General features: G+C 46.8%; 1 protein-coding gene across 1 annotated transcript; it reads right to left on the bottom strand.

Moving 5' to 3' along the window:
* Positions 1–4848: 4848 nt before the first annotated feature.
* NMNAT2 (nicotinamide nucleotide adenylyltransferase 2) lies at positions 4849–104962 on the bottom strand. Its single transcript, XM_036442012.1, has 11 exons — positions 104646–104962; positions 30955–31043; positions 30079–30146; positions 27157–27235; positions 25748–25874; positions 24120–24200; positions 22970–23014; positions 19133–19209; positions 6265–6366; positions 6101–6168; positions 4849–5456 (listed from the first exon to the last, which is right to left on the bottom strand). The coding sequence occupies exons 1-11, from the start codon at positions 104728–104730 to the stop codon at positions 5354–5356; spliced, it is 924 nt and encodes a 307-aa protein (XP_036297905.1). The 5' UTR covers positions 104731–104962; the 3' UTR covers positions 4849–5353.
* Positions 104963–110657: the final 5695 nt, after the last annotated feature.

The following is a 110657-nucleotide window of genomic DNA, read 5'->3' as shown; positions in this document are numbered from 1 at the left end:
ACCTTCATTTAAACACGCTCTCATCATTATATATTTTTATGACAGAAAAGAGTGTTTAGCTTTGTGTCAAAATAGCAAACATAAATACAAGTCATCAATTTACAAGGCGTTTTGAGCATCATTTTCCTATGCCACCAAACCCACATGGATACACACGAAGCTCACTCATCTCAATTTTAAACAAACAAACAAAAAGTTAAGAACTAAAATTATTTTTAAAAAAAATAACCACAACTAATCTAACATGTAGCTAAGCCTTAACTGAGCTGACCTAATAGGAAATTACTATTTCACCTTCTGAATCACAGCTGAGATCAGCTCATAACAATCACCATTTAGGCCTACACCAATACAATGTGTATGTCACAACTAAAAACGAGATTGAACTAGGAGTTACAGCAGGATTGGGCAATTAACAACTTATTCATTATTTGCTTTTTTACATTGCCAGGACAATGTAAGAGTTTAGCAACTTCTCTCTTACTTAAGATCTTCTGTGCCAAAAAGTTATTCAAGTTTGTAATTTTTAGACATTTTTATTTCATAAAGAACTGATTTCATAAAGGAGTCAAAGCTAACCAATACCAGACTGTGCAGATTTGGACACAATCTAAGATTTTATTATTATTTTTTTAGCTGAGAAAACTTAGGGACAGTTCACAAAATTGCTAATTAATTCTTCCCTGCTTCTGATCCCTGTGTGTGTTTATAAATACTTTCATTTTACACATGTGGCATCAGCTAGACCAGCTCCAAGGACATTTATACAGCTGTTGTCATCTGTCAAGTAGGACTATGAAGAAAAGTGATATATTCTGCAACCCACAGAGAAGATTCTAGATCAAGACAGGAGACTCCAGTAGCATTGGCTTCTTTATTAACATAATTGAAACATATTGCTGATGAAACTTTTGTCTGTGACTATTCTAAGCAACAACATTTCACTCAAAATATTTCACTGTGAAATGGTGTTGCAACTCAAATGTAGCTTATATGAATGAATTGGTTTCTATAAAGCAAATCTTGCTCTTCAAATGGCCAAATCAGTGAACAAAATGTGACTCAAAAAATAAAAAAACTTCCCCCTCCCCATGCCAATCCTTGAGCTCTCCTGGATCCAGCTCCATTCTGGGCCCTGGGACTGAGGAGGGAACGTGTGTAACGCAGTCCTAACTAACTGGAACAGGTTAATAGGACAGTCCCAACTCACTCAACTAAGAAACCACGAGTTGAGTTATCTGAGCAGCCATAGTAAGATGCAGGCTGGATGAATTCACCAAAGCATCCTCATCCTCATGACCACGATGCTATTCCTAAGGTTTCCTAATTGGATGAGCTGTAGAATCGGTTCCTGTTTCCATCCTTTCCATCTCCTCTGCTGGCCCTCCTGCCGTAGCAGTGGGAGAGATCCTGAGCTTTTTATATTCCACTGATTGGTTTTTGACAAATAAAATATAACATGCTTCTCAGTCTTCTACAGCGTGTGTAGTTTGGGAGAATAGATTTGGGCTGTTAAGATACAAGTTGTTTTTCCCTGTAATTCCCTGCCTTTTGCTGTAGATTGATTATTGGGTCTCGCTTTCTACTTCAGTAGAGCAGCAAGTTCACTTATTCTTCGTTAGAAGCTGGAGCACGAGACCAGAGAATGTCGGGGAAAGGTAGGCCAAGCGGAGACCGGAAGAACGGTGTCTCTAGAAGCTCTAGCTCTGGGTTTCAGGCACTTCAGTAAGAGACTTCCCTCCCCTGTTCCCATGTACATTAAAGGAAAATGAAAGCAAGAGGCTGCCTGGGGGAAAGGGTGGCAAATGAGGTACCAGCTAGCAGCACAGAGCCCCACCCCACTCCTCCCCTCCGCTCAGCCCCCCAGCCAGAGGGCCATTCCTTGAAGAGACAGTCCTTGACACAAAGGGTTCTTGCTCATATTAGTCACTTTCAGAAAAATGAAACATTTTTTATTGGCAGACAGAAAAATGTGGCTCCAGAACCCTCTTACATGATCAGCCCAGCCCAGGCCTTTCTCACAGACTCGGAGCCACGCCAGCCTTGGGTTGGACTTTGTAGGGAGCAGCAGGACCCCAGAGGGGAAGTCAGAGTTTGGAGGTTAGCCTATCGGTTAGCCCAGTGGTAGGCAAACTGTGGCTCTGTTGCTGACCACTGACCTAGATTCTCGGTTCCAATAATTACAGGCTGTTGTTGTTTCTTATGATTAAGCCCCTATCCCAGTGGTCGGCAAACTCATTAGTCAATAGAGCAGCAAACCGAGGCTAGCGAGCCTCATGTGACTCCCAAGGCGAAGTTTGCCGACCACTGGTTAGCCTATTGGCACCTGTGGCACTAGTTCAAACTGAATCATTGTTCTGGTGTTGACATTAGCTGGGTCACAGCCACAATGTCCTGCCCTGGACTGAGGGAGAGGCTCTGACCTCCCCCTTAGCAAAGGAAGAATAGGGCAGAATGGGGAATGGACAGTTCTACCCAAAAGGAGATTCACTTTTCCTTGTTGTAAAGCTATTGTAACAATATCCCTGTGATGGACCAAGACAAGACCTGCTCCCTTTTATTCCTAGAAATCTACTTCTATTTTTTCTCCTTAGCTCATCTCCTCTCTCTTTCTGAATCTCCTCCCCCCTACACTGAATGCACAGAGAAACCCAGTTCTCTCTCGTTGGTTGTGGACTAAATGGGGCTTAACCCTTTGTACACCATAAGTGTCTATAGGTGCAAGCGGCGAATTTTTTAAATTAAATTCAAAATATCGTGGCGTGTGGAGATGGTTTCCATTTGGACACATGGCAGTTAACCGGTTAACCAGAGTCCAGCTAAGTAACAAAGACTAAAGAGACTAAAGTTATCTTGTCATTCTCGGGTCTGCTCATGTAGATCCTCATAATAAAATCTATCTGTAAATTCCATATCCTTGAGGACTCCATGCCCCACCCACCCCCAGGGAACCCAGTTCCCCATTTTCCTGTTTCTTTGCTTAGACAAAGGCTTTTCTGTCTTTCTCTAATACTAGTGTCATCTTGAGCATTCTGGGTCATTCTCATCTCTTTCTTGGATTCAGAGAGTTACTTTCTAGGATTTCCTCTAAACTGTTGGGATTTCTTGATTTCTGAGGGGAAATCTAGCTACAGTCTTCCTCACCATCACATTTTCCCTCGGAATTGCCATATACAAAGCCATATATAGGCAGCACTTTGATCAGACATAATTTAAGAGAAAGATCCAGATAAAGGCTAAGAAGAGTAGAAACCACATATTAGCTGGTCAGTAGCATGGGAACTGGAGGGGCAGAGGCCATGTGGTGTGATAACCTGAGGGTCCGGGAAACAACATCCTGTTGCTAGGCTCTTCACTTGCTGTGTGATTGGGGACCAGCCATTTAATTCGGGGGCCTTCTGCTCCCTCATCTTATAAAGGAGAATTAGATCAACTAATGTCTAAAGTTCTTTTCATTTATGAATCCATGATTCTTAGCCATGAGCACTAAGACCCAAGAATAGAATCTTCCCTTCCCTCCTCTGGAGATGACAACCACAATCCAAGAGGAATAACACCCCCCCTGGATGCTATTCTGCATGCTCTTCTGCTGAATTCGGTTCCCTATCGGGAGACTACTGAAGGATGCTGCAGATGTGAAGTGTGTGATGGAGACCATTGTTCCTGGTACCAGATCTCGCCCAACCCCTTCTGGGCCATAGCTCGTACTAGATTTTGATAAAATTGTCCTGCTGCTCGGGGACCGTTCCTCAAAGACAATCGAAAACCCAAGAGCCAGGGACTGGATGAGAGAGACATGGCATGAGAAAATAATTTCCTCTTGGTCTCCAAGGTGGACATGCGCGGGGGCCTGAACAAGTAGAACAGAGCATGTCAATACTGTTTCCAGGGGCGGTGGAGGAAGGTGGGGATTAGGGAGAAAATGGATGAAACTATAGTGGCTCTTGTCACGATCTCTATTCTGTGAACCCCCTCCTCTGCCAGGCAGATCTCCTTAGATGATGACAACTATTGCTGGCTTGGCAGGAGATAAGACCAATGTTATCTTGGCAGAAGATAAGACAGGCTTGGCAGGAGATAAGAACAAGGCCAAGACTCTGCTTCTCCAGAACTGCCCTCAGGCTGTGTCATCCCAGCTCAGTGGGTGAAGGATCATCTATTTCCACCAAGATAATCAATTGCTTTCTCCTATGTCATCCTGGACTCACATTATGACAGTGACGTGTCCTAGCCAAACAGGCAATAATTGCAATTAGCAAAGATCCCCAGGGATGAGTGAATTCCTAGCATATTTTTCTTCAGAGATGATTGCATCATTAGGACGTGGCCTTGCTTATGTGCTTCTTCTCGGGTGCAAGAATGTGGCCTCCATTGGCTGAGATGGGGATTGAAAATGCCTGGGATGGCAGGAGACTCACTCTCTGCCACCAGTCACAGCCCACAGGAGTAACTGTATAGATGCCACCAGGAAATGGGGATGGACTGGCTCTTTGTGAAGCTAGGCCCAGAGCCTCAGGAAAATGGTCTGAAACTAAGGAAATGAACTCAGATTCTTCTAAGAACCCCTCCTGTTCCCAGACTTGCTTCCCAGGTTTCAGAACTTGCAAGTTTCACTCCTGACCCCAGACTGTTGCTGCTGCTGCTGCTATAGGGGGTGGGGGTGGGAGTGGAGGGTGGTATAGGTAGGTGGGGGGAGGGAGAGGTGTTAGAGAGTGGAGGTGGCTTGGCCTTCTTCCCTGGGTGTGGCCCTCACACGCTCTCTGTGCTGAGTCTGGCCACAGTTTCCCATCACAAGGAAGCGATTCCACAGGAATGCACCAAGACCACAGACGTGAAGAACCACGGACACTGATTTCATCCAAGTTCTATGAGGCGCGAACAACAGCAATCAAAATTAAAACAAAACAAACAAAACAAAAAACAAACAAAAACAGAAAAGAAAAAAATAGCCCTTTGTGGTAAAGGGCATGCTGGGAAGGCGAGAGCCAGAGCTGCCTCCCCAGAGCATGCTGGGAGGATGGGCACCAGAGCCACTCTCTAGCATGCTGGGAGATGGCCACCAGCACATCTCCAAGGACAGCACTTCCCCCCAACTCCCATCCCTACGCCCTCACCCACCCCCAACCCGGAGACTAGAGGAAAGTTTGTCCAAAGATGACTGCGGAGGAAGGGACGCCGAGGTTCTCTGAAGGTCCCCACACTGTGGGGGCTTGAGCCGGCGAACGGGGAGAACAGTCACGATGAGGAGATGGAGAAACAGAGGCCGGAGAGAAACAGGGGACCGACAGAGACTGAAGGGGCCGGTGTGTTGGCGGAGGACGTGGGGAGAGTGCAGCGGAGGGCTGTGTGGCCGTTAGCCCGAGGCGTTGATGTACAGCTGGCTCTTGAGGATGTAGTCGATGACGGGCTGAGACAGGTAGTCCACCACGTGGCCGTCCCCATGCTGCAGGGCCAGCCTGGATGAGAAGAGATGGTAATAGGATGGACATCCTTCCCTGAAGCCCAGCAGGAGGACTGGTCTGCCCACTCTCTTTCAGGGGAAGGGTTACCCAACACCCCAGTACCAGCCTTTGCTTAGGTTAAGTAAATGGAATCCCTCTTAGGAAATGCCCTCTTGTGCCCACAATGTCTCCCCCAACCTGGTGACTCCATTTCATCCTGGCTCTGCCAGTTCTTGCAGAGGGACCTTGGGCAAGCGTTTTAAGCCCATCTGTTCTTCAGTTTTCTCTTCCACAAAATGTGGACAATAACTATCTCATTTATCACAAAAATTAAACGATTCATTACAAAACCCACTTAGCACAGCCCAAGCACACAGTAGGCATTTCAATGTTAGCTATTCTTATCTCGTTTCTTTGTGTCTCTCTGCCCCATGGTCTGTGAAAACGATTCTCATTGGGTTTCTTCTGATGACCATTTCCTTTCTTTGCTACAGGAGCCGGATGGAGACAAAGATGCCCTCTCACAAGACGGGGGGCTGTGGCGGGAAGACACCCACAGGTACAAAAGGGCTCCAGGGATGCACCGTGGTTTCTGCAGTTCTGCTCTAGCCTTGGTCTGCTGCTCCCCATTCTCTCCTCATATGATGAGTCAAACGTACCTGCTCTTGGTTGAGCTGACAACAGACATGGGATGGTTGATGTCATCCTTCACCACCATGATGTTGTTCTAGGGGCAGAGCAGAGAGAATAGGTGTCCAGCACCCCCAGCCTCGCAGAAAAGGGCCACATCACAGTTACACCAGCAGGGAGATGGAGAACTCACTTTGTATTTGCGGAGTATTGAGGAGTGATTCATGATTCGGTCTGTGTCAGCTGCGTCCCGGGGCACCACTACAATCCCAAAGTCCCCAACAATCACCTCCATCTGGGGGGGGGGGGGAGAGAGAGAGAGAGAGAGGAAGAATTTGTGAGATCATGACCCCAAGCCCCTACCAAACAACTACTTAGCAGGGTGCAGGTATCATCCATGTGGAACCCCAAGCTTTAGTCCTACACTTGCTTTCTCAGCCCATCAGTCAGCTCCTTCAAGTAACAACCCATAATAGTGTTAGTGAATGAGTGAGAACTTCACCTGGCACACAGAATAGGCGTAATAAATACCCCCTAGACCCATGGTTGGCAAACTGTGGCTCTCAAGCCACATGTGGCTCTTTGGCCCCTTGAGGGTGGCTCTTCCACAAAATACCATGGCCTGGGCGAGTCTATTTTGAAGAAGTAGTATTAGAAGAAGTTTAAGTTTAAAAATTGTGGCTCTCAAAAGAAATTTCCATCATTGTACTGTTGATATTTGGCTCTGTTGACTAATGAGTTTGCCAACCACTGGCTTTTCCGAAGTGTGGTACGTGTACCCCCAGGGGTACGGGAAGAGTTTGGTGGGGATATGTACTGCACTGTGCTTAGCTGAGTCTAATTCTACGTTCTCATGAGTACAAGGGTTACTCAGCGTTACAAAAATTATAGAAGGGGTACACATATGTCAAAGGTTTGGGAAACACTGGAACCAATGAATAAGCGTGGTTCTGCATGCATGAGCATGATCTCTCCAATTTCTGAGGCTCCGGTTGAGTTCATAATGCTGATGAATAGCATGAATGGCACAGAGTCCTACAGCTGTGTGGCAACACAGATCCCATTGCCCAGCAAGAAAAACGCTGCCCGCCCCCCTGGGGGGGCTACTGAGAGGGGCTAGAATGCTCCCTGCTTATCCCAGTCAAAGCTGCTCTGTGCAGAGGAAGTGATAGGAGGAAGATTATAACAGGGTCACTTCTGAGGTCAGCCTTTGATAGGCGCTTGCTGCCATATGAGAAATGAAACCTTTTCATTAAAAAAGTAATAACCTTTAAAATTTATCCTGACTATAGACAACATAGAAGCTTGGAAAACTAAAAAAAGAAAGAAAGAAAGAAAGAAAGAAAGAAAGAAAGAAAGAAAGAAAGAAAGAAAGAAAGAAAGAAAGAAAGAAAACCAGAACCATACCACACAGAAAACCACTAATATAACCATAATAAAATTTTTCCGCTCTACAAATAAATGTATATATCCACTCTACAACTGGATTAAACTGAAAAATAAATCACTTTATCTGCACTTTAATTTAACATTATATTGTGAGCATATTCTTACATCACTAAAATGAAAAGATAAAGCTTTAGCAATCTGTGTACTTTATTGTCAAGCTGTACTATGACATGGCAATGATATATTAAGCCCATCTTGTATAATAGAAAGTGTGCAGTGACCTGCTTTTTGCAATTATACATACTTGGTTGAAGATCTTTACACATAAGCCTTCTACCACATCTCTGATCATTTCTTTAGGATAAGAAGTAAAATAATTAGATGAAAGGCTCTGAACTGGACACCTTTCAAGCTCTTGAGACCTATTACCAAGCTTTCTGGAAACTTGTGCCAATTCTTGTTTTCAAAGAGTCTGACAGTGATGGCACTTAGACGCGATCTAGCCTGGGCGTATTAGTGTTGCTCCTTAGATCTTGCCAATTAAGGATCCCAGGTGGAGGGAGTAGGGAGGGGAGGTTGGCTGCTTCTAAGCAAGGCAGCTCGTTGTGCAAGACCTGGTTTTGGCAGCCAAGGACTCAGGTCTCTTCTTACAGGTCTCTAAACTAGTGACACCGACAGACAGGAAGGAGCACTGTGGGAGGATTTCTGTGCTAGCAGGATTCCACTTCTAAGTCCAGTTCACTGATGATGTTCATGGAGTGCGTGCGTGTGTGCATGTGCGTGCACATGATTGGGTGCACGTGCACATGCGTGCACGGGCGCCTGTGCCCTTGGGTTTCCCATCCACGTTACCCTACTCCTGCCATTGCTGACAACTGGAGCTAGAGCTGAAGCTGGAGCCCTGTCATTGCTGAAATAAAAAGGCGGCTGGAGGTGCCCTGAGAGGGGAGTTGTGAAGAGAAGTCAGAGGTAGGTGTCAAATATCAGGGCCTTGTGGGATCGTGCCATTTGGAAAACCAGAGCATTTTGCAACTTGCCACACTGATTGGTGGTGTTCAGACCCTGCAACCTGGCACGGTTTAAACGGCCCTATAAAACCCAGGAATGTGAGGGAGAGGTGGGGCAGGGAGCTGGAGGTAGACCCAGCTCCTCCTGCCGTAGCTTTTAGAAGGCCGCTCTGGCTTTCACTGCTCCGAAGGTAACCTAAGACTCCGGTTCTCACACTTGGCTGCGCATTAGAATTGCCTCCGGTGTTTTAAATTTTTCCCAAAGCCCAGCTCACACCCAAAAGCAATTAAACCAGAACCTCTGGGAATGGGACCTGGGCATCAACAGTGTTTTAAAATTCCCCAAGTGATTGCAATATTCAACCAAGCTTGAGAACCAGTGGTCTAAATAAATACTGAGTTAAAACTCCAGGGGAATTGGCAGGGTACGGAAAGAGAAGAAAGGAGAAAAGGGAAGGAGACGGGAGGGGAGGGAGGAATGGGAGGTATACAGGGAGATCCTTAAGGGCTTGGCTAGCTAGGTGTTTCAGGATATCTGGTGTAGACTGCATGATGCAGAATATGCCTTCAATTTGATTCTGAGAACTGGATGGGTGTTTGATCTGCCTGAAATAATGGGGCTACTTAAAGAGAACATCCTCATTGAAAGAGTGAAAACAACGGCTCAGAATGGCAGTCGGGACTCCTGGCGGGATGGCCCTCTGGGTGACATTAGTGCATCTGCTGCTTTCCACTCAGGAACTAATGATCCGAGCACCCAATCAATAACAGTGCCAGGTGGCTCAGTGGGTAGCAAGCAGATGGGGATTGTGCTGCTTGAGATGTTTTCCTTTGCCAGAAATAGGTGACAGACTGGCCCCTGGGAATCACAGATGGGCAAGGGAGACGGGGTCTAAAGACAAGACACAGCGTTGCCACATCAAAGAGGCACATCTGCAGGCGTGCAGGCCGGAGGCTGCAGACTTTATCTTCTAGGGCTCGGGCTTGATTTTCAAGCTGGAGGGTGTTTGTGTGGGGGTGTGCTTTGGGGTGAGGGGAGGTGCCAGGTGCTAGAGTGGGGTGAGGTATGCTATTGGTCCTATAGGTAATCATCTCCTTCCTACCCCACCCCAATTCCCTGACCCCCGGGACACCAAACTCTCTTGGTTGTCCTCCTGCCTCTTCATCTGCTCTTCTTTGGTCTCTCATCTTGCTGGTTCTTTCTCGTCTCCCTAACCTTGAACTTGAACCATTGGAGTCACTCATGCCTCAGTCCTTGGATCTCTTTTTTTAAAAATCTGTATTCACACCCTTAATGATTTCATTCTAATTCAAAGCTTTAAAGACACACTGAAGGCTCCCTAATTGGTACCTCCAGCATAGATTTTTCTCCTGAACTCCAGGTTCATGTATCCAGCGGCCTTTTCAACATGCCCATTGGGGTGAGGCATCGCAAATTTGATATGTCCATGAGCCCCTAACCGCTCTGACATCAATCAATCATTATTGCCCCCCCCCCCCCAAGCAAATGTTTTCCTTGTAGCCTTTCATTTCAAAAAATGGAAACTCTTCTTACAATTGCTGAGGCCAAAGCCTTGGCAAGTTCCTTGATTCCTCTTTTGCTCTCACATTCCGCATATGATTTATAAGACAACCCAACTGACTCTGATTCCAAAAGGATCCAAGAACCGGCTCATTTTTCACCATTTTCATCACTTCTGTCCTGGTCCAAGCTTCCTTTGATAGGTTAGATAATGGCTCCCAAAGATATCCAGGTCCTAATCCTTGGAACCCATGATCCCAAAAGCCTTATATAGCAAAAGAAACTCTACAGGTGTGATTAAACTAAGGATCTTGAAATTATCCAGAATAATCTACAGGGAGGGACCTAATTCAATAACAAGTGGCCTTTCAAGTGCGAGGCAGACGGCAAGCAATTTAACACAGAAGAGAGACGATGATGTAAAGGCAGCAGAGAAAGATTTGAAGATGCTATACTGTTGGCCTTGAAAACGAAAGAAGGATCTCTGAGTCAAGCAATGCAACAAATAACTCTAGGAGTTAGCAGAGGCAAGGCAAGAGACTCTCCCGGGAGCTTCTGAGGGGGAATACGGCCCTGCCAACAACTTCGTTTTGTCCAGGTGAAGCCTATTTTGGACTTGTGGCTTGCAGAGTGCATGAGAATAAATGTGTGTGCTGTAAGTCACCAAGCTTGCAGCAGGTAACTAATTCACCTCCATCTTCTCTCACTTGAGTTGCTCTAGTCCAGTGTTCGCCAACCAGAGGTCTGTGAGAACCGAAAGGTTTGGCAACCGCTGCTCTAGTCTCCCTGTTTTTCTCTTGCCTTTTTCAGTCTGTTCCAGGCTGATAATGTTAAAATACAAGCCAAATCACGTTGCTCTTTAGCTCAAAACCCTCCAATTAAATGTCACCTTCTCAGTGATCTTATCTTTTCCTCTGCTAGTCAAAGGCTCCGCAGGGGAGGGATGGTGGGGATGGAGTGAGCAAGTGGAAGGAGTGGACTCTGCTTCCCCAAATTCAGGGAATCCGAGGGAAGAAGGTGGAACTTGTTGAGGCAGGAAGCAGCCGGCCTTGGGATAAACGCAGGGGGCAAATCCCTTGGAAGGAATGTGCAGTTATCATCACCATCCCTCCAGGAGGCTGAATTCCAAGACCTGCCTTGCTGGATTTCAGGGATGCTTGGGGGAGGAGGATGCCCAAAGGTCTTAGCTAAGACCTTTCTGGAACAGAGGGTTGAGCAAGACATATATGGTTTCACTTCTTGGGTCAATCACTAACGAGTGGGAAACATTACACAAATGATTGTTTCAAGGGCATTGCTAGGAAGGATAAGGCCAGGTTGCTATTAAATGGCTAATATCCTGTAGTGACTAATGTCTTACTGGTAACTGTAAAAAATTTACCCATAACACATTAGCCACATCTCATGGTGAAGGCAAACTATCTCGTGGGCTGAACTCCCCCAACCAAGCTTTTCCCAGGTACCCTTTCATCCTTCCATTCGACACGTTTTTATTGAGGGTGTATGGCCAATTGTCCTGTTGCTGAAAAAGACAGGTATATTTAGTGTGCTCACAGAGCTTACTATCTTGTAGGAGTAGATCATAAACAGATAAATATTTAAATAAGAAAACATCAGGTGGCCGGGACCGGTTTGGCTCAGTGGATAGAGTGTTGGCCTGCAGACTGAAAGGTCCCAGGTTCAACTCCGGTCAAGGGCATGTACCTTGGTTGCGGGCACATCCCCAGTAGGGAATGTGCAGGAGGCAGCTGATTGATGTTTCTCTCTCCTCGATGTTTCTAACTCTCTATCCCTCTCTCTTCCTCTTTGTAAAAAAAAAATCAATAAAATATATTTTAAAAATATATATTAAAAAAAAAGTCAAAGGCCGCACATACACGAGAGGTTCAAGACAGGAAGGTAAAATGAGGCAGAATGGCATTCTGAGCTATGGATGAGGTCAGACGCCTTGGGGCTTCAGAGGGGAGCGAGGCCATCCGCAGGACGATAAGAGCAGGTTTCAGTGATTGAATATTGGCTGTGCCCTCCAGATAGGTCATTAGACTTTATTTCTGGTGATCACATATGGTGGGCCAAGCTCCAAACAGAAATACTCTAAGGGACAAGTCAAAGCTTCCCCGGACTCCACAGGGTCTCAGTTGCCTTCACCTCAAAATACTCCCCAGCCTAAAGCAGCACATCGAGGAGGCCTGTCCTGAACCCTTTCAAAATCAAACACAATTACTTTGCAGCTGGACCCTAAACGGCTAGCCGAGGAAGACATAGGGAAACCTGGGCAAAGAGAATCCCCGTGAAGCCACCGTGAGTGCAAAGGCCCCGAAGTGGGAAAAGGTGTTCAACTAGAGAAGCCAGGTGGACCTGGAGCCCAGAGAAGGGGGTAGGGGGAGTGGACAGGACCAGATCACAGCTAAGACGGGGTTTCATTCCAGTTCCAAAGAGAAACCATTAGCGTGTTTTAAACAGAGGCCTTGACTGCTATTAGCAACAGGATCCAATTGACGTTGACTGAACCAGGCAAGCCTAACTAGTAAGACCCTCTCTCTGTAGGATCACTCTGAGATCGAGGTGAGGCTCCCCGATTCCAACCGCACTTTCTTCCTTAGGTCCCGTCCCTGAGCTACACACGCACACTTGTGTTCCACCCCCCCCCCCCCCCCCCCAGATGTCGGCTACAGCCCTGAGGAAATTCAGGGGTGAGCATGGGACTATCTATCTGGAGGGAAAGAAACAGTGCCTGCTGTTGTGCCAGGCACAATGTTAGGAGCCTTGCTTATTATTACATTTAATCCTTACGTCAACTCTCTCCTGCGACAAGTGCCTCAGTTCTCGCTTCCCAGATGGGAAAACCAAGACTCAGATTTAGTCACAAGTCCAAGTGGCACTGCCAGGAGGTGAACTTGAACTCACTCCAGTCTGCTTTAAAGGCTCTTCCTGCGGCATTGCACTGAGGCACGGTAGTAAGAAGCCAGGAGAAGTCTTTGGCAAGTGGAATGGGGAAACGGAGAAAGATAACTGAACAAACTGGCCGAGCAATTCACAGCCAGATACTGAAGGTCACCTCCCTGAGGTAACATCCAGGCCTCACTTGTATTTCAGCTCCAGGCCTAGAAAAGTAACCAAACAAGGAAGGCCACGCCAGGATCAGCTGCAAAGACTAATGACCCCTTGCCCTGACACAGACCAGGACCAATCAGGGGAAACCACAACCCTGAAAGGGCGCACCTGGAAAAGCTGATGAATATTCTATTGAGGCTCTCCCTAAATTCCCAGCCCTTAATACCCTCAACAGATCTCAGTGTAAGCTCTCCTTCCCAGAAACGCGCCTGCGCCTTTTCCTTCTCTCTCTTCTTCCCCCAGAGGCGTGCATCTCCTAAGCTTAAGGGACCCCAGGAGACTTGCAACCAGGAGAGCAATGGGCAGCAGCAGCTCATCCCAGGCTAACCCCCTGAACCTGCCTCCAGGGCCCCCTCTTCCCCGACTTCTCAGTGGGCCAAAGCAGTCTCACCTAGGCTCTCTCCTGTTGCTTATTCTATCCTAAGCCCTTCCTTGGTTCACTGTCCCCAGCTTTACTAAACACACTCTCAAAATCCTCCGGACCCATGTTATGAAATATTGCCTGCAAGAAGTGAAGTGCTCACATACCATGGGCAGTCCTACGCAGACCCACTCAGGGCCAGGTCCCCCTCCCGAGAACAGCACCTCTTCTAGATCCACGGTTAAGACTCACATTTTAGTGACTTGAAGCTTTTTTGGTTTGAGAAGATACTCTGTCTTTTCTCAGGCATCTCCTGGGCTAAGTCCTTTGTTCATTACCCTACATTGCCCCCTGGGGTACGTGATTGTGTCTGCTTCTGAGCGGGCCAGAAATGACGCAGGGAGAAAGTGTCCAGCAGAAGTTACACAGTAGGCGACAGGCTTCTGCCATCTGCTCCACCCATACCAGCCAAGAGTCGCCCACCTTGGTCCTGGCCCCCGCTCCTCCCCGGAGGGAAGGCTGGGAGAGGCTAGTGCGATCAGAGTCAAGAAGGTGGGAATGCATTTCCAGAATGCCACTTCGTGCAAATAAAGGAAGGATGCTTCTGAGGGGTTTCCCAGAGAAAATCCTCTCCACGCCCCTTTCCAACTTGATGGGGGAGGGGGGAGGCAGGGGGTTCCAGACTCAAGTCAACAGCCTGAAAACTAAGCCAGCAGCGCCTTTCACACGAGAACCAGCATCTCCCCGCTAGCGCCTACCCTCCTCCCCCAGAGCCTGTAAATTCAGTCCCGGCTCATCCGTGCGGTGGGACCTAATCCCCAGGGTGGGAAGGTCCGTGGGGCTTCCTGGCCGCGGCCGGACTGTCTGATGAAAACCATCTGAGCCTGAAAAACCACATGTTTGTCTTTGCTCCATTTGTCCCGCAGCCCAGGGATTTCTTCTGGAGTGGCCACTGCCCCCAGGCTCTTCCCCTGTTTATTTGCTTTGGTTGGTTTCCCACAGCTGGTGGACGGAGGAAGCAGTTAGGCCACGGGCTGGTTGGCTGGAAAAATGTCGGCTACAGCCGATGAGAGCTGGCCCGAGGAGTGCCGGGCTTTGGGAAATGCTAAAAGGAAGACAAAGGAACAAAGCAAAAACACTTTCCTCCGTGGCCCGTCTCTGGTGCCTCACGTCCCTTTTAGACTTTCATTCCTTTGGGTTAAATATTGACCCTGGCTCATTGAAAAGGCCAGTGGCTAATACGTTTAATCATTAAACGTAATGATTTTGCCACCTTGCTGAAAAGTCAAAAGCTTCCCAAATAGAGACCAAGAGAAATCTTCTAGTTCAACCAGCCAGAACCATCTCCCCGAAAAGGTCTTGTTCCCACCACTGGATCTTGTTCAGCCTTCTCTCCGCCTCTCAAGCCCTCTCTTCCCACCCACTTCACCCAATCTTGACCACCATTCAAAGCCCAGCTCAGTGCTGCCTCCTCTCTGGCCTGCTGTGAATTACATGTACCATTCCTCTCACTTGTCCAGTTTCATCTGGATTAGGGAGCTGGAGATTTACGCAAAATCCTTCTCTGCTGACCAAGAGTTAGGTCTTGCACAAGCCACAGTCCATGTGAGCCCTGGTTTCCGTAGCTGTAAACGGGAATAGAGAGTCCACTTCGCAGGAATGTTCTGGGGGTTAACTGAGACACAAGTGTTTATGGCTGGTCTCCCCTCTGGAGAGTAAAGTGCACCCCAGGGGGGGACTTGGTCTATTTTCTTTTCTCTGTTCCTCCAGCCCTGGAACAGAGCCGGCACATGGCAGCCACTCGGTACTTTAAAACCAATGAATGAAAAACAGCCAACATTGATTGCTTTTTAGGGTCAGAAACTCCTCTGAACTTTTCCCATGTTTTATTGCATGGACTAGAAGGAACTAATCTAAGAAAATGTAAGCTACTTTTAGGTTGCCAGGGCCTCAAGGGCAAATAACGTGCTTATGTTCCTCGTGGCCACTCAGTCAGTATTAGTTGCAAGATGGATCGAAGGAAAGAATACTTGAATCAGAGTTAATTTGCCAGGCTGCCTTCCACCATAACCTAATGGACAAAGCAGCTGGCAGCAGAAGGTCCTGGACCACAGGTTTTGTTTGGGGGAGGGGAGCGAGTGAGTCTGAAAACTTCCTGCCTCAGAAATCTGGCCATGGCTGGCCGGTTGATCTTTGGCCTTGGTTTCCCACGGACCTTGGTCCCTCCTGGACACCCACTTTGGTGCTGAGGTCAGGAAGCAGAACAGCGACGACCAGGCCTTGGGGTGGGGAGTGGGGGTGAGGAGGAGACTAGTTCAATGAGAAGTCTGGAAATGTCTGGGCCGCAAGGCTTAGTGGTTGAGCGTTGACCTATGAACTAGGAGGTCAGGGTTCGATTCCTGGTCAGGACACATGCCCGGATTGTAGGCCCAATCCCCAGCCAATCAGTGCTTCTCTCTCATCATTGATGTTTCTATCGCTCTCTCTCTTCTTCTCTGAAATTTATAAAAATATATGTACTTTTAAAAAGCCCAGAAGTCAACAGGCTAGTGCCGTGGTCGGCAACCTTGGCTAGCGAGCCACATGCGGCTCTTTGGCCCCTTGAGTTTTTAACCAAAGGCCAGCTTAGGAGAACCCTAATTAAGTTAATAACAATGTACCTACCATATGGTTTAAGTTTAAAAAATTTGTCTCTCCAAAGAAATTTCAATCGTTGTACTGTTGACATTTGTCTCTGTTGACTAATGAGTTTGCCGACCACGGGGCTAGGGGGCCTGGGTCCTGATCTCCAAGGCTAGTCCAGGAATCTGAGTCTTGATTTTTCCTGGAATCAAGGATGAAAATGCCAACCGCCAGGGCCCACAGGCAGCTCTTTGGGATTCTATGGAGGATCATGATGAACTTGTGTGGAATTTTCTCCCCGGGGAACGTCAGGGGTCGGGGTGTGTTACTTGTCAGAGGAGGTCGGAATGCTCTGCAGGGCTAATGGGTCTCTCTGCCTAACGGGAAATGCCCACGGGATGTGTTGGGGTGGGGGTGGGGTTGTCCCTTCAGTTGTGTAATTAGATTTCTGGGTAAAGAGCGTTGGCTCAGGAATCCAAAGCGAAGGAAGAGCAAGAGGGACTCCGTGGAGAGAGCGTGGCTGAAGGGGCCTTGGCGGTCCTGCTGGACAGCGGGTCATCTCAGCTGCTGCCCAGCCTGAGTGGGGACAGAGTGGCTCCCCGCTTCCCGGGAGCTTCCTTTACAGGAAGGCGCAGGGGCTCCTGTCTCTCCTTCTCTCCTGACTGGTTGCCGAGGATCCTGGAGAAACGCGGGAGACTGGAATACAAAGCCAGGGCCCAGGACTTTGCCAAGAAGCGTTGTTCTCCTGCTGACACAGGCCGGTTCCGGCTTTTGGCTCCACCAGGTGTGGAATGAATGAAGGAAACCTGGGCTAGCAGTGGACCTCACAAACCTCATCTCCTGGGCAGGGACTGCAACGCCAGGCCGGCCTAGAAGAATCAACAGGGCTCACCCGGTGCCCAGTCTTGACAAAGCCCTTCCTTTTCTAGACCACGAGAGCCAACCTTCCCCAAGTAAGGGCCGTGGGATAACTCGCTGAGCAGCCACCGCCTTCTGCTCCCTGTGCCCCTCTCTGCCCACCCCCAGCTCCGTCTCTAGCAGAGAGCCAACCCCTTCAGAGAGGAACCTGCAGGGCAGACAACAGAATGCCTTTACATCAGTGGTTTTACACTCACGGAAGAGGCTTCCCCAGATGTCCTGAGGAGGAGAGAGAAGTGGGGACACAGTTGAATAAGTGAGGGTCTCACTCCACCTCCACTCCCGCATTCCCAGTAAATCAACAGCTCCTGGTTTCTCCAATTTTCTGTCTTAACCAGCATGTTATTTCAGCACCAGGGGCCCAGGCAAGGGCGGGGCCTGGGGCTCATTTTTCTGGTCTCAGATGTCAGCTGGGCAACAATAAGAGGAGCTCTTCCGGGTGGGCAGTGAGAAGACCTGCGGTCAGCGAGCTAACAAGCCCTGGCCCTGCTTCCAGAACCCCAAATGGGGCACATTTCAGACTCCACAAGCCTGAGTCTCCCTTGAGGAGAGCCCTGGAGGTTCCCAGGCCGCGGCCACCCCTGGGACAGCCCCGGACGGTTGCCCGCATTTGCCTGGATTCCTGGCAGAGCTCTGCAGCCATCCGTCCAGAACGCTGCCCGCGCTACCCTTCACCTTCACTGCCCCTTGCGGACAGGGAGGAAGGGAAAGCTAATGGAGCCGCCTGACCCAGAACACAAAGGGGGTTAGAATGTCTCTGCGGAAATCCTTGAGGGCTGGGGGTGAAAGGACTGCACTGTAATTTGCTCCCTCGCTCCCCCCTACTCCCCCCCCCCACCACCACCTCACCCCACGGCTCCTGGTTAACCCACAGCCTATCAGCATGGATCCCCTTCCCCCGTACCCATGTGTAGACCTCATGTCTGAGCAGGCAAACTCACTTATTAACATTGGTTGTATGTAATAGCATGTCAGGAGCTAGGCAGGGCGCTATAGATAGGGAATCTCATTTAATTCTCCCCAAATCCAATGAGGTATGCACCTTTATTATACCCATTTTAGAGATGCTCAAAACATATTTTGTCATGAGTTGTATTAGAGTAGAACTAGAACTGATCCTATCAGATCTCTCTCTCTCTCCAGAGACATATATGTACGTGAAAAATTACATAGGTATCCATCTTGTTACCTAATATCTGGGGTTAGGGACAGTGTTGCATTTTTTTTTTAAATCTCTAGATGTGATAGATAATATTCTATAGATTTTATAGATTAACTACAACGGAGGCCCAGAGTTGTTGAGTGATTTGAACAAAGTCACACCGCAAGCTAATAAAAAGCACTGGATCCGGAATTCCTGCCTGGGACCCAGCTTGCAGAGGGCTCTCTGTGGGATGGGGGGCATTAGCTCTGGCTCTCAGATGAACCAATGAAAGAACAAGAATAAATGGCCAAGGGAAGAGTGAGCCGTTTATGAATCAGCTGGCTTCGGACCATCCCAGTCAGATCTGGTAACCAAGGCCATCCACCGAGCTTCTAAGTGATGTAACTTTAACTTCCTGGTTCCCTCTAGTCCAGGTCAGTGGCCAGAAGGATCCCACTGACCTGTTGCCATTAATGTCTCTCCTCTGGACCCCATTCTCCCGTTGAGGGAATTCTAGGATGGTATTTACTACCTCTTCAAAAGAATCCAAGGGAAACAAAACACACAATAATTCAAAAGAGTAAAGGCCTTTTTTATCTTTTTCTCCCACTCCACCAGCCACCAGTAGCATTCTCTAGAGGACACACATCCCACCCCCCTCCCCACTTCTATCCCAGCTCAGAAGCTCTCCTAGGAGAAGGTTCTCTATGACTCAGATGGCTTCCCCCCAGGGCTTTACAAGAGCAAGCATGAGGAAGAGTGGGTGTGGTAATGCAGTAACAGATACAGCTTGGGGTGGGTGAGAATTTCCTTCCCTGGAGATATGAATGGATTGCCCTCCTGGGAGCTCAGAAGTGGGGAGGAAACTCGGGTTGGGGAGGGAGGCTGTGGGGAGAGGGAAGACCAGAGGCCCAAATCAAGTGCCCCCCCCCCCCAATCCTTCCCCATGCCAGCTGTGGGCAGGCTTGTAACCTTGGTACTCACATCTGCCTCGTTCCAGAGTCCTGGAATGCAGAAGGACTCGAGCAGGTCACTGCCACACAGCAGCAAGATCCGAAGCTCTGAGGAGGGGGACAGAGTTTGCAAAGGGAGCATGTGGAGACCTGGGAAGCATGCACCCCTCAGCCTTCCTCCCCAATGCACCCAGACGTCTCCCCCCGGGGGCTGCCAGCCCCCCCTGCGCCATTGTGTGTGCTGAGCAGAAGCCTGTGCTGGCCTCTCCCTCCACCCGCTCACAGACCACCCCTGTGTCCTGCGGGGGGCCTTACTTCGGGGAGGGCCTGGTTTGCTGGGTCCTGAGGAGTGTCTGGGGACGGGGGTCTTGCCGAAATCTGGATGGTCCGGCACTCTAAGGCCTCAGGGTCTCTCTCTGTTGCTTCACATCAAACTCAAGTGTCAGTGGCATTGGCTTCCCTGCTGCTGTGCCTTGTCTGGGGTTTTCTCCCGTCACAAATGGAGGGGCACTGAGTGTGCCTGGGGCAGTAGCTGAGCTCCTCAGATGTCCTCTCCTCTCCTCCGCTAAGGGCTTGAGACGCGGTGCCCAGAACCCCTCATCTGCCTCCCGGGCACACGGGGCCCCGCGTGTCGGTTGCTTTCCTTCCCTCGTTAAGCGCGCTCCGGATTGGCCCAGGGAGGCCCATCGTGGTTTAAAACAAGCAGCAGGCTGACTCGCTCATGAGAACCCGGGGTTCTTGGAGCCGCTGGGGAGAGATCTCCCTCCGCCTGGGGTGGAATGCAGTGGTGTGTGTAGTTTGGAGCCATCCCGGGCCCCGCTGCCAAGAGGCTGTGGCTGTGGGCTTCTTGTCTGAAACAGGGAGCCTGCCTGGCTCTGAGCCTACCAGCGGGCCTGCTACCCCGGCCCTGAGGCTGAGGTGGCCTTGGACCCCATAGCTAGCTACGGGCCCGAAAGGGACTTTCAGATCGTGAGTCGGTCCCTGCTGAAGGAGCTCCCGGTGGCTCAGAGGAAGGCTGCTGGGGCCGACAAGGGACAGGGCAGCATCTCATCGACCATCCCCATGGAGCCCTGGGGGCTTAACTCCTAAATATTCCTCCTGTCCTTCCCTTTCTTTCCCCTTCCCACCCCCACTCTCCCTTTCCCTCTCCTCCCGGTGCTATAGCCTAAAGATCTGTGTATGTGCAGGGACCTTAATTTACCTTTATGTCCCCAGGGCCAGACAGAGTGACCTGCACACAGTAGGTGTTCACGCAGTAGGTGCTCGGGACATATGACTAAGTGAACCGCAGACCAGCTGACGCCAGAGGCCATGCAGGCAGGCTGTCTAAGAGCCTCCGGGCAGTCTGGGCTGGCCAGGCTGGCCATCATGGCCTTTGCCCTTATATCTTGGGAGCCTGGGACACTGTCGCCCTAGTCAGCCATGCCTCCCTTCCTCCATGTTATGCCATGGGATTGCTGGCCCCACGCCCCACCCGTGGAGAGGAACCAGCCTCGGTGTGGCTCCGAGGAGCCAGGCCAGGGTCACTCCTGGGAGCCTGTTGTTCCCGGTCCCCCTCCAGGAGCCAGAGGGTCAGGTCAGTTCTCTGTCGAAAGGCTGAGGCTCACGCTGCAGGCGCCTGAAAGCTCAGAGAGGTGGCCGAGCCCCGGGGAGGTGCTGGCCCTCAGCTCGCTCTCCCTCCGCTCTCCCTCCATGGTTCAAACCTGGCGGCGTCTGGAGAGGTTTTTAGTTGTCAAGACTGGGGAGAGGGTGTGCTGCTGGCATCCTCGGTGCAGAGAGAGGGCAGGGATGCTACTGGACATCCTACTCTGCTTGCGGCAGCCCCCACCAGAACCTCTGCTCTATAACCATGGAAATGAATCTCTTTTCTTACCCCCAGCCACAGCCTTGCCTTCCCACTCCCGTATAATGCTGGGTTATTGTTTTGTTGAAAGCCAGAGCACCGAGAGTTAGAGTAAGGTCTCCACCTTCTCTTGCAGGACCAGAGCGGATGTGGAATTATCACAGACCCCAGGCCCTCACAGGGCTTGGAAATTTCATGTGTGGCCACTAGAGGGCAGCAGGGGCTTCTCCCAGTTTAATGCCTGAGACAGGAGGCATTTATAGACCTCAAAGCCTTTGGTCCGGGGTCTCGCTCTTCCCACCTCCCCCTACGGGGGCAGTCAGCTGGTTAAGAACATGGAGCCAAAATGCTAACCGAGCTAGGAGAAAAATGGCTTTTTCCTTCCCTTGCAGCGTGCAAGGGGATTGCAAAAAGGAGAACGTGTGTGAGCCAGAGGGCTTCACAGCACAGAGGTCCTGGGAGGCAGAGATCCAGGGCCCACAGCCAGAGCCCGCGCTCTCCAGGCACCTTCCCCACCCAGGAATCTGTGCTATGTGAGGCCCAGGCCCCTCGGCCCTTCCCAGCTCCCGCCGCACACAGAGGCAGCCGCCACCTGTGCCAGGCCGGGCATCCATCCTGACCCCCGTGGCCGCCCAGCTTTCCTTCCTCGAAGGAAGAGTAAGATGGGGCCACGACTGCCCTCCCCTGGCTGCAGTGAGCCCTGCGCAAGCCCCCACTGGCTTTGCCTGTCTGCAGGAGGGAGCCCGGCTGGTCACGAAACTTCCCAAAAACTAGCTCCTGGCCGGTGGGGAACCTTGGGGAAGGGGGTGCAGGGCTTTCGCTCCCATCCTGGCCTTTGGGTCTGGGGGGCTGTGGAAACTAGAGGCTTTGGGGCACTCCCAGAAAGCCAGGTACCACTTCCTGGGACCTTCAGACAGGCCCGTGCCAGGAAGTAAAGAATATTAAAATATGGTAAGCTAATTAGGAAGTGAGGAGTTGTCAGGACTCATTACTTCTGTTTTTAACACAATTTATTTAACTGTTACTTGATATAATTTAATTTTTTTTGTATTGGCTGCATGTAACAACCGCTTCACAGAATTCCTGGAAACCTTGCAAACGGTTCTAGCAAACCAGTGAGAGCTGAGCCCAGGGCACTTCAGATCAGAGGACAGGACCCAGAAAAGCCCTCAAATGATGTCACTGCTGCCGGGCCTCCTGGGAGGACCTGGTGTTCAAGTGCGGGAGGCCGTGACCTTCAGCCCCAGACAGAGGACTGCCGGGAGGCGGCACCTCAGTGTCTTTGCAGCTGGACCTTTGAGACTGAGCGCGTCTGCTGGACACCAGGCTGCCCCTCAGCCTAGAGATCCTGGCATCCCGCTGTCCCTGACCCTCTTTGTCACCTGGGACCTGAACTGCTTCGGCTACATTCTGGAGCCTGTCTGTCTGCTCTGTGTCCCCCCCATCTCTCCCATCCACTCTGGAACCCTGGAAAGACAGCAGCTTCCTGGTTTGCTCCCCGGTCGGCCAGCACTCGGTTCCCTCCCCGGGGCAGGCTGGCTCCTTTCCACCTGGCAGCTCCGGGTCCCCGCCCTCCACCTGCTCTGGCCTTGAGCCTCCATGGCCCCCGCATGGACGGTAGATGCCTTAGCCTCAGCCCAAGGCTGCAGGGAGGCTGTGGGGCGGCTTCCGGCTCCCTCTCTACCCCTCCTCATCCAAAGGTCTTCTGCCTCCTGTGCAGGGTAGTGGGCAGGTCTCTCGGGCTGGCACGGAAGCTCGACTCCCAGTCTTCAGATGAGAGAGAGGAGGCGCCAAAGGGAAATTGCCCAGGGCTCAGGCTTCCCGCCTGGGAACTGGCATGAGTGCCGTTAGGAGGTGAACGGGGGTATCACTGAGATTGGGGTCTTCGCTGGGGACTCTTCTGAGAGTAGACCCAGTAGCAACCCTGGCCCAGGTTTTCAAGCCCCTCCCCGCCCCCACTTTGCCCGTGGTGGAGGCAGGCCCCCCCCCCCCCGTGCACCCCCCTGCGTTCCCATCCCCACTCACCAATCTCCTCGTACCGCATCACCGTGCCCAGGTTGGCGTTCTCATCTAGGAGGAGAGGGGAAGCATCAGGGCCCGACTTCCTGGGACCCTGGAGCCTGGGCTCCTTGGAAGGAGTACATGGGAAGAGGTGAAGGCTGGGGAGGGGGTGCTTGCCTCCCTGCACAGGGGCCATCTTTGTAGAGTGAATGGACAGCACAGTCCAGCCCAAAACAGAGAGGGCAGACGTCACATTGCTGGGGTGGTCAGGATTAGCCTCACTGGGGAGCCAGTGACGAACGCACACACTCATGCTGAGTGCCTTCTGTTTGTTTCTGTATTTTGGGGAAGACAATGTCCTCACACCGAGGGAGGCAGCTCTGAGTCACATGGAGGTGGCCTTCTCTCCTTGTGGGTTCCGTGGCTCAAAGGGCCAGCAAAACAGCCTTGGCGGTGTTTCGGGCGGCAGAATGCAGCCAGAGCCCGAGGCAGGTGTGAGGGACAGAGCCTTGGGTGCGTGTGCGTGTGCATGTGCGTGTGCAAGGCCCGCATAAGAGCACGGTGACACAAAGCCACGGAGAGGCCACTCTGTCCCCTGCCTCCCTTCCTCCTTGGCTATCCCTGTTCGCTCCTTCCAGAGACGCCTGGATTGGAGGATCTCAGAAATGGCAGGCGCCAGCCCCAGAGCATCAAAGGGAAGAGGCCTGGACCTTCGGCTCCGCTGCAGAGTGGAGCTGGGGGCCCGGATGGTCCCATCCCCCCATGCTGGGCCCATGGGGAGCAGCCCAGTCAGAGGGACCTGGGAAAGTGTGTGTGTTCTTCACTGGCAGCCAGGGGGACAGGCAGGCCTGACCTGGAGGGACCTGAGGGGGCTGCTGGGCCCCCCTGAAAACTCCTAGGCATGTAGACACATCCTGGGGGATGGGAATGGGCACATCACTGGGAGGTGGGGGGTCTCCCAGGCAGCCCAGGCCCTGCGGGTCATGCCCTCTGCCTCCCATAACAGCTCCACCAGCACCACCGGTAATCTCTGTTTTCTGGAAACGATTGCTCTGTGAATGGTCATCCCATAGCAGGTGCCGGATGGGGTGCAGGCAGGAGGAGGGGTGTCTTGCTGAATGAATGAAGGGAAAGAAAAGAGGTCAGGCTGGGAGAGAAGGTCCGTGCTCCTTACCCACAAAGGTGAAGCGCTCCACGGGTGGGCGGACACAGCAGATCCGGCTTAGGCTTTCCCCCACCTTCCCCAAGATCTTGGCTGTAGGAGAGAGCAAGACACACAGGGACAGGGAGAGAGCCACTCACAACAGGCACTCAGTGAGCCCAGCATCGGGCTCCATAAACAATGGGGAGCCCGGGGGTGGGGGGTGGGGGGAGCCCGTGGGCAATGGAAGGAGGGTAGAGAGAAAGAACAGAATTATGACAGCAAGGATTTCTTCTCATTCACAGTCCTAGACCCAAGCATTTCAAGCTACGGACTGGAGTCTATTCTCTGGTCATGTTTATTACACGGTTGAAAAATTGGAAAATAGAGAAGAGGAAGACATAGGAACAAGAAAATAAATAATATACCAATATGTTAATGGTGGTGACCATCATTGATGGATTGGTATATTATTTCTTTTCTTCCGTTTTTCAAATATGTATCATGCAGCTATGTCTGTGTAACATCGGGTAGATTACACCCTGTGTTTAAAGGGCATGTTGGCTGTTTGATTATTATTATTTTTTAATATCATGAGCTTTTACCCACTGCTGAACACTGACACCCAGGTCCAGGCAGCCCGGGCCTGGGGCAGAGGATTCACTTGCAATAATTCCCGCTGGTCATTCCTTCCCATGCAGACGGCCCTTAGGACAGTCAGACGCCCTCCTCTGGCCAAGAGGTGTCTGGTGTTCAATCGTCTCTCTGGGCTCTGACCCAGGCTTTGTTTCTGAGACCCCACAGGTGGCTGTGTGTGAACTATGGAATTTTTTCCTGTGTACAGCAGACTAATGACATAATCGCTCTAGGCTGGAAAAGTAATACCAGGATCTGCCTCTGGCAATTGGCCTGGAAGGAAATATTAGAAGGAGCATAGACCTTGGGATCAGAGAGTCCTGAATCTGAATTCTGGCTCTCCTGCTTTTCTCTCTGCTGTGTGTTCAGAGGCAAACCATGTCTTCTCTGAATCTCCCGTCAACGGGAACGTCCTGTCACTGCATTCGATGAGGACCCGGAAAAAGCACTGAGCCTCGGTGCGGACACACAGTGCTAGGTGTTGGGTGGGTGTGGGGGTGCCCCCTATCTCCCTGTCACTGAAGAGGCGGGTAAGAGGGTGGGGTTCTGGAGGCAGACGGCCTGGGTTTGACTCCTGGTCCTGCTGCTTCCTCACTGTTTGACTTGGGCAAAGTTCGCACCCCCCTTGGAAGAGGCAGAGGACCGTGCTCCCTTTTGTATCTTTCATTGCCACTGAGCAGTTTATATTTATATTTTTATAACTTATATTTATATACAGTAGAAGAATGCACACCCTCGCCCCTGCATCTCTCTGTCTCTAATCCTGACCGTTCCTCTCTGATCCTCTATGTTAAGGGTTGTCGATATGGAGACCAGAGCTCCAGCATCACCTTGTTAATTCCTGACTTTTACTTGTGGTAAATAAATAATAATAAAAAACATAAAGCACACACACACAAAAAAGCAAACTCTCCCCATCTCAGACATACTGATTCAAACCTGGGCGGCACCAAGCCACCTGGCTTTTAGCAAGCGCTCTCGGTGATTCTGGCGTGTGAGGACCACTGTCCGCCAGCGTCCCCTACCTGCAGTGGGCTTGGCGGGCACGTTGCTGTTCTGGTAAATCGGCTGGGTGTTCTCGTTCTGGGGCTGTCCAATCACGGGAGTCATGGAGGGGGTGTTGACGTTGGAGAGGATGCAGCCTGTCACCCGCTGGGGGAAGAGAGAAGTTCAGAGTTGGTGGCATCCGCCGAGTGACTGATGGAAAGCGTTTCTGATCGTCTCCAAACGCACGTGTGCTGTCCAACGGGGAGTGGTGTTGCCCAGACCTAGGTTCAAGGTTGAGCTCTGCCCCGTTCTGTCTGTGTGACCTCAGATAGTGGCTTAGCTTCTCTTGGACCTCAGCTCAGGGGCCGAACACAGAGAGGCAGCGTTTCCAGGTTGTGCGGGGAGTGTCCGAGGGAGGGTATGCCAGGTGTCTGTGGGTGTCTGGCACGGGGCAGGAACCTGGTACACGCAGCCCGCGCTGGAACCTCTGGGCAACATGCATACCTGCCCTCGCTGCCCGCTTCGTGGGGCTCAAATGAGGTCATGCCTGCGCCAGGGCCGCGTGAGCCTGGGAAAGGTCATGTGGACACCAGGCATCATCACCATCTGCTGCCTCTCCAGGCCCGAAATGCCAGGGGCAGGGCCAAGCCGAGTGGTGCCAGGCAGAGCGGGAAGCGTTGGTGTTGCGGGAGGGCGGGGCGGGTTCTGGGCAGAGGCGGCCAGTGTGAAGCCCCATTCCAGAGCCCAGCAGACACGCTGTGTGCATTCAGCATTGCCCTCTGCTGTCCTGCGCTGCTTCTCTCTAGACCAGTGGTCGGCAAACTCATGAGTCCACGGAGCCAAATATCAACAGGACAGCGATGGAAATTTCTTTGGAGAGCCACATTTTTAAAACTTAAACTTCTTCTAATGCCACTTCTTCAAAACAGACTCGCCCGGGCCGTGGTGTTTTGTGGAAGAGCCACAGTCGAGGGGCCAAAGAGCCGCATGTGGCTCGTGAGCCACAGTTTGCTGACCACTGCTCTAGAGCTTCAGAAAACAAAGCATATACCCAGCATTCATCACAGCTGACCCAGGAGGAAGGGGACCACTGGGTCCCAAACAGGTGGGGCAGGAGCACCTGGCTGCTGGTCCCTCCTTCCCAGAGGCCCTCCCTTCTCCTGCCTTTCTCTGCCTGGTCTCCTCCTCGCCTCGCTTTCTGAAGTCGTCTGCCTGTGGTCTTCACCCATCTTAAACTTGCCCCCAGGTCAGATCCAGCAAGGGGAGCAGGGCAGGCACAGTCCCCGGGGCTGCTCTGGGGGCCTCACCCACCGCCCGCCCTCCCGTGTGCTGCTCGGGGCCTGGTTGGTGGGAAACCAGAGCCCAAACCAGGTCAGGAGGCCAGCAGCACCCTTCCCACAGCCTGCCTGGCTCTGTGGTCCCCCAGCCCTCGGCGCGGCCGGCTCACCTTCATGAGGTCGCGATGGTGCTCCAGCACGCTGCAGGTCGTCTGCCAGGTGTCCTGATAGCACTCCCACGGGTCCACCCTGGCACAATGGGGGGGAAAAGGGGGTGTTTCCCTTGGAGTCCGGCCTCTCCCTCTTTTCTTATCGGTTCCCTCCAAAGGCCAGTGCTCAGGGCACTGAGTGGACCTGGTCATGCTGTGTAGTTAGAGCTCAAAGCAGATAGATACATGGGCTTGAAACGCCTCCCTGAGCCTCAGTTTCCCCCCTGCGAAAGGAGGCCATGTGGGCTGACACACAGAGACGCTGACACTAGTCTGCTCAGGCGGAACCCAGGCCCAGAACTGGGCGCTGCAGGGCCTGGGGCAGCTGTGTGATCGCTCCGGGCGCTCACTGTCTGTAAAGTGGGACTGGCAGCAGTAACCCTCTAGTGGGGAGATGAGAAGGGCGTGATGAGCGTGGGATGTGAAGTGCCCAGATGGGTGTCTGGCTTGTACCCTGACCTGCACAATGGGAATTCTCCTGGGGCTTTAGAGGGTAGAAAGCCAAGCCCTCACCTTATGGTGGCCGCAGCTAGCTGAGTTGGGGGGTCTGCCCTGTCTGCCTCCCTGTGCAGAGGGGTGCCGTGTGGGCACAGAGGTGGGCCTGGCTGTCAGACTGGCCGGGCCAAGCCTTCCTGCACACCAGGATGAGAGTGAGCAGGGCTCCAGGCCCGACTGATGCATCATTTGGCCTTAATGACACGGTCAATGCGGTGCTATTATAGCTTGGGATGTTTCTCAGCAGTTGAGCATTCCCTGCCCACTTCCCGCCATGCACACACACCTAACATTTTCTCAATCTCTATAACTAAAGACTCAGTCAGCCTGTCCTCCTATCTGCCCCCCGCCCCATCCCTTCCCAGCCCTCCCCTGAGATGCACAGACACTGGATGGATCTAGCTCAGCAGACTCTCCATGTCCAGGGGCCCTGCTGCCCCCAGCCCCACCTCTAGAGCTAGCTCTGAGCCTCAGCTCAGAATTCTCACTTCCCCAGGGCCTGGAGCAAGGCAGGTTGGGAGTTGTCAATCGACATTTAGTGAGTGAATGAGGAATATATGTTTATAATCTTCTAATCCCGTCTGAGGAGAGCAGCCTGCTGCCCAGTATTCCCCCCACTGGACCCCGTTTCCCCCGGCAGGAGATGAGTTACAAGGGTAAGAGGCTGTGTTTTTATTCTTGACTTGACCTCAGGCGTGCTGTTCGCTCTCGGGCTCCTTGGCGTCTCTGGCCTCATCTGAGACAAGGCACCGATCTCTCTGCCTATCCTCTTCCTGGGGGAGGAGGAGGTCTACCGAGAGCATGTGCTCTCCCACAGGTCACTGTGCACGATGGGCAAAGATGATACTTCATCGTCACTGTCACCTCCCTTCACGGCTCTCATTCTGGCCCACCCATCTTCGCCACTAAGGCTCTGCGCTCCTCCTCCTGAGGCCGGCCTTCCCTCCTCTTCCTCCTTTCCAGGGAACCTCTAGGACAGGTGCTGCTGACGTTTCCATGGGGGGAATGACAGTGCAAATAGCGGGCCATTATTTATTTATTTTTTTTAGAAACGTCATCCACTCATGCAAATTACAGCTGTAGGAAGTTGGGAGTGCAGTCAGCATAATTAGCAGAAGGTTGCTTTAATTACATGGCAGGCTCAGAGGATGACGGCTCTGCCATCTTAGTGGAACGTCCCAGGGAAAGGGAGCAAACACTCACCTCACACACACACACACACACACACACACACACACACACACACACACCCGTCTCTGTCCCACCGTCAACCTGGGGCTCCAGAGACCACAGTTGGGAAAAGGGAAATAGCCAAGGCCTGGCAGCTCACCTGGGAAGTGGGTGGGGATAAAAGTAGGGAAGCATTTTGGGTTTCCTGGCCATGCCTCACCCCAAACCCAGTGATGTTTTTGGAAGCTTCAAGAATATTCCTGGATCCAAAGGTGTCAGAGCAGATGAGACACTAGAAGCGCCCTCTTTGATTTCATGGTTAAAAGACACATGGTTAAAAGTGTAAGTTCTCAGTTGGCCACCCCTGCAGGTCTACAGAACTATTGCTCTATTGCTGGCTCAGGGCTGTGATGAAACAAACAACAGGCCCAACATGGAGTCACTTGTGCTAAGCTCACCTCACCAAACCAGGACAGCATACCTAGCTTAACAGCAATCTCAGCCTCTCCTCGGATTGTTATCTTAACCAGTCAGTCTAGAATTTTCTGGTCAGCTCAAGAGAGGTATTTCACCCAATGGCCTCCTCCTGCCCCCAGATAGGTTACCTAAGCCCAAAACAATCCACTCTCTCTCCCCTTCTGCTTATAAAAGCCTCCCATGTTGTGTAACTCCTCGGAGCTCCTTTTTATTGCTAGATGGGATATTGCTTGACTCATGAATCTTTGAATAAAGTCAATTTTACCTTTAAATCTTTTCAGTTGGCCCGGCCGGCCTGGCTCATTGGCTGAGTATCAAGTTATGAACCAGGAGGTCACGGTTCAATTCCCAATCAGGGCTTGATTTTATATATATAAAATTTTATATATATTAGAGATCCAGTACATGAATTCATGCATGGGTGGGGTCTGGCCAGCCTGGCCAGGGGGAGGCAACATGGGCAGTTTGCCGGCCTCCCTGCTGGTTGAACTCCTGGTCGAGGGGACAATTTGCATATTGGCCTTTTATTTTATAGGATATACACTGAGTGCCAGATTATTATGTGTTCAGAGATCATAATAATATGGCCACTCAGGGTATATATACTCAGCTGAATTTCGTATTTAGCAGGGTTACTATCTCCCCTGGCCTCCCGACCCCTGCCCAGACCCATCCTCTTTCTCCACCCACCCCTGTGAGTCCCAGGGCCCCCCGCCTCCGGCATCAGCACCCCAGCCCTACCTGATCCAGTCGGAGTTCTGGACAGCCAGCTGACACATGATGAGACGATGCCGGCTCGACACAAGGCCCTGGGAAGCAACAGAGCAGTCATGGGGACCTGTGTCTGCTCCCGACCCTCCCGAGACACCATCGGGACAGCCCATTCCAAAAGTGCAGCCATTTTTCGGGGGTGGCAGGGAATGGGGGTGTAACCCCTTTACTTGTCCATCAGACACAGACAGGCATGGAGGGGCAGAAGGGAAAGAAGAAGAGTGAAGGGCAGGTGGAGGAGACCACCCCAAACAGGGCCCATAGGTGAGCCCCCACCTCTCGGGGCAGCCATGTGCCCAGCACAGAGATGAGACTCAGGTGCCGCCTGGTCTCCTGGCTCAGGCTGCACTCAGGGGACCTCCTCTGGGGCCCACCAGGTTGCACGGGGTGCAAGGGGAGTGGCTCCTAGATCGTCTGGGACATGTGGCAGGGATAGAAGGGTGGGAAAGTGAATGCGTAAAATCAGATTATAAAAGGTGTAAGTCTTTTTTTCCTCCTAAAATCCCAGGAAGGACTTGCCTCGCCCATAACCAGCCACTGATTTGGCATCCATGCCAAGTCACAGCTGGCCCTCCGCGGGTGGGACTGCTTCTCCTCTAATGAGTCTGGACTGAGCCTGGCACTGCCAGCAGCTGCCTGGTCATGGGCAGCTGTTCCAGCTGCTGCCCAGCACCGGTCCCTGAGGTCTGGCGGGTCCAGAGATGCGAAGTGGGATGCCTGCTACCAGGCATTTTGCTTTGGCAGGAATCACAGCAGAAATGGCAGTGGGACAGTTTAATACCAGAGGAGGCGTCAGGTGCGGGGGGGGTGGGGGGGGTGGAGAAAAGGGGCAAAGGCAGAGCGCACCTGTTTTCCGTAGGAGTCGTGGACCGGAGAGACAATCCCGCCGATCACGATAAACCTCCCGGTTTTGTGCAGATAATCTCTGGCTCTTTCTAATTGAGAGAAGAAAGCCGCACATTATACAGAGGAAAGGGGTGGATTAACGGCGATCATTGAAATCAATACATCCCGCTCGAGAAGGCTTATTTCTGAACTTTCTTGCCATTCAGATAGAAAAGTGCCAACTTTCAAAGCACAGGTTGAGGATTCACAAGGTTAGGGAGCCAGGTCTCAGCCCTCGAGGCAAAAGGATTTCGAGCTCCAGGGGATTAGTCCAGTTTTAAAGGGCCACCACTCGATGAGCCGGTGTGGTTTAGGGGGATTTGAAACAAGCCACTCCCTGACAGCCACTGGAGCAACAGACTGAACCGTGCTCCTCGGATCACGTGCAGAAATTCTGAAGCGCAGGAGTGATTTTTTTTTAAAAAGCAGCAGCCACAGCCTTCTTATATGAGGAAAGGTGAGCTGGTCGCCTCACCTAGTCACTCCGAAGAGAAAACCCACCAAAACAAATTTACAGAGCCTCCTGCATAATTAGGGGGGATTAACAGACCGGTCAGAACCCCATCATCACAGACAGTTGAGGAGCATTCAGCCAGTTGTTGGTTGTTGTTGTTTTTTTCCTTAGGAAGGAATTTGTGATGTTACTTTTTTCAAATTGGCCAGCCACACCCGATTTTCTTTCCATGAGAAAAATCCAGTAAACTAGGGAGGAGATGGAAATTCTGGTCCTCTTATTTCTAAGGGGGTTCGCTCTACAAAGCTAACGGGGCCTGGGCTTGTGTCGCTGAGGAAACAAGGCTTGGATCTGTTTTCCAGGTGAGGGATCCTGTGAGTGAGCCTGGGGAGCAAGCCTTGTTATGTAGTTTAAAAGCAAGGTGCCAGACCGAAACCGATTTGGCTCAGTGGTAGAGTGTCGGTCTGAGGACTGAAAGGTCCCGGGTTCGATTCCGGTCAAGGGCATGTACGCTGGTTGTGGGCACATCCCCGGTGGGGGGTGTGCAGGAGGCGGCTGGTCGATGTTTCTCTCTCATGGACGTTTCTGGCTCTCTATCTCTCTCCCTTCCTCTCTGTAAAAAATCAATAAAATATATTTTTAAAAATAAAAAATAAATAAAAGCAAGGTGCCAGGGTGACCCTGCTGGCTCTCTTAACATTTAAAAAAAATTCTCATCACGTTTCTTTTAATGTCAAGTCTCTCAGAGTTGCATCTTTAAATATAACAAATAGACTTTATTTTTAGCACAATTTTAAATTTATAAAATATGTGAGCAAATAGTCTATAGAGTTCTATATACTCGGCCCCTTACCTTATCTCCTCCCCCACTCCAGGCACACACGCCATTTCCCCTATGTTATTAGTACTGCCTTGCATGACCGCGGTCCCTTTGTTACCCTGTATGGTTCATTCTGACACATTATTATCTCTAGGCCACAGGTTTACTCTTTGCGCTGTAGAGTTCGATGGTCCCAAAGACCCCCTCCTTGGGTTCCTCTAACTCGCTTGAGTGGCTCACAGAACTGGAGAAACCCGTTTATTCACTAGATTATGAACTTATTACAAAGGGTTTTAAGTGTAAGAATCAACAGCCAGATGAAGAGACACGTAGGTTGAGGTCCCAAACAAAGGGACTTCCATCCTTGTTGAGTGTGGGCCCCACAACCTGGAAGAAGAGAGGAAATTTCGTCCTTTCCCTCAATAAAAACTCAGAAAAGTAGGGATAGAGGGACCCTTCCTCAGCGTGGCAAAGAACACCCATAAAAACCCACAGCAAACATCATACTTTAAAGAGAAAGACTAAATGCTTTCTTCCTAAGATCAGGATCTAGGCAGGGATGTCTGCTCTCATCATAGCTGTTCAGTACAGCACCTGAAGTTCTAGTCAGCTCAAGAAAGCAAGAAAAGGAAATTTTAAAAAACTAGAGAACTGAAAGGAAAAGGAAAACTGTATTTGCAAATGGCATGAAAATTTACTTATAAATCCCAAGAAATCTACAAGGAAGCTCCTAGAGCTAATAAATGAGTTCAGTAAGTTCATAAGATACAAGATCAATCTAAGAAAAATAATTGCAAAACTTGTATATTAAAAAATACAGAATGCTGGTGACAATAAATCGAAGATCTAAATAAATATAGGGATTATTGTGCTTATGGGTTAGAAGACTCAACATTGTAAAGACAGCAATTCTCCCCAAATGGGCATATAAATTTAATGCATTTCCTATCTAAATGTCAGAAAGACTTTTGGGTGTAAAATAATTCTAAAGTTTATATGGAAAGGTAAAGGAACTAAAGTAGTTAAAACCTTTTCTTTGGGGGGGGGGGAAGAAGAAAGTAAGAAAAAATCTATCCAAATTTTAAAGCTTATTATATACCTACTCATAGCCCTGTTTACAAATCTGTGCACCAGTAGCTCGTTGCTGCTCTCCTGTAGCTCTCCACCACCCGCTTGTAGTTCGCTGCCCCACCCTCCTGCAGATCCGTGATCTGGTCTTTACGTTACGCAGTTGGTCATTACAATGTATAATTAGCATATTTCTCTCTTATTATATAGGATAGTAATCAAGACTCTCAGAAATTATCAGAGAGATAGACACATAGATCAATGAAATACAATAGTCTAGAAATAACTCCACACCAATATGACCAACTGAATTTTGACAACGGTGCAAAAACAATTTGGTGAAGGAAGTAATGATATGTGCAACAATTGGGATGAATCTCCAGTTCATTATGTTGAGTAAAAAACAGCCAATCTCAAAAGGTTGCGTATGTATGACTCCATTTATAAGACATTCATTTATACAGATTAGTGGCTGCCAAGAGCTAGGGACGGGTGTGGGGGCAGGGAAGGGAGATGGGTGTGGCTATAAGGTGGATGAGGGCTTCTCTCTGTACCCTTTTTGCAACTTCCCATGAATCTATGATGATTTTAAAGTAAAACAGGTTTTAAAGTTTATAGGAAACCACGACACACTACGATTCTAAGGTGGCAGTGTGCAAATCCAGGCAAATGGCCAGCAAACTGGTGGACGTGGATGCTTCTGGAACTTTTTCTCTGATTATCCCTTTCCATTGTTGCTGCTGTCCGGACTCCAAGATTTTGAGTTGTTGTGGCTTGAGAGGTGTTGTCCAAAGCAGTGCCTCTCAAATTTCAATGAGCATGTGTACATTTTCTGGGATCTTATGACAATGTTGACTCTAACCGTGTGGGCGGGGCCTAAGATCTGGGCCAAGTTAGGGAGAGGTGACAGAGGCCGACTCTTTCAAGTGCAGAGTCAGACCCTGTTTTCCTGTAAAATTATGCTATTTTGTTCAACATAGATTTTTTTTGGGGGGGTATGAATTTTGATTTTTAAAAGTATTATTTATCTTGATGACCGAGTTTCGGGGTGCCTCCTTGAATTTTGCAGTGGGGGGCGCCGGCCTCCTTGACCGCCCCCTCCCCCTGGCCTTTGCATTAGATTCAGCATTTCTTAGCAAGCTCCCACATGAGTCCGATACTGCAGGCCTATCGGCTATATTTTGAATAACAAGGGACTGAAGACAGATGGGGCAGCCCCTGCAATGTCAGGGTACCCTCCACAGAAGCTCTCTCTTCCACGCCACCACCTCCACTTCGCATGACAAGGGCATCTCAGGATATTGGCAGGTGGCCTACTGGCAAGGCTATCGCTACAGCCCTGGAATTTAATTTCATGCCAGGCTTCCCAAGATGTGGTCTATTTTTGTCCATCAGCTCTGCCCCAGGGACAGAGCCAAATCGCTCTATCATTTCACACTCCAGTCCATTCGTTCTCCCTCGCTGCTCCCGTTCTAATGGAGGAGGAGCCCGAAGTGGCCAGCAGCATTGCTGTGTCCTGTACTCAATACCTGGAGGATCCACTGTGTCTCCTCCATTCCCTGCTACTTCCCTTCCTGACAGCCTGGGCTGGACCCACCAGTGAAGGTGGACATAACGCAGATGGTTTGTCCATTAGTAAATAACACATGAGACAGACATGCCTCATCTGCCTCCGGGGGGCTCTGTGAACCCACTGCTGTATGTCATCTCCTCCCCTCTTCCAGGGAGTAAATGGAGGAAACACTGGAGTCAGGGCATCGATACTTACTCAATTTCTCCTTTCCAGCTGACATTAGAAAGGATCCCTTCTGAGCTGCATTCATAGCTGGAGCTGCCTGAATGCTCCTTGTCGGAGAATTTCATAAAGGTTTGCTCAGAGTTGTAAACATTCTGAATATTAGAAAGATCAAGCCCTAGGTAATAGAGGAAGAAACTGGAGGGGTTTGAAAAAAAAAAAAAAAAAGCCTCCCTAAGGCATGCCACTTTGACATGGATTATGTTTGAGTTGAAGGCAACTGAGACCCTATGACAAGCATGTCAAACTCGCAGCCCGCAGGCCACATACCTCGTTTCTTTGGCCCGTGTTAGCCTTTGAGTTTGACATGCTTGCCCTATGAGCTCACAAACATTCAAGGAGTGTTTATTAGGTTCCAGACTCTGTGCCAGGTGCCGCAGAGGACGTAGATAAGAAAAGACACAACCCCCACCTCCGAGGAGCTTAGGTGTGCAATGCAGGGACACAGCACACTCTCCCCCGATAATCGATACCAAAATCAATCATCGATGAACAGCAGAGACATGAAGTCTTCTAAGACTTCAGGGGAGAGAGTGATCCCAATGGAAAGGGGTATCTGGGAAAGCTTGAGGCTTGAACTGGGTCTTGAAAACAGAGAACAGAAAGTGTATGAACCATGCATTTTTATTTCCTGCTCTCTGAGGCGATGACCTCTGGGGCTCTGCTGACCCCAGAGGGCCCCCCTCCCAGGGTTAGACAATTCCTAGAGATAATGAACAACTTACACTAGAACCCACCTTTCAAATGCAAACTCACCCAATCAGTGCCATCCCAGCTCCCTCCTCCAACCACTGCCCTGTCTGCTCTCACACTCAGGGTCACACTGTCCCCTTGCCTTAATCACTTCAGGGCCAGGTACCAGACAACTAGGGATAGTTCTGATGTCACAGCATCTGCTGAAATTACCCAAACCAGCCCATCCTAAACCGGTTTCCTCTGCCTCCCCTGCTCCTTCTTGTGGAAATGACAAGAAAGGCTCTTGCCTACATTTCCCCTTCTCCCTCTGCCTCCTGACTGACCTGGTCTTATCCAGTCTTACCACCACCATTCCCCCCCCCCCCCCCCCCACCCCCGCAGCACGGTATGTCCTCCTCTCGGGAACTGTGAGCTTCACTGCTTTTCAGGGCAGCTATTTCCCGATCTGTTGGCATTGCTATGCTTCAATAACAGTGAAACCTGCATTTCAAAACAGAAGACACTCATTCCAGGGGGATGTGAGCAGAGGAATTGAGTCAGGAATAGAGTTTGTGGGTCCTCTTGAAGGCTCTAGGGCTTGGCGTTCCTTGTTTGATAAGCCATGGCCACTAAGGGAGTCTGACCCTCCCTCAGCCAACCTAGAGCACCTTTGCATCCCCCTCTGGTCCCAGATGCTCCAGTCCCGATCTGATTGGAAGACGGGGGCTGGGAGGCCACCTTTCCCCAGGCGGAAACAGTGGGTCAGTCCTGTCCTCTGCTTCGAGCTGTCTAGCCTATGCCGTGAGATAATGTCCAAGTGAAATTCCAACTTGAGTCTGAAGGAACTGTGAAAGGATAGTCTTCTCCCTATCACTGACCCACAGGTGGGATCCTGGGAGCCCGCCGTGCGACCCCTTAGACGCATGAGCTGAGCGGGCTGGTAGCTGATTATGGGCTTACTCTCCACACGGAGCCGGCCAGCCTACCCCCAGCCGGCCATGGGCAGATGCTTGCCAAGCATGACTACTCAGCAGAACTAGGGGAGAGGATACAGATTCACCAGCACAGCGGCCTCTCCCTTCCTTCATACCCCTTGTCCATGCCTATGGAAGAAGCAATAGAACATGAAGCCCCTTGAGGTGATGAGAATACAGTATTTCTTCAGTAAAAGACAGCTTCTTCGGCCTGTCTCTGACTCAGGAAGGCATGTGCTGGGGGGTACATTTCCCCAAGGGAAGGAGGGGGTGCCAAGATCTGGTGCGTTCTTCCACCCAGTCTGTATGGCCAGTGGCGGGCGGGTATGTGTGCCCATGGGCATCCGGCTGAGGTCCCAGAACAGACTTGTGCTCAGAGCAGCCCTGCAACCTTGGAGTCTGGTTCTCTTGACCATCTGTTGGTCACCACCAGCGGTCTCCATCCCCACAGCATGAGCCTCAGGTTCTTTGAATTCACAAAAGAAAGCAACAAATGCTTCCCAGAACCCCTTGCATGCCTGGGCTTCCTCTAGGTCCTGGATTTTCACCCATTTGTCTGGCTTTTGCAGCCACTGCCACTTGCAGTCCTGAGCCAGCTGTCACTGAGTAGCACAGTGGCAGTCGATCCCTCATTCCTGCCATCTTCTTTGCTCCACCGCCCCTACCATGGGAGAATCTGAGTCCCTTTGTCTGCACAGCTGAGGAATGATTTATGACCCTCACGTCCACGAATTGTCACTTCTGACAGACTGTGCTGGGCGACCCTCTCCTATACCCCAGTGGCTACGCGCCACCCCAGAAGTCTGGCCTCTGTTCAAACTCTTTCCACTGGAAAAGCTCCCCAGATCCCATTCTCCACCCTTTCCAAAGCAGGCCCCGAGCTTCTTGGAATTCACCCATCGTTGAAAAAAGAATTTTTTTTTTGTTTATTTCTTCAGAAATAGAAAGCTAAATATATGGGTAAAAATATGACAAGAACTGGTTTCCTTTCAGTGAGACTCATGAACACATGAGAGAATTATTTTAGAAACCCACAGACTGTAATACCAAAAATAACTGTGTGGGTGGGTGGGTGCACTGGGGCTGGGGATGGAGTGGAGGCTGAGGAATGGGGAATGAAGATCGGAAGGGGAAGCTTGATCTAGAAAACTGACCATGGCTCCACATTGAGGAGGCAAGTCTCCGTCATTGGCATGGAATCAGGCTCTATTTTTAACCACAACTCTGTTGTTCCACGCTTCAGTAACCTTTTTGGATTCAAGTTTAGCATACAGGCTTCTTACATTGTTACAGAAAAACCAGAGAAGAACCATCTTAGAGAGATGGAGTTACATTTATTATTATTATTATTATTATTATTATTATTACTACTACTATGCCCAGAGGAAAATGTCTCTCAATTCTGGTCGAAGTTACACAGAAAGTTTCCGGTATTTATACCTTTTTACCTTCTTTGTCTCCCAAATAAGGGTCTTTCTGGTTCCTTTTGCAAGTTCTTAAAGGGCCCTGTGTGCTGGGGCTCGGAGACCTCATCCAAAGGCTTGGCCTGGCGCCAGCACTGATAACTTCATCTGGGGAAGGTTTATGGCCTCTTTTGAATAGGAAGTAGTCTTATTTCCTTATTATTTAAGCAAGCAAAGCATTTACAGAAGCCAAAATAGCAGGATTAAGATTTCAAACAGCATATATATATATATATATATATATATATATATATATATATATATATGATGGATGCTTTAAAATAAGAAGGGGATCATTCAGACTCTGAAGTAGAGATTATCCAGCAAACAGCTTTGCTTTCATCAAGAAAATAGCGGAGAACAGTAGGCGGAGATATGGCCCTCTTTGTAAGGATGTGGTCCTCGGAGGCTATCGTGTAGGGCGGGGCTTCCAAAAGGTAAAGGCAGCTTTTCTCCTCAAGAGTGTTAGTGGAGAAACAGTCCCTTTACACTTTCTTTTTCTTTTTCTTTTTTTAATGTATTTTATTGTTTTCTTTACAGAGAGGAAGTTAGAAACATCAATGAGAGAGAAACATTGATCAGCTGCCTCCTGCACACACCCCACCGGGCAGGTGCCCACAACCAAGGTCCATGCCCTTGACCGGAATTGAACCTGGGACCCCTCAGTCTGCAGGTCGGCACTCTATCCACCGAGCCAAACCAATCAGGGCCCTTTACAGCTTTCTTCTTTGTATTCATCTTCTCTCTCTCCTTCCCTAAGGATCAGTAGGTTATCTTCCTGGGACAATGGCCCCCTTACTAAGGGACCCCTTGCTAAGGGCAATTGACTGTCCAGGTTGGCTCAGAACTTTCGTAGCTTTAGCACTAAAAGCTCCACTACCTGGGAGACCTGTTAGTCTCCAGCAAAGTGAGATGGTTGGCCAAATAACAGCCCCCAAAGATGTCTGCATCTTGATCCCCACAACTTGTGAGTGTGTCATCTTGCATGGCAGGAGGGACTTTGTGGATGTGGCTTAAATGAAGAATCTTGAGATGGGGACCTTACCACGGATTAGGCAGGTGGGCCCAATGTTCTCGCAGACTCAGGAGGAAAGGGGACAACGGGAGCAGAGAGATCTGAGGATGGAGGAAAGGACCACAAGACGAGGAGTGCAGGGGCCTCCGAAAGAGGGAAAAGGCCAGGGGATCTCCTCCAGTGCCTCCAGGAAGGACACACCTGGATTTGCGGACTTGCAGAACTATGAGATCATGCATCTGTGTGGCTGAAGTCAATACTTTGTGGTAATTGAGTACAGCAGCAATAGGAAATGGAAACAGTCTAACCCTCCCTTGGCCAGGGGGCCAGGGAACCCCTGCACCTTCTTGAACCAGAAGTGGAGAAAGGGAATCGGCCATAGAAAATAGACGTCCATGTGGTGGACTCTCTCAGGGGCACAGAAAGGTCACAATTTTAAAGTTATTCCATTGTTGCTTTGGGATGTTCTCTTAAAAGGAAACCTATAAATAAGGAAATGAACCATAATCTCTGAACACCCCAAGATAAGACCTTTGACATTTCTTAATTAAGACACCGATCTCACCTAAGAGGGAACAGAACATAAGTTTAGAGGCTCGAGGTTCAAATCCTGCCCCGGACTTTACAAGCTGGATGACCTTAGAGTAGTTACTCACCTGCTCTGGCTGCAGACTCATCCCTAAGTGAGAGATAATAACACTGTCTGCCTCACAGAGCTGGTAGCTGGTAGATGCAAAGAGCGTAGCATAGCACCAGCACCAGGAAACAGGTCATACTTTCCTTCCTTGGGAAGACTAGCGACTTTCTTGAGGTAACAGAAAAGACATATATTGGTCTCTACCCCTGGTTCCTAGCACAGAGCTCCTGAAACCCTTGTCATTTCCTAGGTCCTTGGTCGGCAAACTGCGGCTCATGAGCCACATGCAGCTCTTTGTCCCCTTGAGTGTGGCTCTTAGGCCAGCTTAGGAGTACCCTAATTAAGTTAATAACAATGTATCTACCTATATAGTTTAAGTTTAAAAGATTTGGCTCTCAAAAGAAATTTCAATCGTTGTACTATTGATATTTGGCTCTGTTGACTAATGAGTTTGCCGACCACTCTCCTAGGTGATAAGAACACTAGCAGCACCTGTTGCATTTGTCTTTGTTCTAATGAGGTGACTCTGGGTGGGCTCCTGGGTGACTCCTGGACTGGGGTTGGTGGCCGGAAAGATCAAGCCAGCGATATGTTTTCCTTGGTGCTCTCTGGCTCTCTGGCCCTGCCTCCCTTAGAGAGGACAGACATGCCTCTCTGGGCTTGAGAAGCCACCACTGGAGATGCCGTGTCCATGACCAGACCTCAGTCTCCTTTGCTCCTTACTTGAAGCCGAACAAAGGGTTCTGAGTGATGTCAGAGAAGCTAAGATTAGACTTGGGCAGATTTTGACTCACTCCCGAACCTTCGCTGAGCTCATGGATGATGGATGGGAGAGAGCTCAGGACAGGACACATGAGGTTTCTGCTGGGATGGATGAGACTGCTTTGAAAGGTTTCATTTATCTTACGGAACTCTCAGAGCTCACCAAGGATGCTGCTGCTTCTCTCCGAACTGAGCTGGGGGCACGACTCCAGGGGCCACAAGCAGGAAACATTCTGAAAATTGCCTTTAGAATTAGGAGGCAAAATAAGATGCCATTGTCGTATATCCCTTAAGGCAAATTTAAAAAAAAATGATACTAATTAATGTCAGTAAGGATGCGGGCAGTGTGCAGCTAACACACTGTTGGTGGGAGTATAAGTGGATAAAGCCTTTTAGGAAAGCAGTATGGCAGCCAGCTCCTGTCAAAATGACAAATGGGTACCACCTTTGACCTGTCAATTCCACTTCCAGGAATCAGTCCCATAGAAAAAACGTGCACATATTCAAAAGGCTATTTCATTTTAGCATTATTTATAATAGGAAAAATCAGAAATAAATAGGGAAGAGGTTAAACAAATTCTGGTACATCTAAAGGAATATTATGCAGCCATTGAAAAGAATGAAGTAGGGCCAAAAACCGGTTTGGCTAAGTGGATAGAACATCAGTCTGCGGACTGAAAGGTCCCAGGTTCAAGTGCATGTACATTGGTTGTGGGCACATCCCCAGTAGGGGGTGTGCAGGAGGCAGCTGGTCGATGATTCTCTCTCATCGATGTTTCTAACTCTCTATCCCTCTCCCTTCCTCTCTGTAAAAAAATCAATAAAATATATTTTTTGAAAAAGAATGAAGTAAGTCTATCAAGTCTGACATGGGAAGATCTCCAATGTACATTGTGGGGCGGTGGGGGGAGAGGGAGAGGGGATGGAAATCAAGTTGTAGGATTAACTATAGCATGGTGACAGCTGAATAAAAGTATGGGAGTGTAAAATAATTTCAGATGGTCATAATGAGAGCAATGACGGAAATGAAGTGGGGAGAGAGGGTAGAGATTGGGCGGCAGTGGGGGTTGGCTTCTCTGACGAAGTGACATGGAGGCAGAGAAGTGAGTGAAAGACATCGACCACACAAAGACCATGGGAGCAGCTGGTATGAAGTCCCACAGGCAGAAGAGCCAGCTGGTGCTCAAGTGAGGGAGGATGACTGATGGGGAAGGGCCTTGTGAGCAGGGAAGAAGTCTGGGATTTTATCCCAAGCCCTCGGAGGGTTGTAAGAAGAATGGTGCACCTTACATCTGTGAAAGCTCACTTGAGTGTTGGGTGTAGAATGAATTGTGAGGGACATGGGTGAAGGCAGTAAGACCAAGTAAGTGATGCTCAGACCAGACCAAGGTGAGAAATAAATCATGAGCCTACTAATGGCCAGGCCTCCCGTCATTTACCACCGAAGCAAACATGTTAGTCTGCATTTTACAAAACGTTTGATAACTAAGGTATTATTTTAAAAACTAAAAAGGCCTACATTAGCCCTAACTGGTTTGGCTCAGTGGATAGAGCGTCGGTCTGCAGACTGAAGGGTCCCAGGTTCGATTCTGGTCAAGGGCATGTACCTTGGTTGCGGGCACACCCCCAGTGGGGGGTGTGCAGGAGGCAGCTGATCGATGTTTCTCTCTCATCGATGTTTCTAACTCTCTATCACTCTCCCTTCCTCTCTGTAAAAAAATCAATAAAAACATATTGGGGGAAAAAAGGCCTACATTAAGTGGAGAGTAATTTTATAGTAGGATCAAATTTGTTACACTGATTAATTATGCAGATTATTTTGTTGTGAGCATATTTTATCTGGTCACATCCTTTCCCCAGAATATGGCAATTTATTCAACAATCTGATATGAAGTTTTATTTTGTGAAACCCAAAAGTCGGAAGGATCCCAGGGATTATGTACAAATTCCTAAGTAAGGAGTTAAGTCTCATATTCTCATACTCTTGAGTAGACTACGCATGCACTTCAACATACATTTTTCTCTGGTTTTGTTCCTTTTACTTTAAAAAAATTGTGTTGTTGTTGGCTTTTTTGTTTGTTTGTTTATTTAAGAGAGAGAAAGGGAGAGATAGAAACATCAGTGATGAGAAAGAATCATTGATTGGCTGCCTCCTGCACACCCCACACTGGGAGGGAGCCCACAACCCGGGGCCTGACAGGGAATCAGGTGGACACTCAACCACTGAGCCACACCAGCTGGGCCCTTTTACTTTTGTCTAGTTAAAGTTACAGTGCCCTCTAGAAGACCAGACTTTACTTTTTCGTTCTAATTTTAAGCGGAGCAAATATTTGCTTTGGGATGAACTTTCTCAGCCCTTTCCTGAAACTATGGGGCGGGCACCTGCGGAAGCGTGGAAATCAGCCTGGGCAGTCCGCAGCGCTGCTCCCGGAATGTCCGACCTGAGCTATGTGACCTTCCACAGGGAGGGCGGCTCCGATTAGAGGAGAGAGACGGCCAGGATTAGGTGAACCTGCAGGCAGCCGGGTGCGGCTCCCATGGACTCTCCCAAGCATTCTTCAGATGCCGGATTTCTAATTATTCGAAGACCACGGCCCGGCTATCGGGACCTCAGCATCTCTAGGCCAGCCTCCCATTTGCCCTGGTCCCAAGAATGCTTTCCAAAGGCTTGTGGGAACAGCCAGGGCAGAATGTGGCATGGTTCCGAAGTTTTAGGACGAGCACCCAGCGCAAGACGGCAGAGCCTGTCCGTCCTCCTCCGGAATGTCTGACATCAAATCACAGCGACTTCCCTTCCCCCGTCACCCTGAGCTCCCGCCTGCTCTGGCCCCTCGCCTGTTTCCAGGGGTTTCCCAGGAAGACCACTATTCCTGAGCAAGTTCTAAGTCAATGGCTCATGACTGGGCTTGATTTGTGCACCCCGAGGGGCATTTGGCAGTGTCTAGAGACAATTTTGGCTTCCCCATTAGAAGGGGTGCTAATGGCTGTTTTAGGGGGCAGGGATGCTGCTGATGACCCTACCATGTACAAGACTGTCCCCAGGGCAGAAACCATCTGGGTTACTATGTCACAGCGCCAAGGTTGAGAAACCATGTTCCAGATTAAAACAAAACAAAACAAAACAAAACAAAACAAAAAAACAGGCCGAAACCGGTTTGGCTCAGTGGATAGAGCGTCAGCCTGTGGACTGAAGGGCCCCAGGTTCGATTCTGGTCAAAGGCATGTACCTTGGTTGCAGGTACATCCCCAGCAGGGGGTGTGCAAGAGGCAGCTGATCGATGGTTCTCTCTCTTCGATGTTTCTAATTCTCTATTCCTCTCTCTTTCCCTCTGTAAAAAAATCAATAAAATATATTTTAAAAAATAAAATAAAAAACAAACTAACAAGGCTTCCATCTGAAAGGTGAAGTGGACACTAACAGCGCCCACACAGGCGGAAGAAAACGCAAGGGCGCTGGGACCTCAGACTCTGCCTTTCTGCTCCTTTAAACATGAGGGACTGTTATTAGAAGTGACCAAGTCACATACCACTTGACCAAATGCCCTGCAGGACACAGGAGTTTCCCCGAGGTCCAGGCGGGTTGTAAGAGGTTAGTTAGCCCACGGTTCCTGGTCTGCCTCAGGGGCTACAGATCAAGACCTGCCCTGCTTGAGGGAAGGACAGTGGTCTGGGACACACTTCCACCCTCCTGCCTTCTTCCTTCCTTGTCTGTCTGCTCCCTCCTCTCTGCTTTTACAAACCAAGTTCCACTCTAGGGAGCCACGCAGCTTCAAAAAGCCCCCTGCGCTGACGGAATGAGTGGCTTCTGTGCACAGTCGTTAGAGGGCACAGGGTTTTGGAACAAGCAGATGGAGTGATTTAGGGAATTCTTGGCCAAAGACCCAGGGAGACCCTTTCTCCTTGCAGGCGCTAACTAATTAATTGGTTCGTTATGAAAAGCTGGGAGGGAACCATTCAGACAAGCAGCAGTGGAAGCATGTATTAGCAGCCTATTTAGACTCAAAATAATATTCTATAACAATCAGGTAAAACCAATTGCACTGGTTTCCTGGCTCTCTGCCGATGAAGAACTTGATTTTTCTCCTGCAAGTTCAAGTGGCAGGGAGCTGTCTGCACCATGTTGGCAGGAGCGGACACAGAGGCCCGTCCCTGGTTCACCTCCTGCAGAGACTTGTGTCCCCCTCCCAGGTCAGGGGACGGAGGGTCTGCTGGGTAACCTGATGATTAATAGCTGTGAAATGGCTGGTAGTTTCTACTTTTCTTTTCTCCTGCAGACCCAGGAAATGGGCTGCTGCTCAGAACAGAGGAAGAAGAGAGCTTTGCAACACAGCTCACACTTCTGGCCCCTACACACACACACACACACACACACACACACACACACACCCTGGTGTTCTGCCCACTTTAACCACATCAAGCTTAGCAATGTATAAGCACACTATGAAGTAGAAAAGGAAAGAGAATCATTTTCTCTGGGCAGGTTTTTCATAGGTTTTTGATGCTGTTTGCATAATTTTTAAAATATAAATTTCAGGCTTAGAAATAAATTGTAAAAATAGTACAAAGCATCCCATATACCATTCGCCGAGAGTCCCCACTTGTTAATACCTTACTGCACATTTGCTCGGTCTCTGTGCGGAGCTGCTGCGAACGGGTGGCTTTCGCGGAGCCACGGCCTCGGGCTCGAGCTCACGAGGCCGGCGCTGCCTGCCGCAGTCCCAGGTTTTAAAAGATAAAATAGCCGAAACCAGTTTGGCTCGATGGATAGAGCGCCGGCCTTCGGCCGCCGTGCCCGCCTCATGCCCTCATGTATTTGCTAACGTGTAACCAGTCTAGCATTCCTAGAGAGAACGTGTGTGTGGATGTGTGTTTAATTCAGTCGTTCGGATTGACATCCTGTCAAACTGCTTTTAAAGTATCAGGGCCACCCATGAACCGAGCAAACTATCAAGTTCAGGGTAACCAAAGCCTCATCTTGGCTCTGGGTGAGGGGCCGGACTGTGTGTCTCCTCTCAGACTCAGTTTCTGCCCATCCTGAGGGCCACAGGTGGAGATGCTCCAGGCAGCTTTCCCCAGGGGTGGTGGTGACCTCTGACCCCACATGCCTGTGTTCCCGGGGACCTTTCCCCTGGAGTCTGGGATTCATCTGGACACAGGTCACGGGGGCCATGTGAACAATGAGGAGGGAGGGAGTGGGCGGGGGCAGAGTGTCTGTATCCCCCGGGGTCGGCCTCCCTGAGCCTCCTGAGATCAATGGCTGTTCTGTGGGGTGGAGAGGGAAGGACAGGGCCAGCCCCCTCTCCCCTGCAGGCTCTCCAGGCTTGAAAAGAGAGCAGAGTCAGCCCCCACACATTCTTTCTGCCCATTTTCCCTTTCATGTCTGTGAAGATCATATGCGGAGCCTAACAGCCTCGGATTTCCTCCTGGGCTGCCTGTGGGAGCAGCACAGACCCGGGTGTCCTGGGCCTCCGCACCTGGGTTCCCGGGCATTGTCCCTTCACCTGTGACCTGAGGTCAGCCCTCTACCGCCCAGCTGCTGCCCTACCCGCCCCAGCCCAGTCCTTAGCAGAGCATCCTAAATAAGGCAGGCCTCTCCGGGGGATATTGTATAGGAAGCAAAATTTCTTGGAAATAGCCCCTTGTCTGATCCGCCTTCTTTCCACTTGTGGGAAATGAGATTTTTCCCAGCAGCACTGACCCCTCCTGCTGGTCCCCGAGTAGAACTCTCAGCATCCTTGGCATTCCTCATCTTTTCTGTGAGGAAAGCTGTGGACCTTCTGGGCTTAGGGGGCGTTCTTAGGAGTATGGAGGGAGGTGACAGTATTTGAGAGGTGGTTGTATTCGACATGTACACAGTGAGAGAGTCTTGAAGTGTCGCTCTATTTTCAGAAGACCCATTTTCCCAGACCTCCGTGTCCCCCTCATGCCCTCGGCTAGTTACTATTTATTAATAGTACCCTGTGTGCATATCATAGCTGTAACCCGATCTGTGTCTAACACGCATTTTAACAAGAGCCCCCAGCGAGTCTCCCCAAAGACTAACTCTGAGTGGGAATTCCAGCAGCCCGTTCTAGACGGAGCCCCTGGCTCTGGCTCCTGCTGGAGAGGAGGAGGGGGCCGAGCGATGGCCGCAGCGAAGGAGGACAGAGTTGGCTTTGGGTTTGGAAGCCAGTGAGCTGTGGGAGATTTATTCCTGGCCTGCTTTGGAATTCTGAAACCAGAGCAAGGTCATCTCCTCCTCTTCCGAGAGAGGAAATCCCCCAAAGAGGGCGGGGAAGGAATTTCTGAGGACGGAGCAGGGGAGGGAGGGCTCGGGAGGGGGCAGTAGAACCCCACACAACAACCCTCCTCTCCCTGGGAGGAGTGCTGAGACCTTCCTGCCCCCTGAGCCTGTGGCCACGGGCTCCATCTGCCGAGGTTCTGTATGTAGCTGAGCACACCAAGGAGCCCCAGCTGCTGGCCTCTGCAGGTGTGGGTGCCCAGGCAGGGAAGAGGGGAAGGCTAAGGAGCGCAAGCCCACTAAGGACGTTGAGCCTGCACAGAGTCCTCCCTGACCACTTCCTAAATGGTTTTCTAGCATCATCCTCTGTCCCTGCACCTTGCTTCCAGCCTCTTAGCACTTCACATTGTACTTTTTCCTTTTTTGGGGGGGAGGGGGGGTGGCGCAGGTGTGGGGCGCTTGCTACCTGTCTCCCCCATTAGACTTAAAAAGCAGGGGCTTTAGACTCTCCTTCCATTGTCATTATGTCCCAGATCCTGGCACTGTGTAGTAGGTGCTTGATAGATATTTGTTGAATGAGTGAATCCCTGGACTCAGTCATTCTCAGGGTAAATGTGGGTTCAATGACTGTGGTCCCACAAGCAGTCTCCCAGGTTACCTAGAAACCAGAACACCAAGTTCTCTCTCTGGCATATGATTAGGAGCCCCAGGCACAGGATATCCCGCTTTGTCCATCATCCATCCTGATGGACTGCCACCCCCGGATAAGGACACCTGACTTAGTCCAGCCCCTTGACTCTCCAAGAGAGAAAACTGAGGCCCAGTAAGATGATCTGACTCACCAGTTACCTAATGGTAGAATCTGACCGTGCATCTGTGCTCCCCAGCTCCTAGTCAGAGATCTATCCCCACATCAAGCAGCTTCATCCTAAATTTCATTTCTTGCTCAGTGTAGGTAAAAGGATTTTATCCCCTCTCTTTCAATTGAATGCAAAGCCAGCCAACTTGCAAGAGGACGAAAATTCACAGGTACTCTGGAGAGATACATCTAATTATCTGCATGAAAAGATGGAAAAATGAAAAGCCATGTTCCGTAAGAGACTCAGGGCAATCTTTAAGGTGTTCTTCAAGCTATTTTAATGCTTGATGGTGTGAGGAAAGCTCATGAGAAACCTCTAGAGAAAATGGCGAAATAAGCCCAAGGTAAGACACCTGGGCTGGAGCTTCCTTAAATAAAACATTCCGCCTCATATTATTCCACAGTGGAGCAAAACAGAGAAGTCTATTGTTAACATATTTTTTTTTTAAAGCAATTGCAATGTGTATTAAAAGAGCCATCACCTTTTCTCTCCTCACACTCAAATCGTAATAGTTAAATCATGTGTTATAACCATTGGCTCTATGTGAGCAGTCTGTTTTATTTCCTTATTATTTGCCCAGAACATAGTGCAATTCTTTAACCATAGTAGGTGCTCAAAAAAGAAGTAAACAAATACTTATTGAGCACTTGTTACATCCTGGTTACCCAGCTTGGATGCTAATGGTCAGATGGACCAAAGGGACATGTTCCTGGATTGAGAAGCTGGAAGACAATGTTGCAATGGACGAGGAGAGAGGTGATGGGGGAGATGGAAAGAGCAAGATAGATTTAAGCTATACATTGGAGGAAGAATGACTAAGTTGGCTGAAGGTTTCCAAGTTAACTGAATGTTTGGCCTGGGGCGGGGGAGGGGTGTGTGTGTTAGATTAGGGAAGAGATTGGGTAACCAAGTAGATGGAAGGGGCCTGGGAAAGGATCAGAAGGAGATGAATAGAATTAGTCTCCTCAAATCAAACCACACAGGAGTAAAAGGGTTGGGATGACTCACCCTTACCATTTCCCATCAGTATTCATAGTTCTTTTCTCTTTAATCAGAAAATAGAGAGAGAAAATGGTGATATAGCATCTTCCAGTTCACACAACAAGTTATGGAGATCTGTTGGCACAAGAATCACCAAACCAGCAAGCACAGTGGAACATATCTACATGCAGTTCTCCTTGTACCTCAACAGTTCATGTGCAGCAGAGCTTCCTTCTGTGTCCCAATTACTCTCCCAATTCAGCTATGTGCACACTGCACCGAGACTAGTATTTCCCAGAACTGTTTACCATGGAGGGTGCTAGGGGCGAGGGGCTGAAGAAGAGAGGGAATGTCTATCTGGCTCACTGTACCTGCACACAAGGTGATTGCTCGGTGCACAGGGCCATTTGTGAGTCATTCGGACAGATCTCTTGGGAGTGGAAATTGGAGAACTAGAAATAAAAAGCCCTTTGGATGCTGGTTTATTCTCTTGCCCTAGAAGGCAGGTATTCTCCCACCCTGTTTCTCCTTGCCCCTGCCTGCTCCCTCGCTCCCCTGGGTTTCAGAGGAGCTGGCACTCAACACTATCCTCTCTCCCTTGACATCCTCTCCAACTGAGCGAGTGGCGCTCTTGCCAAATCTCCGGGTCAGAGGCTCCTCAACGTCAGCTGCCCCTGCAGCTTCCAGGACAGGCAGGGCAACTGCTGCAACCAGCACTCAGAGTTAGAAGGGAGAGAGGAAGGTGTCCTGGGAGGGGTTCCTCACCTGGTCACAGCACCACCACAGACACCCAAGCAGACTGGAAAGGTGAGGCACCAAACATTACAGACCAGGACACGTGGCTTCTGGGATTCCTCCCGACCCATCTTTTCCACCCTTTCTCACCTCCAGAGATTACGGAGGGGCTATGCTTTCCTTGGACATGGTGTGAGGCTGAGATCAGCAAATTTGGGGCCCTCAAAGAGCGTTCTGGAAAGAAGCTCTGTGGTGGTAAAATCAGGTTAGTAGCCTTTCTAGAGGAGTCCTCTTCTGGAATCCATCATCTCTGCTCCCTGTCACTCCTCCAACGTTCTTGGGCAATGGTCCTTCTGTCCTCTTGTCCTTTCTGAGAGAGAAGGAGATTGGGGCAAAGCCCTGGCAGCCAGGCTGATCCAGCATGGCCAATGCTGATCTGACCACCGGTTTGCTGCCAGAGCTGGCAACCCTCTTCTGGCTCTAGCCTAGGGGACTTGTCTCTGGGAGCCCTGCCTACTGCCCTTCCCAACCCAACACTTAGTGCCATTGGAATGATGTGTATTAGCAAACCCTGCCTCTGGCCAGGGAGATTTTATGGGATGTCTGCCCTGTACTGATCTGAGGACCCACAGGGATGGGAAGTCATCTCGTAAAATGCGACCCTACCTCTATCTGCTTATAGTTGATTGGGCTAGAAGGGCCAATAGGAATTATTTCCCTGGGTGTTAAGATAGGAAGAGAAAGAAACAGAGAGACATGGAGACAGAGAGATTTGGTCCTTCTGTGAGGCCTTGGTTGGCCATGTGGTGCTGTGAATCCTGAGAGGTACAGTCAGCAGAAAGAGTGAACCATGAATCAGATGCACAGAAAGAGGCAAGGACGACAGATGGAAATGCTTCCAGGATTCCCCGCAGCATTCCAAATTTGGGTTTCTAGCCTTCCTGAGACCCATTTCTGCCCACAGGGCTTCAAAATTATTATAATAAAGTTTCTCTTCTTGCTAACGTGACTTCTCTCCCCTCCCCCACACCAACATAGACAAAAGCAACATAAGAAAGTATAATACTATATTTTTTTAATTCTAACATGCGCCATCCATTTCAATAATGCTTATTTGTGCATCTGTGTATGTGTGTATGTTAGGGGAGAAACACGACATTAAAATAAATAAATACTTACTCCAATTTCAGACAAGTTCAACATGACAAGCATGCATTTCAACACTGAAGAAATAGAACACTTCCATTTAAAACTCTCTGCTCCTGACTGTTAATCAGCTAAAACAGTCCATTTAAATCCAATTAAAGCGTGTGTGCCTCCAAGTCATTAGGCAGTGGATGGAATCTGTTGCTGCCTGCTGGGGAGGAGACCTACTTGGGTCGGCCTTTCGCTAGTCAGGAACCACACTTGACAGTTTCCTACTGACCCACCATGGGAATCATAACCAGGAGCTTAACCACGAGGTCCATCATGGGTCATAATCATAAGAGGACCTCCCTGTGCAGAACATTATCCAAGGCCAGACTGCCCCCCTCATGGAGGGTCACAGAGCCACATTAAACTGTCCACCTTTCTGCCAAAACTGGTTTGGCTCAGTGGATAGAGCATCAGCCTGTGGACTGGAAGGTCCCGGGTTCAATTCCAGTCAAGGGCATGTACCTCGGTTGTGGGCACATCCCTAGTGGGGGGTGTGCAGGAAGCAGCTGATCGATGTTTCTCTCTCATCGATGTTTCTAACTCTCTATCCCTCTCTCTTCCTCTCTGTGAAAAATCAATAAAATATATTTTAAATAAATAAACTGTCCACCTTTCCAAAGGACATTGCTCCACCCCCACCCCCCCAATTGACTTGTTGCCCAGAGTGTTCACTCTGCCTGCATCCTCCTCTGGTAATTCCCAAGGAAAGGTCCAGGTGGCTGCAGGGTGGCCTGGCCGCAGCATGCCTGAGTGCTCTAAGGAGGCCCTGTAGTCATCCACTGTGAGAGTGCCGTAGAAGGGATCCCATCTACTCCCTCCCAGAAAGACGTGGAGCTGGGGCTCAGAGAGCTGGAGTGAGCTACACGGAGTCACTTGGCCAGATGGTGGCACAACCTAGACTAGAACCCGGTTTAGTGATCTCCTGTGCTGCGCTCTACTCCCGCTATTACCACTCTTCTTCCCGCCCAGAGCAGGGAGGCTGGGCATCCACAGGGGGACAATGGGAGCCAGAGTGCCCAGGTTCAAACCCCAGCTCCGCCACTCCCCGGCTGCAGGGGCGAGGCTAGGACTAGCTACCTAACAGCATTATGCCTGGTCCACCTGTTCTGAGAGATGGAGATAAAAAACAGTATGTGTTGGCGTCAGGCTGTGTTAGCATTGTCGCAGTTAACGTGAGTCCGGTAGTTGGAACAGTTGCCTGGCCTGTAGCATGTTCTGTATGTGTGCTGTGTGCTTGTGAAACAAAACCAAGCAGCCTCCGAAGACCCAGGATTCAGTGAGGAGTCTGGAGGTAGAGCTATCTGGGACATCCGGTGGACAGAGTCCCGCAACACCAGGCTGTGGGACCGTGTTACAAAAGCAGAAGTGGAGCCAGAGGAAAGGAGGGTAGGGCGGATGCAATAGCTTGGGCTTCTTCCCACATGTTGCCATCACTTTCCCCACCCTCACTCCCTCCCAGAAAACCTCCATGCTCCCGCTGAGCCTCAATGGTGCCCCTGAGAGCACTGCTGGTGGTGAGATAGAATAGGAAGAAGCCAGGAAAAGTCCTCGGCAAGTGGAATGGGGAAACAGAGACAGATAGCTGAACAAACAGGCTGAGCAATTCACAGCCAGATACTGAAGGTCACCTTCCTGAGGTAACATCCAGGCCTCAGTTGTATTTCAGCTTCAGGCCTAGAAAAGTAGCCAAACAAGATGGGTCATGCCAGGATTGGCTGCAAAGACTAAGGACCCCGTGCCTTGACACGGGACCAATCAGTGGAAACCAGGACCCTGACAGGGCGCACCTGGAAAAGCTGATGAATATTCTATTGAGGCTCTCCCTAAGCTCCCAGCGTTTAAAACCCTCAAGACTTAGGCCCCAGTGGGTATGCTCCCTCCCGGGAGCACACCCCTGTTTTCCATCCCTTCTCTTCCTCCCCCACAGACTTGCATCTCCCCCTGAACCTGTCTCCAAGGCCTCCTTTTCTCTGATTTCCCAGTGAGCTATAGCAGACCTGCCTAGGGTCTCCTGGTGCTTTTCCTATACCATTTCCTTCCTTGTTTCACTGACCCCGGGTTTAATACATGTACCTTCAAAGTCCCCTGGACGTGTTCGTGTTGTGAAATCTTTCCTGCCCAAAGTCAAGAACCCACACACTACCGGCTGGCCCTGGGCAGGCCCCCTCAGGGCCCAATCCCCTGTCTAGTAATGGTGGCATTGGGGCCACATGCTGATGGCCAATTACTTCCACTCCCCTGAGCAGGGCTCAGAGAGGGCTCAGGGGCTCCTGCTGGAGGAGGCGGCTGTGAGCACTTCTGCAAGTCGGACAAACTGCTTGGAGCTCTGCGAGTGTAGAGCTGGGTCACAAAGGAACTGGTAGATCAATGAGGCATTTCCGGTTAACCTAGAAACATTTGGGGGGTTGCCTTCCTATCCCCCAGCCTGCATTTGTAGGGTTAATTTAAACAAGAACAGTGAGGTGAATTCAATCCCGTTGGCAGTTTCTCCCCCTCTATGTCCTCACAGGGACCAGAGTGAAATAGGCAGAGAAAGGTCTTCACCTCCTTCCAGACTCGGAGCTGCCAATCCGGGTGGAATTGATCCTAACTGTGCATCAGAGCCCCACTCAGCCTCAGAAATGTGGACCCACCTTCTCTTTTCCTTCCCTTGTTTGGGCGCGCTCTCTCTCTCTCTCTCTCTCTCTCTCTCTCTCTCTCTCTCTCTCTCTCTCTCTCTCTCTCTCTCTCCCTCTCCTTATACCCCCATTTCCTCTCCTCCTTCTCTCCCTCCCTCTCACTTCTCTAGATTTATTCAAGGTTCAGGCTTGATTTTCAAGCAGAGATAGAGCTGGGGTCCCCTCGCACCTGAACCCCTCACAGCAATTCCAGTGCAAGGACAAAGGCCTGCAAAATCGAGGGGTGCACTGGGCACTCACACTGGGCAGCGGGCAGACATCTGTCACGCTGCTGTCCTGAAACACTGGCAGAAACCAGAGGAGGGGCAGGGGAGAGGGCTGCCAGCCTGCTCTTCCCTCACAGCTGGGGCCTGAAAGGGAAGGAGGGCGGATGGGGAAGCAGCAAAGGGAAGAGAGGGAATGGGGCAGTGAGCAGGGGGTGGCAGGGGACACAGGGGGGTAGACCGGATGAAAGGAGAGATGGAGGCTCTGCTTGAGGAGGGAGGCAGAGGCAGGCTGGGCTGAGCTGGGCTGGGCCCAGGGAATCTGGGAGCCTGGAATGTCAACACCTTTTCCTCATAATGAGCAGCCACGAGGCTTTCTTCTTGAGCTCCCTTCCTTCCTGGAGGGGTCGCCCTCTCTCTTTTGGGCCCTCCTGCCGCAGCCACAGGCCTGAGCCCAGTGCAGAGCCAGACTCACAGGCTGGCAGTGCAGGCCCTTCTCCCCCGCTCCCCAGGCAACCCTCCCTGCTCGGCCTCCCTGTGGAGCTCTCCTACTTGAACCCGGGCTTTCTGTTGCCTGTTTATGTTCCCGCCAAGCGCCCGTGGGCCTTTGCTAAAGGTAAGCCACTTCCTTTCTGCGTTTTCTGGTCTCACCAACGTGGCATTTTGTTTTCAGATTCTCTCTTGCCTGTCTCTGGGGGGACAGATAGCTCAGGATGCACGGCGAATTAAATGATAAGAGGCAGCTTGCGATATTAATCACTGAAAATACCAAGAGCCGAATACATTAAATCACTCGGTCATGTGGAACCAAAAGGAGGGGAAATAGGGCAACTGCGGTGGAGAAGAGACTGAAAAGGAGGTTGGGGATCTGCGTGAGCACGTGGGTTGGGAGGGAGGTGAGCTCAGACATTGTCCACAGTCAGCCCTGCACCAGAGGGGAGGTGAGGGGGAAGAGCTTCAGAAAAGTCAGAGGCCCTTGCCTGCCTTTGAACTTGAAGGCATGATACCATGCTAGCTAAGCACAGGAGAAAACTCCCCCCCCCCCAACCCCCCAGAAAGAAGTTATTCTGGACCAGAAGGAGATGCCCAGCTTCCCGGGACCTAACCATTTCTCTGGGAATCCAAACCCACCGTGGAAAATTCCCAGCCTCTCCCAGGTCTGGGCAGCCTGCCCTCCCCGCCCTCCCTGCTGGGTTTTGGGCCTTCAAACCCTCCTCCGCACATTTCTCCTTGTTTGTTTGCGGCAGCGACAGCCTGTCAGAATCGCAGGGCAAGGGCAGTCCTGAGATAATGGTGGAGGGAACGTGTCACTCAGCCTCATGGCCAGGCTAGGATGTGAGTCCCTAGGCAATGCTGGCACAAGGCCAGGAAGCATCTGGCTCCCACTGGGAACCCCATAGAGGACTCCACCTAGCTGTATACTACGTTTCTTTATGGGGGAAAAACAGAACCCCAGAGGCCAGCACCCAGAGTACCCTCCAGGGGATGCTTGGAGCCCGTAGAAGTGAAGGGCAGCTGAGTGACCACAAGAACACCCCAGCTGGTCTTTAGACTCCAACTCAGACCCCTGGGGACAGTTGAGGCTCCAGGGTGCCCTGGTGAGAAACTCTGGGCCCACTTCCTGTCTACTCTGGTCAGTGGGTCAGAAGGAGGTCACATGACATTGACCTAAGCTGAGACAATGAAATAACTGAAGCACAGACTGGAAGTAGGTTATCCCAAAAATGTGATCCAGCCAGGCCTCCCCAACCCTCGCTGCACCGATCAACAGTAGCGATCGCATAGAACGTCCCAGGCACTCTCGGAAGCCTTCTCATTCCATTTACTCAGCTGCCCCATTATCCTCACTGGACTGGGCATTATTCACCCCAGTAGCTCCCCGCACAGCCGGTTCCCTCCTCTTTATTAGCTCCCGTTTCTGTTCATGGCAGATGCCCAACTTAGAAATGTCTGCTCTTGTCCTACTCTGCACGTACTACAGTATCTACATCCTCATGTTCTGGGTGGAAAAGGCGAAGGGATTAAGAAGTACAGATCAGTAGTTACAAAATAGTTCTGGGGATGTACAGGAGAAGATGCTTTAACAAAGAAACCATTATTAATGCCTCCATTCATTGGAAATGTACTGGGCCTATTTGTACACGGCTCTGTTCTAGGCGCTCAAAACACAGCAACAGCATGTATAGAGAGGACATTCAAACACTGCCCTCATGGAGCTTTCATTCTAGCGAGGAGAGACAGACAACAAACAAATCTCACAGTGAGCAAGAGAATGAAAAAATGAAGGGAAGAAAATAAAGGGGGAAATTCAAATGAGTGTTTTTTAAACTTTAAAATCCTCTCACCAGGATTTATGTGTGATTTAGTGTTAGGAAAGGTTTTATAAAAAAGAAATCATAGCCAAAACCGGTTTGGCTCAGCGGTAGAGCGTTGGTCTGCGGACTGAAAGGTCCCAAGTTCGATTCCGGTCAAGGGCATGTACCTGGGTTGCAGGCACATCCCCAGTAGGGGGTGTGCAAGAGGCAGCTGGTTGATGTTTCTCTCTCATCGACATTTCTAGCTCTCTAGCTCTCTCCCTTCCTCTCTGTAAAAAATCAATAAAATATATTTTTTTAAAAATCATAGGCATCAAGACATGAAGTAATTTACTAAAAAATAAGGTCTCGAATCTAGGTTTTCTTACCATCAATAATCTTAACCATCTCCTCTCTGCAGAAAACAAACAAACAAACAAACAAAAAACATGTTTGAGAAGCATCTATAATTGAAAATCGCCTTCAGTTTGTGGGATGTTATAATTATTCCTTTAAGTTTAATGGACCAAGGATTCAGCGGAAGCTTCTCTCTGCTGGCAGCAGTCATCTCCTGCTCCAGTTTTAAATTCTTAATCACGTAGATACCTCGAGCCATCAATATGTTCTATCCATTTGCACTCTTGCTGCCGTTTTCCAGAGGTCTAAATGCCTCGTTGCTGATGCTAGATGTCGCAAACGGGGCTTCTTTACGGAGAGATGGTGCTGTGCTCAGATGTTTAATGTCCTCGGAATGGAGTGCTGGAGGGTGCACACGCTTGAAGGGCTGTTTCTTTATTTGCTAGTGCAAGCCAAGGACTGGATGGGTGGTTTTCTTATTATTGATAGCAAACAGGTCCCTTCCCTAAAGAAAGTATGCTGCATGAACTATCAACATGGGAATATTACAAGATAAAAGAGTGGGCATAGACCGAATAGGCTATCGCCCTGGGGTAGGGATGCCAGGTTCCTTAGACGAATAAGAGTGCGTTGGAAAAGCAGCAAGATACACGGTTCTGCTCAGACACCCTCGCTTTACACATACAGTTGAAGTTCCGTGAGAGAGAGGGGGAGGGAGAGGTGGAGAGAGAAATGACAATATGGAAATAACATTAGAATCTTGGCTTTGGGTCCTGGTTTTCACTCATTAGAGGGACAAGCTTGATCAAGCATTTACCCAAACCCCAGCTTCTTTTCTGTGAGATGGGAACGGGAGAATCTGGGCTGATGACTGTCTGGTCCTATGAGGATTACCAGTCAATGAAACAAGATTTGAGAAGCTGTTTTCATCTCCCCTGTCTCAATGCGTGTGCTTACAACTGTCCAAGTGGATAAATGAAAAAAGCTATAACTAGAACTCCGGTCTCCTGAGTGCATTCCATCAGTCGAAGAGGCTGCCTCTGGACTGCGCAGCTGACCTCGGAGGGCAGGCTGTGATTTACTAGGGACTCTGGAAGGAGCATCTGGCTTCAGGAGGCCAAGGAGGGCGGTAGTTGACCACGATTGCAAGAGTGAGGGCTCCAGAAAGGGCCAGAAGGATCTGGGATTTGGACAGTCAACCTTTTGGAGACTCCTTCCCTCTGTCTCAGACTATGAATTGGGGTGGATGGGGTGGGGCGTGCAGGACTAGAAAGAGAGAAGGAAATGTTTGAGTGGATCAGAACCAGGTGCCTCTATTTCTCTGTTGGCTCAGTTCCCAGGGTCCTCCGCCAGTTGCCCCTCCCCCAGCCCCTCCTGAGGGCCACTCTGGGGACAAGCATCCCATTATGGATGAGGAAGCACAGCAGCTCCAGGTCCTGAGACCGGTGTTAAACCCAAGAGCACTGCTTTAGTTCCACTCAGCATTTTTATAAAGAGTTTAAGGTTAACAGCTCCTGCGTGGGAGATAGCTCAGGTCAGGAAAATCTTGGATTCAAATCCTGGGGCCCATCATTCACAAGCTGGATTCTTGGAAAGAGACTTATCTTCTCTGAGCTCCAATTTGCTCCTGCTTAAAGATGCAATAATAATGATATTTTTGTATAGGGTTCTTGGGAGAAAAGCAATAACAATGGTTCCTATTAATTGAACACTTACTATGTCCTCCTGGGCACTATTCTAAGCACTTGACATGGGTCGTCACAGTGCTTTTTTGGGGTAACTGCCCTGGCAACCATGTGCAGCAGTCAAATGAAGCTCCCCGTGAAGGAGCACCTTCACCCCCAACTTCTAAGTGACCCAAAGAGAGAGACGCTGGAGGGGGCTTGTCTTCGGGGTGTCATTAACACCCTGGAACACAAAGGCACCTTCTGGGAGGTGGGGCCATGGCTCTTACTAAGGATCAGGGTCTTGAAAACACAAACACGTGAAAGAGGACTGACCCTGTGGCCATCGACAGAGCCAGTGGGGGTGGGGGAGAGCGATTAGAATGATTACAGTGAGCAGAGAGCCTGGTCCCAGCACCCGCCTCACAGTCCACTGTCATCCAGCCGTGTGGGGGCCTCGGGCTAGAGGCTCAGACATCAACTCCTTTCCTGGGTGCTGCCTCCCTGCAGGGGGCCCATGTGCTGAAGAGCAAACAGCTGTGCTAGCAAACCCAGCCCCTCCACCGGCTCCCACAGAGGCCCATCCTCCAGTGCACACAGCCGGTTGGTGCCCTGGAGATGAAGGGGCTGGTACCGATGATCTATTTGATCCTGATACTCTTTCCTCTGCTTGCCACTTCTCATGGACAATCAGACCGGGAAGTTTTTCCAAATACATGCTTGGTTTATGTTAAGATGTCTGTCTGGATGCTGAGAGGGATCTGCCCTCCCAGGCCTGGTAAGCAGGGCTGGGGAAGCGCAACCCCAGGGGGATGTGCCAAGTCGTTGGTGTGATTACAGCATCCAGCAAGTGCCCCAATGGAGGAGGAAAAAATCGACTGTGATCCAGAAGCCCCACCTAACATCTGGGATCTATGCTGAGGATGGGGGCGATAGTGATTAGAATACTGTCCTGTATCTGGGATAGGCTGTCATTGGCAAAAATTCTACATGTAATTTCACTAGGTCCTGATGACACGCTGTGAACTAAGACAAGACTTGCCCTCCTTTTAATGAAGCTCTGGCGTTGACAGGCTCAGTGACTTCCCCGAGGCCATGCAATTAATGGACAGCTGAGCTAGAACCGGAACCCAGCTCTGTTCATTCCCCGTCCCAAGGGTCACCCAAGATGTTTTCATTTTTTAAAATTTATTTTATTGATTTTGTACAGAGAGGAAGGGAGAGAGATAGTCATTGATCAGCTGCCTCTTGCACACCCCCTACTTGGGATATGCCCGCAACCAAGGTACATGCCCTTGACCGGAATCAAACCCGGGACCCTTCAGTCCCCAAGCCGACGCTCTATGCATTGAGCCAAACCGGTTTCAGCTGTTTTCATTTTTTAAAAACTGATTTTAGAGAGGAATGGCGAAGGAGAGAGAAATACGGATGTTAGAGAGAAATATGGATTGGTTGCTTCCCGTCCGGGATTGAACCTGAAACCTGGTTTGCGCCCTGACCAGAGATCGAACCTGCCACCTTTCAGTGTATGGGACAATGCTCCAACAGACGGAGCCACATCGACCAGAGCAAGACCTGTTCTCTTCATGTCTGCCCCTTATTCTCCTTCCTGTTTCCATGGATGTCATCATGGGGCCATTGAAGCTAGCCATCCGGGACTCCTCTTTTTTAATTCCCATATCCAAACAATCGCCAAGTCCGGTGAAGTGAATTCTTTCTAAATCTCTCATAGATGTCCCCTCTGCTCCTTCCCGCTGCTACTACTCGTGTTCACGCTTCCTTCATTCCTTCAAAAGTGCCTACTGAACAATCCCAATGTTCCGGTCATGCAGGTCTTAGCAAAGCCGTCATCTGCTCAGAGTGACCTTTCCGGGCCACCCTGTCTAAAGTTGCTTCTCTATGCCAGTCCTCAAAATGCCAGCCTCAGCAGAAGATCAGGCAGCGAGTCCTGGAAATCACTGCAGTTCCTCCTCCTTCTCACATCATGCCTAGGAGAGCCCACGACCCAGGTCAGATCCTTGCCAGGAGAAAGGAACACCATGTGAGCACAGCGAGGATGCGTGCTGTCCCGGGTACGTCCGCTGCAAAGAGCAAGGCAGACAGTGAAAGAAATTACCCATGTGTCTCCTGCCAGATGGCACCTGCCCCACAGGGCCTGGCTCACCTGCTTCGTGATCTCCACTGTCCTGGGCACTGGTTTCTGGTGTTAAGAAGTAGCCCAGGTGACACCTGTCAGGTGGCTTATGTTTTCTCCAAAAGACTGAGCTCTGCTGATTTATGATCCTGAACCATCCATTTACTAACACCAATCCTGGTCAAGGGCACATGCCGGGTTGTGGGCTCAGTCTCCAGTGGGGAGCATGCAGGAGGCAGCTCATCAATGATTCTCATTCATCATTGATGTTTCTATCTCTCTCTCCATCTTCCTTCCTCTCTGAAATCAATAAAAATATATATTTTTAAAAACAACAACAACAAAAAACACAGCCGAAACCAGTTTGGCTCAGTGGTAGAGAATCGGTCTGCGGACTGAAGGGTCCCAGGTTCAATTCCGGTCAGGGGCATGCACCTTGGTTGCGGGCACATCCCCGGTAGGGAGAGTGCAGAAGGCAGCTGGTCGATGTTTTTCTCTCATCGACATTTCTGGCTATCTCTCTCCCTTCCTCTCTGTAAAAAAAAAAAAAAAAAAAAAAAAAAAAAAAAAAAAAAAAATCAATAAAATATATTTTAAAAATTAAAAAAAGAAAGAAAGAAAGCAGGTGTGGAAATGATTGCTGCCAAGTTTAGGTGCCTGTTCCTTCAGGCAGCCTGGGAGGAGCCTGGGAGGAGCCTGGGAGGGGCCTGGGAGGAACCTTCCGCACCCACCACCAACACCTCAAGCTCTTTGCCTGCTCATGAAAGCACAGATGCTCCTTCAATAGTGATACCGACCGAGAAGGGGCAGGACAGCTCTCAGGCAGCCCAGATGCTGAAGGCAAGGGAAGAGGAAGAAATTTTAAAATCTGCAAACATCATCTTTACAGGCCCTGCTGAGAATGTTAAGCGTCTGCTCCTCTGGCATATTTGAAGGCTGCATTTTATTGTCTGTTTAACTTACTGGGCAAGTCTCCGAGGCAGGCAAGAGCTGTGTCGTTGCATGTTTGCGTCTAGTGCTGACTGTGCTGTTGGCACTCGGAGCAACTGTAAATAATATGGTTGACATCCACTGTAGGCAGCCGTGGGTGGCCTGGGCCCAAAAAGCAAAAGCTAAAGGAGGAATGTCCTTTCCGGGCAGTGTGAAGAGAACAGGAGATTTCCAAAGCTGCACACGTACATGCTGGGGAAGGAAGAGAAAGTCAAATACCCATTTCCCATTGGAAATGTACCTTGGCCTTGCAGACTGGGGGCCTAGAATGGAGAACTGGAGAAAAAGGCACAGAAATCACCCCAGTGCCATCTTTGCTGGAAGATGCATGTCTCAGTCCAAAGTAGGAAGCCCCCTTGCTGAACATGGCTCTTTCCCAGACTCGCTGTGTCCGTGTGACCTTGCCCCACCTGGACACAATCACATACTATGCCTTCATTCGATCTACATTGATTGAATCCCTACTGTGCACTGGGCAATGCGCAAACATGGAAAACATAAAGGTATACGAGACACACACAGTCCCACGTGGAGCTCTACAGAGGATGGCAAGTGCTATGAATAATTAAATGGAATAACGTGAGAGTCAGGGTCTTCCTTCTTTCCTCCTCCCTCACACATCGAACCAGGGGCATGATTTACAGGGTCCAGAAGGACAGGGGAGCCCCCATTCCCACTCACTAACTGAAGTCAGGGAACTTTCTGGTCAGCCTTGGTCAATTTAGGAGGAAAAATTTGAGATAAATCCATTCAAAGATATCCTGCAGGTTGAAGGCCTTCGTGATAAAGGGAACCAGGAAAAAGAGGGAAGAAGACAGAGGAAATGATGGGAGCCTCCTTTAACTACCGCAATGACATAACTCAACTTGTGAGCCATCTTTTAGTGAGGAATCTGCATATCTGACTTTCAAGGATCAGTCTAATTCGTCAAAATTCACTTTTGTTATGAGGCTCGATCACAATTCAGCTCCTGGAATACTTGAGTGAATGATTTTATGCCCAGATAAGATTCTTGGGAATGGAGTAGGCGGGATTCTTAATGGACATATGAAAGGGAGCTGCTACAAGAAATAAAAGAAGAAATAATTATGCCCATGTATTGTGCTGACTGCCACATGCCATGGATTGCATGGGATTTCACTTAAGTTCATAAACAGTGCTTCTGGGTAGGTACTATTTTTTTTTCTTTTCTCTTTTCCTTCTCTTTTTAAAGCTGAGCGAAAAAAGGTCCAGACAAATTAAGTACCTTACCTAGAATCACAAAGCTATTAAGTAATACATCTGGGGTTTGAGTCATAAGCTAACTCACTGAGTTCATGATGAAACTGGAGGGGAAACTCCCCAGTTCCAGTTCCAAAATGTGTCAGCAAAGATGCTAATGAAATCTTGTTTTGAGGGAAATATTGTAGTGGGGTATGGGAGTCCTTGGGAATCATGTCCCATCACCATGAGCAGCCAACCTATCATTACTCAGAATGTCCATTCTCCCTTTTAGGATAGTGCCTCATACTCCAGGCCAGGCCTCCTGCATCTGAGTCCCCTTGTCTTGGGGTCTTGCTCTTTGCTCAGCCACTCATATCTTCATCTGTTACTGATTTTATGTAAAATGACTTGCATTATCAAGGGAACCTTCTAGAAACAACACTATAGCTAAAGAAAGGGTCCAAAGGCATGATGGGATTTTCAAACACTCTGACAAGCCCCAGGGAGCCTAGTAGCAGGTTATTCCCTCCATGGCAAGCCCAACCTTGTACTGACAGCTCTTCATATGGGCCACAGGGTTTCGTGTTTTTCCATTAAAATACCAAACATTGAGAGTCCTGGATGGACAGGAGTAGTTCCATCTGACTGAACAAGCTTCAGGGATGCTGAGGACACCAACTGCCATTTCTGCAAAGGTCTGAACCCTCTTCTCTGCAGAACTTTGGAAACCAATCAGCTCCCCATTCCTGAGCTCACTTACTCTTCGCTTATGTCCCCCCTAGCAACTCGAGGAAAAACTCAATCACAAGGGTATTGGTTGGTTCTTCTCTTTCAGCCTAAGCTCTTTGGTTGAAAAAACTGAGCCCCACAAGGTGGTGAGCTCCAACTATTGGAAGTGTTCAAGCCAAGGCAGGCTGGGGGGTTAGGAGAGGCATTGGGAATTCATGTTCTGAAGTGATGAACTGGGAAAGCTTCTGATTCTGCAGTCCTGGAGGAGGCTCTAGTGGGCGCCCTGTAAAAATATATATTTTTTTAATTTTAAAACATTTTGTACCCTTGGGAAGGGACATTATTAACAATCAACTCCTCCTAAGAAAACATTAATAAATCAGGAGACAAGGTGACCAGGATGTGATTTGAGTGGACATAATTGCAAATAATATTAGCATTAAGACTATTAAAACCCGAAGGAATGGCCCTAGCTGGTGTGGGTCAGTGGCTAGAGAGTCAGACTACAGACTGAAGTGTCCCAGGTTCGATTCCAGTCAGGGGCAGATGCCTGGATTGCGAGCTCGATCCCCAGCTGGGGGCATGCAGGAGGCAGCTGATCAATGATCCTCATCATTGATGTTTCTCCCTCTCCCTTCCTCTCTGAAATCAATAAAAATATATTTTAAAAAAATAACAGCAACAAAGAAATGTAATGTATTACCAGCAGGGATATGATGTGAGTGGACCCCATAACGCCAATATCTGTATTTGCAAATATAAGTATTTGCTTTTTCAGGGCTGTTCTTGGAAGAGAGTAGCTAGCTCAGGGTCATCTGAACATTCTGCTATAACCCAAAGTGTCTGTTGTTGGGCAGGAATAGTTCTCCCAGGGGTTTCTGGCACAGACAAGAGATTGTTCAAGGTCATCCTCTTCCCTTTGATCAGAAGCTCTGATTGTTTCGTCTCCCAAATACTCTAAAGCACTGGATAGGAAACATGGGAATTCTGGTCACTGAAACAGAATATCCCCACTAAAAAAGGCATATATGGCCCTGGCCTGGGTTGCTCAGTGGGTAGAGAGTAGGCCTTGGACTGAAGGGTTGTGGTTTACTCCTGGCTCCTGGTTGGGTGCATGCAGGGGGCAGCCAGTTGATGTGTCTCTCTTTCCCTCCCTTCCACTCTCTCTGAAAAGCAATGGAAGCAATATCCTCAGATGAGGATAAAATAAAAAGAAAATAAAAGAAAGAGCATATATGGCCATTTGAGTTTATATGTCAGTTTATTGCAAACCCAGTTATTGTGAGTCAGTCTATGAAAACTGGACCTATAAAACTAATGGTGAGTCAAAACCAGTTTGGCTCAGTGGATAGAGCATCGGCCTATGGACTGAAAGGTCCCGGGTTCGATTCCGATCAAGGGCATGTACCTTGGTTGCAGGCACATCCCCAGCAGGGGATGTGCAAGAGGCAGCTGATCTATGATTCCCTCTCATCGATATTTCTAACTCTCTATCCCTCTCTCGTCTTCTCTGTAAAAAATCAATAAAATATATATATTTTTTGAAATAATGGTGAATCCCACGAACATGGTGATCAACCAAGGTTCTGCACTATGGGAGACCTCACCTGAGTGTCTGTGATCACCCCTCTCTGATGGAAGCACTTGCCAGCTCTCATAGGCTCTGATTCAAGAATTCTCTGACTCATCCTGAGAAGGAGCATGAGGGTACCTGCATGGCCTGGCTTGGAGTCTGACCAGGTGAGTCAGGGAACAGGAAGAGAGGGCTCAGAGAGGAGACCCAGGATATCTTTTCTCTGAGCGCAGCCTCCTAAAGAAACAGGAGATCTCAGAGATATTTTGGGAACAGCCAGATCTTTTCCATCCATCCTTCCCTTCTTGATATTTTTCAAAATCAGACAAGTGGGGAAATTTTGTAATGCCCTGAGAAAGACGTTTAAGCTGGTAAAAAAAAAAAAAAAAAAAAAAATTAAATTAAATTAAAAAATCTCACTCCATTGGAATCTTCACGTCCATTGCTCTCTGGGGATGGGGCCATGGACAAGGGGGAGAGACCCGTTAGAGATGATGCTTTGAGGCTTCTCGGCTAAGCCCACATTCCCATGTGGAAACCCACCTGGAACGCTATCAAATGCCTGGGAGCCAAGTGTCATGGACCTTTCCAATCTGACACATGAAAGTGAAGAACCACCACAGGTCTTCAAAGAACAGTTGACTCACCCCATATTGCTAGGTTTCTGGTCTCAAAAAAAGGAAGCGGCATTACCATTGCCATGGGAACTTCCACTTTGACTCACTGGTGTCCAAACCTCCTGCTGGGAACATCCCATTCCTGTTCCTAATTGCAGCTCATGACCTACTTTGACTTGCTTGAGCAAGAGAGGCCCAGCGACATACCTGGGGGCCCAGGAGCCCCAAACCATCGGTCTGTATGTGGCTACATTCTCTCCGGCAGACAAGCAAGGTGTTTTGCTCCATGGCCTAGCGCTACCCCAGAGAAAGAAGCATGACAAGGTTAAGCTTTCTCTGATGAATGTTTTCAGAGGTGAGTAAATAAAGCTTGAAAGGGATACAGCTTCTTTATGTGGACCATCCTTTCGCCCCACCATGCTTGTCCAATTGCGATCCCAAGCACACAGGTCTTGATTAAACTGCCAGAACCTCACCTTCATCTTCCAATGGCCTAGTGCCACAACAAATAGCTTAACTATCCCAAAGAAGTATCAGCTGGGTTTAGACTGGCTTGATGACAGCGAGATGTAAGGAGAAAGTGGGGAAAGGATGAGGGGTTAGGTTAAATAAAACTGTCAGTGGATGTGGACACAAAAATGTCATCCCTTTCTCAGGGCGATCTCAGACTATCAATCTATTCACCTACAACCATTCTTGACTCTTTCCTTCCCCTCCTCTCCCGCACATTCAGTCCATCACCAAATTCCATCAATTTTACCCCCAAATAACATCCCAGATGTACCGACTTCTCTCAGTCACTATAGGCACCTTCCACATCCAAGCCACCACATTGGGCCTAGACTTCTGTGCAATCTTCTCAACCACTCTCAAGCGAGAATATTTAATTTCTCAGAGCCTTAGCTTTATTATCCATGAAAGGGGGAGTTATGCCTCTCTCCTGGGGCTGTTATGAGGAACAAGTGAGATGTAAAAGCATCAATAGACTCTCAGAAACTTGTTAAACCCTCTCATCACTCCACCCTCGTTTTAGACATGGTTTCCCTTAGGAAGGTGCACTTGAACTTGAGAGACCGATTGCAATATGGCCAGTGGAGCGTACTGAAGTCTAAAAGTTAAGGACCCCAACAGGAAGGGGTCAGTGAGTTTATTATGAGGTCCCCCTCCCACACAACAGCGCCTTCACTTTGGGTTGAGGGGTGACATGGCCCTGCCGATCTCTGCATGAGGTCATCTGAACAAATATAGACCATTTCAACGGCCTGCGAAATGCGAGGACAGAGTCCGTTACAAAAGAGGGACTGTGACCCTTTATTCCAGCTCCAGAACTCGGCACAGTCCTCAGGATTTTTGAATAGCAAGACTTTAAGGATGGGTGGTTTGAGAGGGCTGGGTAACATGACATTCAGAGTCTGGCTTTCCCTGAGAGCAAGTCTGGCTCTTGCTTATTAACAGTCTGGTAATGCGAAAGGACTGTCATTTGTTCTTCCTCTAATGAATGGATAGGCTGGTTAATCTCCTGATGGACAACCTAGTAATTTTAGTCTCCCGCCCCAAGCCTTTGTTTGGCTTTTTCCGTGTGCACTAAAACAACCTTCTTTTTCCTGCTATCGCATGCTGTCTTTCCATTAGTGCTCAGCTCAGCTCAGCTCGAAGGCCAGTTCCTGAGTCTAAATAGTCTTCCTTATTAGGGAAGAGCAAGCCCTGAATAAATGGCCAGACTTGAAATTCCACTCAGTCATTAATACTTCAGCCGTTTATTGAGCATGTACTATGTGCAAGACATTGTACAGCGGAACCGCAACACAAAAGGAAATATGACACAGCCTGGGCCTTCATAGAGCTCATAATGCCTTGGATAAGATCGGTATAAACAAATATTTACAGATAACATCATCATGATTGCCCTACAGCGATTTCCACCATTGGAGCACACAAAGGAAGACTTGCAGAAATAGCAGGCACTGAAGTTTCCCCTTTCCTAGCTCTCTTCTGGGCAACCCCACCATCTATATGCAGCCACTGATGGGAAGAGAGATAAACATAGATAATCCTTCATTCTATGTTAAAGCACACTTCGAAGAAGGGAACCAGCAGAGAAGAAATGAAATAGAAGAGACTTTAAAAAATATTGTTCTACATTAAAAAATAAAAGGAAAAACCACAGAAAAATATTAAAGTCAAATTGTGGTTTAATTTTATGATCTATAGATATAGAAGCTACAGGGAGAAATTTAGGTAAAGAAAATTATTTCTCACTCCCATGTCCTCAGAACCAGACCAGGGGTTACCACAAACATGATCCTCAACCTTCCCTGCATTTCCAGCTTATATAATAAAAATCTAATATGCAAATTGATTGAATGGTGGAACAACCGGTCGCTATGACACACACTGACCACCTTGGGGCAGATGCTCAATGCAAGAGCTGCCCCCTGGTAGTCGGTGTGCTCCCACAGGGGGAGCGCCACTCAGCCAGAAGCTGGGCTCACAGCTAGCAAGTACAGTGGCGGTGGCAGGCTGGCGGTAAGGAGCAAGGGGTCGCAGAATGCGAGAGGGAAGTCTGACTGCCGGCTTAGGCTCGATCCCCAACCCAGCAGGCAGATATCCCCCAAGAGATCCTAGACTATGAAAGGGCACAGGCCAGGCTGAGGGACACCCCATCCCCCAGTGCATGTTTTTTGTTCACCGGGCCTCTAACTTATTCATATTTAAGATGAAGAGGTTCAACCAGCAGGTCTTGAAGATTCTTTATAGTTCTGACAGCCTAGAAATCAGAGTGGGTAGTTTTGCTCGTGTTTATTTTTAGTTGGAGAAAAAAAGGAAGAAAATAAGAATACCAGGCAAATGGCGGTGTCTTAATGTTTGTTTGGTTGGAGAGGACAGTGGAAGAGGGAGAGGACCCTTTCCACTGTTTTTATTCCCAATGGCATGGGCGGGACCACAGAACTGCAGTGCAGAGTCTATGGTAGGGGTGTCGAACTCAATCAGAGAAGGGGCCAAAATCTAAAATCCAGCCTAAATGGTTTACTGAACAGTCATAAACTGTCATTGTGATGGAAACGCAGCGGAGTGCAGTGATGACAGCGTGGTGCGGGCCACATTGCAAGGCCTGGCGGGACGGATTTGGCCCGCGGGCCTTGTGTTTGACACATGTGGTCTATTGGGAACAAAGAGAATGCTTAGGAATGATTAAGAATCGAGGATGCCAGCAAATGGGTCCAGCAGCATCATTTTTCTAGCTGAGAAAATGTACAACCAGTAATCTGTGGTAACTGGGCTCTAATGTAATTGAGAATAGGCTTTTTTTTCTCTCTCTTTTTTTTATTAAGGTATTATATGAGTACATATTTTACCATTGACTCTCCACCCCACTCCCATACATGCCCTCACTCCCCAGAGTCTAGCATCCATTGGTTATGCTTATATGCATGCATATAAGTCCTTCGGTTGATCTCTTATCTCCCCCACCTCTCCTTAATCTTCCCACTGTAATTTGAGTCTGTTTGATGCTTAACTGTCTCTGTATCTATCTTTTTGTTCATCAGTTTATACTGTTCTTTATTATCCATAAATGAATGAGATCATGTGGTATTTTCCTTTCATTGACTGGCTTATTTCACTTAGCACAATGTTCTCCAGTTCCATCCAGGTTGCTGCAAATGGCAAGAATTCCTTCTTTCTTAGTATTCCATTGCGTAGATATACCATAGTTTTCTGATCCAATCATCTGCTGATGGGCACCTAGGCTGTTTCCCAATCTTAGCTATGGTAAATTGTGCTGCTATGAACATAGGGGTGCATATATCCTTTCTGATTGGTGTTTCCAGTTTCTTAGGATATATTCCTAGGAATGGGAATACTGGGTCAAATGGGAGTTCCATTTTTAGTTTTTTTTTGTGTGTGTGTGTGTGTTTTTTTAGGAAACTCCATACTGTTCTCCACAGTGGCTGCACCAGTCTGCATTCGAGAATGGGCTTTTTAAAGAAGGGACAATGAGGTGACCAGCAGCCTGAATAGACAGATGTCCAGGAAGTTATGCTGTCTACATCCCAGGTATGTGGCTCCCTGGCGGGACACTGGTTGCGATATTTGTGTAGCCAGGGCCGGATGAGGTGAGGCGCCAATCACCCTGCAGGCTCGGACTGCAGATAACCACTCTGACTCATGTCTCCAACCGACAGAGCGCCTTGGGCCAGCCACCTTCCTTCCTGTCTCCACCAATGATATTTTGTCTCTTTATTTCTTTTGACCACATATATCAGGTTCCTATGCTCTGGGATGCACCGCTACATCCTGGGTCAAACTAGAATTTGACCAAAAAATTAGTGCCCTTTAGAAGAAACCCAGAAATGGCTCCCAATCTGCTAATTATACAAATGCCACAGATGACCATTATGCAATCCAGCCCATCTTTCTGGCCTCGTATTTATGCTCCCATTCAAATTTTCCTTCGTTCCTTCAGCATTGAGCCCCTATCAGCTGTGGAACCCAGGCAAGTCACTTGACCTCTCTGTGCCTCCGTTTGTTGTCTGTAAAAGGAATAATAGTATCAATCTCATAGGGAAATTGTTAGAATTAAGTGAGTTATTGTATGTGAAGTGCTTAGCACAGAGCCTGGACATATTAAGCACCATAGAAGCATTAGGTATGATTATCATGATGATTATTAATCTTTGTACTGTGCAACAAGCTAAGCACTTTGCTAGGTTAGAAATTCCAAGATGAAAAGTCTTTGCCTTTAAAGAGCTTGTAGTGCTACTCAAAAATAGTAGCCTTGCCCTAACCTTGGCTTAGTGGATAGAGCATCGGCCTGCGGACTCAAGGATCCCAGGTTTGATTCCGGTCAAGGGCATGTACCTTGGTTGCGGGTACATCCCTGGTGTGGGGTGTGAAGGAGGCAGCTGATCAATGTTTGATGTTTCTCTCTCATCAATGTTTTTAACTCTCTATTCCTCTCCTTTCCTCTCAGTAAAAAAATCAATAAAAAATTTAAAAAAAATAATAGCCTTATAAGAAAAAGTATTATCGTTATCAGTATGGGAAAGAAATGCATTGAGATATGGAAATGAGGCAGAGTTAAACAGAAGAGAAGTCAGAGGGGAGAGAAGAGAGGAGTGTGAAGAGAGTACAGGGATGGATGGTGGTGCCATTAATACACTGAGTCTGAGATGACAGGGACATAGTTCTCTCTATAAAAAAAAAAAATCGGAGTACAATTTGCCATAAATCATTTATAGATTACATATGTTTTATCTTACTATTGTCTGTGTACATTAAAAATATACCAAAAATATCCCTGACTGGTTTGGCTCAGTGGATAGAGTCGACTGCGGACTGAGGGGTCCCAGGTTTGATTCCGGTCAAGGGCATGTACCTTGGTTGCAGGCACATCCCCGGTGGGGCATGTGCAGGAGACAGCTGATTATGTTTCTCGCTCATCGATGTTTCTAGCTCTCTACCCCTCTCCCTTCCTCTCTGTAAAAAATCAATAAAATATATTTTAAAATATATATATTTACAAAAAAAAAAAAAAAAAACTTAAGAGGGGCTGTGAGGATAAAAATATAAACAAGTGCTAATATTTCCTTCCTGCATCCCAGTGGGTTGTCTTGGCATACCGTTCTGGAGACTGGCGATCTAGAAAAGTGCCATTCAAAATGGACCTCTGGTCCCCCTGACCAGTGTCGGACGCAGCCAATTGGTTACACAAGCAGCAGAGCCAAGTAATTGCATGTCTGCCAGATATAATGAGTTCAAAGTGTGGCCTTGTATTTTCTATCTATCTGTTCCTATTTCATTTTTCTAATTTATCTCTTCATTTACTTACTCAATGAATTTAGTTATCCATATTAATTTTTTTTTTTTTGGTAAAAGTATCTACCCACAATGCCAGAACCGGTTTGGCTTATTGGATAGAGCGTCGGCCTGCAGACTGAGGGGTCCCGGGTTCAATTCCGGTCAAGGGCATGTACCTTGGTTGCGGGCACATCCCCAGTGGGGGGTGTGCAGGAGGCAGCTAATCGATATTTTTCTCCCATCAATGTTTCTAACTCTCTACCTTTCTCTGTTCCTCTCTGTAAAAACTCAATAATATATATATATATATATAATCTACCCACAATGCATTGGAAACTACAAACAAAATAAAAATCTGATCTTTCGGCAAAGAATAGATAGTTGTAGAGCCATGAGCTGGCAGGGCCTTGGGGGGCCGGTCTCTGGGCTCAGAATTGGGGGAGCTTCGTGGCTGCAGTCGACTAAGAAGGATCCTTGGAGGCCAAACAAGCACAGGGAAGTCTTTTTTCTGAGGGTACCCTGCACTGGAGTGAGTTATTTAAAACCTTCTGGGCTCTGTGTGTCACACAATAAACGTTATTGATCTAAACTGAACTGGGCTATTTGGAGATAATTACGTGCAGGAAGTCCGAAGGGACTCCTGTCCCCAGATCCAGCATGACATGGGGCATTCTTCTCTCTCTCTCTCTCTCTCTCTCTCTCTCTCTCTCTGTCTCTCTGTGTGTGTGTGTGTGTGTGTGTGTGTGTGTGTGTTTCCCCCCTTCTGCTCCTTTCTGTGCCACTTACTGGCCTCTGACCTGAACTCTAAGCACTTCGCATTCACCCCCTCCCGTCGACACTTCATAAATATTCGTGGGCAAGACCAGTGAAAGCATTAAAACACCAGCCTCTTCTCAGGCATACTGTGTTGATGCCATTTAATTGGATGTTTTCCTCTAAGGGTTCATAATTCTCTTATTCTGGCTTAACCACCAAATTCAACCGCACATCATAGCTGGCAGCTCGTGGAGTGAGTCTGTGGGAAATGGGGCAATTTAGCGAGCAGTGTTCCATTTATAACCTCAGTGCTCGACGTGGGCAGCGAGCGCTCTGCCCACCAGCCCCGGTCTTGACAGCTGCCCAGCCACACACTGAGACCCCTCCGCGGGGCACCCCCCAGCCAGGTGGCAGGCGCCCTCTTCAAAGCTCCGCCCAGTTTGGGGGACCTCCCTGGGAAGGTGAGGGCTGGGGCAAGGAAGAGCTCCTGTTTCTGGAACATTCACTATGGGCTCTGTTCTAAGTGCTGAGCACACACGACCTCCTTTAAGCCTCCCCCAGGTCCTTGAGAAAGGGACTCTTTCTTCTATTATTGCGGTAAAGCATACATAATGTAAATATGCACGTTTCAGTTCTGGGCAGTAAGTGCATTCTCACTGTTGTGCAGCCATCACCGCCATCCATCTCCAGAACGTTTTCATCCTCCCAAACTGACACTTTGTGCCCACAGACAAGCAGTCCTCTTTCCCTCTGCCACTGGCAACCACCAGTATACTCTTTGCCTCTGAATTTGACTCCCCTACAAATGAGAGCGGTATTGCTGTTATCATCCCCTTTACAAAAGAGGAAACAAGCTCAGGGCGCTGAAGTGACATGTCCGAGGCAGCACAGCTAGCAAACAGAAGACCTGGGATTTGAACGTGGGCAGCCTGGCTCTGGATGGGGGTCCCTTTGAGGGAGACAGTCAGATACCTCATTTCCTTAATGCCTCATCTGAGACACTTGGCTGTTCCCAGAGCAGACACACACACACACACACACACACACACACACACACACACACAGAGGCTGTAGTAGCAAGAACCTGACTTTGGATTCAGACAGGCCTGAGTTCCAGGTGTTGCTCTGAGATGTACTAAACACCTGTTCAGGGACCATATGTCTGACCTTTTCTGAGTTTCTATTTCTTCTTCATTAACATGGGGAGGATATGTCCTCCCTTACGGGGATGCTGAGAACAGGGTTAAGTGAAATGAATTTGTAAAACCATCGGGCACAGGGTCAGATTCAGAGCAGAAACGCAATCACCCTGAGGTCCGGTCCCCTTTCTTCTCCCCTTCGCCCCTTCTGAAAAGAAAACGGAAAGACCTCCATGAACAGGCTGGAGTCCGGCCAGGCCTTGGCTGCTCCGGCCACCAGGTGTGCGGGGACAGAAGGAGAGGAAGATGCGTGGGGAAGGCGAAGGGGAAGGACTTGCTAGTCCTGGGGGAATGAAATCAAATCCCCAGGAAAGGATGTGCTGCCTCTGGAAACTCAAGGACCGGCAGGAAACTTAGAACAACAGGATGCTGGCAGGCTCACCGTCACCCTGATGCTGTAAAAATTCCAAATCCCAGCCAGCACGTCCATCCCCTCGGCTGCCGCCGGCAGCCTGGACAGCTTCTGCAGGGCCCAGTGTGCTCCCCACTGTCAGCAGAGCCTCCCCGTGGGCTGGGCTCACCGGGTGCTCAGCAGATACCCACTGAGTCAGTGAGTGAGTGAGGGCATGGCATTGGCCGCACTGCCTGCATGTGTATTTACTTAGGAAGAGCCAACTGCCTAGACCCATGGTCGGCAAACTCATTAGTCAACAGAGCCAGATATCAACAGTACAACGATTGGCATTTCTTTTGAGAGCCAAATTTTTTAAACTTAAACTTCTTCTAATGCCACTTTTTCAAAATAGACTTGCCCAGGCTGTGATATTTTGTGGAAGAGCCACACTCAAGGGGCCAAAGAGCCACATGTGGCTCCCAAGCCACGATTTGCCAACTACTGGCCTAGACAAATATAATATTTCAAAGTGGGTTCCTATGTCTTACACACACACACACACACACACACACACAAGTCAAGGGTTTGGGGTTTGATTGATGCTGTCAGCCACCAATTGGGGGAGGGGAAGGCCTGAAACAAACTTCCTGAAACAGAATTCAAGAAGTTTAAAAGGCCTGGAACTCTGGGATGTTCTGAGCTCTGCCGGAGTCTGCTGGCAGCTCGAGGGCAAGGAAAGGGGGACTGCTATGCTCCCCAAGTTTCTTCTCTCCTTTGCAAGGAACCTCAGTATAAAAAAACAAAAGGTGAGCTATGCACACCATGCCTGCTTCTTGGACAAACAAGGACATCGGACACAGGTCAGGGCTCTGCAAACAGGCATGCTGCTCAAGGAGCTGGGCTGCTGGGCTGGGCCTGTGAGGAGAGAGCTAGCCTGGCCGTCCCGTCCGCCTCCCCCCGCCTTGATGGGGGAACACTGCTTAAATGAGGCCAGACTCGTGCCATTTGTTCTAGAAGGGGCCGTGACTCACATCTGGGCTTTGAAAATGGCGTTAGTTTAATTTAAAGGGGAGACAAAAACAAAATAAATGCTCAGATGCCACAGTTCTGCAGACCTTCATTTGCATTCGGTTTGCTTTCAGAGCATTTGATTTGTTCTCTTATTTTCCAACTGTGTTGTACCACATGCAAGGAGAAGAGACTTGCTTCGTCTGGATCCTGTGATTGCATTGTTTATTAACATCAGTCCTGGGGAAATGAGGAGCGCTGAGAGAGGAGCATCAGATGGGCTTTGGTCTTCCCACTAGGAAGACGGACAGAATCGTCAAGCCCTGAATGTTCAGCCTTCTTCAAACCCTCGGTGTTGACAGTCACCTCCCCACATCCTTCCCAGGAGCCAGGCCAACCTGGATACAGATGCAATTAGGAGACCAGAGTCCCCGCCCTAAAAATAGGATGTCTGTTGATGTTCCCAGTGTGTTCCCTGCGTTCAACTTGAGTGCTGACATTTGTTGACCCACAATTTCAAAAGAGGAAAGCATTCCACCCTGGCTTTTCAGACACACAGAGAACCAGGCCTTCTAGGACTGGGGGCAGGAGGCCATTCAGGACAACCGCCTCCGTTTCCTAATTCATGTCCTGGCCTAGGTTCAGCCTGCCTCTCCTCTGTCCTCCAGACTGTGATCATAACACCTACTCAAATTCTTCCCCATCAGCTCCACAGATGAATAAACAAAATAACAGCAACCCACGGGTGAGTGCCATTTGCTTACCCAATCATTGGACAAAGATTTATCGGGGACCTGCTCTGAGGCCAGCACAAGCCGATTCTGGCCACAAGCCGATTCTCCCCATCCCCTCCACTCCATACACCCTACTCTCCACTTCCACTGAGCAGTGTCCATTTCCTGATTCCAATCTGTACTCTCCCTCCCCTATGCTTTTGCCCAGGCAGTCCCCTGCTGGCCAATCCTCCTCCTCCACACCCACACATCCACATTCTCCCCAGCCTCAAGGACAACTCAAGGGTACTCTCTATGAAACCTTCTTAGATCTCCCATTAATCCCTTCTCTGACCACCTGCCACTCCCCCAGCCCCAAGGAAGACAGGGCTGTTCCTGTCTCTGAACCCCCTGAACACCATGCCCTTTCCACATCCTTGTTATGACTCTATACCGGGATAGTGTTATCTTTTTACTACCACCCCTCAAAAAAAGCTCGTGCTTATCCCCTTCTTAAGTCCAAAACAACGCAGCCACTCATGGTATCTGTGAGTAAAAGGCACATGGACACTTTCTCCTCTGTTCCCAAGGCACTCTGTACTCACAATTAGATCATTGATCCCATTCTGCTTAGTATTATAAATACCCGTGTACATAATAATTATAAATCCCGTAAGGGAAACACTCCGGTCAAATGTATCCTTTTATCTCCCACAGCATCTAAAAAAGAAGCTCCTTGCTCAGAGTGGGCACTTACTAAGTAATAAGGTTCTCTTAGCAGAGATTTTTCCTTCGGGAATCCCCACCACAGGCTTCTGAGGACCATCAGGGAGAAGATTCCCCTCATGGTGCTGGCTGGGGCTGGAGGACAACAGCCCTGGCTGAAAAGCCATCTCCCACATCTTCTCTAAGGAAGAAACTATCCAGCAGGAAGGACAAGACAATAGTCTGAGAGCACTGGTGAAAGCTCACGGAAGCTAGGGTGAGCAAATGGGGGTAGAGGGGAAGGACTCTCCCTCTGATGCAGCGTCAGAAATGTATGTTCATCACAGGGTTACATTTGGAAAAGGGGTAATAACATTTGCCAAAGCCACACCCCAAGTTCCAGATTGATAATCATTGTCTTCGGCTAAGGCCAATCAGAACATCAGAGAATGGCCCCTCCCCCAAGCATCAAGTGAAACATCGCTGGAAATAATGGCTGGGAGAGCTGCAGAAGGCAGATTCTCTCTGGGTAGCAATGATAAGGGAGTTTCAACTCCAAGAAGGAAGATTAAAGTCAAGCAGAGAACAAACATTGACAAAATCCGTCTTGTAAATTAGTCCACCCCATCAACAGAAGTTATCATTATAGTAATATGAAGCCTTGGTGCACTGAGGGTAACCACGGCAACAACAAACTTCAAACCCAGCCTACTTTTTGACTAGATTAATATAAATTCCCCAATACTAAAGGTCTACCAAAAGTCAAGGTGTGTTCATTTTTAAGCATAAAAATATATATGAATTGATTTCATTTTCTGTGATATTATACAGCATGTCTGGCTTTCCACCAAAAAAAATTACAAAGGATAAAGAAGGCAAATTAAAACACAGCCTGGCTGAAACTGGTTTGGCTCAGTGGATAGAGCGTCAGCCTGCGGACTGAAAGATCCCGGGTTTGATTCCGGTCAAGGGCATGTACCTTGGTTGCAGGCACATCCCCAGTGGGGGGTGTGCAAGAGGCAGCTGATGGATGATTCTCTCTCTCTATCCCACTCTCTTCCTCTCTGTAAAACATCAATAAAATATATTTAAAATAAAACAAAACAAAACAAACAAAAAACACAGCCTGAAGGGAAAAAGCAATACTTAGAACCAAAGTCATAAATGATTCAGATGTTAGAGGAATTTTAAATAACAACAACCAATGCATTAAAGCTCTAATGGGAAAAAAACAACAACAATATATCATATTGATAATTTCATCTAAGAGTTAAAAACTGTAAGAAAGAATCTAATGAAAATACTAGAAATCAAAAACACAGGAACAGAGATAAAGAATGTTTTCAGAGGGTTTATCAGTAGACTTGACATAAGTAAAAGAAGAATCAATAAACCAATGAACTTAAAAATAGGTGAATAGAAATGATCAAAACTGAAACACGAAGAGAAAAAATAAAAAACAGATGAGAGAGATATGAGACAATATTAAGTTCGCAATATTATACGTTGTGTGTGTGTGTGTGTGTGTGTGTGTGTGTGTGTGTGTTTTGAATCAAAAAAAAGAAGGGGCAAAAGAAATATTTAAAAAAATAATAATGACCAAGTACTTTACAAAAGTAGTGAAAGACACCAAACTACAACAAATCCAAGAAGCTTAAAGAGAAAACCTGAAAGCAACAACAACAAAAAGACACATTACCTAAAGGAACAAAGCTAAAACTTACAACAGACTCATCACCAGACCCAATTTAACAAGATGGAGTGCTATTTTAAAAGTGCTGAAAGCAAAAAAGAGGAAAAAAATAGTATCAACCCTTATTTCTACACAGCGCAGAAATAGCTCAAAGAAGTGGGAGAAATAAAGACTTACAAACAAACAAAAGCTTGGGAAATTAACTACCAACAGACCTATTTTATAAGAAATGTTAAAAGAAGTTCATTAGGCAGAATCAATATAGTACAGGTCAGAATCTACATAAAGAAATGTTATATTTTTGCAGCATAGGTAAAAGTGAATATATATATATATATATATATATATATATATATATATATATTATATAACAACAATGACATTAAGAATGGGAAAGAGAAATTGAGAAAATACTGTTATATTGTCTTTACATTTCACTTGAAGTAGTATAATATTTTAAGGTAGACTCAGATTATTTTTTAAATGTGTATTATAAGCCCTAAGACAATAACTAACATAAGTAATAAGTCAACAGAGGAGAGAAAAATAGAATTGCAAAATAGAATTCTAATTAAACCTAAGGGAGATAGAAATATAAGCCAGAACAATTGGAACAAATAGAAATTAAGAAGTAAGATGTTAAGTTTTAATCCAACCATATCAATAATGATTCAGACATACCAGTTAAGTGACAGATAATGTCAGGTTAAATTCAAAACAAAACAAAACAATTCTATACTATCTTCAAGAACCCTACTTTTTTTTGCATTCTTTTTTTTAATATATTTGATTTTTTTTGCCCCCCTCCCTCCCTTCCTTACATACCCTCCCTCCCCAGAGTTTTATGTCCATTGGTTGTACTTATATGTATACAAGTCCTTGTACTTATATATATACAAGTCCTTCGGTTGATCTATTATCTCCCTCAGATCTCCCTCCCCTCCCCACTGTAATTTGACAGTCTGCTTGTTGCTTTACTGTCTCTATATCTATCTTTTGAAGAACCCCACTTTTAATACTAAAGCACAGATAGGTGAAAGGCCAAAGAATGGAAAAAGATATCCATACAAGCACTAACTAAAAGAAAGCTATATCAATTTCACACAAAGTAGACTTCAGCCTAAGGAATGTTAGGGATAAAGAGAGACATAACAACAGATTCAAAAACAAAGGTCTGCCTTGATGGGTAACGGAAGTCACCTGTCCCCCAAACTCTTAAGTCTTGAACTCGCTCAAGTATGAACAAAATAGATATTCGTGATATATCATGTTAATTCAAATAATTTTCTAAGGATAAGCAGTGTATCCATTTCTGTAGTTATTTCAAATTTTATTTCCCTTATGAAACTGTTCTTAACTGCACTTTGATGTTCTGCCAGCAACTTGCACTAAGAGATGCTATAAGAAGCAGCCTCAGACAACTCCTCATTAGGCTTAACATAGAGTTATTGTCCATAAAGCTGGCCTTTAAATCAGTGTTCTCTTCATAAGGGCCCATGAGAGAGATTCTTCTCAGGTTTCAGAACTAAGAAAATCTCTATTTCTCTGTTTCCTTTGGCTGCTCAGAGGCAAATGTTAGCCCATGGAAAATTTATGGCATGAATTTTTAATACGAACTTTACCCCTGCACTTATTTATTTTCCCCTTCATCCCTATTTTCCCACCTGTTTAATTTTACTCTGCTATGCTCTTACTCTATTTTTATTTTAAAACTGATTTTATTGAAGTATAATTTGCATGCAATGAGTTTTGACAAATATTACCACATCATTTGTGTTAGCCATCTAAAAGCCATTTTGAAATAAGTAAAAGTAAAAAAATAAAATAAAAAACAAAAAGGTAATACAAGGCAGTCTGTGCTAAGCATTATCAGAGAGATATAAACAAATTACTGTGGGAATATAAGAGAGGGTGATGAATTCTGAGTAGAGGGGTAGTGTGGGTGGGGCACGGACTTTATGGGGAAAACCTTCACCTTCAATTTTAAAGACGGAAATGTAGCAGATAGAAGTAGCAGGAAAGGTAAACTGGAAAAGGAAATGTGAGTTAAAGAAGAAGCAGAAGAGATGGGTTTGATCTGGCTGGAGTAGAAGGTGGGCAGGAAGGAAGTGAGCCTCGGTCATGTGGCAGGAGGTTCTGAAAGCCAGGGGGTGACTTCTTACATTACTGTGCAGGCCATAGGGAGCCATCAAGGTTTTCAGCAAGGAAGCACAATGCTATTTGTTTCAGAAAGATCACTTTGGAAGCCTTCTGAGAACTGGAGGAGGATGTTGGGACTGGAGATAGATAAGACAGTGGGGAGGTTTCTTCCATGGCTCAGGGGAGAGATGAGGAGGGACTTGGACCAACCATTAGAGAATGAGGGATGCCCTGTGGTAGGAAATCTCTAGGAAAAGTCAGGATTCATGGTGGGGGTGAGTGAGAGAGATTGATTATACAGATGACCAAAGGGATAGGCATCTGCATGATTCCCATGATTCCTGTTCTGAACATAGATTGACAGACCCTGGGTCTTCCCTCTCCCAACTTCTGTAAGTGGAGAAAGTACAAGTTATCAACCAAAAACTAAGCCCTGCTTTCAGGAGCAGGAACAGGGGAAGGGAAATGGAGAAGATGAAATGGGAAAGGAAGCCCAGACTGGACATAGCAGTCAGGTACTTGTAGTTAACCAGAGCCAATAGCATATATAACAATAATAGTACTTTTGCCTCAATAGAAAATAAATAACAGTTACTCCAAGTGAGGTACTATTCTAAGCACATCACATGTTCTAACTCATTACTCCTTACAGAATTCCTATGAGTAGGAATCATTATATACCCATTTAACAGATGAGAGAATAGAGACACAGAGAAAATAAGTTTTGCTCCAGCAGGTCACACAACTGGTTGGCAGCAGAGTCAAGATTCAAACCAGGCATCCGATTCCAGGCTCTGTGCTATTATGCCCTAAAGTTGAGACATTACCTCTCACTTGCTCTGAGGTAAGAGGCTCTGATATTTCTGGCTGAGAGAATAACACAAATGGGAAGGAAGGCATTCAAGATGTTTGCAGTGGAGTTGGTGCCATCAGTCACCACGTATGACCGAACAGAATATTGGGCAGGGTGTTGTATATAAGCGGTGACCAAGACCACTGCAAAACATGGAATAGATGCACCAAAAAATATTGTGAAAATCAATCAATGCCCATGGGCATATAAGTGCATAAGTGTGCTTGTACGTGTGGAAACTATGAGCTCTTGATGGTGGCTGAGGTTGGCTGTAACAGTGGCCTACAACCCACAGAGGCCAGGAATTCCTAGGAAACTGTTCACCAGCTATACAAATCTAAAAACACATGTATGACTCTGGGGAGGGAGGGCATGTATAGGAGGGGGTGGGAAATGGTATATGTACAAAGATAATAATTTAATTTAAAAAATTAAAAAAAATTAAAAATAAATAAAAATAAATAAAAATAAATAAAAATAAAAACACATATATGGAACCGAAACCAGTTTGGCTCAGTGGATAGAGCATCGGCCTGGCCTGCAGACTAAAAGGTCCCAGGTTCGATTCCATTCAAGGGCATGTAACTTGGTTGCGGGCGCATCCCCAGTAGGGAGTGTGCAAGAGGCAGCTGATCGATGACTCTCTCATCGATGTTTCTAGCTCTCTATCCCTCTCTGTAAAAAAAATCAATAAAATATATTTTAAAAAAATAAAATAAATAAAAATATATGTATGGAAGACAACCTTAGGAGGAGGTGGGTGAAGGTCAAGTTGAGATGAAACAAACTCAAAGCAGATTATCAGTCCACAGACATGCTGAGCTTGCACCTACTCTGTGAAGACGGGTATGGCTTGGCACCATCACAAAACCAAAGTCATGTGATTTAAACAAACTGATTGAGCCTGGATTTCTTTTCTTTTTTTTCTCCTTTCCCCCCAGAAAAGCCTCTACATTGTAGCTGCAGGCTCCTTTCATCACTTCTCGTTTGAGATTCAGCCACCCATTCATTTAGGCAACAGATGGGGCTGTCTCAGTGTGTGTACATAGTTGGAATATAACAAACATCAAAATCTGCGAAGGGGCATCATTTGAAGTTTGAACCAGCTTTCTAAGATATTGGAATGCACCTTATAACAGGACAATGTGTTGCACTTACTGGTTCATTCATTCCTTCTGAGGACCGAGTAGTGAACAGGACACACATAGTGCCTAGAGAGTCAGCCAAAAAAAGGTGCATGTGAGGCCAATCTGTGAGGCCCGAGGGTAGTAAGTCCTGGGGCTGAGAGCACAGAAAGGCAGTAATCATGATGCCAGGGAAGCTCTGGGAGGAAGGGACTTCTCTGGAAGGACTATACTAAGGAATTAAAATCTCCGTGTTCTTTCTTTTTATTTGTCTAACTCCACCACAGCATTTTGTTACCTAAAGGACAATCTTTTAAGCAAAAAGTATAATCTCACCTAGGAAAAAATTCAGGTATGAGCAAAGGAATGACAAGACTGGATTATCAATGTGAGAGAAGAGAACGTATATGTCCAAATAGAAGGTGTCCAAAAACATCCCTCAGGAAAGGAAGGGTAATCCTATGTATAAATCCTATGTTTAGTTGGGTGAAGCAACGCTCAAACATCAGGTGGGAAGGGGCATAGCAAAGTGAGGGCACAGGGCAGGAGTCCATCTATGGTTTTCTCCCCACTCTGGACCAGTTCTGGGACCCTAAAGAAATACCGTGTTTCCCCGAAAATAAAACATCCTCCAAAAATAAGACCTACTTACAGGTTTCCTTCTGAGTGAAATATAAGGCATTCCCCCCAAAAATAAGGCCCCCCCTAGGCTCTGTCTCAGAATGAACATTAATTTACCATAAACTGGTCACTAGGGCCGCCCCGACTGATCAGATAATGATTCCCGCAGGAATGACTGCCTATCTCCAGACTCTTGATATTGCAATAAGCAAGTCATTCAAAGACAATTTGCGCATGGAAATTAATGACTACATTGAAAATAGAATGGAGAGAAATCAGCGTGGAAACTTTGTGAAACCTAAACTGCAAGAAGTTGTGACTTGGGTGAAGAATTCATGGGAGAAAATCACTGACAGTTGCATTGCAAATGCACGGCGAGCAGGCTACCTTGACAAGAAGTACTCATTTAAAGACAGTGCTATTGCTACACATGAGAGATTTGGTCCACTGATTCTGAAAGAAATTCAGTCACAAGAAATTCAGGAATTGGATTGTTATGATGATGTTCCAGAAGATGATGACATGATTGTCATTGAATAAATGAGTAAATTCTTGATATTATAGGATTCAGTTTGTCTGGTTTGTGTTGACAACTACCGTACTACCGTACCGTATACAGGTAATAAATTTCCTTTATTTTCATTTAACAATAAATGTGTACCGTATTTTTCTTCATGGAAAAATAAGACATCCCCTGAAAATAAGACCTAGCGCATCTTTGGGAGCAAAAATTAATATAAGACACTGTCTTATTTTGGGGAAAACAGGGTACACACCTGCCTACTATATTGGAAGGTTCATAGCATAATTTAGGCATCTCATTACTTTTTTAAATTGCTAATAAACCTGTCCAAACCCCCCCTCCTCCCCATTAACCAGATGTTCCTTGAGCATCTTACTATAGTTGCTATAGTATCTAGAGCTGGACTTTGCACACATGATAATTAATCAAACGTCACAAACAATTCTCAGCTCAATTAACTCTTTTTTAAAAAAAATAGGTATAATTTTTATTCATTCACCCCAGATGGCTATGCTGTATTGGTGGTTGTCATTTTTTAAAATATATTTTATTGATTTTTCATGGTGAGGAAGAGAGAGGAATAGAGAATAAGAAACATCAATGAGAGAATCATCGATCAGCTGCCTCCTGCACATCCCCTACTGGGAATGTGCCCGCAACCAAGGTACATGCCCTTGACTGGAATCGAACCTGGGACCTTTCAGTCTGAGAGCTGATGCTCAATCCACTAAGCCAAACCAGTTTCGGCTCAGTTAACTCTTTTTCATGAGACAGAGATGCATTAAAGGTAGTTGTAAAAGAGAAAAGAAAGGAAGATTCCTATCCAACACTTGGAGAATAACTCTCTGTTATAGTTTTCTCTTTATAGCACTTTTTCTGTTTGTTTTCGTAATGTCTGTTTCCTCCAACTATATAAGCTGCATATGGGCAGAGACTTCATTCTAGCTTATCACTGCATTTCTGGCACAGAGGAAGAAGTCAGTAAATATTCATGAAGTGAATATTGGAAAAAGAATGGTCTTTGAAAATGCTCACCAATCCTTGGGGGCAGCCTTTCTTCTTCAGCCAAGCCTGGCTGAGAGTGTCAGTACTATCGCATCCCCCTCAAAGCGAGTACAGGTCATGAAGCACAAGGGGGAAAAAGGGTGTGTGTTTTTTTTAAATATATTTTATTGATTTTTTTTTTTTTTTTTTTTTTTTTTTTACAGAGAAGAAGAGAGAGGGATAGAGAGTTAGAAACATCGATGAGAGAGAATCATCGATCAGCTACCTTCTGCACAACCCCTACTGGGGATGTGCCTGCAACCAAGGTACATGCCCTTGACCAAAATCAAACCTGGGACCTTTCAGTCCACAGGCCGATGCTCTATCCACTGAGCCAAACCGGTTTTGACTGGGTTTTTTTGTTTTTTTTTTTTAAGGGGGGGGGTGGGAGATGAATAAAAGTGACCTCATACCACAGCGATTTACTCCTTCCCAGATCTCTACTGAGCATCTCTGTCTACAGCAAGTTCCTGGCCCACTGGCTGGCTGACCCTCTACCCTCCCGTGCTGTCCCCTCCCCATGGCAGGTGCTCAATACTCTGCCTCCTGGATTTCTATGCACCCACCTCCTTGGTCCTGAGCTAGGTAGGGTCCCTGGTTTACATCCTCAAGCCTGCAGTCTTTATTTAGCAAAAGATGTACCCTTTAGGACCCACTGTTTTCAGAAGGAAGCGAGGGAATTAAAAATTTTCTTTTCTCTTTTACAAGTACCTTGATTTTTTTCCATCACACACATAGAATTTGAAGCCAGGCTTCTCCATTTTAAAATCACATGACCTCAGTCAAATTGCATCGCCTCTTCAGCACCTTGGTCTTCTCAGCTTGTAAACATGGGGATGAAACTGATGGTTCAGGGCCGAGTTGTAACAATTAAATGGGACAAAATAAACAGGAGCAGCTGGTGCAGAGTAGGTATTAAAGAACATGTTGCTTTTTTTTTTTTTTTCTTTTGCTTTTTTTTCCCTCAATATATTTTATTGATTTTACACAGAGAGGAATTGAGAGGGACAGAGAGTTAGAAACGTTGATGAGAGAGAAATATCGACCAGCCGCCTCTTGCACACCCCCCACCGGGGATGTGCCCACAACCAAGGTACATGCCCTTGACTGGAATCGAACCCAGGACCCTTCAGTCCACAGGCCGACGCTCTATCCACTGAGCCAAACCGGTCCTGGCTTTTTTTTTTTTCTTGAAGTAAACTCTCAGCTACCACAAGGACCCATGCACCCGGAAGAGTTGAGCTTTTTCGGAATAATGCAATTGAAACTCGTTCTTATTGAGAAGGTTGTTTCTAGGTCCCAAGGCCTTGGAAGGCATTGACTGCATGGGGCAGTTCCTAAAGGCAACCATGGTGAGAGAAGGTGGAAACACTGTCGCTTTCTGTGTGGGTAGCTTATCAATCAGAGATGACTGAATAGGGCAAGTTGCATGTACATCACTGTGAAAACAGCTACTCAGAAACACCCAGGGCACCAGCCAGCATCAGAAGGGAGATGTGCAGGTCTTAATGGCCAGAAGGAATCCACTTTAGCATGTAGGTGAGAAGATGTCACATGCTGAGGTCATTTTCCCATCTAATCCTATCACCATCCCTCAGTCCTCAGCTTCCTTATGATGAGGTGGCTGAGCCTGAGATGGCAACCCCTGCCAGCCTTCATTGTTGGCATCAGATCAAGTATGTGAGTTTTCCACACACGCCATGACTTCTGACTGGTACTTCCTACTTGCCCCCCAAATACTTGCTAGCTGCTTGAGTCTAATTGTAATGATACAAATTATACTTAAAGCCAAAGTTAAAGACTCTTGGTTGCTGTCTAAAAGATAGACTCAAAGGAGCACTCGGAATTTTTAAGAAGATAAAATAGTGCAGGCTGGGAATGGCTGGCCAGATAAAGCCAAGTGCCTTTGGCAGAGAGAAATGGAAAGGGTGGCACACATAACCAAAACAAAAGAAATAAAGAACTCCTCACCCACACCAGGATTGACTTCCTAATGGATGATGTCAAGTAGAAAAGAAACCACGTGAGGCTGCAAGACAATATGAAGGTCAGCCTGTGTCAGAGCACAACATTTTTTCTCTTTACTTTTTATGAAGTCAGTGTTTGAAAAGACCATGACAGTTCTGACAGCTCCCGCAACCTGCAATCACTTGAGTGATGCACAAGTGAGTTTTCATTCTAAAACTTATGCCTAAAAATTGGTAAAAACCTGACCAAGCAATCTGGAAGGAGGGACTGGGACATCCGATCCTTTGCAGCGTAGATCAGCACTGAAGAAGTTCTATCACAGGAGGACAGTGTTAGAGGAACACCTCCACCACCACTTCCACTGAGTTCTGTTCCTACTCCTTTTGCATATTTCCCTTCCCTCTTCAAACCCCAGCACCTCTCCCCCATCCGCACTCTCACCTTCCTCCCTATTCCACTGAGAGAATGGGAACTCTCAGAAGAGAACTTCCACATGCTTCCACCATCACATCTATCCACCTACTTGCATGTAGCTCCGTAGTCTCATTTTCTCTCCTACTTCTATGGATGAAGTTTTTGGTACTCCTCAGCAAGGCCAATTTCTCCATTTTGCTTACTTGAGAACATTCTTTCAAGATTTCTCTCCTATCTTTCTTGCACTCTTAGTTTTCCCATATCCATTGGGTGATTCCCATCAGCATACACACATGATGTTATTTCTCCCATTTAAATAATTAATAAAAAACAAAGACCATCTCTTGACCCACATCCCTTTCTAGCCATCCACCATCTAAATTTGCTCTCTCCAATCACCCTCTTCTTCTTATGCTCACTCAAGTTTAATTTCTGCCCCAGTCATCCCAGCAAATCTGCTCTTGTCAAAATCTTCAACAGCCTTTGCTTTGAGACACCAACAATCAGTTCTCCATGCTCATCTTGCTTGGCCTCCCAACAATGTTTGATGTATTGGTCTTGCACCACCGAAGTACCAGCTTCACTTGACTTCCAGGCCTCCACACGCTCCTGATTTTCCTCATCTCCCTGGCTGCTCTTTAGAATCATGATTGCTATCTCTTCCCTATCTCCCCAGTCCCCAAAGGCTGCAGTGTCATAGGACTCAGTCCTTGACCTCTGCTCGAATGACACTCACTCCTTCTGTATTCTCAGCCAGTCTTGTTGCTTTAAATATTAACTATATGCTGATGACTCCCAAGTTATTCATTTATTTATATTTTTGGCTCATGCTGGTATATGCTTACTCAACATCTTCACTTAAATGTCTAACTACCCTCTCAGAAGTAGCACGTCCCAAATTGAGCTCCTAATATCCCCTCCCACGCCTGCTCTTCCCACAGTCATTCCACATCAGTTAGCATCAATTTCATTCTTCCACTGGCTCAAGACAAAAACCTTAGCTCATCCTTCATTCCTTTTTCTTTCTCAACAAAGCAGGTCATTAACAGATCCTATTGGCACTTTCTGTAATATATTTCTAGAATCCTATCACTTCTTCCTACCTCTACCTCCCCGATCCAAACTGCCATCATTCCTCCTCTAGATTACATGTAGTAACTTCCTAACTGGTTTCCCTCTCTAGTCTCAGCCCCAATGTTCCGGTCTTCTCTCTGCAGTCATGATAACTCAATAGAAGGCAGATCATGTAACCCTGCTCTTCAAGTCTTTCAGATGGCTCCCCTTCTCCCTTGCAGATAAAGTCAAAGTCCTGAAAATGTCCTATGTGACCCCACACAATATGCCATCCAATATCTCTCTAACCTTATATACCACCATCCCCCTCTACTCTAGACACACAGATTTACTTTTCTCTTGGGCATTTGAGGGAAGTCCTGACCTTTGCACTTGCTGTTCCCTCTGCCTAGAGAGCCCACTCCCCAGCATCCATGTGGATAAATCCCTCATCTCCTTCAAGTCTTTGTTCAAGTGTCACCATCTAGTGAGTTCACCCCTGATCACCCTTTAAATTGCAATGTCCTCCCCTTTCCCCCACATCCACTCTATTCCTCTATCCTGCTTTTCTTTTTCTCTGTTTTACACCTTGGCACTTGGAACCCTAACAGACTACACAATTATTTCTTTTATTTCCTGTCTTTCTGCCTCCTATAGGCTTGTAAGTGGCAAGAAGGAGGGGGATTTGTCTGTGTTGTTCTCTGATGTACCTCTAGCAACTGAACTAATAGTAGACACTTAAGTAAGCATCGGTGGTGTTGGCAAATCAACTCATAAGGAGCATCTCTAGAAATCATATGAACCCTCGCTGCTGCAGAAACTAACTCATCTCAAGAGAAAGATAAATTCATTCTCAGGCTAAGTATACTTTTACTATAGCAAAATTATACCATCTCAATCACCATCATCATCATCATCATCATAGTAATGACATTTATATTTAGATTGTGCTTTCTGATTTACAGAATTCTTTCTCCCATGTGGTTGTACTTCATCAGCAAGACAACTCTGAAATTGAATAAGGCAAAGAATGTTGATTCTATTTTGTAGATGAGAAAAATAAGCCCCAATGCAGTTACATATCCAGCTTATACATCCCCCAGACAATGAGTGCAACAACGCTGTGATGAACCAAAGTCCCTGGACTCCAGGATTAAAACTATTGCTCCCATACCAGTCAACCTTCAAGCTAACAGTGTGCCCTTCTTTGGACTACTCAGATGAATTAAAAGGATCTGAAACCCTCACTATCCTACTTTGGCTCTTAATTTGCTCAACAAATATTAATCAAGTCCTTCCTATGTTCCAGCATTGTTCTAAACACTGGACATACAGAATAACACAAACCAAGACAAGATTGTGCTCTCATGGAGTCTATATTCTTAGAGAAGAGGTGTCAATAAACAAATAAACATTCCCTAAACTATGTCAGGGGCTGATAGTGCTGTGAAGGGGTAGGGATAGAGACTGATGGGGTACAAAGCAGATGAGCTATGTTAGAGATGCCCAGAAATAACTTGTTCACCTGATACCCACCAACCCTTCCTCTAGCAGTGGGAGAACAGTGCTTCAGATCGTTGGGTGCAGATAGCCTGAAAGGTGGCATTATTATACATTTGAATAAGACGTATGTGCAAGATTCCCAATCTAGATGCTAGGGAATAGGGGTGATAGCAAAGCCTGGTTGACATTTTCAGAAGAAAGCACTAGGACACACAGCTCAAAGTCACAAGAACACAGACTCTGCTCATGACCACAAGCTTTCTAACAAATGAAGCTGTCCAGCAACGAAACAGACTGGAAATGAGCTCTCTGTCATGAAAACTCTCCAGTAAGTGACTGAATGTCCTCTGAAGTCTCTTCCAACTACAAATCTGATTATTTTCCATTCTTTGGAACCTCTTTTTACCCTAAGTCATCATCCGTTCCAGTCGGCGATGTGTGAGGACAGGCACAAAAATCTGGCCAAAAACCAAGGTTCTCTTGGCAGCCCTCAAAGACAATGAGCAGTCACCTGACTGTTGTCCTAGCTCCTTCCAGCAGCAGTAAGAGCTGACTCTTCCTCAGGGAGATTAAAGGCACAGCCTACAGGACCTTACCCTGCAGGACCTACCAGGGGCTCACGTCTAAACAAGGTTCTCTGTCCATCAGGAATGGGCAGGATGTCTTTGCCAGTCACTCTAATCTCATTCATCATTAAACCACAAGCAACTACAAAAAGGAACAGAGCAAATTGTCCTGGACAGGCCACCAGCTCTCTGGGGACTTCTGGATGCTCATCGCAATGTCCACATGCACAGGCCTTTCTGAGATCCCAGCCTGCTCACATCTCTAGATGGCAACCATCCACCCTCCTTTGCCTTTGAGCCATTCCCAGGTCCTCCACCAACACCGGAAACAGGCCTCCAGGGTGATTGCATGCTGGCCCAGGCAAGACGTCACAGGACAGACACTGGCAAACTATTACCCCCATTTATCCATCACTTACTGTGGGCCAGATAGTTTGCTAAAAGCACTGTATAGGATAGCTATGACCTTTACATATGTGGCCACATACATCAACATGCTTGGAGAACCACAGCTGGGCAGAGTCTGACCAGCAGTGATGGCTTCTGCTTATTGAGTTGGTTAGGCCGGCCAAGGGATTTAAAGAGGTAGGCAAGGTGATGGAGGGACAGCTGAACCAAGGAAGCTAAATGCAGGGGCTGGGGGGACCACCAGGGCATTTTGTGGAAAGGATATGGGAAAGTAAGGGGCAGTTGCTAGAGGAAGAGAGATGAACTTGCTGTCATAAGGGGAAGCATCAAAGTTCCTCTCCCTAGAGTTGAGTAGGGCATTTTGGAAATTGTTGGTGATTTACACTGTAACTCTTGCTAGCTCTTCATAAAATGTTTGGTGAAATAGAGATCACTTAGACTTAGGGTCTGGATCTATGATTTTGCAAGGGCACTGAGTCCCAACGTGAGAGAGCCAGGTTGTCAAAGGAGGTGGTATTACAATATAGTATTCACATGATTTCATTTAATCTTCATAAGAGCCCAACAGGGTAGTTAGTATCATACTTATTTTATAGTGTGTGGGGAGATGGAAGGGGACACTGAATAATCTGTAGACACTCTTGCCTACAGTACAAACCAAGGGGGAAAACTTTATATCTGTCCACTCTGACTTGGTGCCTTTAAGTTAGCAAAAAGGTGAGTGTGGTGACTTCATGGTCATTACCCAGGACCTTTCCTGATTTGCTCCCAATCTTCCTCTGTTCCCCTCTAGTGGCTCCTGGATCTGAGCTGACCCCCTCCTATTACTACTCTCTCTGTCCTCTGGATTGTCCACAGGTGTCTTTGGTGGCCTGCAGAGTCCTCTGGCCCCTCCACATTTGGTTGTCTTGGGCAGGATCCCCAGGGCAGTGCAGGCCTCTCTGCACAAAAACCCCGCCCCCTAACACAGAGCCCAGTGGCCCACAAAGCAAGGCAGCATCTAGCAGTGGTTAAAACGGTGACTTCAAGAGTCAGAGCATGTGGGTCTACATTTCTGCCCACAGGGCACTTGCTGGGTGGCTTAGCACAAGTTACCTAACCTCTCTGATCATTAGCTTCATGAGAATACCAAGGCAAGGAGAGCACTTAAAACAGTGCCTCGTGTTAGTTAATAGTGATTACTTATTGAAGAGGATGAACCTGCCCTAACCAGAGCTGCAGATTGAAGTTGTAACCTAGAAACATGCCCTTGACCGGATATCGAACCTGAGAGGGCAGAGCAGAGCGAGGATAAACTCCGGACTCCACTGTGGGGCAGGGCGGAGTTATCCTCCATTTTGTGTAACTGGACCCTAGCCCTCACTCAACAAATCAGGTTCAGCCAAAGCAGTGACATCACCACCGGTGTAAAACCCCTAGGCTTGGCGAAATTTGGCCTCTCTTCTGCCATGCTGTCGGCGTGAGTGGGACAGAGCCCATGCTAGCATGGAAGAGGCTCTTCTGCTTATTGCATCGGACTCAGCTCCCTGGTGGTCCTTGGGGATCATGAAGTCTGGGCGTAACAGAACCCATGACCCTCCAGGGTGTAGGTCGATGCTCTGACTACTGAGTAACACAGGCCAAGGCTCAAACACAATGTCTTCATGCATTTCTTAAAAAAACAAAACAAAAAAAAGAATAACTTTTGTCACAATAGACAGAAATAAACAATTTTCATCTAAAAGAAATGTGAAGTGTAAATTACTATAGATTGTATTGAGTTGGGGATTGAAGTAAGTGTAGGGGATCAATGCCAGAAAAACCACATTAAAGTACCCGTAAGGCCACGATGGGGGTGGGAATCACTTCTGAGACTGTCCTTACCAGCTCCCCACCACATCTTCCCCATCCACAGTGAGAGCTCCATACAACCACAAATGAAACAGGAAGAACCAATCTTAACAAAACAAGTGCAGCTGGGAAGAGCAAATTCCAGATGGAGAAGTCATTTGAGCCCTTTTTTATGAATATGCAGAGCCATTTGATTTGCTGGGCAAATGAGGATAGTGGGCCCATCCATCCCCAAAGGGTTCAGCAGGGAGTTCTTTATTCACTACATTTAAATGCAAATGATCACACAATTGCATGACAATACAACTTTTGAAAAGTTGATTTAAAACAGCACAAGGAAAGGATTAAGGGACCAATAAGAAAGGCTTTGTTTTAATTTTCTATGGAGGTTAAAGTCGGGTCACACAGAAGCCCAAAACTCAAATGCTACCGCAGGAGCCAATCTGGTCACTAAATAGAATTCGTTTATGTTCCTCCTCTTATGAAAAAAGAAAAAGAAAAAAAATCTTTTTGTTTGTTTGTTTGTTATCAAATAAAATACAAGAAGGACTCCTGATCGGCATGAGCTTACCTTACACCAAACTGATAATAATAAAAGCAAAAGCCCAGAAACTTGACACGTAGCCTGTGGCCTGTGCCATACTGAGGGTGGATGCATATCCTTAGAAATACTGGAAAGTTGCCAGACCATTATTCTGATTTGTGGAAACCCTGGTTTTTCAAAGCCCCTCAGGTTGGGAACCACTGATCACTGATGTAGGAACATCTTCTAACACAGACATTCCTGGCTTTGAATGACAAGGGATAAAGACTTGATTGTTGGAAGTCCAGCGGGAGTCCACTGTGAAGGGGAGCCTCAGAGAGACACCCCTCCCCCCCATGACGTGAGAAAGATGGGAAAGGCCATAAATCTCTTCCTTTAAAGGCAATGCCAATGCTAATGTGTCACCCACTGTTGACTGAGGTGGAAGCATTGTATTGCTCAAAGATGAAAATGAGACATTGTCCCTATACCAGCTTCATCTACAATTCAAAATGTCAAGCAAACAAAATGGAAAGGAGTAAGGCCAGGCTGTGCATGGAGGTCATATAGATAGAAGCAGTTATGTACGAGCTAACAGTATCTCACTTTTAAGCAAGAGTATGTCTGGGATTTGCTGCAAAAGAATATAAAGCAGACAGTAGGTAAGGGTACCAGTGAATCAAGATTGGCAATGAATTGATAATTATTGCAGTTGGGTGACAGGTACATTGAGGTTCATTCTGTTTATTTTTTGCAAGTTTGGAAAATTTCCAGAAGAAAAATGACTTTTTAATTTGATTTTTTAAAAAGATTCCAACTGCCCAACTTAAATGTGACACCACCCAACTCTGTTGGAACAAATTCTCCACTGGAAAGAAAGCACTCTGGTCACCCTCATGGGAGCCCTGGGAAAAGGGCAGTGCTAATGGCATAATCATGAAGGGAGGAGCTACACAAGATAGGAAGTTTAGAGTTCAGTCTCAAACCAGGACCTTTAAACATGGACAACAGAACCCATTTACAACAGATCAGTCCCTGCAATGAAATATCAAGGGACTTGATAACTCAAGAATTCAGAGACTTCCAGTTTCAGCCTTGACTGGGAACCAGCAAAGTTTCTTTCTTATTCTAAACTCAACATGTCACTCCAGTGTGTGGTTGAGTTGACATCATCTCTTATAATTAAGAATGTGCGTTTACTGCAAAATTCCAGAGGATACCACACCTTGATGATATACTAGTTATGGTTTTTTGTTTGCTTGTTTTGTTTTTAACCAGCCAGATTTTTTTTCAAAAAAAATAGGATTCATTTAGCATCTTAGTCTACCAAATTGATTGATTATTCCGAATGTAAGGATATTTTAGCATGCAGATACCTATAGCTAACCAGATTCAATTAGAAAGAGATAGACACAGTGCCATAAATAGAGTAAGCTACGTCCAATAATAGATAAGATAGCACACAGTAGGGCCACATCAGAATGTTGCATCATGAACTGGATGTAACATTTAAAGAGGGATATAGACAGTGAAGATCCATTCAAGGAAGATGAGCCAGAGTGTTATGAAGAGTAACATGGGCCATGGATGTCCAGCTGAAGGTACTGGGTCTTATTATTAATGTCAAGCAAACAAACATAAAATGGGAAGAAGAAAGGCCAGTCTGTACGTGCAGGTCATATAGACAGAAGCAGTTATGTAAGAGCTAACAGCTCAGAAAGTGGAGGAGGAGGAGGACAAAGTAACTGTCTTCAGCTATTCAAACAGAAGAGAGATTAGACCTGCTCTATGGATCTAACAGAAAAGAACTAGTGCCAACACACGGAAGTCTCAGGAAGGCCTGTGTCAGCCCAGTAGAAAAAATAATCTTGAAAAAAGTAAAACTGAGCCAAGTGCTCTTTGGCTCCTTTGGATCCTAGTGCGTTCCCTGGAAGCTCTCAGGCAGAATTTGGGCATACGCTTAGGAAGATGTGTTGAAGGGATTTCATGACTGGATGGGTATCTGCATGAATTTTAAAAAAGCTTTCAAATGGAGATTCTGTGGTTTCTGAAAATGAAAACTTCTAATGGACAAAACAAAGTCTTTTGTTCATTTGTTTGAAGTTGAGTAAATAACAAACGAAGTTCCCCTTGGCCAAATGCTGTGGATATAAACCCGTTTTCAAACTAAGAGTAAATAAAAATAAAATTTAGTTCCTCTACCATACTCAAACCACTTTTGCCTCATGGAGAAGCTGTGCTAGAGGCACCACAGATCTAGATAAAGCATCCAGGAAACAGTTTTCATCCTTGACTCTCATTTTTCACTTCTGCCAAGACACAGACTTGATTGGCCTCAAACATGACTTGCAGGCTCCCACTGTGGATATCTGGGCTGGCTAGACTCTGGGATAAGGTTCCAATCTGGAACTCACCAGCCTTCCTACCTCAAGGCAACAATCAACTCAGCTTTGAGGTCCCTGAGTGTTGCTATTTGTCCTGTGTTCTGACTCTGTCATACTTGAATTTGTTTTTCTGTATTTACTGGTTTTCAAATTCTTATCTGAGTTCTGATCACCTATGCTACCTAAAGTTTGACTTTCTGAATATCCCTAACAATTCAATCATCCATTCATTTTGCTAAATATATCCAGTATCTTCCATGTGCCTAGAGCACTGTATTAGGCACCTTAGGAAATACAAAAAGCCATAGGATCCTGGCAGAAATCTACAGCTGATAGAGAATATGAAATGTGGGACAGAAATAGCTACAACCCTCTGCACAGTGTGCTAAATGCCCTAAGAGAGGTACAATCCTATTGCCATCAGAGCTCAGAAAGTGGTGAGCTGCTGCAGAAAAACACGATGTAACTGCAAGCACAGCCTATAAAAGCTGGATGCTTAGTGTGCTAATTTTTTTAAATCCTCAAATATGAAGGCATATAAAATATTAGCTTTAAAGAGTAGGTAGCTGTGAATCAGGAAACGTATATCTAATGTTCAACCGTAGAGAAACATCCAACATTAGCCAGAGGGGTTAATCAATGTCCAGTGTGAGCCAGACAGGAGAAAATCATCCCCATCGTGAATATGGCCATTTCTTAAGTCAGCCAGAAAAATTACAATTATGAAATTGGAACTGCATTTGCCGCTCAACTGAGTCTTTCAGAGATTCGGTTTAGATTGAAAAATCGTTCTTTAAAGAGTTCCTCTGGATAATAGACTTCAACTGCACTTTATATTTTTAGAATCCTTTAGATTCATGCCCCATTCCAATCCCCAGAGATAGGTTACATCAGGGGTAGGCAACGTTTTCAGTAGACAACCAGATAGTAAATACTTCAGGCTCTCATTCCAGGCAGTTTCTGTCACAGCGCTTGGCTCTGCTGTTGTAGCATGAAAACAGCCCTAGACAAAACTCGTGTGAATGAGTGTGGTTGTGTGTGCATAAAACTTTATGAATTCTAAAATTTGAATTCCAAAAAATGTTCACGTGTCATAAAATGTTATTCTTCTTTTACATTTTTTTTCAACCATTTAGAAATATAAAAGCCATTCTTAGCTCGCAAGCCACATTTGGCCAGCAGGCTGTACAGTTTGCTGATCCTTGGTTAAATCAATCACACTACATACAAAATGATAATACAAAGGCTAAAGGAGACTAAGTATATTCTCAAATCAATAGCTATTTAGTTAATTAATTTCCATATAGAGAAGAATAATAAAGTAATAGGGAAAGACTGAGATATTTACCGGTGCTTTGTAACATGAGTCACAGTATGGGAAAATCACATTATCTATAAACTTCAATTTCTAACTGGCTGGCATGGCAGATGGTTGAGCATCAATCTTTGATTCAGGAGGTCACAGTTTCATTCCTGGTCAGTGCACATGCTCAGGTTGTGGGCTTGATCCCCAGTGGGGGAGCATGGAGGACACAGCCGATCAATAATTCAATAATTCTCTCTCATCATCAACGTTTCTATCTCTCTTTCCCTCCCATTCTTTTCTGAAATCAATAAAAATATATTTTAAAAAACAAACAAACATATAAACTGCAATTCCCTTGGGCATAACAAGTAAATAATTTTTAAACTGTGCTTAGCAAGAGTGGTTCATGAAAATTGAAGCAATTATGTCTTGAGTTTTTTGTCTTTCTTAATTTTAATTTCTAATAATGACAATCCCTAAGTTTGCAAAAATTTGCCTTGTTTTAAAAAGTTTGTAGATAATGTGATGAGCTACATACTGCTAAATATTTATTAGCACATAAATATTTCAAATGAAATATGAACAGTTACTGATGTAGTTTAATCTCAGTGCTCTATGGAAGGAAGATTCCACCTTTCTTTAGGTACCAAGATGAAGGTTTAGGATAATGTTGACGAATAAAGCATTGGAAAACCCATCCCCTACTCACACTGGAATGTCACTTGTTTGAGGCTTTTAAATGATATAATAATAAATTTCAAGGTCATAGAGGCCCATACCTTTATAGAAAGAGCAGAAATATTCTTGTTTCAGACCCCTGAAAAGATTAAAGCTGAAAACAAGTGTCAAAAGAAAGAATCTCCATGGTCCTTATGCTTCAGACTATTAAGCCTGTGGAAAAGAGAGCTGGGCACACGACCCAAATTCTACAAAATCATGGAAATCACACTAGGGTGAATAGAGTTCACCAAACCTAAAATAGTTGAACAAGGAGGGGCCATCCCATTGAAGTAAAATGGGGGTATATTTGGAACCTGGATGAGAACCGCTTCCCATCAGTACAGTTGTTTGTTGGATTGACTGTTTTGGTGGGTTGTATAGCAGTATAATTTTTCACTCAGTTTTTCAATAAGTATGGCCTGAACAATGTACAATGGTTCCATTTCAGAAAATAAAAATAAATAAACAAAATAATAATTTAAAAAAAGAGGACAAGCTCTCTTTATTTCAAAGAGCAATACAGAAATAAAGACAGCAATAACTGCTGAAGCTGGTTTGGCTCAGTGGATAGAGCGTCAGCCTGCGGACTGAAAGGTCCCAGGTTCCATTCCAGTCAGAGACATGTACCTTGGTTGCGGTGGGGGATGTGCAGGAGGGAGCTAATCGATGATTCTCTCTCATCGATGTTTCTAACTATCCCTCTCTCTTGTTCTCTGTGAAAAATCAAAAATATATATATATTTTTAAAAAAACAGCAATAACTAAAATGTTTAGGTAAAATCATGGTGCTAGACCCCTAATAAAGAGAACATTGACATTTGGGATACAAGCCCCACATCTCAATTGTATCTTCTGTGTCCATCACCCTTCTGGAGCTCACTGAAAAAGCTGCATAAAGTCTGAACTCTGGCACTGTCCCCACCTTTTTTCTGGCTTTCTCTGTCTCCTCCCTCATTCCAGTCATCTTAGCAAGCTCCTTGGAGATCCCTTAATGTACTGTGCAAGTTTGGGGCCTTTCCATACCCTACTCTTAACCCAAGATGCCGTTCTGTCTTCTGTCCATAGGACAGCTCCTTCTTTCAAGCTCCCTCTCACTACTACCTGCCTGGATGGCCCTCCCACCATGTCTAGATTTTTGCAAACTTTATTTCATTCTCACCTTTTTAAAAAAATATATTTTATTGATTTTTTTTACAGAGAGGATGGGAGAGGGATAGGGAGTTAAAAACATTGATGAGAGAGAAACATCTATCAGCTGCCTCCTGCACACCCCCTACTGGGGATGTGCCCCACAACCAAGGTACATGCCCTTGACTGGAATCGAACCTGGGACCCTTCAGTCCACAGGCCGACGCTCTGTCCACTGAGCCAAACCAGTTTCAGAGATTCTCACCTTTTTGTAGGCTCTTATGTTTGTCTATTTCCTCTACAGAAGATTATCTCCCTGAGACATAGAAAGGTGTGTCTTTAATTTCCATACCCCTGAAACCTAGATGGTGCTTGAGGCATAGACACAATTCAATAAATATTTGTTGAAAACAAGAATCAATGGCCAACGAGGCCTTTCCTAACTCTACCCTTCCTGTGGCAAAAAGAATATAGGCTAGATAAGAATGGAAGGTCATTCTAACATTTTATTCATTCAAGCATTTACTTAGCATCCCACTATGCCAGGCACTGTTCTGGGAGCCTGAAATACATTAATGCGCAGAGTACATGAAAATCCCTGCCCTTTGAGGAGCCCACTCTCTACCTGAGGAGACAGACACTAAATAATAAATATGAAAAAATAAGGAAATAACATGCTTTGTTAAAAGGTCATAAGAGGAAAGGGGAAAATATATAAGTAGAGCAAGATAAGGGGGCTGGGATGTGTGAGTTATGAATTTAAATTGTGTGATCAGGGAACTATCAATAGAACTTGCCACCTGGACAACAAGAAGGTGTGTGTTTTTTGTTTGTTTGTTTGTTTGGTTTTTTTTTTAAATATATTTTATTGATTTTGTACAAAGAGGAAGGGAGATAGAGAGTTAGAAACATCGATGAGAGAGAGAGTCATTGATCAGCTGCCTCTTGCACACCCCCTACTGGGGATATGCCCGCAACCAAGGTACATGCCCTTGACCGGAATCAAACCCGGGACCCTTCAGTCCCCAAGCCGACGCTCTATCCATTGAGCCAAACTGGTCTTGGCATCAACAAGAAGGTTTTATATTTGAACAAAGACTTAGAGGAGGAGAGTGAATTAGACATGGGGATAGGTGTGGACAGGCCTTCCAGGCAGAGGTAACATTCAGTACAAAGGCGCTAAAACCAAAGCAAGGTGGTCAGTGAGATTAGTTAAGAACGAGTTAGAAAAATGTGTGTTGGAGAGTGACGGGGAAAGATAGCAGACCATGAAGGTCTTGAAAGCCATTATAATGTCGTTATCAAACAAAATTATCTGACTTATGTCTGGCTTCTATCTCAAAAGGACCACTTTGGCTATTCTGTTGAGGATTGAGCATTGGGGCCAGTAATTCAGATAAAAGATGCCAGTGGCTTATATCGGGGTCGTAAAATGGGGAAAAGTGGTTGGTCCTAGTTATATTTGGAAGATAGAGAGCTCCAAAAACATTTGCTGACATAGATGGGATGTGTAAAGAAAGAAGGATCAAGCATTAGCCCAAGGTTTCTGACCTAAGAGACTGGAACAAGGGAAGCACTATATGTATTTAGTGTTATCTAGGGGCTGTACTTCACTTATCCTCCCACTGTTGGGCAAATATTAAAGAAGGTAAAGATGTAGCAGCATGGCTATCCATGTGGAGGCAACATGATGCTGGAGAAAGAGTAGAAAAAGAGTGCTATTTAGCTGCCACCATCTCCAGGGTTAGCCTTTGAGTCTTGCTCCTCTTCCCTTTGTTCTTGCTCCCTTATCCCCAGAATAACAAGAATTGTCCTGGCTGGCTCACTTGCCCAGACCTAAAAGAATTGTGCCATAGATTTAATGGAAGACAGTTTCATGGCAGTAGCTCCATTATTAAAATGACAATGGGGATGATGCTGATACTGATAGAGTTTGTAACATTTGCCGTTGCTGCAGAGTTCATAGAGGAGGAGGATGTGTCACTGACAATGGCCTCAGTGTCAGGAAGATGGCCTTAGTCACACAGCCATATAAGCTGTTGACATCTTTTTTGAGCTAAAATATTTCTGAAGCTATCTGCCAAACTGTATCAAAAAAAAAAACACAAATGCATTCCATGCAATTGAGTGATTATAATTGGAAAACCTCTGGCAATGGAAAACTTCATCCCTTGTAAATTGATGCTACCTTTACATATATTGAGATATGGGACATTCTCTATAAAATAAGTCCCTTTATCCCAGTTCTTAGTCTGTTACATCAAATCCTAAATAATTACTTTAAATGTCTTTGTTTTACCAAAATTTGTGTTATCATTTAAAAACAAAATTGGTAATGAAGAAATATGTAATGCATTCCTTTGTGTCCTTAGGATATTTTTGAGCAATTTGAGATGATTTGAAATGCTTTAGAAATGAATGAGAATTGTACCAAAAAGTGTATATTTCACAGTATCATTAAATATATATTAAGGGACCATTATTGATGTCTCAGGGGATAATATTATAAAATTTAGACTTCAATCTTTTTAAAGAAACACTTTCAAAACTGAGTTTTCATTCTCTTTCTCAGTCATGTATAGATTACTTTCACAACTATTGCCTAACACAAAGCAGAGATTATTTATTTAATTTTGATTAAATCTAATTCTTTAACATGACTTGTAAGCCTTCATAATTTATCATATTTCCACCTATTTTCCCAGGTTTGTCTCTCATTCCCTTTCTCTTGAACCATCCTGAACTTTTCTTAGTTCTAATATGTCATGGTTGTCTGTCTCACCATCTCAGCTCTTATGTGTGATTGATCGCTCTATCTGGAACAAGAGTATATACATTCACTTATTTTCTTATTTACTTAACAACTATTATGAAGCAAATGTGTGCCTTTAAAATAGTCGTTGCAAGCATATTAAACAATTTCTCGATTTCTGACAGTTACTCTCTACATATTAGTAGCAACTCAAATTCATTTTTCATTTGACTTCTAGTTGTAGCAATAAGGGCTGCATTTCCACTTCCACAACAAATAGAGAGAGCCATCTTCATTACCCTTTGAGAGTTACAAATTGGTTCATGTCTCTTTTCAAAAGACTCAATGGTTCAAAGCAAAAATATTTTGAAATAGAAAAACTGGGAAATCCAATTATTTTGCAATCATCCAAAAACAAGGTACATATTTCTGCTGTGATCAAATCCCTCAATTCCTTTATTTTTTTTTTATGGCAAAACTAATCTGATCAGTTGTTCTCTCACTTTTCCATTTAATTTGCTATCTTATTTCTCAGTGGTAGGATTATTGACAAATTTAACTATATATATATAATATATAGATACATACATACATATATATATATAGAGTGTTATACTGAAACAGAATCTCTATATAATTGTCAATTAAGAACGTACATGTTTAAAAAAACTAGCATAAAAAACTAGCATAGCATTACCTTCTTATGTAATAAGGTAGACCCATGAAATAAAACATTGTTAGATCGTGGACTTATTTTTCCAAATAATTTTTATTTAGCCCTGAAAACATTTTAATTACAGTAAAGTATATAGGTGACAGATAATCTCTACACAATATTTCTTTACTATATGTTTCTAAAACCACAAATAGGAATAATATCAGCTCCATTTCAGAGTAAAGAAAAATTTTCATTTTAAAATATTTTACAGCTGAAACCGGTTTGGCTCAGTGGATAGAGTGTCAATCTGGAGACTGAAGGGTCCCAGGTTCGATTCTGGTCAAGGTCATGTACATTGGTTGCAGGCACATCCCCAGTGTGGGGGGAGGGTGTGCAGGAGGCAGCTGGTTAATGTTTCTCTCTCATCAATGTTTTTAGCTCTCTATCCCTCTCCCTTCCTCTCTGTAAAAAAAAAAAAAATCAATAAAATATATTTTTACAAATATTTTACAAATATTGACAACTGTACAACTACTACTTTACAAAGGTAGTGAGTTTTTAGTTCTGAATGCCACCTCTCTTTTTATTGATAGTCTTTTTTCTTTGGTTAACAACTGCATTTCAAAACACAGCTCTATTAAAAGTGTCTAACACCAAAGTTCTGTTTAGCTCTTTAAAAAAATGTTTCCATTACAAATTTTAGGCACCTTACAGAAACTGTTGATAATTTTATTGCATTCAATTATTTCTGTATTGTTGAGGAGGAAATTTAAAAAGCCATTTAAGAGAAGGAAATAGTTTGTGGGTAATTGTTTTCTTTAGAAGTGGGAAGGAGCTCTTAAGGAAATGCATATTTAGGAATCTCATTTAGTTGATGGCAAATTTGCTTCCAATCTCCATTAGTATATGTTTGAAGGAAATAGAGTTCATGGAATTATGCAGTCAGCAGATTAGTGAGCACTTGTCCTTGCCTTTGGTACAGTCCAGAGGCCTCTGCAAGTGGACTCAGAAAGTCTCAAGTTGCTACATGTTCTCCATGTCACTTAAGCCACTTAAGAAAGTCCCTCAGGCCCTTGCCAGTTTGGCTCAGTGTATAGAGCATCAGCCTGCGGACTGGGGGTCCCGGGTTCGATTCCGGTCAAGGGCATGTACCGTGGTGGTGGGCACATCCCCAGTGGAGGGTGTGCAAGAGGCAGCTGATCGATGATTCTCTCTCATCAATGTTTCTAACTCTCTATTTCTCTCTCTTCCTCTCTGTAAAAAATCAAAAATATATATATATATATTTTAAAAAGTCCCTTAGCCTTTGAACATCAGTTTTTCATTTGTAAAATGGAGATATGGTGCCTTCCTTGTAAGTTTGCTATTAGGAATGTGACACAACATATATGAAAAGGCTTTGTAAACTAGTAACTACAAAAATCAATTACAATATTTATCATGAGCTCAAAGATTCCCATAACAGTTTATACAAAAAAATAGTTGAATATATATTTTGTGTTCTTGTTTCCTTTCCACGTGCACATGTGATAAATCCTTTATTAGGTTATAAGCTCCTACCTAATTAAATAAAGACTTTTGCACAGTGAGCATACCACTTTCTCCTTCCACGTTCTCTGGATTACATGTGACTAATGGACACTCAAAAGGTTTTATTGACAGATACTCTCTTCCTCAGTTCCAATAACAAGCAAATAGTCACTACTGTCAAAAGTCTCTTTTTGCTTATTCGCAGTCTAAACCTTCCTATTGTAATCCATTCCTTTTTCCACATATTCTATCCTCTAAAGTCATGAAGAACTGACAGGTCAACACTGACTTAATAAAAGCCTGTATTATTGTTACCAAACTCTCTTCAGACACAAGACAGAATCCTTGGTTTTCTATCTAAATCTGTCTCTCTTGCAAACCCCAAAACAAACAGAATTAACTGCACCCTCGGCCCTACAGAAGGAGGAGAGTTTCCTGGCTCAGGAAAAATTCCTAGAACCAAGAAGTTCCAGAGGGAAGTCCATTCCCATCTGGGCAAGTGAAGGGAATACAGAACACCCACATAAAATGGCTAGAGGAAATACGAACAGAGACAAAAGGAAGGATAAGGCTGAAGACATCAGAAGCAAAAGAAAGTGAAAGTACAGTGTTCCCAAGGCTCTGTCTGATTTTCCTTTAAAATTAATAAAATGCTCTGGTCTACCCTGATGCTTAACAAAAAGTACTTACTAGCTAAGTGGGTAAGTTGGCATTCACTCCTAATGAAATGCCTTTCAAAGCTGCAGGGGATGGTGAGGAAAGGATGGCTACCTTTCAGTCCCCCTCCTTGGATCCTATACATGTACCTAGCCATCTGCCCTTGGCTCAAAGCAAGTCTGTATTCTTTCTGTGAGGTTTTTAATAAGCGGACCAGTCTTTGCCGATATGACGTGGCTTTCACTAAAGAGCCCTAGAAGAGCTCCCGGTAAACACGTGTGCCCGCAGCCAGCTCCGGCGGCACACCCTGCATTTCAGCACCGCCGCCTCTGGATAGCGCCCTGTTGACCGCCCGGGTCGCCTCCAACGGTCACTCATGCATCCCACAACCCACTCGTTCTCCTCTTCTCCTTTCCCTCAGTGCCAGAAAAAAAAGAAAAGAAAAGCACCCCCAACTTCTAATCCCTCGTTAAGCCTTCTTCCGCGTCCCTCCCTCAGGGTCTGAACGTGCACACCCCGCGCCTATGAGTCTGGCCTGAGCCGCAGCAAAGCCGCTTGGGCTGGAGATCTCCGACAGCCATCGATCCCCTTTCTCTCGCCCCTGCTAACCCCAAACCAGCAGCCAAGAGCGGCTCGCTCCCTCTCTCTCCAAGCCCAAAGCCTCCAAGAAACAAACGGCGTGATGGTGTTCTCTCTCTCACCCGCCCCAAATCGCGGGAGCACGCGCGCGCGTGCACACACACACACACACACACACACACACGCACACACGCACACACGCACACACACTCATATACACACACTCGCACGCCGCAAGCCTCCCAGGTGCCATCGCCGCCCTGGGAAGAACGTCAGCCAACTTGGGTCCAGATCCAGCAACACCAGCTGGGCAAGGCCTCTGGCAGCGGCCGCCCCGCCCCCACCCGGGCAGCGGGTCCCCCCAGCCAAGCCCAAGCTGGCCAGCCCCCCCCCCCCCTTTGCCCCATTCATTCAACCACTCACCTCCCTCGGGCAAAACACAGCGCACCACCCTCAAACATTTCCTCCTTGCCCCCACCCCCACCCCACCCACCACCCAAGCCCTAAACGAACCAGCTCCTGGTTGTTGCGAGTGTAATGTTTGTGTCTCGGATGCATCTACATCATTTAACTCCTTCGAGCTTTCCGCCCAGTCTAAACAAACCGCACTTTATCTCCAACCGCCCCCCCCCCCTCCTCCTCCTCCTCCTCGCTTCTCAGTGCCCCAACCTCTGCCCCCATCCCGATCCTCATAAGCCGAGGAGCCAAACCACCGCACAGCCGCACCCAAGTTCTCCAACCTCGACCTCCCATCCAGCCCAAACCAACACTCACCTTTGCGCCCTCCCCCTCCCCCACCTCCTCCTCCACACACACACACCCCACACCCGGCCCCCACCCCAAGAGCCGGATCTGGCCCGAGCAAGTGACGCCTGGAAAGCGCAGTTTGCATCCCCTCCCCGGAGCCGGGAATAGAAGGCTGACCTCCGACCAGCGGGATCCGCTAGCGGACCCCTCCGAGGGGCCATGCGCCTCCCGGTTCAGTCGCCCTGGAAAATACCGGCTCCGGACCGGAGAGAGGCGGAAGCAGCCTGGGGGGGGGGGGGGGGGGCGGGAGGACTCACCGAACATCTGAATGTGCCCTTTGGTGATGGGGTTGAAGCTGCCGCAGGCCAGCAAGATAACGTGGGTCTTGGTGGTCTCGGTCATGGTACGGGCGGGTTCCTCGAGCTGGCCCAGGGGGTCCGCTTCTCTTTTTGTGTCTCGATGTCTGCAGAGGGAGAAAGGAAGGCGAGGCTCCGGCGTTGGATGCTGTGGACTCCAAGGAGCCGCTCCAGACGCAAACCGCGTCACTCCCCGCCTCCCCTTAACACTTGCATCCCCGGCGAGATCCGAGGCTGCTTTTGTACTGCTCTGCTCGGTCCTTCCCTTTTCTTTCTAGCTCTCTGTTCGCGCCTCTCGACCTTCCTTGCTCTCGCCCCTACCCTACCTCATTCCATTCCGAATTTTTTAAATTTTTTAAGTGTCTATCAAGACAAAATGTGGTACCCACGTCCAGAAACATGAATACTTACAACAGGGTGTGAGCTCCTTCTCTTATCTCCTTCTGATTTAGTGAACTGTGTCTTTCTCTCTTCTTAAGATTTTAAGTGAGAAATGACTACTGTTCATTTCAGGAGTGTTTACTTCCGCCTTTGTTTTGCCCCTTAATGATGTGATGATTTTGAACTATTAGGACTGAGCCCAAGAAACAGGGAAGCCCCAATCCGTCCTCTCTTCCCTTTTGTGGGTTGAAGCAATGAGATCAGATTGGGAGAACGTAAATGGGGCACAATGAGCTAAAGTTGTCTTGGAAAATGTCTGTGATCTTACATAAGATGCCAAGAAATGAGGCAAAGATGTGCGCATTCAACAACTTTCTTGAGTGCTTAATGTTGTGTTTAGACTTGGTTGTAAAATCGGCTGATAAAGCCAGGTCCCCGTCTTCACCGAGTGTACATTCCACTGAAAGGAAATGGACAATACACAACAGATGAAGAAAATACCAGATGGCAGTTGTGCAATGCTCAATCCTTGAATGTAATTGACTCTCCGACTGAGAGGGGAAGAAAGGGGAGCGCTTTACATCTAGTAGTTAGAGAAGGCCCTTTGGGTGGGGAAATTTTAAACTAAAACCTAAAAGACACGGAGTTGCTAGTACCAATATTTTGGGGCAGGTAAGAGTTTATAGTGCCAGTGTGGTTAGAGTACTACCGGGTTTCCCCCTAAAATAAGACATCCTCCGAAAATAAGACCTACTTACAAGTTTCCTTCTGAGTGAAATATAAGGCATCCCCCGAAAATAAGGCCCCCCTAGGCTCTGTCTCAGAATGAAAATTAATTTCACCAGGAAATTCAGGAATTGGATTGTTATGATGATGTTCCAGAAGATGATGACATGATTGTCATTGAATAAATAAATACATTCTTGATACTGTAGGATTCACAGTTTGTCTGGTTTGTGTTGACAACTACCGTACTACCGTACCGTATACAGGTAATAAATTTCCTTTATTTTCATCTAACAATAAATGTGTACCGTATTCTTCATGGAAAAATAAGACATCCCCTGAAAATAAGACTTAGCACATCTTTGGGAGCAAAAATTAATATAAGACACTGTCTTATTTTCGGGGAAACAGGGTAGTATATGAAAAAGGGGGAAACTCTAAGAGAGATTATTGGACTTGTGAGCAGGATCCAATAAAGTAGGGCTTCTAGGTTAAAAAGGTAGGGTTTGGAATAATTTAGAGAGGAATGAAATAAGGAAACCATTGGAGACCTTCCACATGGAGGAAGCAGAATGCTTTCAGGTGCCAGCACGCTGGGCCCCAACCTCTCAGAGGACAGAATTGCCTTTGTCTATGTATCTTTATTTGGCTGTTATTCATCTACCACTTAATGTCTTTTGTAATAAGTGGGGTATCTAGTAGTGGTGGGTGGAAGGGGAGAACAACCCATTGAAGCTTTTAAGCAGAGCAGTGATTCATAATTTACACTTTTATAATGCAGTTCTGGCTGCTAGGTGGGAAATAGGAAGACAAGGAAAGCATTTAGGAAAACCTGCTGGCAGTCTAAGCAAATGGAATGGTCTTTGGACTAGGTTTATGTATCCAATAGGTGATGTTGATGGAAGCAAAGGGTCTCGGGATAAGTCTTGTAAATAAAATTTTTGAGCTTTGCAAAGAGATTGAATTTGGAAGATGAGGGAAAGAGAAATCTAGAACAATGTCTAGAAATTTGGCTAATGGAAGTGAAGGGGTAAGACAGAAAGATGGGAAAAGAAAGTGTGAAAAGCGAGCACGTGTTCTATTCTGACATAATAGATAGACCTAATAACTTCTTTTTCTAAACTAGCCTTTAAAAATTGAGATAGTGATTGACATATATCATTGTATTAGTCTCAGGTGTACATAATAAATCTGAACATAGAACTCCACAAATACAAATATTTTACCTTTCCCGGGCTTCAAGATTTTTGGGTAAATTGCTTATCCAAGAGTATATATAATAGGTGTACCATAAATACTTGTTAAATCATTCTGACTAGCAAATTAACCCTAACATGTATAAAATTTCTAGTTTAAATACAAGGGTCCTGAGAATTGGTGTACAATCAAGAAGAAGTTTGCATCTTCCCTGATATGGAATTATTGGGTCAGAAAGAGCAAGATGTGGAAGGGAGGCTGACTTGGGATGAAATAATGACACTAGCCGGGCAATTAACATGATTATAGTTAAGCAATAAATAGTTATTGAGATCTGCCATGTGTCAGGTACTTGATTTAGGGGCTTTGAACAAAATGAAGTCCCTGCTTTAGTATTACTCACATTTTAGAGGATAAAGCAGATCATAAAACAATGACTAAACCTAATGGTAATAAACGCCATAATGAGAAGGAAGCAGGTTAAGAAGAAAAGGAAAGGGAAATTCTCCTTTATTTAAGGTGATCAGGAATGGTTTCTTTGATAACAAGGTATCTGAGCAAGGGCCTGGAGGAAGTGAAGAAATGTTTCACTTGCTAATTGTATGTGTCACTTGCTAATTGTATGGCTTTGAACTAGAGCTGCTATATTACATGCCCTGTGTACTATATATACAGGTGTATAGTGTGTATCAAATAGGACCATGTGTGAGTAAATGACTTTTTTTTTTTTACACATATTGTCAGTTTTAGGCCAAACTCCACAGGTGTTATGTTCAAAATATGTATTTTTGTGTGTTTTTAGATTTTATTATTATTATTTTTAATCCTCACTCGAGGATATTTTTTTCATTGATTTTTAGAGAGAGTGGAAGAGGGAAAGACAGAAAGAAATATCAATTGTGAGAGGAACACATAGATTGGTTGCCTCCAGCATGCACTCCTCCCACCCCCATCCCCACCCCAAGCCTGGGAGGAGCCTGCAACCCTGGTACTTGCCCTTGACCAGAATCGAATCCAGGACTCTTTGGTCCGCAGGTCGACACTGTCCACTCAGCCAAACAACCATCCAGGACAATTTGGAGTTTGTTATTGATGACTTTGTCAAGGATGTTTCTGGAAGTTACAGTCTTAGAAGGCAATAAATTGGGAAACAAATAGCCAAAAAACATACTAAAAACAAATTAATTTTCAGTTAAGATTCTGAGGCTGACTTATAAGATATAGAAATAGGAATGTCACATCTCTTGCATAATACATGTACCTGAATATATAGAGTGAGCTATTCTTAGTAGGGCTTATTTTAACTTAGGTAACATAATTGGGTCCAATATTTCAACTTTCCAACAGCTGGATAATTGCTTTAGGCTGAAAAAGAACCAGAGTTGTTCTTTCATAGGCTAAATCTTGCAATCTGCTCCAGCTAGTTCAATTTCCAAATGGCTCAAGGCAGACAGTCCAACCCAGAACTTTCCTTGCTATAAATATCTGTTCTGATGAGCAGGCTTAAGTGTCAATTGGGTCTTTTGTGAAATGTGCATATGTAAAATCTAGCAGTGTGGGTACTGATGCTCACTTATCCCCCTGTTTACCTCACTTGGATTAATCATCCATTTACATTACAAATCAGGGTAAAACCATTTCATGTTTATGAAGCTGGGTTCCATTATAGGAAGAGCAAAAAGGCACACACCTAGATGTGGTTTCCTCAGTTCCTGAGATAAAGTCAGATATTAAATATTTATTTTATGTTTTCCTGGTTAAAAAAATATTAGTCTGGGAAACAACTCTGAGAAATCCCATGACTCTTTAGGATGCTCTATATTTGCATAGTTCTCTCTCTTTTGCTTTCTCTACTTCAAGACAAACGTCTTCAGGGAATAGGATATATAAAGAAAAGTTCTATCAGAAAGAATTACAATGGATAAGAAGTCAAAGTATTCCTTTAAATGACATGTGAGAATATCTCTGCCTCCTTCAAGTCACCAGAATGAAAAACATGTCTAGCTCACAGGAGTCTTCAATAAAGGATAGGGAACTTAAAAGACAAAAGTTTTGTGGGTTTTTTTTAAATTATTATTATTACATTAATACCTCACAATTTGGTCACAATTCAAAATCCTAGAATTTTAATCCCATGACTCCCTAAATCTATGAAATGTAGAAATTAACAGTGGTGCAGACTGAACTTCTCTAAAAACTTGCCAATAATAACCAATTTCAGTGGAAATGGAGGCATAAAAAAAATATGCACCAGTTGGACCTGTTAACTTCAGTCTCCACAACCCATATCCATTCTGTTGCTATATTTGAAGTGGCTGATTGACATATATCATTAGATTTTATGAGTTTCTTGTATGATTCGGGACCATTTCAGAAATCTATAGCAGACACCCTATTTAAACTAACTTAAGCAAAAAAGAACTTGTTAATCTACTAGAGGCCCGGTGGACAAAATTTGTGAACTTGGGAGGGGAGGGGTTCCTCCCCTCAGTCCGGCCTGCACCCTCTTGCACTCAGACATCCCTCTCACAGTCCAGGATCCATCGTTCCTTACCTCCTGCCAGCTCTTTACCGCTTGGCTCACTGTTCCTTAGCGCTGCCACGGAGGTGGGAGAGGCTCCTGCCACCACTGCTGCACTCGCCAGCTGTGAGCCTGGTTTCTGGCTGAGCAGAGCTCCCCCTGTGGGAGTGCTGACTACCATGGGGCAGCTCCTGCATTGAGTATCTGACCCCCAGTGGTCAGTGAGCATCATAGCGACTGGTCGTTCTGCGTTCAGTAGATTTGCATATTAGGGTTTTATTATATAGGATAATTATTGCGTGTCCCTAATATCCTTTTTCTGCCCTATCAAAAGGATTTGCCCAAGATCATTCAGTGCTACCCATGGCCCAGGCAAGATTCGAACCAGGCCTGTCAAGAATCCAAGGCCCCTTCCTATAGCAAGGCCCCACACTGCCCTTCTAAAGGAAGATTCATCGATGCAGGACTAGGGAGTAAGTGAGGGTCTCTTGACTCTCCAACATGATAACTAACCTGGGTGAGGACAGAAAGACTGCTGTGCCAGCCCACTGTGCAGTGACATTTCCAGCTAAAGGCTGAGCCCACTAACTACCCAGACTGACTGCCAGGCAGAGTCCCACCAGTTGGACTTGATATAATGGGTAGAGAAGGCGTCCCTCGCTGCCTGTAATCACCAACACCTGCTCTGCTTCCCTCCTCACCTGCCCACCTCTGCTGGGGCCTCTCTTCCCTTTTAGCTGTGAGACTAAACGTGTTCTGGCTCAGCTGGTCTTTGAACTTGCTCTTGATTCTCGGGTGCCTATGTCCCCAAGCATGTCTCTTTCCAGGAAGACTTCCTGGGAGAAGAAGGTAAGCATAGGCCAGTTTTGGTGAAAATGCTTTAAAATCTTTCTTGAGGCCCTAAAAGATGGTTGAGATGGTTTTCGAGATGATTTGAGCAAATTCATCACGGTAGAAAAAGTGTCATTAATGCATAATAGGAGTTCATTTCCTCATATAAGTAGCGCTGAAAGAGTACTTTGAAGTAATCAAAGTTTGTACTATTAGAAATGATGGATCTTTTGCTCTTTCCACCACTCTGGAAAAATGCAGGAGCCATAATATGGGTTGAAATGAAATATGCTACTAAAAGGAGGCAATTTCACAAT

The sequence above is a fragment of the Pipistrellus kuhlii genome, unplaced genomic scaffold (assembly GCF_014108245.1).
Source record: "Pipistrellus kuhlii isolate mPipKuh1 unplaced genomic scaffold, mPipKuh1.p scaffold_m20_p_18, whole genome shotgun sequence".
Taxonomy (NCBI): Eukaryota; Metazoa; Chordata; class Mammalia; order Chiroptera; family Vespertilionidae; genus Pipistrellus; species Pipistrellus kuhlii.
This window is presented reverse-complemented; position numbering and strand designations above follow the sequence as displayed.

Bases quoted from the DNA above. Each gene is read 5' to 3' on its own strand.
- NMNAT2 (XM_036442012.1), bottom strand. From the start codon at position 104,730: ATGACCGAGACCACCAAGACCCACGTTATCTTGCTGGCCTGCGGCAGC. The intron at 25,875-27,156 runs GTGAGCCGGCCG...CTCTTCCCCCAG, and splicing joins ACCATCGCGACCTCATGAAG to CGGGTGACAGGCTGCATCCT. The intron at 24,201-25,747 runs GTAGGGGACGCT...TCTCTCCTACAG, and splicing joins GCCCGCCAAGCCCACTGCAG to CCAAGATCTTGGGGAAGGTG.